The sequence below is a fragment of the Phocoena phocoena genome, chromosome 5, assembly GCF_963924675.1.
Source record: "Phocoena phocoena chromosome 5, mPhoPho1.1, whole genome shotgun sequence".
NCBI classification, from domain to species: Eukaryota; Metazoa; Chordata; class Mammalia; order Artiodactyla; family Phocoenidae; genus Phocoena; species Phocoena phocoena.
Window position 1 is genome coordinate 7,713,454 of NC_089223.1, and position 144,179 is coordinate 7,857,632.

Consider the following 144,179-nt stretch of genomic DNA (forward strand, 5'->3'; position numbering starts at 1 on the left):
ATGAAAATTCAGAGCCACTTGTTCAAAGACTAGGAAAAAAAAGGTCAATTAAAGGTATAAAATATAATTTTTTAAAAATTTCTTTTACAATCTCTTTTTTTCCCATCTTTTCCTTTCAAGGGTAAAAATTTTAATTTTTGAGGAACTTCATACTGCTCATTTTCAGAGTCACATTAGAAAGCAAAATATTGTTCTCCCTTCATCCTAGAAATTAATAAGAAGGGCATACATTTTTTTGAAAAAAAAATCACAACTCTTGGAAGTTTACCACCAGCATCTAAAATGAACAAAAGAGCGAAAAAGCATTTACTATGTATTTCAGATTTCTTTGGTGGGGGAGGTCTTCCCATGTGGTATTAATACTTCTTTCAGTTCCTATTACCAAAATAGTAAAAGCAGGAAAAAATAGAAACCTAGTGGTTTTGTTTTTTGGGGTTTTTTTTGCGGTACGCGGGCCTCTCACTGTTGTGGCCTCTCCCGTTGCGGAGCACAGGCTCCGGATGCGCAGGCTCAGCGGCCACGGCTCATGGGCCCAGCCACTCCACGGCATGTGGGATCTTCCCGGACCGGGGCACGAACCCATGTCCCCTGCATCGGCAGGCGGACTCTCAACCACTGCACCACCAGGGAAGCCCAAACCTAGTGGTTTTTGCTGAAACCGACGAGGTTGCTCTCTTGGTCTGTGCAGACACTCCCAGTGTCTCAGCTTGCTGGAAGAAATTTGCTGACATTTTCCTTTTGTAGTTGTTTGTTTGGTGAAGAATAATAGTAAACATTCTAACATCCACATCTTGGTGATTAGTCTTCCGCTTTATTGCTTGGTTGTTTGTTTGGTGTTGGTGAGGTCAGCTTCCACAGTCTTTTTCAATTTGTCATGGTGTTTTTATTTGCTTAATCTTATTCAAAAATATATATATAATTTTAAATTATTAGCATGAATTCTACCGTTCACCTTTACATTGTGCAACACCAGTTTTAAATGCAAATACAAACATTTAACTTGTATGCAAAATCATAAAAATTATGCACTTTATATTTTGTAGCTCTTATTTATAAGTGTATTTCATCCTTATCAGAATAGTGGAAACACTGCCCCAAATTAACTCAACTGTTTTATTCTACTTCTTGATTCCCACGTGTTCTACCAGCACTCGAATTTTGGACTAATGATAAGGAAGGACTGGAAGGAAAAGGAATTATGGGTTGCCCTATCTTTTCTTTTCTTTCATAATTTAAACTCTTTATTAAATAATGCAGTTTCACTTTCCCCACATTGAGTCTTTTCTTAATTTATTAGTTTCCCCAGTTACTTAGCTTTCAAGTGAACCCTCAAATCCCAGGAAAGACTTTATGAGCTGAAGTTTATCTAAATAAATTAGGGCTATAAATGAAAAAATTAGTCACTGAGAATCTCTAAAAATAATAGAGTTCCTCCTCTACCACTATTGAGACTAGATGGAAGCTTAACATATTCACAACTTAACCAGCTTAACAAAGTGACCCTCAAAATTATACAGGAAACCTTTTTTTTTTTAGTTTTGAAAGAATATAATGTTTGATATTTCAGTGAAAGTATTCATTATGGGGAAAATCAAAAAATTTTTGGACTTTTTACATATTTTAATTAAAAAATTTTGTTATTGAAGTATAATTGATTTACAGTACTGTGTTAATTTCAGGTTTACAGCACAGCGATTCATTTATACATACATATATATATGTATATATATATGCATACATATATACTTTTTCAAAATATTTTCCCTTATAGATTATTATAAAATATTGAATATAATTCCCTGTGCTATACAGTAGGTCCTTGTTGGTTATCTATTTTATATATAGTAGTATGTATATGTTAATCCCAAACTCCTAATTTATGTCTCTCCTCACACCCCTTTCCCCTTTTAGTAACCGTAAGTTTGTTTTCTATGTCTGTGAGTCTCTTTCTGTTTTGGAAATAAGTTCATTTGTATGTTTTTTTTTTAGATTCCATACATAAGCAATATGATATTTGTCTTTCTCTGTCTGGCTTACTTCACTTAATATGATAATCTCTAGATCCATCCATGTTGCTGCAAATGGCATTATTTCATTCTTTTTTATGGCTGAGTAATGTTCCACTGTGTGTGTGTGGGTGAGTGTGTGTGTGTGTGGGGGTGAGTGTGTGTGTGTGTGTGTGTGTGTGTGTGTATAAAACATCTTCTTTATCCATTCCTCTGTTGATGGACATTTAGGTTGCTTCCGTGTCTTGGCTATTGTAAACAGTGCTGCAATGAACGCTGGGGTATACATGTACCTTTTCAAATTATGGTTTTCTCCAGATATATGCCCAGGAGTAGGATTGCAGGATCATATGGTAGCTCTATTTTTAGTTTTTTAAGGAACTTCCATACTGTTCTCCACAGTGACTCCTTTTCTTTCTATATCAGCATTTTCAGCATAAGTGATTGCCTAACACTGAGAACTAATGGGAGTGAGGAATGGTGTGGTCGGGTTTCTTGCTCCTTTGTGTTTCTTCGAATGCCATTGCCTTCCTTCTGTGTTGGAAGCCCAGTTCTTGTTCAAAAAGAAAGTGTGGCCTCTAGGGGCTATCAGTGTCCCTACTTTACTCAGTCGTAGATGTAACCTGCTTACCTTATACTAGCTTTGAGTCTCATTGAACTCCCGCACGTCATGGACCCAATGGGATTTTGTGCTCATGGGGCACCTTGAACACTATATGTGAACAGGGTGGCAAGAAATAGCAGACATATTGCATGTATCTCCCCTGCTCACTTGCATATTCCAGCGTTACATCAGACTGCACTTATAAAACACAAGTTCAAAGGTAAAGTTGTTAAAAATTTTAAGACAGAACATCAAACTAAGTGCAGGGCCTTCTGAGAGCAGAACCCTCTCAGTGTACAACACTGGTCACACGCCCATGAAGCTGCCTTGTCTGCTGTATATGTTTGGACCAAACATCTCAAATTCCTTGCTGGTTGTAGAGAGACTGCTCATTGCCACCTAATAATCCTCTCCTTCCTCCTTGGTAACAAAATGCCAATTTTATTTGGAGCTGTAAGATGCTCAGCTACAAACCACACTTTCCAGTATCTTACGCAGCTACTTATAAACAAGTTTTGGTTAATCAGGTGTATGCAGAAGCCTTGCATGGGGTTTGGGGGATAGCAGCCTCATTCCTACTTTCCAGCTGCTTAGAATAGAGTTGTGATAGCTAGAACTCCAGCAGTCACCTTGGAACATGAGGCGACCTTGAAGGTGGAAGTTGGGTTCTCAGATGAAACGCATAGAAGGTGCCTGAGTCCCTGAAAAACCATGGAGGTGCCACAGGAGCCCTTGGCTGCATATCTCAGGACGTTTTATGTGTGAGAGAAATAAACTTGTATCTTGTTACATCACTGTTATTTGGCATTTTAATTGTATGCAGGCGAAACTCATCCTAACTTACAAGGAAAGCTTCACTGGTTCTCACAGGTTAACCAATTAAGTTAAGCAGTGTTTTAAAGACAAACCTCGGGCAGTCCTCAATTTGTTATCGCGTAACATGTTTAGAATACCCTGGCTTGAGTGGCAACGATTTCTAGGATTCAGAGGCATTCTTCCTCTTTCTTCCCAGTTCAGGACTATGTTTTGGAGCTCTGAGATTGCAGGTAGACTCCAGGCAAATGCAGTGTTACAATGTAAGGCATTATGGCAGTGATATACGTGAGAGTAGGGTTTTGTCATTTTTTTCTAAGTAATTTAAATACCAATACCTTACAATGAGCATGGGAAAGAAAATTATAAACGTCCTTGTGGATATTTATAAGATCACCTATAGAAAAGAGATGTCAACCATTATTAATTTGCCAACCATAAAAAATAGATGAACGTGTTGCCGAAGAGTAAAGGATCACGTTGGCTAATACTGCCACCTAGAGATAAAATTCAAAACTACTACCTCTTATCTCTAAGGGGCCTGCAAGGTTAGGGTTTGAGCAGGCAGTTTCTTCTCCCACTGACTAGTACTGGCTCTCCTAATTGTCTTGTCCATTTGTGAAGAGTCACTGGATGACATTTTCCAGGGAGCCTTCCGGAGGTGGCTGGGGTGGCAGCTAGAGTGTGATCGTAAACCAAGCGAATACATGGGGTGCGGTCCATTTTCCATCTATTTGTCCCGTCTAAGGGCTGTCCTGGCCAAGCAGCACGGAGATGGGCTTTGAACTCAGAAGCATTGGGGGTTAAGCAGAAGTGGGTCTAGGAAGACAACGGCAGAGGAAAGCAACGGAAGTGCGATACCCTTCCCTCTTCTCAGATGTCCTTCCAGCTGATCCTCAAGGATTGACCTCAGGCCCATTTCCCCTCCTCCTACCTGGTTTATTCTGCTTCCCTCAACCCCATGTGTTCCACGATGACCTTTTGTAAGCCCGTCCTCTCTCTCATCCCCTTCCTAACATCCTTCTCACGTCACTTTGAGTCAGTGCTGTTTGGTGGAAAGAGGGTGGAGAAGGAGGCGTGGTTTGAATCTGGTCCTGCATTTCTCTTACTGTTTATCTTGAGCAAGTCACTACAGTTTCCTGAGACCGCAGTTATTCATATCTGTATGGGCTATAATACATGGCACGTTACAGGGTGGTTGCCAAGCCGAAATGGGGGAATGTATTGTGTGAGAAACTGGCATTTGGCGGATAGTTAAGAATTTTATTTTCTTTCCCTTTTCTCATTCTCTTGTCCTCCATAAATCACGGTTAGGGAAAAATCAGTTAAAAAAAAAAAGGAAAATAGGCTGTTAGTATGAGATATTAGGTACAAATAATCTTCAAAGTCTGATTTTAAAGATACAATGATAGGGCTTCCCTGGTGGCGCAGTGGTTTAGAGTGCGCCTGCCGATGCCGGGGACATGGGTTCGTGCCCCGGTCCGGGAGGATCCCACATGCCGCGGAGCGGCTGCGCCCGTGAGCCATGGCCGCTGGGCCTGTGCGTCCGGAGCCTGTACTCCGTCCACAATGGGAGAGGCCACAACAGTGAGAGGCCCGCGTACCGCAAAAAAAAAAAAAAAAAAAAAGATACAATGACAATCAATGTCTGTTGCTTTTCTGTTTTTTACCGGTGTGTTCTCTGAGAAAGGGAAGCTCATCAGACATGGTTATAAAGTGGAAAGAAAAACCATGGGCTGGTCAACTCACTGATCTGTAATTCAAGACCAATCACTTTGACTTCTCTGAGCCTAAGTTCTTTATATGTGAAACAGGGACAGTGTTTCCTCTCATGCCTGCTTACTCAGTGCTTATGAGGATACAGCGAGTAAAACAGCTGGAAGGACTTTATAAAGTCTAAAGTAAATACTAATTAAATAGTAATTATTATTATTTTTTCCCTCCTTGTTATACCCCTAGTAGACATTCAGTAAATATTAAAAAAAAATTAACGGTGAATTTTACCTAATTAATTCACCTAATAGTCATTGAATGCCTATTAAGTGCCAGGCACTATATTTAGCATGTATTGTGTAATAGACACTTTGCTAGGATTTGGTGAGCCTGCGAAGATGATTAAGGTCCCTCCTGGAGTTGGTTGGGCAAAGGTGAAATGACATAGCCATACAGAGTGAAATCATGGGAGTGTGTGCGTACTGAGGTCATCATTTGTTGTAGGAGCCCAGAAGGGGGTAATTGATGTTGTGGAGTCCAAGAAGAACTTCACAGAGATGAAGCATTTAAGACATACTATTTCTGTAAACAAATGGAGAGGAGGAAATTCCTCTTCTCAAAGTGAACAAAGGGATGGATTTGGAAAAAATCAGGGAGGAAAAGGCAAGTTGTTCGTTGTGACAGTAGACAGAGAGAGAGAGAGAACAAGATATGTCTGTAATTGTTGCTGAAATGCAGCTGGAAACATCAAACAAGCAGATCATGGAGGGCCTTAAATTATACACAAAGGATTTTGTGTGTACTATTTCTGTAGCAATAGGCCAACAACGATTAGAACAGTTAAGTGACATGATCAGAACCGTGTTTTCTGCAGATAACTCTTAGGAGAAACTAAAAGATTGATTAGAGATGCCAGATATTAGAGATACAGACATGTGAGATGTTATTGCAAAAGAACTGAACCAGGGTAGGAGTGGTGGAGATATAAAGTGGATAGAAAATATGACACTGATATGAGCCTACATCCTTCAGCAACTAATTGATTAGGGGAGAATTTTGCAATGGGGAGAGAATATACGATGAATTGGAATTATCTAGATGGAAGGGTTGTGAGGATGTGCCATTAACCCAAAGGGGGCCCGAGAGGAGAGGTCAGGGACTCAAAAGTGTGCAAAAATTGTAACAAACCTCAATTAAACGGACTTGGGATACCAGAAGGGGGAGCTCTCAAGCCCTGGACAATAGCAGAGCCCAACAGGAAGAAAAAGGACTTCTCTGGCAAGGACTCAGTCGATGAAAAGCCATGGACTCTTAGCTTACTACGGTCCTCCCAACTTCCTTTTCCCTCTGTAAAAGTGTTCTCCTTCTCTTGCCATGGGGGGATTTGCACATGGCTCACCATGATTGCAGACCCCAGACTGCAATTCTTCGCTGATCCCAAACAAACCCACCTTTGCTGGAGAAATATATGGCATTCTATTTGTTAAAGGTCAACAGGTATGTTATAGTAGAAATTAAATATGCTTTCTAGTCAAATTAGTCAATGTTAAAACCCTGCCACTTATATGCACGTATCGTCAAACAAGTTAGCAAAACTCTCTGAGCCTTGATTCCTTACCTACAAAATGGGAATGATAATACTGCTTAGTTTCCGTGATGGATGTAGAGGATCCTTGTTGCTTATCTCCTTGGCATCCATCCCCCACTTCTTCCAGCAACATGCCCAGCTTTCACTGGGGAATCCGCTTACTCCGCACTCTCAGAACGTGTGCTCATGAGAGATTCTTGCGGGCAGATCTGATGGGCTCAGGAGTGGACATGTGACCTGAATTGGGCCATTGAGAGCATCATGGCTAAACACCATGGCTTTTGTTTGTGAGCAGATTGTCCGCAGGCTGTGAAGCCGAGAGCTGGATATAAAGGTTAGAGCTGCTGTAACCCTCTTGCCACTTCAGAGGAGATTCTGGAATTGTGCAGTTACACTGCTTGGAGCCTGAAGATGAAGTCCCGTTAGCAAGAGGCAGAACGAAGAGATACAGAGAAGTGGAGTCACTCGGACATTGTATAAGCCCTTGTTGACAGCACTTCCCAAAATCAGCCATGACGATGGACTTTTCAGTTATGTGACTGTCAGAAGAGGCTAAGTTATGCTGTGTGATAGCAAACACCCAAAAGCTCAGGGGCTTACAACAACAAAGATTTATTTCTCACTTAGTTACGCAGGATGGCTGCAACTCTGCTAGATTGTTTTTGATCTGGGACCCAGGATGATGGAGCAAGCTCTGTTTGGAAAATCACCGGTTGTAATAGAGGGAAAAGAGAGTAGTAGGGAAAATAAGTACTAGCTCCTAAACCATCTCCCTGGAGGATGCTTCCTGCTTGCATGCCATTGGCCAGAACAAATTCACATACTCAAGCTTGATGCCATAGGGTGGAGAGGGGCAGCAAATATTTCTGAATAATAATAATGCAATCCACCAGTAAATTTCCCTTTTGCTTAAGCGAGCTGAGGTCATATTTTCTGTCACTTGCAGCCAAAAGAACCTTAACTGAGAAAAGCTGTTGACAGAATTAAATTAGAAATTTTATATACAATAGTCAACACATGGTAGACATCCAGTAACTGGGAGCTACTATTTCCAAGCACATGAACACAGATGAATCGAGGATTACATCTTTCTCAAATGTTCTCAATTTCTTTAATTTATTCACTATCTCACTAACATTTATTGAGTTCTTTTTATGTGATACACTCTGTGCTAGGTGGTGGGGACACAAAATGATACAGTACATTTACAGTTTAGTTCTCCAGCAAATTTCATGTTAAAGAAATAACTTAATGTGAGGGCTCGGTGTCTTATGCCTAAGGAAAGTGATAAACATTTAGGAAATTAGTATTCAGAAAAAGGTTACCTATGGTACATAACGAAATGGAACCAGAAGTATGACTGATACTCATTTACTCACCACTCATCAACCTATTTGTCCAATACATACTTATTAGCCTCTACCACGAGCTAGACCCTCTTGAGGTAGAAAAGCAAATGACATTTATTCTTGTCTTTACTTAAAATATAGTAGTAAGGAGAGGTGAGCTGAGAGTATATAAATGGATGCTATAATAAGAAAAATAAAACAAAAATGCTGATGATGGCTAATGCTGTCAGTCACCAATAACTTCCATTTTGCCAAACCTAAAGATCAACACTCAACCTTGCTCCACAAGCAATTGACAAGAGTTAATCATTCCCTTATTCTTCACTTGCTTACTACGCACACCGCCCTTCCTGGTTTTCCTCCTAAGATCAGTCCTCTGTTACATGCTTAACACACTTACCCCGTAGGTGATCTCCTTCAGTCTTCTGGCTTTAAGTATCATATCTACACTGACGATTCCCAGTTTGATGACTGCCTCAGTGTCTCTCCCCAACTCCAGAATGATTGATCTTATTGCCTCCTTGTATAATAAGCGTCTCACAGTTATTACCAGACTGGACTGCTGATCCATCAGCCCCAAACTGGTGGCTCTCTCGGGGTTCCCACTCCAGTAAAGGGTACCACCTTTCACCCCAGTTGCTCAGGCCAACCTCGGAGTAATCCTAATCCCTTTCCTTCTTTCCTCCCACTTCCAATTCATCAGCCAATCTGTGGACTCTGACTTTTAAAACATGTTGAATGTGATCATTTCTTCTCTCTTCCCCTCTAGGATATCACCTCAGTCCTGGACGCAGCATCATCCTTCTATCCTGGGCTCTTACAGCAGCTTCCCCTAACTGGCTTTTCTGCTTCCGTCTTTGTTCTGTTATTTTCTACATGGCAGCCAGAATAATTCTTTTAAAACTAAAGTCAGATCATATCACTTCTCTTTTCAAAAGCCTCCATGTGCTCCACTTCACCCTGCACGCTTAGATATGAGAATGACTCATTCCCTCATTTCCCGGGTCCCATTGGCTCTCTGCTCAAATGTCACTTCATCAGAGAGGTCTTCCCTGATATCTTATCAAAAAATGCTAGTTCTGGGCTTCCCTGGTGGCACAGTGGTTGAGAGTCCGCCTGCCGATGCAGGGGACACGGGTTCATGCTCCGGTCAGGGAGGATCCCACATGCCGTGGAGCAGCTGGGCCCGTGAGCCATGGCCGCTGAGCCTGCGCGTCCGGAGCCTGTGCTCCGCAACGGGAGAGGCCACAACAGTGAGAGGCCTAAGTACCGCAAAAAAAAAAAAAAAAAAAAAAAATGCTAGCTCCTCTGCCCTCGCCCTCCATTCCTTTATTGTTTTATTTTTCTTCACGTTGCCACTCGACGTCATACAAAATATTTATTTATCTGTTTATAAACAGGAGAATGTAAGCACCATGAGGATTTTGCATTTCCAGTGCCAAAAACCGTCTAAAAAAGGGCTGGCACGCAGATGCTTTTATTAAGTACTCTAGGCATTATTCTAACACAATTTATTATCAGTTACATTATCCTAACACATTAGATTCGCTGTACTACTGTCCACATTTCACAGACGTGGCAGCCGAGGCACAGAATCGGGAAGTAACTTGCCCAGAGTCACAGCGCTTTCAAGTGGCTTAGCTAGGATAGGATGCACATTGAGGCGCTCTTCCTCCGGGGCCCCTCTGCTCCTCAACACTTGGCGCTCAGGTTCGACGCCCGAAAGCCGTTCGCGGGGGGCGAGCTGGACGTCAGGGGGACACCAGCGAGGGCGCGGCTCACCCAGCCTCCCGTTTCCTGGGAAGTCAGCGCGCACCCGTCCCTAGCCTCTGGGTGCCGCAGCTGGCAGAGCGCACAGATTCGGGCAGGCGGCTGGGCGCGGGAGCGGCCCGTACTTCTGCTGGGTCGCGGGCCGCCGGAGACGGGAGAACGGAGCCCCGCGCAGCCTGCGCGCAACGCCTCCCGTTTCGTTTTCCCGACGCGCCTCGGCTTTGTTTCGGTTTCCAGTTCCGTCTTCAAAACGAAACTGAAAGTTACGCTAAACTGCGGAGCGTTCCCTTGGACGGAGATGCCTTTCGGGACCAGTCCTTACCTCTGCGAATCTGTCTGGAACAGAGTGACCTTGCAAACGTGGTGTGTGGTTTGGACACCTGAAACTCCCTCAGAAATACCCTAGGGCGTCTTTTTTCTTCAGATTAAAAACATGTATAATAGCATTTTGCTATTATTGATTATTATATCAATAGAGACACAGGGAAAGAAATCGCTTATGATTCTAACACCCAAAGACAACTAATATTTTGATGCATTTTTGGGGCCTTTTTTTCCTATTATACATTTAATCTTTATAAAATCATGTCATTATACAGTTTTATATATGCAGAATTTAACTCTGTAACTTGCGTTTTCGTCAAACATAATATCATGAACATATTGCCCTTTTATTATATATGTTTTAAAATAAATTTTAAATCGTTGTGTAACGTTCCAGGTTCTGACAGTACAATTCAGTTATTCTCCTCTTGTGGAAGTTTGTTTTTATCTCATCAGGGCCTTTTATAAATAATAGTATGATTGACATTATTGTAAGTAAATATTTGACCAAATTTCTGATTACTTAAAATAAATTCCAAAAGATGTGTCTGGAGGGAAAACTTCTCCTCTACCCTCTTAGTTCTTATATTGAGGGCCTGTGAACTAAACTGACAAAGACAAATTAACGAGAAAAAAACCTTGCAACTTTATGAATATTTTATGTGCACAGGAGTTCACAGAAAAGTGAAACTCAAGAAGTGGTTAACCTTAGGAGCTTATATGCCATTTAACAAAGAACAGGGGGTTTGGGTTTTGAGGGATGATCAATTGTGGAGAAGTGTCTTTGAAATATATTAGGGAGGGGCTTCCCTGGTGGCACAGTGGTTGAGAGTCCACCTGCCAGTGCAGGGGACACGGGTTCGAGTCCTGGTCCGGGAAGATCCCACATGCCGCGGAGCGGCTGGGCCCGTGCGCCACAACTACTGAGCCCGCGCACCTAGAGCCCATGCTCCGCAGCAAGAGAAGGCACGGCAATGAGAAGCCCGCGCACTGCAACGAAGAGAAGCCCCTGCTCGCCGCAACTAGAGAAAGCCCGTGCGCAGCAACGAAGACCCAACGCAGCCAAAAATAAAACAAATTTTTAAAAAAAGATAAAAGTAATGAACATCTTAAAAAAAAAGAAGTATATGAGGGAAACGAATGGAAGATAAGTGTTACTTTACTAAGGGCTGTTTATGCAGACTCATCTCAGTGCCAGCTCTGGTGATAAGAGGCATTCTTTTCTTCCTGGTATGGAAGGGGGATGCACCGTCACAGGAGAAATTCATGCCAACTTCACAAATTTATGCTTTTAAGTTGATAAGGGGAAGGCAGAGAACTCTTCCTGCATCTGTTGATTCTCAGTTGCCTTCATCTCAAAGTCATCCTTAGGCCAAAGTGGCATATTTTGGGGTGGCATATTCTGATCCCCTTCAGGTGGAAATTAGGGACAACGTGACACTTAAAGCCAAATTCTTCTCCAGGAAGAAGGTTACCAGTTTCCACCTCCATGAGTATATGAATCTTTGGGAATTTTTTTATCGTTGCATAGTTTGCACAGTAAATCATTGAAAAGGATAAGATGACAAGATTAAAAAAGAAAACTTAAGTGTTAACAAAAACTTTACCGGTAATGATGTGCTTAACTTCAAACCTCCGATAATTCAGAGACAAACGCTTTGGGAGAACGGCTTGGATTGTCCTGTAGGGAAATGTGCTCAGGTTTTCATCTGTGGGCACATCTGGCCCATTGGGAGGCATGTTACTGCGCTCTTCACTGTGAGTGCCTCTGGCATCTGCCTCTCACACTCAGGCAGGCTCCCTGCCCTTAGCAAAGGATGTACTGTTCTCACTCTTCAGGGCTGGAAAGTCAGAGGAACGGAGGAGGGGTGATCCCATCTTCTCTCCTTTATCTGGCTGGGTTTTGACTCCACCCTCATAGAGAAATGTTAGGGCAACAAGTCCTTACAGGTTCCCTCCTCCACGTGCCCACCCTTTTAAATAGCAGCCGTATTCCCATAAGGACAGTGCCATACACTGAGCCTATTTCCTTCACACCTTTAATGTGGGCCTTAGGCCTTGATTGAAAAGTCATTGGAAGAGATGGGAAATCCCAGTGACCCTTCCTTTTGAAGAAAAGTACTTTCTTAAACTTGGTATTATATGAACAATCTTATGGGAGGTTTGGTTTTGTTTTTGTTCCTAAAGAACGAATTCCGGCATTGGGGACTCTACACGTTGTACGGTGAGCTGTGGAAAGGAGCATTCCCCGGCTGGCTGTCACAAAGGAAGGGTCTTCGCGTGGGGATCTGGTTCTGAAGGACAGCTGGGAATTGGAGAATTTAAGGAAATAAATTTTATGCCTAAGTACGTATTTTAATTCATTCACTTATTCATTCAGGATTTTTGAGTCTCATGTGACAGGCACCATGCAAGATACCACGGTCCAAAAATGACTATAACAAACACAGTCCCTAAGCTCCCGGGTTCCAGTGTAGTGAGGGAAGGAGGGGGGAAGACAAGGTATAACACCAGTTGTTATTTAATTAGAGGCTATGAAAGAGCAGGGCAGCATGAAGTGAGAACCTGTGACCCTGTGATCTTAATCTTAGGTACTGGAAGTAACTGTGGGACCCACTTGGACCTCCAGAGTTGGTGTAAAGATTATTTTAAAGCGAAAATCTTTTTGTTTTCCTTTTTTGTGGTACGCGGGCCTCTCACTGTTGTGGCCTCTCCCGTTGCGGAGCACAGGCTCCGGACGCGCAGGCTCAGCGGCCATGGCTCACGGGCCCAGCCGCGGCATGTGGGATCTTCCCGGACCGGGGCACGAACCCGCGTCCCCTGCATCGGCAGGCGGACTCCCAACCACTGCGCCACCAGGGAAGCCCTATTTGTATTCTTTTTTTTTTAGACTTAATTGATCATATATTTTTATCATGCATCAGGCTTTTGCAAACATGAAAAGGAAAATGTGCACCAACCAAACTGGTAAAGCTTTTCCTAAAGCTTCTTTGCATTCTTTTTTTTTTAATATCTCTCTTAATTCTTTTTTATACAGCAGGTTCTTATTAGTCATCCATTTTATACACATCAGTGTATACATGTCAATCCCAGTTTCCCAGTTCATCACACTGCCACTCCCATCCCCTGCCGCTTTTGTCCCTTGGTGTCCATACGTTTGTTCTCTACATCTGTGTCTCTATTTCTGCCCTGCAAACCGGTTCATCTGTATCATTTTTCTAGGTTCCACATATATGCGTTAATATATGACATTTGTTTTTCTCTTTCTCACTTACTTCACTCTGTATGACAGTCTCTAGATCCATCCACGTCTCAACAAATGACCCAATTATGTTCCTTTTTATGGCTGAGTAATATTCCATTGTATATACGTACCACATCTTCTTTATCCATTCATCTGTCGATGGCCATTTAGGTTGCTTCCGTGACTTGGCTATTGTAAATAGTGCTGTCGTGAACATTGGGGTGCATGTGTCTTTTTGAATTATGGTTTTCTCTGGGTATATGCCCAGTAGTGGGATTACTGGATCATATGGTAATTCTATTTTTAGTTTTTTAAGGAACCTCCATACTGTTCTCCATAGTGGCTGTATCAATTTACATTCCCACCAACAGTGCAAGAGGGTTCCCTTTTCTCCACACCCTCTCCAGCATTTGTTGTTTGTACATTTTCTGATGGTGCCCACTCTAACTGGTGTTAGGTGATACCTCATTGTACTTTTGACTTGCATTTCTCTAATAATTAGTGATGTTGAGCAGCTTTTCGTGTGCTTCTTGGCCATCTGTATGTCTTCTTTGGAGAAATGTCTATTTAGGTCTTCTGCCCATTTTTGGATTGAGTTGTTTGTTTTTTTAATATTGAGCTGTTTATATATTTTGGATTAATCTCTTGTCTGTTGATTTGTTTGCAAATATTTTCTCCCATTCTGAGGGTTGTCTTTTCGTCTTGTTTATGGTTTCCTTTGCTGTGCAAAAGCTTTTAAGTTTCGTTAGGTCCCATTTGTTTATTTTTGTTTTTATTTCCATTACTCTAGGAGGTGGATCAAAAAAGATCTTGTGGCGATTTATGTCACAGAGTGTTCTTCCTACGCTTTCCTCTATAAGAGTTTTATAGTGTCCGGTCGTACATTTAGTTCTCTAATCCATTTTGAGTTTATTTTTGTGTATGGTGTTAGGGAGTGTTCTAATTTCATTCTTTTACATGTAGCTGTCCAGCACACTTATTGAAGAGACTGTCCTTTCTCCATTGTATATCCTTGCCTCCTTTGTCATAGATTAGTTGACCATAGGTGCGTGGGTTTATCTCTGGGCTTTCTATCTTGTTCCATTGAGCTATGTTTCTGTTTTTGTGCCAGTACCATATTGTCTTGATTACTGTAGCTTTGTAGTATAGTCTGAAGTCAGGGAGTCTGATTCCTCCAGCTCCGTTTTTTTCCCTCAAGACTGCTTTGGCAGTTGCTTCATTTGCAAATATTTTCTCCCATTCTGAGGGTTGTCTTTTGGTTTTGTTTATGGTTTACTTTGCTGTGCAAAAACTTTGAAGTTTCGTTAGGTCCCATTTGTTTATTTTTGTTTTTATTTCCATTTCTCTAGGAGGTGGGTCAAAAAGGATCTTGCTGTGATTTATGTCATAGAGTGTTCTACCTATGTTTTCCTCTAAGAGTTTTATAGTGTCTGGCCTTACAATTAGGTCTTTAATCCATTTTGAGTTTATTTTTCTGTATGGTGTTAGGAAGTGTTCTAATTTCATACTTTTACATGTACCTGTCCAGTTTTCCCAGCACCACTTTTCGAAGAGGCTGTCTTTTCTCCACTGTATATTCTTGCCTCCTTTATCAAAGATAAGGTGACCATATGTGCATGGATTTATCTCTGGGCTTTCTATCCTGTTCCATTGATCTATATTTCTGTTTTTGTGCCAGTACCATACTGTCTTGATTACTGTAGCTTTGTAGTATAGTCTGAAGTCAGGGAGCCTGATTCCTCCAGCTCCATTTCCCTTTCTCAGGACTGCTTTGGATATTCAGGGTCTTTTGTGTTTCCATACAAATTGTGAAATTTTTTGTTCTACTTCTGTGAAAAATGCCATTGGTAGTTTGATAGGGATTGCATTGAATCTGTAGATTGCTTTGGGTAGTAGAGTCATTTTCACAACGTTGATTCTTCCAATCCAAGAACATGGTATATCTCTCCATCTGTTTGTATCATCTTTAATTTCTTTCATCAGTGTCTTATAGTTTTCTGCATACAGGTCTTTTGTCTCCCTGGGTAGGTTTATTCCTAGGTATTTTATTCTTTTTGTTGCAGTGGTAAATGGGAGTGTTTCCTTAATTTCTCTTTCAGATTTCTCATCATTAGTGTATAGGAATGCAAGAGATTTCTGTACATTAATTTTGTGTCCTGCAGCTTTACCAAATTCATTGATTAGCTCTAGTAGTTTTCTGGCAGCCTCTTTAGGATTTTCTATGTATAGTGTCATGTCATCTGCAAACAGTTACAGTTTTACTTCTTCTTTTCCGATTTGGATTCCTTTTATTTCTTTTCCTTCTCTGATTGTCATGGCTAGGACTTCCAAAACCATGTTGAATAATAGTGGCAAGGGTGGACATCCTTGTCTTGTTCCTGATCTTAGAGGAAATGCTTTCAGCTTTTCACCATTGAGAATGATGTTTGCTGTGGGTTTGTCATATATGGCCTTTATTATCTTGAGGTAGGTTCCATCTATGCCCACGTTCTGAAGAGTTTTTATCATAAATGGGTCTTGAATTTTGTCAAAAGCCTTTTCTGCATCTATTGAGATGACCATATGGTTTTTTTTCTTCAATTTGTTAATATGGTGTATCACATTGATCGATTTGCATATACTGAAGAATACATCCATCCCTGGGATAAATCCCACTTGATCATGGTGTATGGTCCTTTTAATGTGTTGTTGGATTCTGGTTGCTAGTATTTTGTTGAGGATTTTTGCATCTATATTCATCAGTGATATTTTTCTGTAAGTTTCTTTTTTTGTAGTATCTTTGTCTGGTTTTGGTATCAGGGTGATGGTGGCCTCAGAGAATGAGTTTGGGAGTGTTCCTTCCTCCACAGTTTTCTGGAAGAGTTTGAGAAGGATGCGTGTTAGCTCTTCTCTAAATGTTTGATAGAATTCACCTGTCAAGCCATGTGGTCCTGGACTTTTGTTTGTTGGAAGATTTTTAATCACAGTTTCAATTTCATTACTTGTGATTGGTCTGTTCATATTTTCTGTTTCTTCCTGGTTCAGTCTTGGAAGGCTATACCTTTCTAAGAATTTGTCCATTTCTTCCATGTTGTCCATTTTATTGGCATAGAGTTCCTTGTACTAGTCTCTTAGGATGCTTTGTATTTCAGCAGTGTCTGTTGTAACTTCTCCTTTTTTATTTCTAATTTTATTAATTTGAGTCCTCACCCTCTTTTTCTTGATGAGTCTGGCTGATGGTTTATACATTTTTTTATCTTCTCAAAGAAGCAGCTTTTAGTTTTATTGATCTTTGCTATTGTTTTCTTTGTTGCTATTTCATTTATTTCTGCTCTGATCTTTATGATTTCTTTCCTTCTGCTAACTTTGGGTTTTGTTTGTTCTTCTTTCTCTAGTTCCTTTAGGTGTAACGTTAGATTGTTTACTTGAGATTTTCCTTGTTTCTTGAGGTAGGCTTGTATAGCCATAAACTTCCCTCTTAGAACTGCTTTTGCTGCATCCCATAGGTTTTGGATCATCGTGTTTCATTGTCGTTTGTCTCTAGGTATTTTTTGATTTCCTCTTTGATTTCTTCAGTGATCTCTTGGTTATTTAGTAATATATTGTTTAGCCTCCATGTGTTTGTGTTTTTTACGTTTTTTTCCCTGTAATTCATTTCTAATCTCATAACGTTGGGGTCAGAAAAGATGCTTGATATGATTTCAATTTTCTTAAAGTTACCGAGGCTTGATTTGTGACCCAAGTTGTGATCTATCCTGGAGAATGTTCTGTGCGCACTTGAGAAGAAAGTGTAATCTGTTGTTTTTGGGTGGAATGTCCCATAAATATCAATTAAATCTATCTGGTCTATTGTGTCATTTAAAGCTTCTGTTTCCTTATTTATTTTCATTTTGGATGATCTGTCCATTGGCGTAAGTGAGGTGTTAAAGTCTTCCACTATTATTGTGTTACTGTCTATTTCCTCTTTTATAGCTGTTAGCAGTTGCCTTATGTATTGAGGTGCTCCTATGTTGCGTGCATATGTATTTATAATTGTTATATATTCTTCTTGGATTGATCCCTTGATGATTATGTAGTGTACTTCCTTGTCTCTTGTAGCATTCTTTATTTTAAAGTCTATTTTGTCTGATATGAGTATTGCTACTCCAGCTTTCTTTTGATTTCCATTTGCGTGGAATATCTTTTTCCATCCCCTCACTTTCAGGCTGTATGTGTCCCTAGGTCTGCAGTAGGTCTCTTGTAGACAGCATATATATGGGTCTTGTTTTTGTATCCATTCAGCAAGCCTGTGTCTTTTGGTTGGAGCATTTAATCCATTCACGTTTAAGGTAATTATCGATATGTATGTTCCTAGTATCATTTTCTTAATTGTTTTGGGTTTGTTTTTGTAGGTCCTTCTCTTCTCTTGTGTTTCCCACTTAGAGAAGTTCTGTTGTTGTTTGGATGGGTGATATTAAGGTATGTTTGTATGCCAGTGAGAATGATCCAGTTCAGGAGGAGAAAGTGATGATGCACGAGAAAGAGGGAATAATTGTAGAGGTAATACTGTCCCAGAATAGGAGCCAGGAAGCAGGGCCAAGGGTCCAGTGTGGCACGTAGGGCTTTGGGCAGAAATTTTTATTCTGTTCAGATGAGGAACAGTGGAGGTGAGGGTAGGTTGCTTGTGGGAAGGTGATTAGTTCTTCCCTGATTGTTTCAGTTTTCTCAGTGATGCACAAGGCACGGTCCTTATTTGAAACTTAGTGAGGCAGAGGAAGATTGCTACAGGTTTAGGAATAAACGGAAAGTGTGCAATAGTGACTCAGAGTGAGACAGTGAGCATCGTGGGAGATTACGAGACAGTATAGAGTAACCATTTGAAATCTGTGGTTGTAGGGCATAAGGTGAAATCAGTCGGCACAGTTGTTTGTTTTTCTCCATTGATGTTAAGCTGCTTGGATTCCTTTGGAGTAATTCAGATTGAAGGTTAACTACAGGTGGACTTTTGCTAGGTAAGTACAATAAGAAAGGGACAGAAGACTTGGAGGTATTCGCAAATGACTGATTACCCTGCTGACCATAGAACCTAAGCTGGGTAGGATAGATAATGAACAAACAATAGGGTTGATGGATTGGAGAGCCCAGTGGCCTCAAAGAATGTTGGAGTGGATTCCACTCTAAAGTGTCTTCGTCTCTTCGGGCTGCTGTAACAAAATACCATAGATTGAGTGGTTTATAAACAGAAGTTTATTTCTCACAGTTTTGGAGGCTGGGAAGTCTGGGATTAAGATGACAGCACATTTGGGAATTCCCTGGTGGTCCAGTGGTTAGGACTCGACACTTTCACTGCTGTGACCCGGGGTTCGATTTGGGAACTAAGATCCCTCAAGCTGCACAGTGTGGCCAAAAAAAAAAAAAAAGATGATGGCAGATTTGATGTCTGGCGAGGGCCTGCTTCCTGGTTTACAGATGGCTGTCTTCTCACTGTATCCTCATGCGGCAGAAGGAGCAGGGGTGAAAGAGCTCTCTGGGGTCTGTTATAAAGGGCACTAGTTCCATTCCTGAGGGCTCCACCCTCATGACCCAATCACTTTCCAAAGGCCCTACCTCCTAATACCATCACATTGGGGGTTAGGATTCCAATATATGAATTTGGGGGGAAAACACTCAGTCCATAACGTTCTGCCACTGCCCCCCTCAAGCTCATGTCCTTCTTGCATGCAGAATACATTCATTTCATCTCAACAGCCCCCAAGTCTTAACTCATTCCAGCATCAAAGAATGTTAGCCTGGGAGTTCCACTCTGAAGTCAGTGAATTAGAAGGATGGTGTATGATGATCAGAGAGGAGAATGTTTCTAATGGAAATTTAGAAGGTGGAACAATTTTTGTTTGTTTGTTTGGCTGTGTTGGGTCTGCGTGTGGGCTTTCTCTACGGGGTTCTCACTGCGGTGGCGTCTCTTGTTGCAGAGCACGAGCTCTAGAGCGCAGGCTCAGTAGTTGTGTCGCACGGGCTTAGTCGCTCTGTGGCATGAGGGATCTTCCTGGACCAGGGTTTGAACCCATATCCCCTGCGTTGGCAGGCAGATTCTTAACCAGTGCACCACCAGGGAAGTCCCTGGAACAATTACTGGTGATTATAAAGTACAGAATATCACCTTTATCTAGGGCAATAGTTTTCAACTAGGAGTGGTTTTGCGCCCCTGGAAACATCTGGCAATGTCTGCACTCAGCTGAGGTTGTCCTGAGGGAGGGGCATGTATGTCGGGGTGGCTGCTACTGGCATCAGGTGGGTAGAGGCCAGGGCTGCTGCTAAACATCCTGCAACGCACAAGACAGCCGCTCACAACAGAGAATTATCAGATGCAAAATGCCAGTCGGATTAGTTTAGAAGCCCCGCCCCAGAGCCTGGGTGGCTGCAGTGGAGCAGAGGAAGAGAGTGGAGACAAGATAAAGAACTGAGAGATCAAGAGGGGAAATAAACTGGGTTCATGAAGTATGACGTTGCCAAGAAGGACAGGAAGAATGATGACCGGCGTGGGTGTGCTGAGGAAGACAGTCAGCAAGGTGCTAAAGTTTTCAGTGATTGAAGGGTCGTGACTAGGACTTTGGCAGGCGATATAATAGTCTGTTGTTATGTGCTTCAGAGGAGCCGGGATTTTGAAGAAGAAAGTAGAAGAAATGGTCTGTGAGCGCCTCATCGTCCTAAGGTCCCTGGGATGGTGGAGGGAAAAAAGCTTCCTCATGGTTGAACTCCAGGGAACACCCAGGACTCAGATCAAGACAGTGAAGGGAACTTTGGGAGTCACGGTAATACATCTTTTTCAAAAGGTCTTTAGCTAAGCATTAAACAAAAGTGATGCAGAATTCCCCGATTTACTATAAATTAGTGGAAGCAGAGGTATATTACAGAGCAGAGCACTAATGTCCTTGGAAGAATATGTTAAAGACAGGTTTTTCTCTCCAGACAGTGATTTCTGACACCTCTGGTTGAGCCATTTGGTTTCAAATATTATATAGAACCATGGTTCTCAAAAATGTGGTCCCCAAATCGGCAGCCTCCGCATCACCTGGGAATTTGCTAGATGCAGATTCTTGAGCTCCACGCCTGACCTGTTGAATCGGAAACCGTGGAGATGGGCCCAGCAGTCTACGCTTTAACAAGATCACTAGGTGATTCTGTTATCAGCTTGAAAACCACTGATATAAAAGCAAAAACCTGTGGATGGTTAAAGGGCAGAAAGAAACTAGTATTTACTGAGTACTTACTATAATCCAAAGGCTTTGTATACCTAATATCTTTTAATCTTATTTTTTAATCGTGGTAAAACCATCACCGCTATCTACCTCTAAAACTCTTTTCATTACCCCAAGCAGAAACTCTTTTTGTCCCTAGGCAAAACTTTTGACCATTAAATAATAACTTCCCATTCCCCACTACCTGTAACCCCAGTAACCTCTAATACCCTTTCTGTCTATGAATTAGCCTGTTTCATATAAGTGGAATTGTACAACATTTGTCCTTTTGTATCAGGCTTATTTCACTCAACATAGTGTTTTCACAGTTCATCCGTGTTGCAGCATGTGTCAGAACTTCCTTCCTTTTCATGGCCGAGTAATATTCCATTGTATGGATGTACCATATTCATCTGTTGATGCTGTTGCTGGGCATGGGTTGTTCCCATCTTTTTGGCTATTGTGAATAACGCTGCAATGAATATTGACATACAGTATCTGTTTGAGTCCCTGTTTTCAGTTCTTTTGTGTTATCTCATTTTTTTAATAACAAAGCTAAGGCTTGGACCAAGCTAAGTGGCCAAGGCTAGGAAATGGGAGAGCCAGGCCAGTCTGATGCTGTGGCTCCTCCCACAAAACCCCACTGTCTGAGAGGATGGGGGCCCATCTCCCACCTGTGTTTTACTCACTACTTTGTGTGTGTGTGTGTTTTCCTGATCATTCTTTTCTTTCTTCCTAGAAGGATACTAGTTCCACCAGTGTTTCCAGGAAAACCCTGCCAGAAATAAGCCGAATTAACCAGTCGCTGACAGAAAAATGGATGGCAGTGGCAAGAGGAAGTGCAGAGCATGAAGTAAGTGACTGAGAGGTGGCTCTGTCTGACATAGTAGAAACTGGGAATTTCCTGGCGGTCCAGGGGTTAGGCCTCTGCGCTTTCACTGCTGGGGGCCCAGGTTCGATCCCTGTTTGGGGAACTAAGACCCTGCAAGCCGTGTGGCACAGCCCCCCAAAAAAGGAGAAACCACTTTTATTTGGTTCTGAAGCCGTGGTCATTTTATCCTAGACAAAAGAGAGAGGATTTGGCTTTGTCACGAAGGCATTTGCATTCTAATCATGAGTCCCTTCTACCATCTCTTAGTTTGAAGAAGTCATTTTATTGGTTCAGTCATCATTTCTTTAACAGAGGTATATCGAGGATGTACAATATGCCAGGCACTTTAGTAGGTGAGGAAGATGCAGGAGCGAATCAAAAATGCTTTCTGTGCCACGAAGCCTTCCTCAGGGCGGACTGTTTTTATAGCTTCATAGTTTATTCTCTGGAGCTCCAGAAGTTTCTGTTTTCAGAAGGATGCATTTTATTTAAATCTAGATGACTTGATCAAATCAACTGTGAAGGGTTTTGGTGAGATTTAGCAGTCACACGCACAAAGTATACCCAGAATTTGGAGGACTCTTAAGAGAGCAGTTATTTTCGTTAACAATGGTTCCACGTCATCAGTTACATACGGTATTCGGTAAGATAAAAGGGACATGCTTGTAGTATGTTGTGACTTAACCTTGTCTTATTATGTTTGCAGGGAAATTAGAGTGATATTTTCATCCCCTGCTTGTCTGACTGAAAGTTTTTAAAGAAAAGGTAACACTTACATGAGACTTAACTTTATTTAAAACACTGGGGGATATTTAAAATGACATGTTTCGACTCAGTCATTTTAATATGTGAATTTTGTTATCTATGAACAAAAAAGAATCCAACATTGAAAACTCCATAGGTTGTTACAGAATTCTCCCATTTTTGTAAGGTAGTTTCCCATTGGACCACTGCAAGTTGTAATTTCTAATTTACATTGTTCACTGCCTCTGCCCTGCCCTCCTCTGCTGTCTGATTGGCAGGAATGGTGCTTTTTTCAGAATCTTTGCATCTAGGAGCGATCAGTTCATTCTAACATTGCTTTTGTACTTAGAGGCCAGGCCTGTGCTCTGAAGCCCTTATTTTGAGATCAGTAAAGAAAACAGATTCTATTTATTTTATCTTTAACTAGTCTTACTACCACAGAGGAGAATCTAACTTCTCTCCTACTTGGTTTGACACTTGGTCTGGTTCAGTAGTTTAAACAATTCCTCTCTTAAATTGCTCAATGTTTGGTCTTCTGTTTCTTTGCCTCCCTCTATGCGCTCCAATACTGTGCCTGGGAACTACTGAAAGATAAAGTGAGGCATATGAAAAATTGTCAGTTTGTTTGAGCGAGCATCAATTTGAATCACACAGCACCAAATCGGAATTGCCTAAGAGTGCACCGGCGAGAGGAGCTCAGGGAGAGACAAACAGAGAAGGTACAGAAACAAAGAAAGGAAATTATTTGATTGGCTATAACTTAAAGCCTACTGGGCTTTTTGTGATTGGTTGCCCTTAGCTTTTGATTCATAACTTTGAGGCATTTACAGGCTTAGATTTTGGGTTGCTTTTATAGGCCACCATGGTACTAGAGCCACTGCAGTGTAATGGCCTCGTTGTTTAATTACTTTAGCAGTAACGAGGGAGGGGAGGGGGGATAGTAGCATAAAGGGGCCCTTAGGCTGCCCTCTGTCTTCTCCGGAGGCCGGTACCCTGCAGGTCTGTTCACAGCTGGTGTCACTCCTCTCCGTGCTCCTTCGCTAGGTCAGGTCCTGTCCCTCCCTTGTTGACTTGGCCTCAGAAGATAGCTGTACACATCTGCCGCTAGGCGGTACTCACTATTCACTTAACCCCTGTTGCAGGTACTTCTTGCCTCTAAGTAACCTGCCCTCCCTTTCCCCCGCCCCCCCGCCATTGTCCCTTTGGTTCTTAACCCAGCTGCATTCCCAGCCATTCCTCAGGGAGACTGGAGGAACTGTTGGGTCCAACAGCTTCACCCGGGAACCAGAGAAGCCCAGGGAAGATGAGTGTCATGCCTGCCCACCGCAGCTCACGAGGCAGTTATCATTCTAGAGTCCCCAGAGGCATCCCTATTCATCTCTACACATCCCGGCCAAAGGCAGGAGATGAGAAATCAAGACACTGCTTCCCTCTGCTGGCTTTCTCTCCCATTTGCCATCCTCTTCTTGCCATCCTTCTAGCCTAGAAAGGAGGGGACTCTACCATGTAATGTATCCTGTTTCTTCCCCACTGTAGCCTCAAGCTAATTCTCATTACCTAGAGGAGAATCTTTCCTACACTAAGAAAATTATCTTTCTAAAGTGTCTCCATGTCCCCTTCCCAGGAGTGATAAACCTGAAGGTTTGATCTTAAGATGCCAAAGGCTGCAAAGGAGAATTTATTTTACGGGGAAATTTACAGTACTCTGTTTTGGTACTTGCATAAATGTTTTAGGCCTAGTATTACAATTGATTGGTTAATCTAGCAAGCATGAAATATTTAATAGTACATTATAAAGACAAATCATCCTACAGAGTGCAAGCTCCTCAAATATTACCAACACAACCCAGGGAAATGCCACACCTAGACAAAGAAAGGCTTGGTAGTATTTCTGAGGAGAATGGCCAGGTCTGGATTTTTTTAAATCAACAGTTTGGATTAAGGCAGGTCTTTCAGTGTGGGAGGGGAGGATTGGGGACTTCATCAGGTTTGAGGAAAGATACTACAATCCGGGACGGTTGGAAACAGCAAGGAAAGGATGATTTTATTTTTATTTTTTATTTTTTTTGCGGTACGTGGGCCTCTCACCGCCGTGGTCTCTCCCGTCGCGGAGCACAGGCTCCGGACGCGCAGGCTCAGCAGCCATGGCTCACGGGCCCAGCCGCTCCGCGGCATGTGGGATCTTCCCGGACCGGGGCACGAACCCGTGTCCCCTGCATCGGCAGGCGGACTCTCAACCACTGCGCCACCAGGGAAGCCCAAGGCAAGGATTTTGAGACAAGAGATGCGAAGAATTTTGGGCGTAAACTGTTGATTGCTTTCTGTGGTAGAGTTAATGGGTCTTTTCAGGAAGTTCCTAAAATGAACAATCAAGCCATTTGCTTGGGCAAGGGTGTCTTGGAATAGTAAAGTCATGCTAATGAAACAGTGGAATCCCAAAGTAATATAAATATAGATGGTAAGATAGGTGGGGTTAGGGAGTTTCAGTTCTCAGTGCGCAGGCTGAGTGTGAGGGTAAATGGTTTCAGCACTCAGACGCAGCATGTAAACTTTTGCTATTCTTGCAGCCCAAACTTGAGATAATAAATTGTTACCTATTCTCTCTTAGGAGAACATAGATTTTATAACTTTTCTTTGTGCCAAGTAAATTGATTATTTTGAAAGAATGCAAGCTTTAAGAAAAAAGATAATATATGATATGTAGTAAAATAAAATTATACCTAATGGTATATAAAGTTAGGAATATTCCTTTACATCTGTTTATGTGTTTTTTTTTTTTTTTGCATCTCTTGCATCCAAAGAGAATCTGGAGAAACTATTTCCATTGATGTGGACTTAGAAATGGCGAGAAGTTAACAAAAAAAGAATGGATTTCTTCTTTGGTAATAACCAATATTCACTTGAGAAATAGATCAATAGAATTTCTTTACAGGAACCGATATGATTACAGTTTACTTTTGTTAGGAGTTGAGTGAGAGGGAAGTGTGATAGGGGAGGGGCTAGTGTTTCTTATGAGGTTACTATATGCCAGACACTGTATTAGGCGCTGTGCATGCTTAAATGTACAGTAGATACAGTGTTTTTATTTTCAATATGAGAAAAACAGTGCTTGAGAGGTATAACTTATGAAAAGAGTACTAGTTTGGGATTCATATGTTTTGGGACCTACCGATTAAGAATAGATTAACAGAAAAGAAAAGTTCTACTCGTGAAGAGCAGCCAGGGATGAGGGTTTATATACCAACTTTAGGGAAGGGGGAGAAATAAATGAAACAATTTCCACTGGGAGACGGATGGGCATTTAGGGGGACACATGGAAGATAGGATAGCTTGTGATCAGGTTTGTTTCTGCAATTTCTCATGCAAGTGCAAGTGCGGGGTCTTTTTCCTGGCAGTGAAGCTCGCTCGCCTGCCCACCCAGGAGAGCATTTGTAGCTGCTTCACTCTTCGAAGCCTCTGCCTTTACTTAGATGAGAAAAGCGCTGAAGGCTTCTCACAACAGCTGTATCTCTGACGTCTTCAGTTGAAAATCATCTTTATACCGTTTTGGGTCCCTACATTTGGAAGGGAAAGGGGGAGAGTGTTCCTTAATATGCAGTAGAAACTATTTTTATTTATTTACTTTTAAAAATATTTATTTATTTATGTATATTTTATTTGGCTGCGTCGGGTCTTACTTGCGGCCTGTGGGATCCAGTTCCCGGAACAGGCATCAAACCTGGGCCCCCTGCATTGGGAGCGCTTAGTCTTACCCACGGGGCCACCAGGGAAGTCCCTATTTTTATTTTCAAGATGAAAAAGTAAGAAGAGTAAATGTGATCAGGTATATTTTTAAAATAAATATTTAGGTTATGTGGGAGACCGCTTGGGGTGCTATTCCCAGTGTGAGTTCTAAGAAACATTAGTTTCACAGAATGCTCTGGGAAGAGGGGTTCTTAGTGAAGCAGCTTTAGGAACACCGCGTACTATTATGGAGTCCTGATGCACGTAAGTAAATCAAAGACTCTATGATGTCATATACTGAAAGAAATCTAGCTTTTTTGACCCTATTTTTCTCAAAGTTATTTGTCTTTGTGACACTATTTTCCCATGTACACCTACTAGCATTCCGCAGAAGTCATGTTCTTCTGGATATATGAAAAAGCAAACTGTAAGGACATCAGTGTAATGCTAGTATACGGTACTTCACAGTTTACTGTTGCATGTATCATCTTACTTCATCCTTAGCGCATGTGGAGGCAGATACAGTTAAGAGTATCTAAGATCTGTTAGAGAGAATACATAAGCTGTTGGTTCAGAAACCGGCCCCTGTGCTCAGAGGACAAGGAAGGACTGAAGAAAGAGGCAGCCCCTCCAGATTGGAAGGTAGCAGGTTTAATAAGCAAGGGAACTTACAAGGCTTGTCTTGGGTGGCCGCAAGATGAGTAGATCTGCACCCGCCCGCCGGAATCCTGGAGTTCATATAGAGGCATTAACTGCTGGGTTCGGTCACATATACTGTCCACATAGTCTCAGCAACACCTTACTCACTCAAGGCTGCATCCTTGGAACAGCTCCCACTATGGGAACAGTGGGCAGAGCATGCATTCCAAACAGACGGGAGTGGGTGAGGACCATGTGATTGCCCAGGTCCAGCTTGAGGGTCGACATCCTCTTGATTACCTCCTCCAAACGTAAGCTTCTCCAGACAACTTCCAAATCTCAATGGCTGATTCATACAGTGAAGATTTTTTTTTTTTTTTTCTCACACCAAAGTCCAAAGAGGGTTGAGATAGGAGGCACCTGTAGGGAAGGAAAAAAATTACTTTTCCTCTCCTTACCTTAGTTTCATTGGCTGGGGCCTCACAGATTACACTGAGAAAAGACAGAAGAACAAGAGAAAAACAGGTTTATTAACATGTGCATCCCACTTATACATGGAAATACTCAGTGATGAGTAACTTTAAGGACTGGTTAGAACTTGGGCTTCTAAAGCATCTTAGTGAAGAACAGTAATTTTGTAGAGAAGCGAGAAGACAAAAGATACAGACTTTGAGCTTCTGGGTTGGCAAGTGGTGGGAAGGAAAATACATGAAGAAAGCAATGGTAGCTAAGGGCTAGTTAGTAAGGTTTGTGGTGTAGAGTCTTCCTCAGCGCCAGCTCATCTCTGCTAGTCAGGTTGTTATCCCCTTCCTGGTATGGGAAGTTGGGGACAGGAGGGCACCTTCACAAGGGGAATTTATGTTCTGTTTTCAGGTGGATGGGAGAAGCCAGAGAGCTCATTCCATGTCTGCTTTTTCTCACTTGCCCTCAGCTTAAAATAACCCTCATGTTGGGTGGCATATTTGGGGGTGGCAAATTCTACTACCCTTCCCCCCCTCTGCCCAGGTTCATTCCGAGGTGACTCAGGTTCCTTTCTGTCATTCTAGGCCCCAGGGCCTCGAAATTCTCCAGTAGGTCTTTTGTGTTGGTTGGCAGATGGGGAAAGAGGGTATGAAAGGTCACATGGGAGGCTTTAGGGGCCAAGCCTGGAAGTGTCACACATCGCCTTCCCTCACATTCTGTTAGCTAGAACCCGGTCGCATGGGCCCACCTAACTGCAGGGGAGGCTGGGCAATGTCATCTGCCTGCGAGCCCCGGAGGAAGATGACATAGGATTGGCGAGGTGAACGTATGGCATTTTCTCTGCCACGGTAGAACTTTAGGTCAGATAGATCTGGATATGGATCCCTTCTAACTGAGCAACCGTTTGTTATGATTCATTCAGTATGTCCCGGCGTGTGATTTCACTTTATTTCTTTCATTCACCCCAATATAAAATAGGGTGGATGGTTCTCACATACTACTTCAGGGGCATTTGGGAAACAAGGAGTGATGGAGTTTGAATAGTAGGTTTCGGGAAAACTAAATGATTATTCCTCTTGGAACATAGTGGACATGACACCTCTGGTCCCGTAGCTTCTTTCTTGTAATACTCTGTGTCTAATATATCCTGGGCCTCTCCCTGATCCTGTTTCAACCACAGATAACAACACGTCTCAGGGATCCTCTGCTCAGAGCTCTTCCATATCGTTCTCCACACCAAGAAGCTTTATCGGTCTTCCTTCTGCTCCCAGAGTGTCCTGTCATTCATGATCCTAAGAACTGGATGACTCTGGTGGTCCCGTTCGCAGAGGCTGTTCCTAACATGACTGGCCAATCTTCACAAGTCCTGAGTAAGTGTGATTACCTTTATGTCACTTTATCTGTATTCTCAATAGAGAGTCACTGTCTGAAGTAGAAGTTGTAGCAAAGTTTAGATAGACTGCAAAATACTACACAAATGTTTGAATATGTGGTATGTGCATTATTGAAAAGATTAACCTAAAGCTATCGTCAAATCCAAGTTTGTGTGCCTGACGCACAGTGAGGCCAAACAAACCGAAGCACTGGAGTTTGGAGCAGAGGAAGGTTTATTGCAAGGGCCAAGCAAGGAGAACGGGCATTTTATGCTCAAAAGACCTAAACTCCCTGATGGGTCTCAGGGAAGAGTTTCTAAAGGCAAATTTTCAGGGAGGGCTGCAGAGGGTGTGACTTTCTTCTGACTGGTTGGTGACTGGTGTGACTTTCTTCTGACTCTTCTCAGGGAAGAGTTTCTAAAGGCAAATTTTCAGGGAGGGCTGCAGAGGGTGTGACTTTCTTCTGACTGGTTGGTGGTGAGGTAACAGGATGGTGCTCTAGGAATCTCAGTCATCAGCTTTCTGGTTGTAACCAGTCTGGGGTTCAAGTGCTTATGGTCAGCCTGAAGTTACCATGTTCCACCTGGGTTGGGGTCTTAGTTCCTGTAGAAGCACTCAGAGATATGTGTCAGACTGTCTTGTATATCCCTTGAGGAGGAACCGGGACCCTGCCCCATCTCTGCACTATTGTTTCCGGACTGGCTTTCCTTCCTTTCTGCATTCCCTCACTTCCTAATTAGTAACAGTGTGAATCTGCCCTTTGGAACCCAGGGAAGGTCTCGGAGGTTGAAGCCTTTTTCCTGCAATCAAGAAACAGGAGGCACGGGAAAGCCTTTTGTACCTGGGAGCGCCCCACAGGGTCCTGCTCGGTTTCAAAGGTATTATAATCATTACTCTATCATCACAAAGCATGTGTAATTCTTAGACTTGGTCATGGCCTTGACATCACAATTTAATAACCATAGAGTATCCAGTCAAGATAAATCCATACTTTAAAACTTCATGTTGTTTTAAAACTTTAGACATTTTGACCAGAGGTGAGGAAAAAAATGTTTAACTTTGTGTTCTTGTTTTTTATTTTATTCAATGCCATGGGATATCCTTTTACAACTTTGAGCTAATGTTCAAGGTCCAAAGCTTAAAAGGTGTGAAGGTGAAATGTATGGTGAATTATAAGCTACCTAGTTCCCCTCCCAGAAAGCAGTTAGAGAGTAGAGTTTCTTGTGTAACCTTTGAAAGATATTCTCTATATAAAAAGATATAGAAATAATAATTCTCTTTAAAAATGGTAGCATACATTCTTTGGCAACTTGCTTTTTTCACTAAACAGTATACCTTGGAGATCATTATGTTACAGGACCTATACGACTGCCTCATTCCATTTAATGGCTGAGTAGTATTCTATTGGGAGGATATACATAAATTTTTGCTATTATAACAGTTCTAACATGCATTTCTTTGTACATACATAAATTTACACAGGCAGGGAAATGTCCAGAAAGCAGAATTACTGGGTCAAATTGTATGTGCGTTTTAAATCTTGAGAGATTTTGCCAGATGACCCTCCACAGAAGTCAGGGCCACCATGTTGTCCAACTTTAAGTGGTTACCATTCACATTGTCACCCTTGGAATTGGGCAACATAGCTCTGACAGAAGATGTACCAATTTACACTTAATCAATAAATATGAGAGCATCAGCCCACACACTTCTCCACAGTGTGAACCAAACTTTGGTCTATACCATTCTGAAAAGAAGAATCTCTTTTTTTTTTTTTGGGCAGGCCACGCTCCTTGCGGGATCTTAGTTCCCCGACCAGGGATCAAACCTGGGCCCCCTGCAGTGGAATCGTGGAGTCCTAACCACTGGACAGCCAGGGAATTCCCAAGAATCTCTCTCTCTCTTTTTTTTTTTTTAAATTTATTTTCTTTTGCTGCATTGGGTCTTCACTGCTGCCCGTGGGCTTTCTCTAGTTGCAGCGAGCAGGGGCTACTCTTTGTTGCGGTGCGCGGGCTTCTCACTGCAGTGGCTTCTCTTGTTGTGGAGCACGGGCCCTAGGCGTGTGGGCTTCAGTAGCTGTGGCACGCAGGCTCAGTAGTTGTGGCTCATGGGCTCTAGAGCACAGGCTCAGTAGTTGTGGCGCACGGGCTTAGTTGCTCCGCAGCATATGGGATCTTCCCAGACCAGGGATCAAACCTGTGTCGCCTGCATTGGCAGGTGGATTCTTAACCACTGTGCCACCAGGGAAGTCCCCAAGAATCTCTTAATTTGAATTTTCTCATTATGAATGAAGTTGTGCTGGTTTTCCTATATTCAGTTCCATTTGTACATCATATTCTAGAAACTATCAGTTCTCCCCCTTACCTATTTTTCCATTTGTTGTTAGTATCTTTCTTTTTTATTTAGAAGCTTTTAAACTACTAAGACAATTCTTTTTTTTTTTGCCACATCTGCCCATATCACTTATTTATTTTATTTTTTTAAATTAATTTTTATTGGAGTATAGTTGCTTTACAATGTTGTGTTAGTTTCTTCTATACAGCAAAATGAATCAGCTATACATATACGACAATTCTTTATCCATAGTATGAGTTGCAATTTTCTTCTTTAGGTTACTAAATTTTTTAAAATTTTGTTGTATTTTTGCCATGCGTAATTATTTTTAAACATTTTTATGCAGCCTGCTATATTAACATTTTCTTTTACAGTTTCTGAATTTGGGTCATACCTCAAAAAGTTTACCTCATGTTGAAATTTAAAGATTTCCCGTGCTCCTATTAGAATTTTTATTGTTTCATTTTTAAAGTTGATTTTTATTGGAGTATAGCTGATTTATAATGTTGTGTTAGTTTCTGCTGTACAGCAAGGTGAATCAGTTATATATATACATATATCCACTCTTTTTTAGATTCTTTTCCAATACAGGTCATTCAGAGTACTGAGTACAGTTCCCTGTGCTATCCAGTAGGTCCTTATTAGTTTTCTATTTTATATATAGTAGTGTGTATAAGTCAATCCCAATCTCCCAATTTATCCCTCCCGCACATTGTTTCATTTTTATGTTTAAATCTTTGAACTATATGGAGTTTATCTTGATTAAACTTCATTTTTTTTTCAGATCAGTTTCCAGTTGTCACACATTTATTAAATGATCTGTTTCATTTACCACTCATATGCAATGCCACCTTCATCACATACTAAAGTCTCATGTGTATTTGGGTCCATTTGTGAAGTCTCTGCTAAATTAATCTGCCTTTCATGCATCTGGGTCATACTATTTTAGTTACATTAGTTTGAAAATATATTTTAACACTTGATATGTTTGTTTTGAGAATTGTCTTTTAAAGGTACAAAAATTCAGTTTATAACCTCAGTGATATTAAAATATTGTTGCTGAGCTAATTTAAAAATATATCCATGTATACAAGGTGCTCATACAGTCTGAAAACATAGATAATATTATTTTATTTTTTACAGATTAAAAATGTCCTTGATGACATTATATGTCTTGAGTGTGTGTGTGTGTGTGTGTGTGTGTGCGTTTGTATTTGTTTCTTCACCTATGTATGTTTTCAGGCTTTGTAGATACACTGTGGAAGTTTCAGTTTGAAAATCATGAAGTCAATCAAGTAATCAAGCATAAATATGAACTATCAACAAATTTTTTCAGAAACCTGAATTTGAGCTTTTAATTCCAAAGATACTTAATCAGGGAAAAAAAAATTTTTCTCCAGATCTGTGAGTAATGAATGTTGTCCAGGATGTTATCCTTCTAAAAGATATTTTATGGGTTATGCCATCAGAAATGGAAAATATGATCTATTTTTTACATTAAAGAACTTAGAAGCTGAGGGAGTTTTTTTTTGGGGTGTGCATATTTATCATGGCTGATTTTATACCCCTCAGAGCAGTGTTGGGCATCTTTGCAAGCATCCTCTCTCAACACACTGGTCCAGATGCTTAAAACTGCCATCGCCTCTCACCTGTTTTGTTGGACTGAAACCATTCAGTCACCACAATGTTAAAGCTCTTCTAGAAGTGATGAAAGAAGTGTATAAGGTAAGGGTTCATTTAAAGGAATGTATATACCATTTAACTAAATCAAGATCCCTTAGTTGTTAGTCATTTGGAGGCTTTTTTTGTTTTATTTTGCACATCAAGAACGAAAATATTTTATTTAGCCCTTAATAATTCAGAATTTTGCTTGTTTTGCTAACTGGATAAACTCTGGTGGAATATGTTACATATTATATATAATATATTAGAGGCACAAATACTCAGATAGGAGAATGATTCAGCATTTTCATAATAGAACATAATCCAGAAGTAACCTAAAGCTACTAATAAACCTAATGATTATTGGAGGATAGGGAGGAGCCAGAGCATTTTAAATAAAATAATTAAATTGATATTGTTCAGTTGAAAAACAATTAGCTAAAGTAAGATGCTTTTATAAATATAAATTGCTCAATTGGCAATCAAAGCAAATTTCACCACAAAATATCAATCTCAATAGGAGAAAATATTACGTACAAAAGTTAGTGCTGGGACTTCCCTGGTGACGCAGTGGTTTAGAATCCGCCTGCCAATGCAGGGGACACGGGTTTGATCCCTGATCCAGGAAGATCCCACATGCCATGGAGCAACTAAGCCCGTGCGCTACAACTACTGAGCCTGGGCTCTAGAGCCCGCGAGCCACAACTACTGAGCCCACGTGCCACAACTACTGAAGCCCACGTGCCTAGAGCCTGTGCTCCACAACAAGAGACACCACCTCAATGAGAAGCCCGTGCACCGCAACGAAGAGTAGCCCCTGCTCGCCGCAACTAGAGAAAGCCCGTGCGCAACAAAGCGGACCCAACACAGCCCTAAATAAATAAATACATTTATTTTTTAAAAAAAGTTAGTGCTTTTCAGAAGTAATAATACGCTGATATTTCTAAAGTAGTGTATTTCTTCCCATCTTTACTGAGATATAACTGATATAGAACATTGTGTAAGTTTAAGGTGTACAATGTGTTGGTTTGATACACTTACGTATTATAAAATGCTTATACATTACAAAATGATTACCACCATAGCTTTAGCTAATACCTCCATCACCTCATATAGTTACCATTTTTTACTGTGGTGAGAACACTTAAGATCTACTCTCTTAGCAACTTTCAACTATATAGTACAGTATTGTTAACTACAATATAATCACCATGCTGTACATTAGATCCGCAGAACTTATTCATCTTATAACTGGAAGTTTGTACCCTTTGACCAACATTTCTCCATTTCCCCCACCCCCCAAACTCTGGAAACTACCAATCTACTCTGTTTCTATGAGTTTAGCTGTTTTAGATTCTAAGTGTATAAGTGATAACCTACTGTATTTGTCTTTCTCTGTTTGACTTATTTCACTTAGCATAATGTCCTCACGGTCCGTCCATGTTGTTGCAAATGGCAGGATTTCCTTGTTTCTCATGGCTGAATAATATTACATTGTGTGTGTGTACACCATATCTTCTTTATCCATTCATCTGTCCATGGACACTTAGGTTGTTTCCCTGTCTTGGCTATTCTAAATAATGCTGCAATGAACATGGGCTGTAGATACCTCTTTGAGATTGTGATTTCATTTCCTTTGGATATATACTCAAAAGTGGGATTGCTGGATCATATGGTAGTTCTAGTTTTAATTTTTTAAGGAAGCTCCACACTGTTTTCCATAGTGGCTGCACCAATTTACATTCCCACTAACAGTGCACAAAGTTTCCCTTTTCTCCACATCCTCACCAGCACTTATCTTTTGTCTTTTTAATGACAGCCATTCTAACAGGTATGAGGTGATACCATATTGTGGATTTGATTTGCACTTCCCTGATGATTCGTGATGTTGAGCACCTTTTCATGTACTTGTTAGCCATCTGTATGTCTTCTTTGAAAAAATATCTGTTCGGTTCCTCTGCCCATTTTTTAATTGGATTGTTTGATTTTTTTCTCTGTTATATGACTTCTGTATATATTTTGGATATCAATCCTTTATCAAATATATGGTTTGCAAATTGTTTCTCCCATTCCATAGGTTGCCTTTTCATTTTGTTGATTGTTTCTTTTGCTGTGCAGAAACTTTTCAGTTTGATGTAGTCTCATTTATTAATTATTGTTTTTGTTGCTTGTGCTTTTGGTGTCATATCCAAAAAATCATTGCCAAGACCAATGTCAAGGAGCTTTCCCCTGATGTTTTCTTCTAGGAGTTTTATGGATTTAGGTCTTCTGCTTAACTCTTTAATCCATTTCAAGATAATTTTTCTGAGTGGTGTAAGATTGGGGTTCAATTTCATTCTTCTGCATGTGGTTATCCAGCTATCCCAGTTGCATTTATGGAAGAGATTATTCTTTCCACAGAGAGTATTCTTGGCTCCATTGTCAAATACTAGTCAATCAAATATGTAAGAGTTTATTTCTGGGCTCTTGTTTCTGTTCCATAGGTCTATTCATCTGTTTTTCTGCCAATACCATACCGTTTTGATTACTATAGCTTTGTAGTATAGCTGTAAATCAGGACATGTGATACTTCCAGCTTTGTTCTTCTTTTCAGGATTGATTTGTTTATTCAGGGTCTTTTGTGGTCTCATACAGATTTTAGGATTGTTTTTTCTATTTTGTGAAAAATGCCATTAGAATTGTGAGAGAGATTGCATTGCGTTTATAGATGGCTTTAGGTAGTATGGACATTTTAACAGTGCTCTCCCAATCCATGAACATTGGATATCTTTTCATTTATTTGTGTTTTCTTCAATTTCTTTCATCATAATCTTATAGCTTTCAGTGTACAGATCTTTCACCTCCTTGGTTAAATTTCTTCCTAAGTATTTTATTGTTTTTGATGCTTTTGTGAATGGCCAGTTAGAGTTTTAAAAAGACAAATAAGAATCCTGAGGAGTCAAATATTTTTAAAAGTAAAAGCGAAATGTTTGACATAAAATAATTGGAGATTTAAAAAGTGAGAAACTTTATGACGACTTAAAAAGATGTTTGGTAATGGACTCCTTTTGTTTAGAAAAAGTGGACATTACAATTTGTAGTTTCATCATATTTTTCATTCTTGATATTAGTTATATATATCTTTTTTTTTTTTTTTTTTTGGTTCAGTCTTACCAGGAAGGTTTTTTTGTAAGACCCAACCTTTAAATTTGTTGATCTTCTCTCCTATATATCTGCTTTTTATTTCCTTAATTTACATTTGTAGATTTCTTATTTCCTGCCTTCTATCTCTTGGATTAATTTGGATTAATTGGATGTGATGGAGGCTTATTTATAACATTGATTTTCTAGCATAGCATTGCTTCTTCTGGGAAGCCTTCTTGAGCCCCTTAAGTCCTTCTCCAATCAAAACTGTATCCTAGGTGCCTGATTACTTGTTTTTACCTACTAGATCATGGGTTGGCAATCTATGCCCATGGGCAGCCTCCTGTTTGTTTGTTTGTTTTTTTCTGTACGCAGGCCTCTCACTGTTGTGGCCTCTCCCGTTGCAGGGCACAGGCTCCGGACACGCAGGCTCAGCGGCCATGGCTCATGGGCCCAGCCGCTCCGCGGCATGTGGGATCTTCCCGGACCTGGGCACAAACCCGTGTCCCCTGCATCAGCAGGTGGACTCTCAACCACTGCGCCACCAGGGAAGCCCTCCATTTGACTTTAATTTGCTCTCCAAAATTAAATTATTGCAAGCTGATTCCCATATAAAAATGCTGGTATGTATGTCTTACTTTTTTATTGTGTAAAATGTTCAAACATATACAAAATATAGATAATGCTGTATTCAACCACAGCACAAATGTTCAGCCATCATTAACATTTTGCCATACTTTCTTCATTTATCATTTTTGTTATTTTTGTAATTGTTACTATTTTTGCTAAAGTGTAATATTTTAAAGCAAATCCCAGGCCCAATTTCTTTTCACCTCGCCATACTTCAGTACATTATTTCTGGTTGCTTCACTTTTGTTCATGCTGAGATTAATCAGTGGGTTCAGGTGGTGAACATATTCTTCCATTGTAATATTTCCCATCAACCTTTTTATAAATAATTAAATCACAGTTTGTGTACAATATTATATAAGTTACAGGTGTACAATATAATGATTCACATTTTTTAAAGGTTATACTTCATTTATAGTTATTATAAACTATTGGCTATATTCCCCATGTTGTACAGTATATGCTTGTAGCTTATTTTATATCTAATGATTTGTGCCCCTTACTTCCCTACCCCTATATTACCCCTCCCTACTTCCCTCTCCTCACTGGTAACCACCAGTTTGTTCTATCTGTGAGTCTGCTTCTTTTCTGTTTCATTCACTAGTTTGTTGTATTTTTTAGATTCCATATATAAGTGATATCATTTAGTATTTGTCTTTCTCTGTCTGACTTCCTTCACTTAGCATAATGCCCTCCAAGTCCATCCATGTTGCTGCAAATGGCAAGATTTTATTATTTTTAATGGCTTAGTAGTATTCCTGTGTATATATATACCACATCTTTCTTATCCATTCATCCATTGATGGACACAGGTTGCTTTCATATATTACCAATTGTAAATAATGCTGATATGAGAAGAGTTAACACCTGTCTTTCTCAAACTACTCCAAAAAATTGCAGAGTAAGGAACACTTCTGAACTTACGCTATGAAGCCAGCATCACCTTGATACCGAAACCAGACAAAGATACCACAAAAAAAGAAAATTACAGGCCAATGTCACTGATGAACATACATGCAAAAATCCTCAGCAAAATACTAGCAAACCAAATCCAACAATATATTAAAAGAATCATACACCACGATCAAGCGGGATTTATCCCAGGGATGCAGGGATTTTTCAGTATACACAAATTAATCAATGTGATATACCACATTAACAAATTGAAGAATAAAAGCCATCCGGTCATCTCAATAGATGCAGAAAGAGCTTTTGATAAAATTCGACGTCTATTTATGATAAAAACTCTCCAGAAAGTGGGCATAGAGGGAACCCACCTCAACTTAATAAAGGCCGTTATATGAAAAAACCCACAGCTAACATCATACCCAATGGTGAAAAGCTGAATGCATTCTCTTTAAGAACAGGAACAAGGCAAGGATGCCCACTCTCACTACTTTTATTCAATATCGTTTTGGAAGTCCCAACAACAGCAATCAGAGAAGAAAAAGAAATAAAAGGAATCCAAATTGGAAAGCGAGAAGTAAAACTGTCACTGTTTGCCCATGACATGATGCTATACATAGAAAATCCTAAAGATGCCACCAAAAAACTCTTAGAGCTCATCAATGAATTCAGTAAAGTTGCAGGATACAAAATTAATATACAGTAATCTGTTGCATTTTTGTACACTAACAATGAACTATCAGAAAGAGAAATTAAGGGAACAATCCCATTTACATCAAAAAGAATAAAAAGCTAGGAATAAACCTACGTAAGGAAGCAAAATACCTGTACTCTGGAAACTGTAAGACGTTGATGAAAGAAATCAAAGATGTCACAAACAGATGGAAAGATACACTGTGTTCTTGTATTGGAAGAATCAATATTGTTAAAATGACCATACTAACCAAGGCAATCTACAGATTCAATGCAACCCTTATCAAAATACCAATGGCATTTTTCACAGAACTAAAACAAGTAATTTTAAAATTTGTATGGAAACACAAAAGACCCCTAATAGCCCAAACAATCTTGAGAAAGAAGAACAGAGCTGGAGGAATCATGCTTCCTGACTTCAGACTATTCTACAAAGCTACAGTAATCAAACCAGTATGGTACTGGCACAAAAACAGACACATAGATCAATGGAACCAAATAGAGAGCTCAGAAATAAACTCATACACTTATGGTCAGTTAACTTATGACAAAGGAGGCAAGAGTATACAATGGAGAAAAGACAGTCTCTTCAATAAGTAGTGCTGGGAAAACTGGACAGCTATATGTAAAAGAATGAAATTAGAACACTCCCTAATACCATACACAAAAATAAATGCAAAGTGGATTAAAGACCTAAATGTAAGGCCAGATACTATAAAACTCTTAGAGGAAAACATAGGAAGAACACTCTTTGACATAAATCACAGCAGGATATTTTTTGACCCACCTCCTAGAGTAATGAGAATAAAAACAAAAATAAATAAGTGGGACCTAATTAAACTTAAAAGCTTTTGCACAGCAAAGGAAACCATAAACAAGATGAAAACACAGCCCTCAGAATGGGAGAAAATATTTGCAAACAAAACAACTGACAAAGGATTAATCTCCAAAATATACAAACAGCTCATGCAGCTCAATATCAAAAAAAAAAAAACACAACCCAATCAAAAAATGGGTGGAAGACCTAAATAGACATTTCTCCAAAGAAGACATACAGATGGCTGACAAACACATGAAAAGCTGCTCAACGTAACTAATTATTAGAGAGATGCAAATCAAAACTACAATGAGGTATCATCTCACACCAGTCAGAATGACCATCATCAAAAAAATCTACAGGGGCTTCCCTGGTGGCACAGTGGTTGAGAGTCCGCCTGCCGATGCAGGGGACACGGGTTCGTGCCCTGGTCTGGGAAGACCCCACATGCTGCGGAGCGGCTGGGCCCGTGAGCCATGGCCGCTGAGCCTGCGCGTCCGGAGCCTGTGCTCTGCAACGGGAGAGGCCACAACAGTGAGAGGCCCGCGTACCACAAAAAAAAAAAAAAAAAAAAAATCTACAAACAGTAAATGCTGGAGAGGCTGTGGAGAAAAGGGAACCCTCATGCATTGTTGGTGGGAGTGTAAACTGATACAGCCACTATGGAGAACAGTATGGAGGTTCCTTAAAGAACTAAAAATAGGACTACCATATGACCCAGCAGTCCCACTACTGGGCATATATCCAGAGAAAACCAGAATTCAAAAAGACACATGCACCCCAGTGTTCATTGCAGCACTATTTACAGTAGCCAGGGCATGGAAGCAACGTAAATGCCCATCAGCAGAGGAATGGATGAAGAAGGTGTGGTACATATGTACAATGGAGTTTTACTCAGCCATAAAAAGGAATGAAGTTGGGTCATTTGTAGAGACATGGATGGACCTAGAGACTGTCATACAGAGTGAAGTAAGTCAGAAAGAGAAAAAGAAATATCGTGTATTAATTCACATATGTGGAATCTGAGAAAAGTGGTATAGATGATCTTATTTACAAAGCAGAAATAGAGACACAGAGGTAGAGAACAAACATATGGATACCAAGGGGGAAAGGTGGGGATGGGATGAATTGGGAGATTGGCATATGACCCAGAAATTCCACTCCTGTGTATATAGTTGAATTTGAAAAGATACATGCATTCCATCAACCTTTAATGAATAATTGCATTGTTAAAGTTTGAAAAATGGTGATATTTCTGATCTTATCATTCCTATCAAAAGTATTAACTGGAATTTTGTAAAGAACTTTTCCTTGTCTATCAGGGCCATTTGGTTACCCTGAAAAATATCAGTCATATACGAAGGCAGAATGATGCTTAATCTTTTTCCTTTAATAATTAAATGTTGCCAAATTACTGTATGTAGTGGTTGTACCAACTTATGTTGCTACCAGCCACGTATGAAAAGCCTCTTTCACACACTGTGACCAATGCAGTGTTACTAAGCATTGTGATCTTTTCCAGATGTGATGGCTTAATCATGACATTTCAGTTTAATTTTAATTATGTTTCTTATTATTACATAATGCCTGAATCCTATACTCTTTTTATTTATTAATCTATTTTGGCCCCATCAGGTCTTAGTTGCGGCGTGCGGGCTCTTTGTTGCAGTGCGTGGGCTTCTGTCTAGTTGTGGCCTGCGAGCTTCTTTCAAGTTGTGGCATGCAGGCTGCAGAGCAGGTGGGCTCTGTAGTTGTGGCGTGGGCTCCAGAGTGCGTGGGCTCTGTAGTTGCGGCACGTGGACTCTCTAGTTGTGGTGCATGGGCTCAGTAGTTGCAGCACGCAGGCTTAGATGCCCCACAGCATGTGGGAATCCCAGTTCCCCGAAGAGGGCTCGAACCCGCATCCCCGACATTGGAAGGTGGATTCTTAACCACTGGACCACCGGGGAAGTCCCTGAATCCTCATACTCTTTAGCTAATATTCGTTGTTCTTCTACTATGAGGAATACTGAAATTATCTAGTAACTGTTCTTTCCCACTCCCTTCATTCTCTTCCTCAATCCAGTTTTAGTTACTACTCTGTTCTTAGTGTTAGTCTTTCGATTTTCATATTTGCTTAAGAGTCTTGGAGCTTGATTCGTAAGCCGCAAGTGGTATCTTTTCTTCCCGGATAGTGCCTGTGAGCCATTCAGTGAGTTTATTCTTTTTTTTTGTTTGTTTTACATCTTTATTGGAGTATAATTGCTTTACAGTGGTGTGTTAGTTTCTGCTTTATAACAAAGTGAATCAGTTATACATATACATATGTTCCCATATCTCTTCCCTCTTGCATCTCCCTCCCTCCCACCCTCCCTATCCCACCCCTCTAGGTGGTCACAAAGCACCGAGCTGATCTCCCTGTGCTATGCGGCTGCTTCCCACTAGCTATTTACCTTACGTTTGGTAGTGTATATATGTCCATGCCTCTTGCTTTGTCACAGCTTACCCTTCCCCCTCCCCATATCCTCAAGTCCGTTCTCTAGTAGGTCTGTGTCTTTATTCCTGTCTTACCCCTAGGTTCTTCATGACATTTTTTTTCCTTAAATTCCATATATATGTGTTAGCATATGGTATTTGTCTTTCTCTTTCTGACTTACTTCACTCTGTGTGACAGACTCTAGGTCCATCCACCTCATTACAAATAGCTCAATTTCGTTTCTTTTTATGGCTGAGTAATATTCCATTGTATATATGTGCCACATCTTCTTTATTCAGTGAGTTTATTCTGCTTTCCACTTACTCTCCCTTCTGCTTCTTCTCTCGTAGCTGTATTGTTCCCACACAACATTTGCATGCTGTTTTCTGTCTCTTATCGCCATCAGCCTGAGCTTTTAGTTAACGTATCTATAATCCTCATCCCAGCCCCTACCCCCAGACATTATGCTGAAGATTTCCCAAACATTTTCGTGATTGCTGAGGCTTGTTTTCTAGGCCATTCCTCAGGAAAGGTTTGTATCTGTTTATCTATGATATTTGTACTTTAAAGACTCACATGGTGAGACATGGAGAGGTCTGGGACATCACATGCACAAAATGAGCCATTTCAGTTATCAAACATTTCCTTTATATACCCTATTAATTATATAGCTTACATGACATTTTCCAGTGAGCCATGCCCCATAAATCTGTAAATTCCATGCTTCTTTATAATAAGCAACCTAGATGGACAAGGCACATCCTGCTAAAAGCATTCTGTAGATAAGGACTCTTCCTTTAGTTGAGGTTATTAGTGTCTGTCATCAGCATGTTTACAAGGAGATTTGACTGAATCATCTCCTCTTTTGTTTCCCAGCTACCCCTTTTAAAAATTTTCCTAACATCCCTGGTAATGAGAGAAAATAGATTGTCTTTCCTTGAGAAGCCTAACTGCCCCGTAAGTGTCCTTTAAAAATGTCCTTCCCTACATGGTACTTTCTTCTACAGCAGCGCTCTATCTAACCTATCTACTGTGTTAATGAGGGTTGCATGGACAGTGGACCCAGGCAGGTTGCATATTATGAAGCATTAGGGAAGATTTGAGGACAAGAAAACTCTAGTTGTAGCTGTCAAGGGTGAAGTTAGAAAGCATACGCCAGAATCCTGTCTTCCAAGGGAGAGATGATGAATGTAGTAAAAATTATAAGCTCCGAACTGTATTACCAATTCAAATGCATAAATGTAGAGAGGGGAAACCAGTACATGGAGAATGGGAGTAGAGGAACTGGAAAATAAGTTAAGCTGCAGGTTTCCAGTCCAGTTCTTGGCTAGGTGACAGAAGGGGGGCCTACAACAGGCCACATACACCTCTCCCTGCTATAGTCAGTGGAGGGCTTTGCTGGACACTCCCTGTCACTCAGAGCCGCAGGACACGTTGCTCGGCAGTCAGAATCACGACGCATCCCAGAGCTGCAGACTCCTGGACCAAAGGACGAGAAGACCCACCAGCAGGAAGGACCAGAAATGGCACTTTTCCATTTCCCTGCAAACCTGGAATTTCTTTACAACAAACATCTTAAGGAACAAGCAGAAGAAACTAGGGGCATCGTGTATCACAGTCCCAGTACTTAGTGGTGGCAGAGGTCTGGGACAGGGCTTGCCCAGGCCTAGAGCCACAGGCACACTTGTCTCAGATGCTGGTAGAGGGCTTATATGGGTAACCACACTCAGCCTGGAAACCTGGGATAGCACAGCTGTTATCCACCTGTCTTGCTGTCACTATTGCAGGACAGGCCCCAAGAGGGTTGCATTGGTTTATAAATCCTAAATACTCCTTTACTGTCCTTGGGATAAAGCAGAAGCCCTAGAGGAGTGTTGAGGTCAAACCAAGGATAGCAAGTCCAACACCCGATTTCTAATCCAAGGGAGTTCAGCAGAATCAAGATTGTGGGACTGAATTGGTAAGGAAATGTTGAGAATCCAGAAAAGCCACATGGAAGTACTGTATTGGGTGGCCAAGAAGAATGCTAGCTACAAAATGAGGCCACCAGTGACATCTTTTTAGGGAGTTCCCATGCAAATTCAGTAGATGGATCACAGGTATTTGAAGCAGAGGCGTGGATTTTCTCTGGGAAAGCCTTTCCTCTAGTCTTCTTCCTACATCTGACACGTCTGAGCTCCTCCACTGCCCTTATTTTTTTAATTAATTTTTTTTTTTTTTTTGCGGTACGCGGGCCTCTCACTGTTGCGGGCTCTCCCGTTGCGGAGCACAGGCTCCGGACGCGCAGGCTCAGCGGCCATGGCTCACGGGCCCAGCCGCTCCGCGGCATGTGGGATCTTCCCGGACCGGGGCACGAACCCGTGTCCCCTGCGTCGGCAGGCGGACTCTCAACCGCTGCGCCACCAGGGAAGCCCTGCCCTTATATTTTTTTGAGGATTATGGTGGCAAGACTGCGAAGTGGATGACACCAGATGAATGCTTCAGCATGTTTAATACCACTGTTGCCTGTAAGGATTATGTTTCCTATAATAAGTGATCTGAGACTACTTAGCTGTACATCCATGGTGAGTAATCCCCTATATACAGTTCCTAGATGCCACAGATCCTGCCATCTCTTTATCTCCCATAATATAGACACGATGTTCTTTTCCTTAAATAATTACAATATGAGTGTATATAGCAATGGTAGGCATAAATGTGTGCTATATAAAATATGTTTATTTGAAATATTACACAATTCCTAGTATTCCTATGAGGATTCCTAAAATATCTCTTTTTCTAGGAATCAGAAGGGATAGACTGCATGGATTTTGGGCAAATAATTCTGCAAGGAAAGGATGAATCCCCTCCATTTACACTTGGAGTCAGACAGAGTCACCTAGTTGAAGATGCTCTGCATCAGTTAAGCCAAGCTGAAGTCACTGACCTCCGGAAAATATTAGTGATGCAGTAAAAAGCCTCCTTGGATACGTTTACCAATGTGGGAGGGAAACATTTATATAACGTAGCACAGGAAGAGCCTGTGTTTGCAACTATAGTTATCAGCCTAATGGTTTCCAGGATTCCTTGCTTCCCCTTCAGAGAAAAGCTATGGGGTGTTTAACTGAACACTGGGGTTATGAGTTAACTATTAGTTACCTATGGCTACAGAAATGCTGCTTAATGAACCATCCCAAAGCACAGTGACTTAAAATAATAATTGTATAGATCAGCGATTCAGCTGAGGGTCTGCTAATCTAAGTTGAGCTCATCTGGGTGGCTTTGCAGGTTTTGTCTATACTTGTGTACTTGTTTGCGAGTTAGCTAGGGATTGGCTGATCTAGGCTAGGCCTGCCTACGGCAGTTTGGCCCGGGGCCCTGGTTCCTATGTCTTCCATCTTCTTCCTGGGACCCGCAAACATGTTCTCACAGCGTTGTCAGAGGTACAAGACAGGAAGCCCAGTCACATGACAAACATTGCTTTAGTCAAAGCAAGTCACATGGCTGAACTCAGGTCAAGGGCTGGCAAAATATACTCAGGCTCTTTAATGAGGGGAACTGCAAAGTCACACACAAGAGACCTGGGTCAAGGAGGGGTGAAGAATTGGGGCTGTGAATGCGATCAGCAAGCAGCAGGTGCAACAGGTACTTATCCTACCTTTTGGCTCTAGTTTTAGTCGTAGACTTTCCAGTATATTGGTTCCAGTTCTCGGCATCCTTCACTTCACCCTTTGTGGGCACCTGTAGGGTTTTCACTGTGCGGTACCTCAGATCGTTTGCCCACAGAATAATGACTAACTTTGTAGGTGAGGGCTGGCATCCGTCCAGAAGGGAGGGACCTTTCCTGATATCAGCCATGAGGGGAAGAGTTAAGTTCTCAGAGAAGTCAGAACCTGAGGGTGGGCCTCAGAGAGGAGAGGTATGCTCCCCAGCATAGGGACTCTAATGGAAAACACAGAAACTATTTTATAAGCCAGACTCTCTAGTTGTTGTCTCCCTCTGTACCTATTTTCCTTCAAATCTTCATTATGAGGAAATCAATAGAAAATGATTCTGCCTGCAGGAGATGACGAAGAGGTAAGAAGGCAAACTTCAAGACAAATCCAATCAAAATATAGACTCTGAACAAGGCAAGGTTGTCAAGGCCCTTTATGAGCAGGTCCTGACCGTGGCAAAGGTGGACTTGCTAGTGTAAATGAGCAGAAATAGGAAAATCAGAAGCAAGTTTAATTTATTATTGGGATCTGGATGGAATGTGAGGCAGGCCCTTGGAGATGATGGACAGTGGCCAAGGAGTTGGTTGATCACAGTGCCAGTAAGTAAGATCTTCTAGGCAAACAGAAGAGAAAGAGAACTCTTAGTGAAGCTTGCTGAGACTTGTATTAAAAAGATAAAAATAAACAGACAGAAAGGGAAGGATGGAAGGAGTAGTTAGAGAGGTAGTAGGAAACCCAGGACAGCACTCAAGTACAGAGCTCAGAGGTAGACTTTAGAAAAGAGGGACCTGTTCTTATTGACGCCCACAAGAGCATTCTGGGCAGTCAGCTCTGAAGGTTCCTACAAAGGTGTCATGCCCAGGCTGATGGGGAGGGCTGTTTATCTTAAGTCCTAATGAGGGGAGAGGCAGGAGAAACCAAATAATTGTTGACTGGAGCCCAAGTTTTAAAGCCTGAATGATGAGAGGAAGATAAGCAAGATAGAAGAATTGAGGAACTTAGTGGCCCAGGGGTTTGAAGCACATCAAAATTTGGTTCAAGACACTGGTTGACATAACTGGAGAATGCTGAGCCTCGCTAGAATCCCGCTTCACTTGGTTCACGTAGCCGTGGAAGGGACCCATGCGCTCACTATACAGTAACCTGACAGTAAATAGGTTCATGGCATCCGCTGCTCAGAAGCAGATTGAGGGAGAGCAGAGTACAGTTAGGTAAGGAGAGCAGATTCTGGGAATCCTGGTGATGGCAGGTTTGAAACTTTTCCGTAAAGGTCAAGGCATTATATTTTAAATCTGGACCTGGGACTGTGTTCTCTTTCCTCAGGTTGAATTTATTAAAGGAATTCGTTCTGTGGGAGAAGGGGTGAAGTCCGAGTTCTTCCACCGTGTATTTGAAGATATGACCAAGAAAGAATATGGGATGTTCATATATCCTGAAGAGGGTTCCTACGTGCGGTTTCCTGTCAATGTAAGTTTTTTATTTGTTTTCTTATGGTTTTTCAGAACAGAAAAAGTATACCATATACTGTAACACGAACACAACATATACTAATGTGAAATTAGGTCACATAAAGCCTTGCTACTCAAAACACTCTGCACGGCGCAGAAGCCCCAGCGTTACCTGGAGCTGTTAGAAAAGCAGAATCTCAGGCCCAGATTTTTTTTTTTTTTTTTTTTTTGCGGTACGCGGGCCTCTCACTGCTGTGGCCTCTCCCGTTGCGGAGCACAGGCTCCGGACACGCAGGCTCAGCGGCCATGGATCACGGGCCCAGCCGCTCCGCGGCATGTGGGATCTTCCCGGACCGGGGCACGAACCCGTGTCCCCTGCATCGGCAGGCGGAGTATCAGCCACTGCGCCACCAGGGAAGCCCTGTTTTGTATCTTTCTGAGAAAGAATGAACCTCTAAAAGATAGGAATGGCCAAGGTGTGCCAGTGGTAGGATTTTTATCAATCAACGAGTTTTGCCGACTGTTTCTTGAGGTTCCCACATTGTATTACATATTGTAGAAGAATCAAGTTAGTGTGTAACACAGTCTCTTTCCTCTTGAAATTTTTATATATGTAGATGGAGCGATAAGACTAAAACACCAGGAACTTCAGCAAATTTTTGAAATTATAGGCTGCTGATTTTAAGTGTAATAGTTGTTGAGAAACACGGTAGGATAGGGAAGGAAGCAACCATGTGGGGTTAGAAGCCCAGAGTTCTAGTCTTGAGTGCTGATGGCTGTGTAATTTAGCCTCTCTGAGTTTTCAGTTTCCTCACCTATAAAACAGCTGTCATAATTTCTGTTCTGCCTGCTTTCCAGAGCTGTTGTGAGATTAAAACAAGGTATATCAAAGTGTGAAGCACCATGAAAACTTTAGGGCACTATGCAAATTTAAGAGATTTCATCAGGACTTTTTCCTTCCTTTCCGCAGACCCTCACAGTCAATGGCATCAGTCACCTTCCCTGACCCATATGCTTATCCCTGTAAGCACGTCTAGGTCGAGGCTGCATCACAGGGGAACATTTCTCTGGCACACACCTGACATGCCTGGTGCCCACTGCAGGTGTAGATAAAGTGCACCCTTCCTTCCTGGCGTCATTTTTGTACATGAATTTGAAGACAAAGACTGCAAAATTAAATAGTGAAAACCTTGGTTTATAAGGCTATCTGAGCATGTTTTTTCATATTCCAGATGTGCTATTAGTAACAAAATGCAAATCCATTTATTCAGTATCCTGAACTGTTAAAATTTGTATTTTAGCTTATGGAAGACATTTACTTTGTATTATAGCCTGTGTAAGAACCTCAAATTTTGATTTTCCTGAAGCCCATTTTGTTTCTAATTTCTGCCTTTTAGAAAAGGGAAGCAAACCTTTTTTTTACTAATCTAATTATCCCTTTGGATTATTGATTATTTATAATACTTTAAGGATTTTTTTCCTTCTCCTTTTCCCCCCTAAATTTGGGAAGAAGAGATATTTCCTCTTTGGGATGCTGTGTGGACTCTATTGTACAATTTTAACGTTGTCAACCTCCCTTTCCCACTGGGTCTGTTTAAGAAACTTCTGGACCAAGAGCCATCATTAGAAGATTTAGAAGAACTCAGTCCTCTTTTGGGGAAGTAAGTAGCTATAATGGCTTTTCTAGGACTATATATGGAGTCAGTCTCAGTAGTTTAAATATAAATAATGTTATACACACAGACAAGGTCTTCAGTTTCAATAATTGTGCATGCTCTTTAGATGAATTTGAATTTTGGCATGACTTATAATCAAGTAAACATTTAGAAATGGAGAAAAGCCAAATGCCCCTTAATTATCAACCAGCACAGTAAACGGAGCTCTGGCCTGGTCTCTCGAACTTATCCAGATGGAAGCAGTCGCTTTGGATAGTCCACGATATTCTTAATGAGAATCATGCATGCTATATTTGTTTTAAATAAATCCTAGTCAATCATTTCATTTATTTGAATAAATCAGCGTGTCATCAACTTTATTTTTTAAGGTTTGAAAAATACTTGTTCTAAGTTAAAAGGCAAACTATATCCTGTGAGGAAAATACTGGGAACACATATGACAAACAAAGGATTCATATCTCTGATGCATAGACATAGATATAGATAGGGCTATGTGTGTGTGTATATATAATAATAAAATGAAAATATGCTCAACCTCTCTAGTAATCAAGAAAATGCAAATGCAAATGAGATATTTGTCTGCTTACAGATTGACAACTGTTAAAAGTTTCTCATAAAATGTAGAGTTGGCAGCAGATGGGGGGGAAGTATTCTCTTCTCATGTATTGTTATCGGAAGAATAAACTGGCTAGATTTACACCATGTGCTCTGACAGTGTAGAGCAGGGTTTTTCAACCTCGGCAATACTGACATTTTGGGCTGGATAATTCTTTGTTGTGGAGCGCTGACCTGGACATCGTAGGAATGTTTAGCAGCCTATGGGGTTGCTACCCACTAGATGCGAGTAGCAAAACTCCCTTCAGTCGTTAACAACCAAAGATGTCTCCAGATTTTGCCAAATGTTCCCTGGGGGACAAAACCACACCTGGTTGAGAATGACTGGTCTAGAGGAAGGGGCTCCTTTTTATAATTTCCACCACGACGCAGCAGTGTCTGTGTTAGCAGTGGGTCTACCAATCAAACCATAAATAGAGGTTAGTTCCAGGAAGAGGGAGTGGGTAGGTGGAGGAGAAGAAATTTACATGGCATTTTATACATTTCTAAGTTGTCCACAACTTTTTCCATTGAACATTTATTTCTTTTGAAATTTTACAAGAATAGTAAATATAATGTTTTAAACCAAATAAGAAGTTCTAAATGATGAAGCTGATGACATTAAAGAAGTACTTGGCATACGTTTTTCTGTGAGTACTAATGAAAGCCAGATTATAGTTTAGATTTAATGTTTCTTTTTTGTTTTTTGCAGTGCACGGGCCCCTCACTGTTGTGGCCTCTCCCGTTGCGGAGCACAGGCTCCGGACGCGCAGGCCCATCGGCCGTGGCTCACGGGCCCAGTCGCTCCGCAGCACGTGGGATCTTCCCAGACCGAGGCACGAACCCATGTCCCCCACATCGGCAGGCGGACTCTCAACCACTGCGCCACCAGGGAAGCCCCAGTCTTCTCTCTTAATGGGAAACTTTTGCTTCAGTCCAGTGGTTCTTTTTTTTTTTTAATTTATTTTATTTATTTATTTTTGGCTGTGTTAGGTCTTCGTTGCTGTGCCCGGGCTTTCTCTAGTTGTGGCGAGCGGGGGCTACTCTTTGTTGCAGTGTATGGGCTTCTCATTGCGGTGGCTTCTCTTGTTGTGGAGCATGGGCTCTAGGCGCGTGGGCTTCAGTAGTTGTGGCACACGGGCTCAGTAGTGTGGCTCGTGGGCTCTAGAGTGCAGGATCAGTAGTTGTGGTGCACAGGCTTAGTTGTTCCGTGACATGTGGGATCTTCCCGGACCAGGGCTCGAACCTGTGTCCTCTGCATTGGCAGGTGGATTCTTAACCACTGCGCTACCAGGGAAGCCCAGTCCAGTGGTTCTGTTGGCTGTACGTTCAGTGAGTTCACTTACATTTTCCTACCCCTGGCTTTTTCTTGGGCTTTTCCCCCTGCCTAGAATGGCACCCAGCTCATCTCCTTGAGAACTGACTAGCCAGCTGTGACCTCTGAAGCTTCCCTGTCACCCCAGCCTCTCTCCCTGCCTTGAGTTAGCTCCTGATACTTCCTAGCTGAGCTAAACTAAACTTCCTTGTATCTTGCTGTTATATTTTCAGGTATATCATTTCCCCTCAACTAGATCATGAACTCACTAGATCAAGGACCAAGACCAAATGTCATGATTTTTTTTCACTCCACATGGTCCCATGTAGTTCTCTTTGCACAAGGGGACCCAATACATATTTGTTGAGTGAAGTGACTGATTTCTTCCGTTTCATTTTAAGTTTTGCTCTTCCTATGAACTCTCTTAACCAAAGTTTATTTCTTTTTAGTTTTTCTTACAGGAAATGAAAGGCTGCATGTAAAAGGCATATGGAAGGTGGGAATCCTATTTCGCTGTCCTGAAACTTTCAGTGAAAGAGATTTCTCAAGATCACTGACCTGTCATAATATTCTGGACCTCCCTAAATATTCTGCAATGGAAAGAATGGAGGAAGCACTTCAAGTAGCCATCAACAGCAACAAAGGATTTATGTCACCCACGGTCACAGAGTCATAGTGACCTTTGAGAGGCTCAGATCTCAGGTTCTCTCACGCTTTGATCCTTCTGTTTTTCTTAGTACAAAGTGTTGACGGATTTTAGTTAGAATAAGCTGACAAGTGCTGGGATAAACAATAACATGATGAGTCAAGGATAACATTTTTAATGAATCAACATTTCCTGATCCTTAAACTTGCTATGAGAATGCTTGCTTTTTACTGAATTACTTCCTGAACAATAATTATCATTTAAAAATATACTAAATGTTAAAAGCTAACAGATATTTTTAAAAAACTGTACATCTAGGGGGCTTCCCTGGTGGCGCAGTGGTTGAGAGTCCGCCTGCCGATGCAGGGGACGCGGGTTCGTGCCCCAGTCCGGGAAGATCCCACATGCCGTGGAGCGGCTGGGCCCGTGAGCCATGGCCGCTGAGCCTGTGCGTCCGGAGCCTGTGCTCCGCAGCGGGAGAGGCCGCAACAGTGAGAGGCCTGCCTTAAAAAAAAAAAAAAAAATTGTACATAGTCTAATAAACACTGTCTGCAAATATGAAAGACATGCTGAAGTTCAAAAAAATAAAACTATACACTAATTCAACATGTTTTTGAGGCACATAGATATATATTTTTATATTCTGGAATGTCTCCAGAGTTTTGATTTTAGCCAAACAATCTATCTGAAAAATCTAAATGTTAAGGGATTTATTAATTTAATGAATAATGACTTATGCTCATTGCTGTGTTCCAAGAAGCATTCTTTATTTTGGTTAAAGGCTAAGCCCAACAAGGAACTCCCATTTAATCACAGTTGGACAAAAATGAAGAACATGAAATATGTTTTCAGCATCATGGTATACAATGAATTCAAGGAGAGATGTAAGTATGGTGGAAATGAATTTTGTGGGCCATTTCTATCTCATATTAAATTTTAAACTGTAAGCTATTCTATAAATGCCTATTGTCATCCCAAACCACACACAGAAGCCTTGTGTCAGTGGTACTTTGGGAAAGGAAGCTATGGGGTGAAGTTCATACTGGGGTGCTGATGTGGAAAGAGGGCAGGCATCTGAGGACAGACAGAACAGACATAGAGAATGCACCAAGGACACTAGAATGTAAGGTAGTTAGTAGAAACATAAGCCCTCAGCAAATCCCCATAGTTATTTTGGATATATCTAGTTTCTACAATAAATGGAATGAAGGCCCGGATGTATTCTATTTGAATTTTAAGGGAAGAGGTAACTTCTAAATCTTAGGGATCCTTAGGCACCTGACTTTTGGGTTGTGTTCTTCAGGCCTTTCAACTCCAACATTACTTTTTCTGTGCAAATGGGTGAACCGTACTAAACATTTTAAGAAGAGATCGTACCAATTCTTTATATACTCTTTCAGAAAATAAAGGTAGTGAGAGCACTCCCCAGTTAATTCTCTGTTGCCAGCGTTACCCTAATACCAAAACCAGATAAAGACATTACAGGCAAAGAAAACTACATGTATCTCTCATATGAACAGACACAAAAATCTTCTACAAAGTTTTAACGTGTCAAACACCCAGTAAAATATAAAAAGGATACTACCTTGTGACCAACTGGGATTTAGTCCAGAAAGGCACTTGAAAATCCATTATATTTCACTATAATAGAAAAAAACAATCACATCATTACCTCAATAGAGGTAGAATAAAACTGACAAAATTCAACAGCCACTCATGCAGGATGAATAGCCACTCATGCAGGATGAATACTCTTGGAAAACTAGGAACTTCCTCAGCCTGATTACTTCATACTTAATGGTGAAAGACCAAATGCTTTCCTACTAAAATTGGGAACAAGGCCAAGATGTCTGTCATCGCTTCTGTTCAACATTGTACTAGATGTACTAGTCCACACAATAAGGCAAACTAAAAAAAAGAAAGGGCATAATGATTAGAAAGGAAACAGTAAAGCTATCTTATTTATAAATTACATGGGTATCCGTAGGATATTCAAAGGGATCCATACAAAAAAACTACTAGAACTATTAAGTAAATATAGAAAGGTGTCAGGATTCAAGGTCAATATAAAAATTAATTGCATTTATATATACTCACAACAATCATACACTGATTTAAAGTACCATTTGCAATATCATCAAAAAATAAGAAATACTAAGGATAAATTTAATAAAATATGTTCGACTGTTCCCTGAAAACTTGAAAATATTGCTGAATGAGATTAAAGAAGCTTTAAATTAATGGAGAGAGACATGCTCATGGACAGAAGAATCAATATTATCAGCATGTCAGTTCTTCTGAAACTGATCTAATTTAGTGCAATTTCAAAATCCTTGCAGTCTGTTTTGTAGAAATTGATAAACTGATCTTAAAATGTATATGGAAATGCAAAGGACCTAAAATAGGCAAAACAACATTGAAGAAGGACCATGGTGGAACAGTTGAATGAACTGATTTTGAGACTTAATTAGAATCTACAGTAATCAAGGCAGTGTGGTACTGGAGTAAAAACTGACATACAGGACTTCCCTGGTGGTGCAGTGGTTAAGAATCCACCTGCCAATGCGGAGTACATGGGTTCGAGCCCTGGTCTGGGAAGATCCCACATGCCACGGAGCAACTAAACCCGTGCACCACAACTACTGAGCCTGCGCTCTAGAGCCCGCAAACCACAACTACTGAAGCCCACATGCCACCACTACTGAAGCCCACGCACCTAGAGCCCGTGCTCCTCAATAAGAGAAGCCACCGCAATGAGAAGCTCACGCACCACAACGAAGAGTAGCCCCCGCTCGTTGCAACTAGAGAAAGGCTGCATGCAGCAACAAAGACCCAACACTGTCAAAAATAAATAAATTAATTAATTAATTAAAAAAAAAATGGACATACAGATAATGGAACACAATAAAAAGTCCAGAAGTAAATCGAATCACATATAGCCAACAGTTTTGACAAAGACTCCAAGGCAATTCAGTGGAACTGTTCCAAACTGGAACAGTTGGAAATCCATAAGAATAAAAAAATGAACCTCTTCCCTTACCTCACATCATAAAGAATAATTCATTTGAAATGTAACAAAGACCTAAAGCTATAAAACTTCTAGAAGATAACATATAAGAAAATCTTTGTTACCTTGGGTCAAGCAAAGATTTCTTAAGTAAGACAAAAAAGGCATGAACTATGTAAGAGAAAAACAAAAATGGATAAAGAAGAAAAAATGAATAAACTGCATCAAAATTAAAACTTAAGCTCTTCAAATGACATTTTTTCATGTAATTTTGTTTTTTTGTTTTAGTTTTATCATAGCTTTTTTAAAATTGAAGTATAGTTGCTTTACAATATTGTGTTAGTTCAAATGACATTTTTAATAAAATCAAAAGGCAAGCCACAGACTGGTAGGAAACATTTCAAAACATATGTCTAATAAAGGACTTTATATGTAACATAAAGAGTTGTATTATAGGGACTTCCCTGATGGTCCAGTGGTTAAGACTCCACGCTCCCAACGCAGGGGGCCCTGGTTTGATCCCTGGTCAGGGAACTAGATCCCACATGCTGCAACTGAAGATCCTGCAAGCTGCAAGGAAGATCCCTTGTGCAGCAACTAAGACCCAGCACAGCCAAATAAAATAATAAATAAATATTAAAAAAGAACTCTGTTATACATATAAAAAACCCTTAGATAATAAGCAATCGAATAAATGGGCAAAAGATATGAACAGACCACCAAATAAGAGACAGAGATCAGCACTAATAAGCACCTGAAAAAATGCTAAATATCATTAATCGTTAGGGAAATGGAAATTAAAACTGCGATAAGATAGTACTCTAGACTACCTGAATTGCTAAAATTAAAAAGACTGACCAAACCAAATGTCGGCAAGCATACAGAGGGACTGGAGCTCCCATAAACTGCTGGATGGAATGCAAAATAGTATAGCACTTTAGAAAAGTTTGGTAGTTTCTTAAAATGATATTCATGTACTTACCATATGACACAGCAATTCCATTTTTAGGTATTTACCCCAAAGAAATGAAAACATTTATCCACTCAAAGACTTGTTCACAGTATTCACAGCACTTCTATTCTCTGTGGGCACAAACCGGAAAGGACTGAAAAGCCTGCCTATTGGTAAATGGATAAAGAAATTGTGGTATATCCATATAGTAGAATACCACTCAATAACAAAGAGGGAACTACTGATGAAACACTACAGGATGAATCTCAAAAGCCTTATGCTAAGTGAAAAAAGTCAGACACAAGACCGCACAAGTTTGAGTCCATTCCTAAGAAACTCTAGAAGAGGCAAAGATTTATTGACAGCAGATCAGTGGTTGCAGGGATCGCAGCGTGGGCCGTGGTACGGTACGGCACTAGTTTCACCACGAGACTGCGGCAGAGCCCCCAACAGAATGCTTAACAAATTTCAGCTCTCCGGGCCACCATAGTTTCTGGAAATTCTGCACGTCCGTCTGTGTCAGGGCTCCTCCTAGTGGAATTGCAGTGTTTCTTCGAAGGCCACCTTGTCCAGTTCAGGTGGCTACTGCCCGCCCGGGGACACCTTCTCAGCCCTGCCCACCCACCTCTTCACCGGCCAGCTTCCTGTTTACTCTGGCCACCGTCCAAGCCAGTCGTGAGTCATAGAGTTTCCCTTTAACTTTTCCTTTTCGATTCCGCCCACTTAAAAAAAAAAAAAAGGCAGTTTCGATTCTCTCTGACACTGCCGGCTCCGCCCCCAAACAGCACATTGGAAGCCCGGCGTCGGGGCAGGGGCGGGGTAGGGAGGCTGCGGGTCCTCGAAGCCGTCGTGCGTTGCGCTCGTTCCGCGTCCGCACCGCGACGCCTCGTGGCCCGTGGGCGCTCTCGCAGCGGCCGTCTCCCCCTTTCCTTGCCTCGTCACAGCTCGGTCTCTTCCGAAGGTCTGGAGAGCGGAGGCACTCCCGTGGAGCCCGGGAAAACGGTGATGGAGCGGAGGCCACTGAGGAGGTCGCGGGGCCGCGGCGGCGCGCGCTTGGCGTCCGGGCTAGTCCCCGCGTCCCGGCCCGCGGAGCTGCGGGGTGCGAAGCTCTGGCTCTTCCCCAGCGCCGACCCGCTCCGCAGCGCGCTGTCCCGGAGGACCGAGGCGACGCGCCAGATGTGCTGCACGCGCGAACGCCTGGCTGTGCTGGAGCGCGGCGGCGCCGGCGTCGAGGTCCACCAGCTGCCGGCGGGGAGCGACGGCGCCAGGAAGCCGAGTGAGTGGGGCGGCGCAGCGCCGCTCGGCCCTCCCGCCGCGGGCTGGGGGTGTGAGTGCGGTGGGCTGCCGGGGTCGGCGCCTGCGGGGTCGGAGTCGGGGTCGGGGCCAGCAGGGACGCTTCTCTGCAGAGTGGCCCGACTTGTGGGTGTGCAGTCCTTCTCTCACCGCGAAGGACATTCAGAAGGGGACCCGACGCCGCAGCGGTCGGCGGAGGCCGCAGACGCGCTTCGGCCCGGGGGCTTTTCGCGCTTGGCTCGTGCAGCATCCCTGAGCTCTCCCCGCCCCGAGCCCGGTGGGCGTGGAGTTTGGCGGGGTGGTGGCGAGGAGTAGTCGGCTGCGTCCGCCGACCGCACGGAGGGTGTGTACCGGCAGCATCTTAATCTCAGCCAGCCCTCCTCTGTCGTTGGTTTCTGTTCCAAGTGTGTTTCTCACTGTCCCCTTTTTCGGTCCGCTCCTCTTTGGAGAACCTCTTTCGCGTTATCTTGTTCTCAGTGACGACGTTTGCAGGCATTTTAAAGAGTGCTTTCAGTTGCACTTCTCCGTGGTAAACTCTGTAGAGATTAGGTCCGGTATCCGTGGCTCCCATTCTACAGGTGGGCGGGAAAGCAAATGGCCACACACTTAACTGAAAAATTTGCCCTTCTGTTGAGTGAAGAACATGATATTTTACTTTTGTTCGTTTTACTTTTAACTTGAGCGGAGTCGAGGTTTTTTTTCCTGTGGGTCATTCGCATTTCTTTTTGGTGAACTGCCTGTTCATTCATATCTTTGCCTGGCTTTTTAAAAAATTGAGTTGTCGGGCTTCCCTGGTGGCGCAGTGGTTGAGAGTCCGCCTGCCGACGCAGGGGACACGGGTTCGTGCCCCGGTCCGGGAGGATCCCACATGCCGCGGAGCGGCTGGGCCCGTGAGCCATGGCCGCTGAGCCTGCGCGTCCGGAGCCTGTGCTCCGCAACGGGAGAGGCCACAGCAGTGAGAGGCCCGCGTACCACAAAAAAAAAAAAAAGAAAAAATTGAGTTGTCATCTTTTTCGTATTTATTTCGAAGAGTTTGAATATTGAGTTAGAGGAGCCTTTTGTCGGTCATATATGTTGTAAAATTTTCCCCGACTTGCCTTTAGCTAAGGTTATTTTATTGTCTACTTCATCAGTCTTTTACGGAGGCTTATGTATTTTGTGTTATGTTAGAAAGCTATTCACAATCCAATTTCTTTTTTTAATGTTCTCATCTTTATACAAATTTTAAGATTTTACTTTTAAACCTAAAATTTTTGATACACTTGTAAATTATTTTGACTTAAGGAATGAAGTAGGGGGATCTAGATTGATTTGTTTCCCCAAACTGGCTAGCCAGATGTCCCAATACCTTTTTTTGAATAAACCCTCCCTTTTTTCAACTGATTTGAAATGCTGGGTCTCTAAAAAACTTTAGTCTGTTGGGCGATTTCTTCTTTATTACCAAACTGTTTTGGTTCTCTTAGCATTTTTATTATGAAGTCGTTTGTGCTTTGATATTTTTACGTGAATAAACTTTTTTTCGTTAGAACTGAAAACTGAAACAGGGTCCCAAATCTATCCTACTTTTTGTGAACAACTTAAATAAGAGTAAATGGCATAGTGGACAATTTTAAATCTTTAACTTTTATAAAGGGTTAAATATGCACTAATGTCAATAACAATTCTTTTAACAACATCCTTTTTAAAAATCGTCCCCCCAAACCAAATGTCTCCTTTTAAGAATATAGGCCTTGGCTTCTAGATGGAGCGTCAGGAGGGGTTTATTATTGTTATTTGTTTTGTTTTTGGAAAGAGTGTATCTCAGAATACACAATATATTTACTTTTTAAATGAGTTGTGGGGGCTTCCCTGGTGGCGCAGTGGTTGGGAGTCCGCCTGCCGATGCAGGGGACACGGGTTCGTGCCCCGGTCTGGGAAGATCCCACATGCCACGGAGCGGCTGGGCACGTGAGCCATGGCCGCTGAGCCTGCGCGTCCGGAGGCTGTGCTCCGCAGCGGGAGAGGTCACAACAGTGAGAGGCCTGCGTACCAAAAAAAAAGAGTTGTGTTGCCCAAAAATTAAGATATATTTTCTTACAGCCTTTTTCACTTCTAGCTCTTCAAATTTAGTTTCTCTTTCTGAACTTCTTGAACAGGAATCTAAAAGCAAACCTTTTCCAGGTGTTTTAAGTGTATTATGATGAAATGCATAATAATAGTGGGTAACAGAATGGTGACAGCTCCTGGTTGGATTTGCTCTGCAGAGTGCATTAAGTTAGGGAAAAAAATGAAGATACATTCCATGGACCAAGGAGCAGAGCACATGCTGGTTCTCTCCGCAGATGGAAAACCATTTGAGTACAACTACAGCATACAACATGCAAGGTAAGGAAGGTTTGTTCTTTTATTAAAAATTATTTAAATTTTACTCAAAAGGCAATCATAATTTTTGTTGGAAGATGTTACTTTATATGATCCTTGTCGCCTGCTTTATACAGTGACACCTTAAGTAAATGATGAATTCTGGACAAGTGAATTCTATCAATGAACTAGAAATCAATTTATGTCTCCCATTGCCTGCACCATGTGTTGCTTTGGCATTTAAAGGAAGTGATCGCTTAGTCCACGTAGCCCCAAACTGGACTTGCACGTTCATTAACTCATTTAACCCTCATAATAATACTATAAGTTATATTTACAGAAATAGTTTTCAACCTTGGGAAAAAATGAATTATCATGGAATGATTTGTGAGCCTTTTTACTAGTAGATCATGTGAATTAGAAGTTATTTTCCTCTTGTATTATTCCTGCATCATAAAATTATTGTTTGCAAAAGTGTCTTAGAATCATCTTACCACAGTTTTGTAATGCACATTGTTTTCTTTTTAAGCCACTAATTAAAGCATGTTATTATTATAATAATTTTAGATGTGCTGAATGTGAAGCAGTAAATTTAATGTTTTGAGCTTCAATCCTAATTAAGTACAGTTAATAATTCTTACATCAATGTTGTGACTTCCATTATGTGATCAATAGAAGACATTTTCTTTCATCAGGTTTCAGTGCATTTTACAAGAAAAAAATAATATAATTCAGATCACATGCGGAGATTATCATTCGCTTGCACTCTCAAAAGGTACTTTTCTGGAATATTAATTGTTTCTTAGAGGGAGCAAATGTGTGTGTGTATGGAACTAGTAGAATGTATGTGCTTCACTTTGTAAGAGGACAGAAGTATGGTTTTGAATGTGATATGGTCTAGAGCACTACTAAAGGAGATAGAAAATTAGAATTCTTGAACCTATCAAATCTTCAGGTTTTCATAATTATTATTCCTACCTTTTCTTCTGTCAAATGACAAAACTAAAACAATTTGGTAACGAGTTTGATGTCCTTTATTTAAGGGAAAAGAACGCATGGATTGAGAGTGTATAGGGCTTCACAAGCAGTGGAATAGTCTTCCCGAGGGGTTTCGGGCAAGGGCGAGTTTAGTGTTAGAAGCCTCAACGCGGAAACCGGGCATGACTGGCTAAGGCTGACATTTAGAAAGATCAAGGAACAAGGAAATAAGTGTAGAGCGCAGAGTAGACTTGGTGTTTGGGGATTGGCTGACTGCGTATGCTGTGTTTCTGGTCAAGCGGAGCATTTACAGGGGCATGAAAGTTTGGTTTGGTGACGTGGAACCTGGGCTACCTCTTGGGCCTAGAGCTTTATTTCAGAAGTTCCCTGTTTTTTTATTTTTCAAATATGAAACAGTGAAAATAATCCGAATAATCAAAATCTCCTCTCTGGAAGCAGGACCAGGCATGGTCCACCCTTTTCCAGAACTTTCTTGCCTTTTCCTAGTGCTCCTCTAGCTCCCATGATAGGGAGTTTATGACCAGTTTGCAGGCCTCTGACGTGTTTTAACATTACCTTTTGAATTCAGAGATTCTCCCCAGCCCTTTATTACTTCCTGTTTCTTAGCAGATACCATAATGGTAGGGAAGGGAAGTAGTGAATATGGAGTATTTCCTGAAGAAACTTGACCTAATTAAGACAGGAAGGCGATAGAGGGGGGAATTCAGGATCAAGGAAATGTTTTAAATACGTAGGACAGATATAAAAACTGAATGAAAGCTGGAATTCAAGGGAAGTAAGTAATCAAGTATTTGACCTGTACTGAAGGCCCTGTTAAGGTTTGAGTGTATAAAACTTGTATTGCAAAAAACTGGTTGTTTGAGTTCATCCTTTTATGAACAGATCTTTCATTTTGAGTATCTACCATGTTGAGGTTGTGAAGATGAGACAGACACACTGTGCCTTCAAGAAGCCCAGGATCTAGGGATGTGGGGCGAAGGGGTTGTTCAGGGTTTGTACTTGGTAAATCACGATCTAGGAAGAATGAAAGTTGGGAAAGCAAGAAAGGGAACTACTGATCGTTCTCGGGGGTATCATAATATTCCTGGTGGCTGATAGGCATGTGATAATTACGTTTGAAGGAAAACCTCTGTCTCCCACCAGGTCCTGCTCAGTAAACGTTAAATCTCCGATATATTTTTTTTAGACTCCATTAGATACTGTCATCTCTATTAGATAACATCTAAGAACTTTTCTTTAAAAATACGATCCAATGTGTATAGGTATGACTGGTTCACTTTGCTGTACACCTGAAACTAACACAACATGGTGAGTCAGCTATCCTCCAATAAGAATTTTTAAAATAAATAAGTAAAATAAAAATATGTTCCATATATTCAATTAATGGAAGAAGATGCTCACTCTTTCAAAATACTGTGCTGCGGTTTTCAATGTATTTTTAAGGTATTTATTTGGCATCTTAAGGCACGTGGGAGAGGGAAAGAAAGAAAAGTAGTTTTAGGTTTTATTTTCCCAAATGTAGAATGTTTCTGTCTTTCATGGGCCCATCCTGTGGGATTTATAACATAAGTGTTTCTTGAATTTGATTATAATATATTCAGATAGCTTTATTCTTTGTCCGTTCGGGCTGCTATAACAAAAATAGACGGGGTGGCTTAAACAGCAGAAATTTGTTTTTCACGGTTCTGGAGGTAGAAGTCCAAAGTCAGGGTTCCAGCAGGTTCGGTGTCTAGTGAGGGCCAGTTTTCTAACAGGTGGAGAGGATGAGGGAGCTCTCTGGGGACCCATTTATGAGGGCGTTAACCCCATTCATGAGTGCCCCCCACCTTGCGATCTCATCTAATTCCAGTCACCACCCAAAGGCCTCACCTCCTAATACCGTCACACTGAGGGTTAGGATTTCAACGTAGGAGTTTTGGGGGGACACAGACATTCAGTTCATAGCACTACCCTTTGAGGTAAGAGGTAGGGAATTGTAACTGTCATTGCTAAAGAGAAGGTTCTGGTTTTTCTGACCCAGACATGAGAGGATCTGGGCAGTCTTATCAGTTTGAATGGAGGAGATCATGATGGTGTAGTATGGATAGCACATAATGTCCTAGGGTGATGTCTGCTGCATTTTAAACTTAACTAAGACAGCGTTTTCTCTGTTTACGTCAAGGTGGTGAACTTTTTGCGTGGGGACAGAACTCAGACGGCCAGCTTGGAGTTGGAAGAATATTTGACTCCGTCCCTACACCGCAGATCGTGGAGCACCTCTCAGGAGTCCCCTTGGTTCAGATTTCTGCAGGAGAAGCCCACAGCATGGCCTTATCCATGTCGGGAAACATTTACTCATGGGGAAGAAATGATTGTGGACAGCTGGGCCTGGGCCACACCGACAGTATGGAAACATATTTTCAAATTCATATTCTAAACAAATACATGTTTGTCATACAAGAGATGAATGTACCACAGACTTCCCTGGCAAAAATGATTCAGGTCCCCACTTTCATTAGCACTGATCTCCCCGGTTATCGCTCTGTCTTCAGGGCAGAATCGGTCTAAAGGACATGCACGTGCAGTGTGCAGGTCATGGCTGTAACTGAGATGTGTGTCAGGGCCAAGTGGGAAAAAGGGAAAGAGCGTCAGACTGGGGGTCAGCATACCTGGGCTGTGATTCCCACTTGAAGTTAACTAATTTCAGGGCCTACCCAAGTCACTTACTTTAGGTCTTATTTTCTTTTTCTGTAAAGTGATGAGTTTGGATGAAGTGACCTTCAAGGTACTTGTGCACCTAAATGTCTATTATTCCAATTACATTAGGACAAAAGGATACTAAAATTCTATTTAGAAACTCACCTGTCCTAGTCTCATAAGATATTCATTACATCTGTACACACACACACGAAAACACAACAATTCGCATTACTGGGCTACCTCTGCAAAGCAGATGGCAATATTTCTGATTACCCCAAACACCTTGTTAGAGATTTCAGGTGTGGCAAACTCGGCTTCTTTATTAGCTGTGGTGATGTACACGTTCCCCCCAGAGTTACCGATCAGATAACTGCATTTCTGCCTCACATGGTCCAATGCTAGTTACTCAGGAGAACCCGTAAGTCAGTGTTAGAAAAATACTCAGAGGAGGAAAGGGAATAAAGGACAGTTGAACTTATTTTTGCTGAATCTCTAAGTGCTTGGACAAGAAAATAATCGTGAAAGAGAGAAGAGGTGGTGTAAGGGAAGGACAGTGTAGTAGAGACTTTGAAAGAAAAAAAGAAGCTTTATGTTCATTAAAAGGGTAATGCTAGATGGGACTTGGAAATATCAGGTATGCTTCAATGAAGGTTAATCAGGTCAGGTTCAAAAGAGAAGAATGGGCTCTGGGAAGTGAAAGTGACACTTTCACAGGTGAGGGCCCCCAACCGTGGCCCTTTGACCACTGCCTACCTCTGCTTTTAGACCTAAAGGTACCAACACAGAGCCTTTCTTGTCAGTGTGTTAGGAGCTGTTGTGATGGGCCTAGAGGAAGTGGTCTGGGTATTTTATCAGTAGGTGGAACTCCAGTGTGAAATTCACCATTTCCTTTGGGTCACTTGAACTCTTCTTTCCCTTGCCTAGATAAAGATTCTCCTTCCCTTATTGAAATGCTGGACAATCAGAAAGTTGAATTTCTCGCTTGTGGTGGCTCTCACACTGCCCTGCTAACAAAGGTGCGTTACCCTTGTCTCTCTGACTGTAACTCCAGGAGAGCACTTCGTAGTGGAGAAAGCACTAGAACCTGGAGATGTGGGCAGCTAGCGTTTCCCAGGGAAGAAAGGTCACCACTGCCCACGTGCAGGACTGTCCTGATCACTGGGGGACTTTGCTTTGATGGTGATTTTACTGATTTTTCACTGATGCCTTTGCATCAGTGAGTGTTTACTTCTGTGTCATATTTCTCTAGAATCTGATATGAAGTTCCCTTTCTTTAGGGTGGGCTGGTGTTTACTTTTGGTGCTGGAAAGTATGGGCAACTCGGTCACAATTCAACACAGAATGAGTTAAGACCCTGTTTGGTAACTGGACTCGTTGGGAAGAGAGTGACCCAGATAGCATGTGGAAGGTAAGTTGTAAAGTGTCAATGAAAATTGGTAAGATATGCACATTAAATTTAGATAGGTAGTTTAATAAAATTTCCATCAGGTTTCTTTGATTGAAATAAAGGTATCAGACATTTTCAGATAGGTGAAGATGGTTAATTTTACATTATTAGACAATCATAATAAATATTTTACTATAGATATTTACTTTCATTGATTTTTTTTAATGTGAAAATATATTTACTTTCTGTTGGTCCTTTAGTGAAATACCTTTGTAACTGTTCGAATGCACTTTTATCTTAAAAAAAAAAGTTATCATTTATTTGGAAAAAAATGAACAAACATGAGTTAGAAAGGTTTATCCATTGATATCATCACTCCATCTCTGCATTAACCAAAGGAACATTGTCACCACTTTGGATTTTTCATAACATACATTCCTCCGAGTAGCATGTGTTACAGAAGGAGTCCTCACCTTAGAAATGTCTTACTGCAAACCAGGCAGTACCCCCACTAACACAGGAGAATTCACTGGAAAGACACAAGACTCACTGAAAGCTGCTACACTGATGGTCACTTTTATTACAAGAGGAGGATACAAGTTAGAACCAGTCAAAGGAAGAGGTGCATAATACAGAGTCTAGAAGGGGTCCAAATGAGGAGCTTCTGGTGTCCACTCCCCTTGGAGCCATGGGCCGTGTTACCTCCTCCCAGCCTGATACATGACTGAAGAATATTGCCAACCAGGGAAGCTCACCCAAGTCCAGGGTTGTTATTGGGGTTTCATTGCTTAGTCATGATTGATTGAATTATTGCCCGTGTGGTTGAACTCAGCCTCCAGCCTCTGTGTATCGAGAGGTTGGGCTTACATACAGCTGGAGGGGCTTCCATGAGCCACCTGGATAAACTATTAGGTGTGGTCTTAGGGGCGGGCCTACCATGAATAACAGAGACACTCCTATCACTTGGAAAATTCTAAGGGTTTAGACATTACCTCCCAGGAAGTGAGGACAAAAGCCAGACCTCGGAGTAAGGCCAGATTCTTTCCTTATACATCTGTATAGTAGGAGAGGCCATCAGGCAAATCAGTAAGAAAATCAGCATGATAAAGGTCTTTGGGAGCTCAGGGAGGATCACCTAATGCTGTCTTCTAGGATGGGGAGGGGAGGGACTCAGAGATGGCTTCCAGAAGGTGGTGACTCAAGCCAAGGCCTGAAGAAGGCGTAGAAGGCAAGAGGTGGTGCTTGTTCTGACGAAGGGAACGTCCTTTGCCAGGGTGCAGCATCATGGCCTTCGGCACGCTTAGGGGTTCCACGATCATCTCAGCCACCCATGAGTGGTTTCTTAGTTTCTGGGTGGCTCATGTCATCCACTGGAAGTTGCTTAGCTGTTTCTCTGACTGAGTGGCACAAGCTCTTCAGTTTACCGGATGACTGCGTACTCTAATCATTGTGGATGATTGAGGATTGACCATATGTGCTTTCATTTAATAGGCAGCACACACTGGCCTATGTTTCTGATTTGGGGAAGGTCTTTTCTTTTGGTTCTGGAAAAGAAGGACAACTGGGGAACGGTGGAACACATAATCAGCTGATACCATGTCCCATGAAATTGTCATCAAAGCAAGAACTCACATTTGGTAAGTTCTTCAGGAGCACAGGATTCGGCATGAATACCTTGGTTGAGAAACTGATTGTTCTAAGTGTGTAATGTGGGCAAGAAAAGAAATGTCTGACTGTGAAGGGAGGTTTTCTAAACATTGCTTTCATTCGTTTACTTGTAACCAGCGTAACACAGCCAATCTAATTTATCAAGTGGAAATAACCATTAGTTTTCCCTTAGCCCTTCAGGTTAAGATTAATGTGGATTTAAAACGATACAACATAAAATAGACTATATGGGTTCAGAGGCCTATGCGGCCTCTGATTCCAGTTTTCAAGGGACCTATTAATTCCATAGTGATTGTTCTTCTTACCTGATTAAATTGACTCATAATCATATAAAACCCTCAGAATGATGAGCAGCTGACATATGCCAGGCAATGTAAACTGTGCCTAGCTCACCGGCCCTTAAACAGTTCCAGGAGATGTGTACTCTCAGTCGTCTTCTGCTGGAGGGTGCAGAGACTTGGAGGGCAGAAGGTTAGCCCGGGAAGGGTTGTGGCTGGACACGTGAACTGTGCCCTGTGTAACTTCAGAGCCTTCGCTCTGAAACGTTCCACTGTAGAAGTGCCTCGGAGCCCTTGGGTCACTTGTTTCTGAAAGCTTAGTGGTGACCGGAAGTACCAGAATTCTCTCAGTTCTTCTGGGGAAATGAACAGTCGGGTTACTTCCTTAAGCAGATCAAGTATTATATCTGATTTCTTATAACCACTTGCATAGGCTTTTGAAGTACTTACATCCTTCACAGCCAGTAGTCGTTGATTAAATCTTGAGTTGTAGAATAATAAATAGGGTTTTTAGTAAGAGGCGCTGAATTAAACCAGGGAACAGCTAACTAGTCAAGTATTTGTTTGACTGTGTTGTATATATAAGCATTTATGTTAATTATGTGTGTTAAACCGATAGCACGTTGCCGACCTTGCGAATCATCTATGTTTGCTAACTAGACTTTACTCTGAAGTAGATGTGTATTTCTGCTTTATCGGTAGGAAATGTACTGAGTCTTTGTCTGTCAGAAAGGTAAAAGGACTCAGTTTAAGAAGAATCTAAAATTATTTAGGCTGAATGTGTATATTTGTATCAGATGAGTTTCTAAACTCTTATTTTTTGTAAATCCCTTTCAGAAAGCCATACCTCAGAAAAGGAGTTAATAATGATTGCTGGAGGAGATCAAAGCATTTTGCTTTGGGTGGAAAAAGAGGTAAATAAAAATAGATCTCTAGAAGTTTTATAACTTGGTATTTTAAGCAAAACAGAAGGTTCTAGAACCTAGATTTGGTGAATTCCAAAATCATCAGGTTACTAGGCTGAGTTTGGGGAATGGTTAGACGTTATCGATCCTTTATTGTCTAAACTACATACGTATTTACTCACAAAAGTCAGCAGATATGCCCTTAGTGTATGTCAAATACGTGTGATTTCCTTAGACTCTGCTTACCTTTCGGGAGGCTCCTTGCCAAGAGCATCTTGGTCAGGGTGCTCGTGAACCAACAGGTTGATATTCTGAAGTGACTTTGCCAGCCAATACTAAAAAAGACCCGAGGTTTATAGTCTTATGAATAATCAGTCCGTAACCTCCATATCCTACTCCACCAAGGCAACTGAGTTCCTGCTACTTCTATACCCAGTCCTTTTAGGACCTCTCCACTCAAAGCTGTCTGATGTTCAGTTTAATCTGATCATACCCGTATAAAGTGTTCAGTGTTGGGGCATTCAGAGAAACTTACTTTGGATCTAAGCACCCTTGGACAAGAAATTGGCAACCAGACAAATGATGGATTGTTCCTCGGTAGAATCTTACTGTATGATTTTTGCAGAGCTATGTTATCCATGCTTAGTATTACTCTCTATCCCTAGAACGTGCCTAAGAGTTGGATGCCTATTTCTGTGGTGTCTAAGTTACTGTATTTTACTATTTTGTTTGTTTACAGAATCCCTATGTTAATCTGAGGAGGAGAATTCCTACCTTGAATGAAGGCACTGTAAAGAGATGGATTGCTGATGTGGGTACTAAACAGTGGCAGAATACAAAAAGGTGCACTCTGAGTGTCTGTCTGCTCATATAGCTCTCTAAAGCAGTGTTTCCCCAACTGGTTCTGCACAATACAGAGATGTGAGATTTTGTGGTCCACTAGTGGTCCATTAGTCAGAGATCTGCAGAGAAACAGAACCAATAGGGTGTGTTTGAGGGTGGTGGGGAGAGATTTTAAGGAATTGGCTTATGCAGTTGTAGGGGATGGCAAGTACACAATCTCTGAGGCAGGACAGCAGGCTGGAGACCCAGGGAAGAGTTGATATTGCAGCTTGAGTCTCAAGGCAGTCTGGAGGCAGAATTCCCTCTTCCTCTGGAGACCTTAGACTTTTTCTCTTAAGGCCTTCAACTGATTGGATGAGGCCCACCCACATTATGGAGGGTAATCTGCTTTTCTCACAGTCTTCTGATTTGAATGTTAATCTCATCTAAAAAATACCTTCATAGCAACATCTAGATTGGTGTGTGATCAAATCTCTGGGTACCATGGCCTAGCCAAGTTGACACATACAATTTAGCATGTAAGCTCCATGGGGTCGTCTTTCTTTATTGCAGGACTTCTCTGGGCCTTTGATATGTTTAATTGTGATACTGAGCAGGAAATATAGTCTACAGTTTCTCAACCCTCGTTGACTTTAGAGCCTCTTGTTTGTTGAGCTGTTATTCACAGCTGAACAGCTTAGGCAACCTTACTCTCAATGATAGAACTCCTACCGTCTGTACAAATTATACTCATTTATACAGGCATTTCCTTTTAGAGACATTTTTAGGTATGGCTTCCTAATTCTGGAAAGTAGTTATACCAAATAGCTGCATCGGGCAGAGCACAAATGGTCAAGAGCTATTGGTGCAGGTACTTCTATGACACAACTGAACATACATCCCCACCTTTCATTTCTGGTAATTTCTTTTGTTTCTACTCCAGTGGAATAGAAATAAGTAGGGCTTGGAAAGCTGGGTGGGTTGGGAGTGTTTTATTTGTCCAAGAAGATATCCTAGGTCAAGCCTTATCCTCTTCCCCTCTGGCTTCTCTGAGTACATATCTTTTTATTTCCCATGTTTGCCTCTGAAACTTTGAGATTTCGCAAATGAGACTTTCAGATGCCCATGGCCATATGCAGATAAATTGGAGATGGAGGGAGGAGTTTGAAGGACAATTTATCATGTCTCCTGCTACAAGGAGGCATATTCTGATTTGTTTTAACCACCATCTTATTCCTAATATAGGGAAATCAGAGAGATATTTTCATCTCCTGCATGTCTGGCTGGAAGTTTTTTAAGGGAAAGGTAATATATATAATAACTTTAAAATTCTGTTGAAAACACTATGTATAGATAGCATGGTGACTATGTTAATAATACTGTATTGTATGTTTGAAAGTTGCTGAGAGAATAGATCTTACAAGTTCTCATCACAAGAAAAAAAATGTGTAAGTGTGTGTGGTGATGAATATTAACTAGACTTGTGATCATTTCACAGTATATGCTATACATATATCAGTGCATTATGTTGTACACACCTGAAACTAATATAATAAACTGTGATAGATGGTAAAGAAAATGGTTTGAGGGTAAAATAATTATGTATGTCTTTATCTCTTTTTAAAAAGTACCTTTTTTTTCCTACAAAAGCACATATATGCTTGCTGTAGAAAATGTCAAAAAAAAAGACATGAAACAAAAGGAAAATGGAAATCAGCCAAAATTCACCACTTAAGCGTAATAGCTAGTGTTTGTATAAATATTTTTTATGCAAATCTGTAGTTTTACAAAAAAGGGGATTATATTGTTTTATACATTTCTTCACACTGAATACATTTGCCCATTTTTCCATTTTATTCCATTTTTATATTATTCAGTATTTCCCCATAGCATCATTTTAATGGTTGCATGGTATTCCATGGGAAGGGCGTACCTTAATTTATTTACTTCCTTATTACTAGATACTAAGGCTTCTTTGAATTTTTAAGCATTATGAAAGAATGACTTTATACTTCTTTTCCTAAATATTGGTATAATATTTATTTAAAAGAACTTTTTCTGTTTTCAGACACTAAATATATGTATTATTTCACAAAGAATGGGTCTATTTTTAGACAATATATTCAGTCCAGTATAAATGTAATTCTTGAGTTAAGATAGACATTTCATTAGTAATTTTCTCTTTGATTACTAAAAATTTACTGCTCTGAAACCCCTTTTTTGGTCCCTGCTTGTAGTTCATGTAACTGGAAAACAAGAAATACCTTTACCTTTTTCCTGTGGCTATTTTTTTTTTTGTACTGGAAAATAAATATTTATTGATTACTCATTTAAGATAAGACAGTATCTGATGTAAAGTCCGATAGCGTACGTATAGTTAATGCAGCCTTGATATTTTTTGACATTTCAGAAATAATCACATTTTGTCAACTATATTTTCAATTGTGTTTGTATTCAGTCAAATTTTTATAGTTATTGAAAAGGTGGGAAAAAAGTAATTTTATTAAAATGAAGCAAGCTTGAGAAGAAACTTTTCATCTGGATAAATAATCTAATAAAATATTTAATTTTGAAGTGTCCGTTTTCATTTACTTATTCATCCATTTTTCATTTACCTTCCTTCCACAGAATAGCTGAAGAAACAATGTCTCTTCAATTGGACTTAAATGCAGCAAGGGATACCTTTAAGGAGTTAACCCAAAAGGACTGGATTACTAACACGGTGGTATTCTTCAGATTGTTACTTGGAAAAAGAGAATACACTGGAACATTTTTATAAGAGCTCAAAATTTCAGAAGAAATATCTTGTTTTCAGATACTCTTTGAGACCCTGTGGCATATACAGATTAAGTTAAACTCAGCTACCATTCAGGAGTTTCCCCACTTAGGGTGAAATAGCTGGTAGAGGAGGCACTTAGGTTACGAATAATCTAACTGGTTCATCGGTGCCCACACACACATACACGTGTATGTACAGGCACTCCCCTAGAGGGAATGTTTTCAATTTAGGGCTTTAGGAAGATGATTAAAATATTTGTGAGACTGGTACACTAGAATAAGAACAACATTTTATTTGCAGTTATTTTAAACATAAGTATAGAAACGAAAACACTTTTTCTGATATGAATGTCCCCCTCACCAAGGACTGCCTGGTCTGCACTTCCTTTTCTGTAGGTTCTAGAGTATTCTTGTTCTTTCTGGGATTGTTGCTTCTTCGTTTCAGCACTGTTACTAATATCTTTAGGCTTCCCTCTTGGGGATGCTTCAGGCATGCTTCCTTTATGAATGTAGCCTTTCCTAATGTAGCTTTTATTAATTTATTTCCCTGTTCTACTGTACTGATTGATCTAGGGGTGGTACTGTCTGTGTTCTCTCAACCTGTTTCTTTCTGGGTCTCTGGCTCGTTTTTGCGCGCGCTCTCTCTCCCTCCCTCCCTCCCTCCTCCTCCTTCACTTCTCTTGGCTCCCCCCACCCCCATCTGGTCTTTCCTTCTGCTTCTGTGGCTCTTATTCTTTCCCTCTCTCTGTCTCGTGCTTGTTCTCTTCCTGCTCTCAGCTCCCTCACCTGGTCTCTTGCTCTGTCACACTCAGCATTCTGTATCTTAGCCTCAGGGTCTCTCTCGCGCACTCTTTTCTCAAGGGAAGATGGAAAATTTAACTATGTTAACTTTGGCAGAACCGTTGCCCAATGAGGAGTCTGATGTAAAATGGATCCCTAATTATGCACCTTTATCAGGACTCTGCAGCAGTTAGTAGAAAGATCACCAAGAATAGAAAGCCATGTCTGCATCTGTGAAGGAAAGAGGTGGGACCAGTTCATCACTAAGGCTAATTATACCTTAGTTGTGCCAGAACAGTATCATATACAGTGCAAGCAACATAATCATAGAGCAGTCTCCCAGTGGTTCAGATGGGACAGTTGGATCAGAAGACCTGTAATGTTTCTGTTTTGAGATTTCTGTGACATGGACTCACAGACTTGGCCTTCCTTCATTTATTCAGCAAATATTTGAATACTGCTATGCGTAGGGAACTGTGGTGAGACCCCTGTCTTTAGAGGCTCCTGGTTTACTGAAGGAGACGGATACCTATGTGCAGGTGTCAGTTGTCTTCCCTAGTTCCAGCTTAGAACATACTGGATGTTTAATAAATATTTTTAGATGAATGAATTGATTCATTACCTGGGCAGTGAACGGTCAGCTCTGTTTAGAGTTCTCAAAACAAGGTGCCCAGGGGGAGGGGAGTTTACCGGGTACCTACAGGGGAAGGACATCCCAGGCAGTCAGGAAGGTGTGCACCAAGGCACAAGATGTGAAACAGTATAACTGGCTTGAGAGCGGTACGGTGGTTCTAAAGGGCTGGGAGGTTTGGGGTTGTGGATGGTGAAGAGCCCAGAGGAAGGAGGGGGGCACGTGCAGCCGTCAGTTGTACATATGACTCTGAAGACTGAACCTCGTGGTGGGAGCCCAATAGAATGTTTTGATGTGAAAATAGATAATTGTAAGATTTTGTCCATTTAGCTAGTATCTCATAATTTAGTGATTGGGTTTGAGCTTTGGAGTCAGAAAGATCCAGGAGAGATTCTCACTTAGCTCTGTGACCTGACCCTCAGCAGGTTAATTTCCCTAACATGAGGAGTTCTCGTTTATGAATCGGGGTTAATAATAGCATCTATGTTACAGAGAAACGACAAGGATAAATGAACTTATATATGTGAATTACTTAGCACAGTCTCTGACAAATAATAAGAACCCTGTAAACACTAGATTATCTTCTTAACGGGCTTTTAGGCAAATTATTACCATTATCTGAGCCCACGGAACACATAAACGTTCAGAATTCCATTTGAATTTTTCTTCAACACGTGCATTCTGAATTGGGGAAACTAAGAAGATTGGAAGGGCTAGAAACTAGAGTTTGGTGGAGAGAGTTTGTGATGAGACAGGTGATTCTGTGAGAAGGTAACAGGAAACCATGCGGATTTTCGTTGTTTTTGTTTGTTTTTTATTTTTGTTTTGCTTTGGGAGATTCTGACACATCCTCTTTAAAAAATGAGGTGTGCTAGTGGAACTGGAGGGAAGAATGTGGACCATCATTGGGAGGGCTGCCTTTTAGTTCTGACTCCATCCAATATAATCTCGCACATGTGATTTCTTCTTGATCTCCTTCATGAGCCCCAACAATTGGACGGAGAGGATACTTGTCACACGTTTACACACCTAGGTATCGGGGAAGCTAGATGAGATGGGTTGTGAACATGGCTTTTAGAGAGACCAAGTGATGGCTCCAATTTCATGGTGGGATGAAACTCCGGGTTCCACACTTTATTTTATTACAGTAATTGCTGTGTTCTGAATGTCTTTTCCTGGATCCTTTTTGGCCACAGATAACCACATGTCTCAGGGATACTCTGTTGAAAAATCTTCCATTTCATTCTCCACATCAAGAAGCTTTAGGAGTTTTCTTCCTTCTCCCAGAATGCCCTGTGATGCATGATTATAACAACTGGGAGAGCCTGGTGGTCCCTTTTGCAGAGGTTCTTTATAAAATGCGTGGCCAGTCGTCGGAGGTTCTGGGTAAGATTGATGGTTTACGTTTGAAAATACGTGACTGTCTTCTCAATGGAAACACATGCCTCGTGGAGTTACGGCAAAACTTAGGTGATTGTGAACACATTCGTGGTTTTTAGTTCCTAGTCTTAGCATATTCTAACGTGCTGCAATAATTACTGTGTTCGTCCAAGATGGATTGTTCTAGTCCCTCTTCAGCGTTCTTGTAATGACACCTGTGTGGCTTGGTCATGAGGTCCTTTGCCCCCTACCTTTCATCATGAAGAACTTCATACACAGACGTTGAAAGACTAGTACACTGAATCCCAGATGCTCTCTACCTGAGAGTCAACAGCAGTTAACATGTTGCCGTGTGTGTACGGGTTACATTTGATGTACAGATTACATTTTATTTTTGCCGAACTATTTGGAAGTGAGTTGGAGCTATCAGGACATTTTACCCGTAATATTCAGCATACATCTCCTAAGGATATGGAATCCTGTATTACCTCAACATTGTTACCACAGCTAATAAGATTAGCCGTGATTCCATCATATTACCTCACATCTAGGCCATATTCAGATTTCTGCACTTGTCCCGAAAAGTATTGTACAGGCTTTTTTTTTTTGTTTAAAGAGCGTGCGTCAGTAGTCCTGTTCAGTGTCTCACATCTAGATTTGTCTGATTGTTTCCTCCTGTCCCTGTATTTCCAGTACACTGGAAATGAGGTCTAGGGGCTTGATTTTATTCTAATGAGGTTTTTGATACAAATAGCGTATTCAGCCCAAGAAGGTCCATTCTTTCTTACGTTTTGTCACGTTGTAAGCGATGAAAAGCTGGTTTAAAGCATTTTTCTTTTATACAATGCGGAAAGATGGTTTTTAAGAGTTAAAAACTCGTGCTGAGAGGGCAAAATAGAGTCGTGTAATCACAAATAGTTCTCAATCTGGTTTTTAATACTGTATGCTATTTCCTCTGGGCAAAAAATGTGACTGATTAATTTTGTCTAGTTATTTTTTTTCCCCCCAACAAATTAATTAGATCAGATTTGTGGCTCTCTTACTGTCAAGGCATTTTTTTGAGAACATTAAATTCTACACTTTGAATTCCAATTGTATTTACTGAAAAAATTATTACAAATGTGTCTTTATAACTACAATATATATGAAAATATTCTACCAGTTTCAGAAAATATTATTACAAATGTGTCTTTATAACTACAATATATATGAAAATATTCTACCAGTTTCAGAAAATATTGACTACTTTTTACCTTTAAGAATCCAAGAAATATTACATGCTGACAGTTACTTACCTTCGTATCCCTCAGAGGAATATTGGGCATCTCTGCAAGAATCTGCTTTCATCAGACTGGTGCAGATGTTTAAAACAGCCGTCATTGCTCAACTGCATTATTGGGCTGGAACTACTGAGAATAACTATCACATTAAAACTCTCCTAGAAATGTTGAAAAAGCTGCACAGGGTACGTGCTGGTTTAGAAACCCAGATATCTTTATTTTGCAATAAAAATTCCCTTGGTTTCACCTGGCTTGAAACTTAAGCAGACTCTTACGAAACATGAGGTTGGTACTGTTATTTTTAAAATGCTGTTTTTTGTGAATTAAGTCATGCATATAAAGGAGTGTGTCTAGTATCTGTATACAGTTTAAAGAAAAGTCGTAAAACAGACATCAGTGTAACTACCACCCATGTTAAAAAAGAAAACATTTCTAGTGCTTTAGAGATGCCTGTGTGTCTCTCAGATTATACACCCTCACCTCGCGGAGGTAGCCAGGATCCTGGATTTTCAGTTAACCATTCACTTACGCTTCTTTATTTTTTTATAACCGTAAGTATCTCTTGACACTATGCTGTTTCCAAAATTTCATGTGAATCAAATACATGCTGCTTACATGTTTTGTTTTTTTAGACTCATCCAGATTAATACTTAGGTCTGTACTTCATTTTCACTTCTGTATCATAGTCCATAGCGTGACTCTACCAGAATTATCCATTCCAGTATTGATGGATATACAGTATGTGCTATTTGCAATTCTTTTTTGGGGGGAGGGGTCCCCTATGAGAAAACATGCTACTGTCAACATTTTTGTACTTATCTCTTGGTGTCCATGTGTCAAGAGTTAGTTTTCAGTTTCCATCCCTAATTCTGGAATTGATAGGTTGGAGGATATGCCTGTGTTGTTCTTTATGGGTAGTGACAAACTGTCTTCCAAAGTGGTTGGACCAATTTAAATCCTCTCCAGGAAATGATGAGAATTCTGTTGCCCCATGTCTGACTTTAAAATTTGGAAAATAGTGTTAGTGCCATATTGAAATCGTGCCAAATTATGAGTTTATTGATTGATTGATTGCCGAGTTGGGTCTTTGTTGCTGCGCGCGGGCTTTCTCTAGTTGCAGCGAGCAGGGGCTACTCTTCGCCACGGTGCGTGGGCTTCTCTCTGCGGTGGCTTCTCTTGTTGCGGAACACGAGCTCAGTAGTTGTGGCTCGTGGGCTCAGTAGTTGTGGCTCACGGGCTCTAGAGCACAGGCTCAGTAGTCGTGGCGCACGGGCTTAGCTGCTCCGCGGCATGTGGGATCTTCCCGGACCAGGGCTCGAACCCGTGTCCCCTGAATTGGCAGGTGGATTCTTAACCACTGCGCCACCAGGGAAGCCCCAAATTATGATTTTAATTGTATTTCCCTGGTTCTAATGCATTAGAGCATATTTTCATGTTTATAATTGCAGTACTTGTTTCCTCTTCTATAGAATACCTGTCCTTTTGCTCAATTTAAATGTATTGTTTAATTTTTTCTTATTGGTTATAGGAGTACTTTTTAGTTTGGGTACTAGTCCTTTGTCAGTTATATGTGTTGCAAATATCAAGTCCCAGTTTATAGCTTGTCTTGGTGGTTTTTGATGAACTCACTTCTTTTTTTTTTTTTAACTTGTTGGCCACACCCCTCAGCGTGTGGGATCTTAGTGCCCCGACCAGGGATTGAACTTGAGCCCCCTGCATTGGAAGCGGGAAGTCTTAACCCCTGGACCGCCAGGGAAGTCCGAAACTCAGGTTCTTAATTTTAATGTAGATAAAATTTGGGGACTTCCCTGGCGGTCCAGGGGTTAAGACTCCCCGCTGCCAATGCAGGGGGCACGGGTTCGATCCCCAGTCAGGGAACTAAGATTACGCATGCCACACGGCATGGCCAAAAAAAAAAAAAAAAAAATTTTGTCAGTCTATTCCTTTATGATCTTTACTCCATGTGTTTCGTTTTAAACTTTTTTTTTCCTTCAGGGTTTTAAATTGTTACCCGGATCAGGGATCTGGAGGGCTTCTTTTTGGAAAGGACCAGATGGTAAATATTTCAGGCATCTGTGAGACTTTACAGAATAAGCAGAGGGCCTGATTTGGCATCGAGGGCTGCTCTAGATAGTCTTCTAACAGAGATGATAGCTGGGACCAGAGGAGGAGTACAAACAGAGGGTCATACACCATATGTCTAATGTTTAAAAGGTTAGAAATCTAGCTAACAACGTGTTAAATGAAATAAAATATACTCTATCTTCCCACCTTGACAAATAAACCTTCCTAATGACAGGGGAAGCCAGGTTTGAATTTCGAAATCTTGGCTCCTTACGGAGTTCTGCAGCGAAAGGGGAGGCTCCGACGGACCCTCCCCGCTCCCACCCCAGGTCCTCTGCGCTTCTCTTCCTTCCTTGGTTTTCTCCCACACCAGGGCTGTCACGTTGGCCGTGTGTGGACACCTCAGCCCACGTCTCTGTGTTCCATCCCACCTCCCACAATAGCCATTCCTTAGCCAACCCTGGGGCCCTGGAGCCTTGGGGTGTGTCTCCTGGGACACTTCCACTCCCCACAGGGCAAGTGGAGGGAGAAACCTGTGTAGCTCCTGGGGCTGGCTTGGAGCCGTTTGGGCAGGGACTTGCGGGTCTTGGGTTCTGGAGCTCAGTCTAGATGGGGATGTGTGATGAGTGGGCTCCATATAGACAGGCCGTGTTGACCCTGCAGACCCGTTGTGGGAAGGGGCTTGGCTGGAGGAAGCCCAGAGCAAAGACCTTTAAATCAGAGGCCCAGGGCAGAGGTCACTTCTGCCAAGGTCTAAAGGGAGTATTGAGGTTAGCTTTGCCTTTCACACTTTGGTGTTTAATCCAACTGAAAATTTATTTTTATTATTTTCCATATGAAAACAATTACCTAGCGCCGCTTAACTGAAATTCTGTCCTTTCTGCACTGATAGGTAACATGAACTGTCATAAAACAAGTTTCTGTGTGCGGGGTTCACGTACAGGCTCTTTTCTGTACTGTTAATCATTTTATGTGGCTCTATATTGTTTATACTTGCTAAAAGAAATACTCCTGTCTTGTTCTTAAAGTGAATCTTGGATATTTTTGGCATTTGGTTCTTCCCTATAAATTTTGGAATTGGCTTTTCAGGTTCTACACACACATACACAGATCTTACTGGGAATTTGATTGAAATTGCATTTAATTTGTACTTCACTTTGGGGAGAATTGATATCTTTACTGTTGTGAATCTTCATGGTATCTGTTTTTTCTACTTATGAGATTATCTTTTAAGTTTTTCAATGAGTTTTTGTTATTTTACTATGTAAGTCTTGGATATCTTTAGTCAAATCTATTCCAGGGTATTTAACTTTTTTTAAGTTTTTGTAAATGGTATCTTTTAAAAACTATATTATCTGTTGTTGGTTTAACAGCAGATAAATGCATTGGTTATAGGAATGCATTGTAAGAATGCATTGATTTTTGAATATTGATTTTTTTTCTTCTTTCTTTTTTGGCCGTACTGTGCAGCATGTGGGATCTTAGTTCCCCACCCAGGGATTGAACCCAGGTCCCATGCAGTGGAAGCTCGGAGTCTTAAACCACTGGACCGCCAGGGAAGTCCCTGAATGTTGATTTTTTTTAATAGCCAGTGAATTTGCTAAATTCTCGCATTATATCTAGTAATTTAACTGTAGATACTTTTGCGTTTTCTGTGCAATCATATCTTTGAAAAACGTAATGTTCTTTTCTTCCCAATTCTTAGGCATTTTATTATTTTCCTTTGCCTTGTTGCACTGGCTAGGCCTTCCTACCCCTAGTTGTTCAAGGAGGAATGTTGATTAGAAGTCATAGTGATAGTAGGTGCCTAATCTTGTTGGTGATTTTAAAGGAAAATTCTGAATATCACTATTAAATAACATTTTTACTATGGGGTTTTGTAAAATAATCTTTCTAGGTAAAAGGATGTTCCCTCCATTTCCAAGTTGTTACACGTTTTAATTCAAAACAGGTATTGACTCTCTCCTCCTGAAATTCTACTTATTTTGTATGTTAGATCTTCTCGCTCTGTCATCCATGTCTCTTAATCGTCCTGTCATAATTTCCATCTGTTTGTCTCTTTTTACCCCATTCTGGATGATTTCTTCAGCCCTATCTTCCTGTTCATGAATTAGCTTTTCAGTGATTTTTGTCTGCTATTAAAACTGTCTTTTGGGCTTCCCTGGTGGCGCAGTGGTTGAGAGTCTGCCTGCCAATGCAGGGGACGCGGGTTCGTGCCCCGGTCCGGGAGGATCCCACATGCCGCGGAGCGGCTGGGCCCGTGAGCCGTGGCCGCTGGGCCTGTGCGTCTGGAACCTGTGCTCCGCAATGGGAGAGGCCACAACAGTGAGAGGCCCGTGTACTGCAAAAAAAAAAAAACAACAAAAAACAAAAACTGTCTTTTGAGTTTTATTTCTAGTAGTATGTTTTTCACTTCTGGAAGTTCTCATTGGTTCTTTAAATTTTTTTTCTTGGTCATTTATAATTTCTGGGTATCTGAAGTCTTTGCAGGTCAGATTTTGCTGTCTTTAGTTTCTGCTGAATCTTCCTCATGGCTCCTTCATTATCATGTATTTTGTGACTCCGTGTGTGTGTGTGTGTGTGTGTGTGTGTGTGTGCGCGCGCGCGCACGCACATTTCCCTTGAAACTTTTATCTTTTGGAATTCTTTGAGGGCTGGGTCTTTTCAGGGAGAATTTGCTTCTGCCAGGCTCCTGGCGACACCAGCAATTTGGTACTATTAAATTAGTTTTTAAAGATTAGCATTTAATATAAAGATTGAAATTTTGGCTTGAGGCTTTTTAGATCTCCAGGTGGTATGAATCTGGTGTGTGAGTTTTCGGGAGAGTGCTTTTGTAATGACAAATTCTGTAGGTGACCTTTTTCCCCCAATGCCAGCACCATTTTTTTTTTAATTAAAAAATTTTTAATTTATTTATTGAAGTACAGCTGACTTATATTAGTTTCAGGTGTACAGCATAGTGATTTGATACCTCTATAGATTACATGCCATACAAAGTTACTATAAAATATCGACTATTTTCCCTGTGTACCTTACACGGCTGTGACTTATGTATCTTATTATTTTTTTTTATTGAAGTATAGTTGATTTACAGTGTTGTGCCAGTCTCAAATGAACTTATCTACAAAACAGAAACAGACCCACAGACGTAGAGGACGGACTTATGGTTGCCAGGGGGGAGGGGGGATAGACTGGGGGGTTCAGGTTGGTAGATGCAAACTGTTAACATCCAGCGCCATTTTAACTACAGTTTGCCTCGTGGTCTTGGAGTCAGGGTGGGGATGGGTTGGTGCAGGAGTGGAGGAAAGAGCTTGTTCATCTCTAGGTTACCCTGGCTCACTCTAATGGTAGCCCTTCTGGGTCCCAGATTTATGAAGCAAGGTTCCCTAATTTGAGCAGAGTCTGGGCTTTGTCTCCTTTTCTCAGTCTCAGCCATGGAAACTGAAGTTCAGGTTCACCAGGTTTGGCAGATACTCTCCAGGGAAGTGCCACCTTTCCTTAGTTCTTGACCTGATTATTCCATCCAGAAATGTTGGTTTACAGTTTATCCTGTATTTATGGTTGTTTTCAGTGAATCAAAGTGCCTAATCTATCAAACTGCTTTAAAAAAAGGTCTGCCCTACTGCTGAAAAGTGATGCCTGTTCTTGGCTGTTTTTAAAGGTTTTACATCAAAAAAATAATTCCAGGTCTTGAAAAATTGAGCAGTTTACTGAAGAGCTCAGGGAAAGTGTGTTGTAATGAGCTTGCCACTTACAAAGAGAATTCCTAGAAATACTGCAGCAGCAACAGAAGAAATCTTGAAGGGATCCTGCTTTGTCCTTTGACTCTAACAGGCAACGTCAGAATGTTTGTCAAGCTCCCCCCCCAACACACACACCTCCGGGAGAATCCATGAAGATGACGCACCCTCTTTCTCCATGACTCTGAGGCTGCTGAGGCCCTTGACAGTGCAAGGCTGAGATCAGCGGGGTCCTGAGGATCCTAGTCACAGGGATGAAACAGCATCCCCGTGCAGTGGCACTGGTCGGGGAACTAAGATCCTGCAAGCTGCACTGTGCGGCAACCGCCCCCCGCAAATTAAGAGAAAGAAAGAACATGACATGAAGTACTGGGCCCCAGAGTAGTTTGGATTCATATTACACTGTATTTTTCTTTGCACTTGAGTTTCTTTAAAATTTTTAAGGATTAAAAGTAGAAGTTTTTCATCATACCATCAATTGCTACTATTAAATCTTAGGTATTCTTTATGCTCCTGAAAGTTTGGGGCTTTGGCAGTGGGGGAATTGGATAGAACTTAATTCTGGTCATTAAAAGTATGTTTAACTTGCTGTTTATTCTGATAATCTAATTTATAGCTATTAAGCAAAATTGTCTTTATATAAAGAACTTTCTCACAGGTGGTGTTTTATTTAAGGTAAACCAGACTAAATGTCAGCTGCCTGAAAATATCTTCAAAGTAAATGAACTCACACACTTGCTTGATTTTTATGAAGATGCATACAGAAGGAGCATCTGGAAAATGGACGCAGTAAGTATGGCGTATTTAAAGAGGGTATCGATCGTCGGTAAGTTAATACAGGCACTCGTTCTGTAACTTTGTACGAATTTCCAAAACTTCCTGTACTCTGCAGAGCTGCCCAATAGAAATAGCAGGGCTTATGGGAAAAGCAAGGCAGACCCCTCAAAACCGATGCAGTTTTGTTTGTAGCCAGAACACTGACAGAAAAGTGCTTCCTACCTGGGGGGATAGCTCAGATCAACCAGGCAAGCAGCTGTGGACAGCGCCGCGAGATGAAAAATGCACAAAAACCGAAGGGTAGAAATCTCTCCACACCCTGATTAGAGGACCGGTGGTACTGAGGTAACACCTACGGGAGTGGAGCTTTGCTCTTAAGGTAGGTATAGGAGGCTCGGTGACTCACCAGGAGCCAGCAGGATAGGGCTGTAACTTTGGGGAGGGTTCCCTGGGTATAAGTACTCCTTTTTCATTTTCTTAAAATAAAGCTAAAGGGCTCTTGCTGCCAGTTCAGCAGCTGATCTGAGATTTTTTTCACCTTTTCTCTGAAGGTTCTAATTCTACACCTAGCACATCATCCTTCACCTGGGAAGAGTCTTGTCTGAGCTAACCAGCCATCTACATTCTGTCAGTCCCCTGCTGACCGAATGCATCTGAACTAATTTCACGTTTCAGAAGTGCAGGTGGCCGCAGAACAGACTCTTTGGGAAAATGTCCAGAGTTTATAATTAATGGTGAAATCAAATGAGTAGTGAAAACACTAGGTTTATATACCTTTCACTGATAGATATAAAACATTTCCTTAGAATTTTATATATCTGAGCCCTACTGACCAGCATTTTGGATTGCTTTGGCTATAAGTACTGAGACCTGAAACCATCAGGGCTTTAAGGCTAGGAAGTAAGGCGTAAGATTTCTCTGTCCTTTCATTTATCAAAATTGTTGTCATTTCCATTTTTAGGACACTTCAGTGGACATCCACTATCCTGTCATATTCAGTCATTTTCCATTTATCTTTAATATTCTGTCGAAAATTAAACTACTGTATGCAGATTCACTTTTAAAAATACAGGTATGCGTGCCTATTTCTTTGTTTTCATTAGCAAATCAAATGATGAGTACCTTTTCCAATGTATAATAGAGGAGTGATAAGGGAGCCACCCACTGGTGAAACCAGTGGTGGTCATAGCATTCAAGAAGCTTATACTCTAATGAAGAAGGCTATGGGCTTCCCTGGTGGTGCAGTGGTTGAGAGTCCGCCTGCCGATGCAGGGGACGCGGGTTCGTGCCCCGGTCCGGGAAGATCCCACGTGCCGCGGAGCCGCTGGGCCCGTGAGCCATGGCTGCCGGGCCCGCGTGTCCGGAGCCTGTGCTCCGCAACGGGAGAGGCCACAGCAGTGAGAGGCCCGCGTACCGCAAAAAAAAAAAAAAGAAGGCTAGAGAGGCTGTCACAATTTGAGTTGGGTTGGCCTTGAGGCATATTAGGGCCTCAGTAGCAAAGACCAGAGCTTGGGCCTAGCCGTAGGGCTTTTGCCTTGAGGTTGGCGCCGGTAGTCTTCTGAACGGTACTCACGCATGGCAGACGTGGGCTTGACTGGGATTAGCACCAGTACATAAGAAGGTCCAATCTAATGGGAAAACATAGTAGTGGGAATAGAGGTGACAGAGGATTCTTGAAATTCAGACCCAAAGAAACGGCTGGTACTCTGTGATCATGCCATAATAAAGGTTTGTGTAAAGTATTTCCCTTGCAGATGTACTTACTGTCGTCAGCTGACTTGGTTCTGTTTGTCAGCGTATCCAGCAAGGGGTTTTGAACTTAAAATTGTACACTTGAAAATGCCTCAGAAAATGCACCTCATTGCATTATTATAAGGATTAAATTTGTTGATATCTGTAAAGCATTTAGAACAGTGCCTCTCACAAAGTGCCTGAAAGTGTTAGCGCTTGTCACTTTTATGCTGATATATGCATTTGTATATCTATATGCATGAATAATATTCAAATCTATGTCATAAAAGTAGATACCTTTACCTAATGCAGTTGCCATAATAAAACAAAATAGGAAATTGATTTATAAGTTCCAAGTAAGACCATTAATGAAATATTTAACAAAGGAAAATGGAAAGAAAAAGATACGAGAACTTGATTTTACTTCAACTCTGTAACTATTCTCTCTTGATTCTAAACAAGCTTCCGGTAATTTTTTTATAGAAATGGCATTTGATTTCTCTCTGTTTTGCTAAGAGACACAGACGTTAATGATCCCAAATTGCCATTTGGTTCCAGGTGGACGGTCTGTGTGTCTGTCTGTCAGTCTGTGGGTCTGTCTCTCTCATGGTAACTTTGTAGATTATCTGTCCCCTAAAATCTCTCTTGTCTGAGTTTTCCTCCTAGAAAAGGATATCTTTAGAGAGGTCTTTCATCCTGCGCTTTTCCTGCGGCAGGCTTCTTTTCTAAACGTCTGAACTTCTCTTCCTGATGAGAATACCAGGTTTCAGCTCACTGCTTCGGCCTCGCTAGTCAGTCTCTTAGCCTGTTGACGATCGTTTGTCGGTCCCTGAAGTGTTCACAGCTGTGTTTACGGGATACAGTGGTCCAGAGGAGCCCGCGGTTGGTCACCTTCCTGCTCACCCAAATCAGCCCCACAGAACTTTTCATTTCCTATGTCTCATGTATCTTCTGCTCACTGGGGGTGAATACTGAATATATAGCCTGTCTCCAGGGGTGTATGTGGGGCCCTTTTCATAAACGTTTGTGGCACGCGCGTATAGTAAACTGAACCGGTTTATTCTACTTTGTAAATTTCTACTTAGAGCAAACGGTGAAATGGAGTGAAACATTTTTCTTTTCCCAGGAGCAGAGATGGCGAGCTTGCATGAGTTTGGCTGGCATTGTGGAACAAGAAAGGTCTGAATTTGCTTTACTGCCCACCTTTTGTCTAACAGTCAGAAGGAGTCACTTGATTGAGGATGTTTTGAATCAACTAAATCAGCTTGAGAATGAAGATCTGAGGAGGGAGTTACAGGTAAAATATAATTCTTACTTAATGTTTTTGCCGCTAAGACAGAAAACATAAAAGAATGTAATAACGGGCCTTACAGAGAGGGGATTATCTCCCTTTTCCGCTGGGGTTACCTGTATTGGAGTTCCCCTAGGTTTCCCCAGTTACCTGTGAATTCCAGGTGAGAGCTGTCAGTACAGTCTGCCTAAGGAGCAGCAGGTGAAATGGTCGTCCTCCCCCCCAACCTGATCAGGTAGACAGCCCAGTACTAGCCCTAAGAGGTCCATCCCCTCATGAGGCTTGACCAAGCCGGCTGGTCATCACCTTTTAAAGGTTCCAGTGAGATGGGGTTGACCCAGAGGAGAATTGAGAGATTGTTTCTGCTCTTCTGCAGGAACCCAGATTGCTTCGTTGAAGAGAGAACATTCTCTTTATTGACTACATAGTTTTTTGAGGGTATAATTGTAGATATCACCATGTCCTGAGTATTCACTAATAATGATCTTTGGTTTAGCTACTATATAAATTGTCTCACTAATAGATATTTGACACAGAATAATAATGACTAGAAGATCTAATGAATGTTTTCCTTATGCCAGGAACTACTGTAAAAGCTTTACACTTTTGTAACCCTTTGAACCACACTGTGTAGAAGGTTCTGTATTTCCCTCCTTTTACAGATGGGGAAACTGAGGTGCAGAACCATGAGGTAACTTATCCCAGGGTGACACAACTGATAAATATCAGAGCCAGGATTTCAGCCCAACGATCAGGCTCTAGACTCTCCAGTTAATCAAGACAAGTCAGGATTTTCCTGATAATATTTATTAGAGTGTTTTTGATTCGAGGCATTAGTTTATCACTTGTCCTACTCAGATTAAAGAATGATTGACTTGACCAAACTCAAGATACTATTTTAAAAGTATGAGTTTGCAGTTAGAGTTGGCATTTCTGTGTATTTTTGCACATAGATAATTTTTAAAAATCTAGTGAACTCAGGCTTCCCTGGTGGCGCAGTGGTTGAGAGTCCGCCTGCCGATGCAGGGGACGTGGGTTCGTGCCCCGGTCCGGGAAGATCCCACTATGCCGCGGAGCGGCTGGGCCCGTGAGCCATGGCCGCTGAGCCTGCGCGTCCGGTGCCTGTGCTCCGCAACGGGAGAGGCCACAGCAGTGAGAGGCCCGCGTACCACAAAACAAAACAAACAAAATCTAGTGAACTCATTTTGACTCTAAACTGTGTCAGCCAGCCAGTCCACTCAGTTATTTTAGTTCCACTTTTATATTTCATTCATCCATTTAAAAAATTTAGGTAACATTTGATAAGCAGCTACTATTTTCCAGACTGTGTGAGATATTTTACCTGCGTTATCCCATTTAATCTTTCTGATGATCTCGTGGGAAAACACTTTGTGAGGTTAAGGAGCTTGCCCATATAAAGGGCATGGTAAGAGAAAGGATAGAAGTGCCAGCATAGAGCCGCAGGAATTTCTGGTATTAAGGCAGCAAGAAAAAGAAGAGAGAAATGAAAGCCTGAATAGTGCTTCGTAAGAGAAAGCAAGGGAGAAAAGAGTGTGAAGAAAGAGGAAGTGGCCAGAAGTGTAAAATGAGTGAGGGAGATCAGGATGAGACCTGAGAAACTCAAGTCCTTGGAATTGGGGATTCACAGATTCTTGGTCCTCTTGGAGAGAGGCATTTAAGTAGAGAAACGAGTTTAGAAGTTGGTGTACATTAATCCCCCAAATTTGGCGACCTAGATTAGAGGAAGCCAGTATTGTCTGTACTGGAAACAATGGTGTTGAGATTTTTTTTTCTTTTAAGGATAAGGGAGACCTTAACATATTTGTAAACTGAAGTGAAGGATTCCAAGAAGGAAAGGCAGAAAGGAGAACAGAGCAAGTAATTGAAGGAGCAAAGATGGGTTATAATAGAATCATCTTGAGGAGGGATTGGTGTCAACAGGTGGGATTGCTGCCTCCTTATGGAATCAACAGCCAAGCCAATAAATACATGTGCTCTGGGTTTTCAGTTTTTTTGAAAATTCTGATTTCGTTATGTTTATTTTCATTATACTTAATGTACCTGATGATTATAAAAATGATGCCAATTGAGGTCAGTTTAGTGGTGAAGACTTCAGGCTCTCAGGTTTGTCACCCGTAGGATTAAGTCTCAGCAGCTGGGGACTTCCCTGGTGGCGCAGTGGTTAAGAATCTGCCTGCCGGTGCAGGGGACACGGGTTCAAGCCCTGGTGCAGGAAGATCCCACATGCCGCGGAGCAACTAAGCCCGCGAGCCACAGCTACTGAGCCTGCGCTCTAGAGCCCGTACTCCGCAACAAGAGAGGCCGCCGCAATGAGAAGCCCACGCAGCACGACGAAGAGTAGCCCCCGCTCGCCGCAACTAGAGAAAGCCCGTGCGCAGCAACGAAGACCCAACACAGCCAAAAATAAAAATAAATAAATTTATTTTTAAAAAAAGTCTTAGCAGCTGTATAACCTTGGGAAAGTTATTTAAGTTCTTGAAGCCTCATGAGCCTCCTAGAATTTGTAAGAAAATTCAATGCACTAACACAAGTAATTTGCTTACCCCAGTACCTCCCAAATACTTGGGTCCACAAATAGTTATTAAATGAGATTTAATGCGTAGCAGTACAGAGCTCTGGAAGTGATGCATTATTTGCTCTGTTTCTTTAGGTTTCATTTAGTGGAGAAATTGGATATAACTGTGGAGGAGTCAGAGCAGAGTTTTTCCGTTGTCTCTTTGAAGAAATGACCCGGCCAGAATATGGGATGTTCACATATCCTGAAGAGGCTTCCTACATGTGGTTTCCTGTCAAGGTAAGTCCTCTTTTCTTGGTGTAGGTATTTCCTGAGAGAAGAGGTATGGGGATATACCATAGAAAATTAGGTTGTCTAGACTATTGTATTATGAGAGAGGAATTATTGATGTAATTATGGAGATAACTTTTAATTCTAAAAAAGTGATTATTTTCTCTAAAATGGGGGTCCTCTTGCCCTGGGTTCCCAAGTCCACACAAGAGAATTTAAGCAATATATATGTATTGACCATTTCTAGAATGTATGGGTAAAAATGAACCCTTCCTTTCTTAGGCACTCATTCTTTGTTCTGTTTCCCCAGTGAATTTGAAGATAAAGCCTATGAAAAGAAATTGCAAAAACTTTGTTTATAAGGATTACTGAGCCTAATGTGTTTCTATTCCTGTTAATACTTTTATGTTTTATTGAAATATGTCTGACATATAACATTGTATAAATTTAAGGTGTACCACATGTTGATCTGATATATTTATATTATAGTATGATTGCCATTGTAGTGGTAATTAGCACCTTTATCACATCTCATCATTATTTCTTTTTAGTGGTGGATAATTAAGATCTAGTGCCGTAGCAAATCTGATGATTGTGATACAGGATTGTTATCCATACTCACTATACAGTGCATTTGAACCCTAGGATTCATTTGCTACTCATTGCAGCTTTTCCGCCTAAACAACATCTCTTCTATCTCCTCACCCCCATACTATTAATGCTTTCAGTAACCAAAACTGTGGCAGGGATTTAAATTGACTTAATAATTGAATATAAACCCTAAGTATTCTTATCTCAAGATTTTTCGTTTTAATTTGTGATTTGATTTTGTGAAAGGGGAGAAATGGTTTACCTAATCTAAATATTCCATTGTACTGGTAAAAATTCATAATACGTTAAGGTTTTTTTTTTTTCCTCTTTTCAGCCTAAATTTGAGAAGAAGAATTATTTCTTCTTTGGGGTTCTGTGTGGACTCTGCCTATTCAGTCACAATGTTGCCAACATCCCTTTCCCACTGGCTCTGTTTAAGAAACTTTTGGACCAAGTGCCATCGTTAGAAGACTTGAAAGAACTCAGTCCTGTTTTGGGAAAGTAAGTTAACATAGTTCCTTTTTCAGAACCCTATCTAACGTATATTTAGGTAAATAATTAAACACACACATTCCAGTAGTATTTTCATGTTCAATAGTAGCTTTCTGGGTATTTTAAACTGATTCTGACTTTGTCAAATTGTTAGATAATATTTTAACTTTCTAAAATTAAGAAAAGTTGGTTTTTCGTGTAGTCAGTCCTCACTGTTTTCATTAACCTTTGGTTTATTTGAGTAGAGACAGTCATGACAGAGCACAGGTTACACCTTGGTGCAAAACCTGCAAGTGATGCTTATTTTATTTCATTTTATTTATTTACTTACTTATTTTAAAGAGACATGTTTTCCAAAGTTGTTTTTTTGGTTTTTTTAAAATTTATTTATTTTTGGCTGTGTTGGGTCTTCGTCCCTGTGCGTGGGCTTTCTCTAGTTGCAGCGAGCGGGGGCTACTCCTTGTTGCGGTGTGGGGGCTACTCTTCGTTGCGGTGCGCGGGCTTCTCATTGTGGTGGTTTCTCTCGTTGCGGAGCATGGGCTCTAGAGCGCAGGCTCAGTAGTTGCGGCACACGGGCTTAGTTGCTCCATGGCATGTGGGATCTTCCCAGACCAGGGCTTGAACCCGTGTCCCTTGCATTGGCAGGCGGATTCTTAACCACTGTGCCACCAGGGAAGTCTTGATGTTTATTTTAAAAGTTGTTTTATGTCATCATCTTTAAAATGAAAACTTATTTCTAAGTTAAAAGACAAGCCACCACTTCACAAAACATATTGGTAACATATAATAGAAAGGGTTAATACCCCTGCTGAATAAAGTGTTCCTGCACATCCATAAGAAAAACTGACAGAGTATACAAGAAAGCAACCTACAAAAGAAGCAATAGAAATGGTTCATAAGTTAAGATGATCATGGAATGCATATTAAAGTGAGAGGCTAATACGGACTTCAAATTGACAGTGGCTGGAAATACCGATGCTGTGTGGTGTCAGCAAGGATCTGGGAAAAGGTTCACTCTGATATCGAGAATTGTGAGTGGAATTGTAGACTGGTAACTCCTTGTCAGAGAGCAGTATGGCAGTACAGTATTCCCCCTTATCTGCAGGAGATGCATTCCATGCCCTCCAGTGGATGCCTGAAACCGTAGATAGTACCGAATGCTATATATACCATGTCTTTTCCTTTACGTACATACTTAGGATAAAACTTTATTTATAAATTTGGCACACTATGAGATTAACAATAGCTAATAATAAAATAGGACAATTATAATAATATACTGTAATAAAAGTTATATGAATGTGGTTTCCCTCTAGGAAATCTAATGCCTTTTCCATCCTAACTAAGCACTTACCATGCACTGTGGCCATAACTTTTGCAGTTTGAGGTGCAAGAGCAAACCAGCATGGATTTCTTTTTTCTTCTTTACAGTTTCCCAGGTAGAAGATTGTTTCATACTGTAGATCCTAGCCACCTCAGCGTCTGATTTTTTCTTTCCTTATTAAGTTGAGAACGTTCACCTTTTCACTTAAAACACACAGTCTCTGGCTTCTCTTGGGCCCATCCGAATTGCCAGCATCCCTACTCTTGCTCTTTGGGGCCATCATTAAGTAAAATAAGGGTTGCGTGGATGCAAGTACTGTGATACCACAGTGGTCATGAGGCAGCTACTGAATGCCCACCAGGTGGGATGCGCTGGACAGAGGGATGATTTCCCGCACAAAGAGGGATGGTGTGAGATTGCGTCATACTCCTCAGTACGGCCTGCAATTTAAAGCTGATGAATTATTCTGCCGTTTTCCATTTAATATTCTCAAATTGCAGTAGACCGCAGATAACTGAAACTTTGGAAAGCAAAACCATGGCTAAGAGGGGACTACTGTGCTTAGAATAAAAAAAAACATGTTTGCTGCTTTGACGCAGCAATTCTGCCTCTAGACATTTCACATCTAGAAATAGGCAATCGTGCAAATATGTCTCGTAACGCCCATCGTATTAGATAGTTTATACTATGTAGACTACCTAAATGCTCTTCAGTGAGGGAATTAATGCTTTTGGTGTATTTATGCAATGGAATACTATGGGGATTTCTAAAAGAATGAGAACAGTAGTATGATTCTGTTATTATTATTATCCCTATTTTACAGATGAGGAAACGGAAAGGGAAGAAAGTTAGGTAACTTGCCCCAGATCCCATAGTGACAGAACTATGGTTGGAACACAGACACTGGCTCCAGAATCCAACTATTAACCGTTATACTTATTATACTAACAAGATAAGGAAAAAAATATTGAAAGCACCAGATTTGGAAAGGAGTAGATAAGTTTGTCATTTTTTACTGAAAACATTGAAAATGACATAAATAATGCTTATGCCTAAGAAGACTTAATAAACTAAATAACTTAATATACATAAACTGAATAAAGACCACTAAATCCATATTAGCATTTCTCAAACTTTTAGGTCCTAAGACTCTCTTAAAAATTAAGAGAGGACCCCAAAGAGCTTTTACTTGTATCGGTTACATTTGCCAGTATTTATAATATTAGAAATTAAAAGTGATAAATGTTCTAAATACAGGAATCCATGCTCCTTCTGTTAGCTGTCATGTAGCCTCTGGAAAACTCTGTTCTGTACTCATGACAGAATGTGAAGGAGGCAAGTAACGTCTTAGTAGTATTATGAAATTAGTTCTGACCTTGTGGACCCCCCTGTAAAGGCCTCAGGGATTCCCAGAAATTGTTGGTCTTGGTTATGCTTTGAGAATCCCTGATCTCTATATTCAACAAAACTCCTATTTTAATCCCAGCAGGCTTTAAAAAAAAAAAAAAAGGCTGATTTAAAATCTATATGGATGAACAAGGGGCCAGGAATAGCCAAAAATAATTTGCAAGGTGAATAAGGACGGGGAACTTGGCCTACCAGATATCAAGAGTCATTAGAGAGCTGTATTAATTAGGGCAGTATGATATTGGTGCAAGCTTTCCAATGGTACAGGAGAGCATAGAACCTGACCCCTATACACACGGAAGTTTGTTAGAGGTAGTATATTAGATCAGTGGGAACAGAAGTACTGTTCAATTAATGCACCTGGGAAAAAAAGGAGAACAGATACCTTACATCACATAATAGAATCAGCTCTGTGTGGATAAGGGACTTAAACACTGAATGCAACGATGATGAAAATACGGACAGTTATCTTTCTCACCACTGGGATTTCTCAAGCAAGACATAAAAATACCAACGTTAAAGGAAAGATTGATAAATTTAAGTGCAATAAGATGAAAGAAGTTCTCTGTTCATCAAGAGATACCTTAGCAAAGAGAAAAGATACTCTTCAAACTGTAGATATATGTATAACATTTTGGGGGTGGTAGAAAAATGGGATAAGGGAGGTACCCCCCTGTAGGTAGGTATAAGATCCTGGCAATGTTTTAGTTCTTGTTTGGGGAGTCAGGTTCACAGGTGTTCTTCATAAACATACCCATAAATAAGCAAACGAGCTGTACAGGGACATTTAAAGACAGAGTATCTTGAACCAAGTTTATGATGAATCCAGTTTTGTCAGCTGAGTTCCCATTACTTTCCCTCAACCCCCCCAAAGCACAATAAAACATGGTCTGTTTTTATCATGATACCATAATAAAAGATCCAGCATTTTAGAGAATTCCTTGGCGGTCCAGTGGTTAGGACGTGGCACTTGCACTGCCATGGCCTGGGTTCAGTCCGTGGTCGGGGAACTGAGATCTCACAAGCCATGTGGCACGTGGCATGGCCAAAAAAAAGCAAAAAAGGATCCAACATTTTGGCACAATATGGTAATAAAAAATCCAGCAGGGAAAAGGAATCAACTTGGATTCCACCTTCTCCCAGAGGTCTTCCCCGATGACACGCATCCCTTCAGAAGGAGTTAACCAAGCTCTCCCAAGTTGTGCCTGTACCATTTACATCGTTCCTAACTGCACACAGCTGACAGTACTGTAGTAAGATTTGTATCAGCATATCTTACCTGTAAGTCTCAGGATTTAATCAATAATAATGTCTTACTCTCAGCTTTACGTCCCTTATCCCTGCCATACCAGATACTTAATAAATGTTTGTTGAATGAATAAATGAGTGAGGGAGCACATAATATAGTATGCCTTGTATTACTTTAAAAGTATTTGTCGGGGGGCTTCCCTGGTGGCGCAGTGGTTAAGAATCCGCCTGCCAATGCAGGGGACACGGGTTCGAGCCCTGGTCCGGGAAGATCCCACGTGCCGCGGGGCAACTGGGCCCGTGAGCCACAACTACTGAGCCTGCGCGTCTGGAGCCTGGGTTCCACAACGAGAGGCCGCGACAGTGAGAGGCCCGCGCACCGCGATGAAGAGTGGGCCCTGCTCGCCGCAACTAGCGAAAGCCCTCGCATAGAAACAAAGACCCAACACAGCCAAAAATAAATAAGTAAATAAAATTAAAAAAAAAAAAAAAGTATTTATCGGGACTTCTCTGGCAGTCCAGTGGCTAAGACTCCGCGCTTCCAGTGCAGGGCACGCAGGTTCGATCCCTGGTTGGGGAAACTAAGATCCCGCATGCTGCATGGCCTGGCCAAAAAATAAAAAATTAAGAAAAATAAAAGTATTTATAAAGGTGGAAATATAAAGACAGGCTGCTCTCCATTCTGATGTAACCTCTGTTCTCACAGATGCCTTGACACAGTTAAGGTGGTCAAATTTCAGGTCTGTCTTAAGCTTGAAGATACTGGGACAGGAGGTATAGAGAAGGTCCTTTGACCCACCCACTCCTAAAAATTTCAAGTGATACCTGATAATTAAAAGGAAATCTATTATTCTGTAAGTAATGTTTATTAAAAGCTTAAAGAAAGGTAACACCAGTGTGAATGAGTTTCAGAATCAATAAGCATGTTAGTGATCCTCTTCTGAATTAGGAACCTGCTGTCACTGGGTTGAGCCAGATAGGGTGGAGGGAAGAGAGCTGGGAATTGTGTGAGGAGCCTGCAGAATCGCAAATAAGCCTCCACATCTCACACTTTTGGCTGAGGTCAGGCCCGAGTTAGACTCTCAGTACACAGAAGCAGGTTCTGTGAACTGAACCTGAATAAGCGTGCCTTGGCATTTATTTTAGATGATGTTTCTAGCCATCATGATTATTGACATCTAAAGAATAAAATCATTTGTTCTTCAGGAGTTTGCAGACACTTCTGGATGATGAAGGCGATGACTTTGGAGAAGTACTTCACATCCACTTTAATGTGAGTAACAGTAAAAATCAAATTACAGCTCATACTTCACCTGATAAACCTTTTTTATACTTACCTTTAATAAAAAACCACACTGAATTAAGCTAGTACAGAAGGTGTTCCTCATTTTTCATGAGCTGGGTGTATCAGTTAGATTTTACCAAGTAACAGACAACGCCTAAACTTACTGGGTTAAAGCAGCAGACACGATTCTGTGGGTGTCTGGACTGGGCTGACTTGGCGGGCTGCCTGGCCCACAGTGGCCTTGCTTACACACCTGGTGGCCAGCAGGCCGGTTGGCTGAGGGAGTGTCAGCTGGAACAGCTGTCTCTGTTCTAGTGGCCTTTTGTCCTCCAGTAGGCTAGCTGAGGCTTCTTCACGAGTGGTCGCAGGGTTATGGCGAGTAGGAGATGGCAAGCCCCGGCACACCAGCTGCTCTTCAAGCTTTTGCTCCTGTCAGGTCCCGTGGGCTAAAGTACTTCACGTGGCCACGCTCGGACTCGGGAGCCGAAGAAATAGACTTGCCCTCTTGATGGGAGGTGTTGCAAAATCACATTGCGTAAATAGCAGGATGGGAGGAATCTGTGGCCATGTTTTGCAAATCTACCATGCTAGGTCTGTAGTGTGTAAAGTGAATGCTGAGCTATGGCAACTGTCCAATTAATGTATTCAATATGATCAGTTAAAATAGATAATTCAGGTTCTTTTAGAAACTTATTTTTCGTTCTGCATGATAAAGGTGGTAATTTTTTACCACCTTGCTGGTTTGAGGAAAAGAGGTACGCTCCAAAGTGTTTTTGTTGATAGTATATTGTTCGGGATTCTCTCGGAGATACTGAGTTCATTTGTGGTTACAGGTGCATTGGGACAAAAATGATGTAGACTTAATTCCTAATGGAAGTCACATAACTGTCGACCGCGCTAACAAGTAGGTACAAAGAAGTGAAGTATTTGTTTTGTTTGTACACTGCATTTATTTCACTGGGCTCTAAAAACTCCTTGTAATTATTATTTTCCTTTCTCAATCATTTTCCTTAAAGGCAGAGAGTCAGTTCATGTTGTATGTATGTGTGTGTCTCCGAGGGTTTGTATGCTGGCTGGGAAGGAAATGGCTTTCTTGGAGAAGCCTTCCCTCATCTTCCTGTCTAGGATTATACCACTGAGCTCTCTCTCTTTATCCCCTTACCCAGTTTTACTTTTCCTTTTCGCGTCACACGTTACCTACCTTTAGGATTTTTGCTTGTTTCCTTATCAGTGTCTCCGTAGCTCTGAGGAGCTGCGTGATGGCAGGATCTTGGTCTGTCTTGCTCACCGTTGTTTATCCAGTGCCTGGAGTTGTCCACAGTGGTGTCTGGTCCACAGCATTCGCTTAGTTTTGTTAATATTACTAGATGTTACTGTGGTATCTTGACTTCCCAGTACTTTATGGGATGCCATTTAGAGCCATAGAGTTTGCGATTATAGAACGCTCCCCTGATAGTTAGTTGGTCAGAGTGGCAAAGATATATCTAGTGAGCATTCTTTATTTTAAAAAACTTGGTATTATAACATACAGACAAGTTCAAAATTAGAAGCATTCAGATCAGGAAATGGAACATTTCTAGCTCTGTGGTGTATTTTATGACGATACCCCCATTTGTCCATAGTATTATTGAATGCCTGGCCCCTTTCCCTGAAAGAATTGGCAAATGTGCCCAAAGGCAGAAACTGCAAGCTAAGTGCTGGGCTCACCTCGGGGAGCTTCCCTTGTCTCTTAGTCCAAAGGCCCTCTTGAGTCTTGACTTAGATTTGGAAACGTGGAGCTAGATGTGCTTTTGTATATTACCTGGGTTTTTCTAGTTCCTATCGCTGGGAACATTTGCTACAAGCTACTCCATCATAGCTAGATGTATAAATCCCCTCTTTCTTTGTGTTTAAGCACAAATAATTACTCACTCTGACAAATTCAGACAATACAAAAGAGTATAAAATAGGAGGTTTCTCCTGTCTCCCAAGCCCATTCTCCAGAGATAACAGGGATGGTTTTATTCTTCGAAAATTTTTCTCTTCTTATCTGTCAGTTCTCTTAACTGTGTGACTTTGAGCAATCTCGTACCTTCACTATGTCTCAGTTTCTTTTCCTCTTTACCAAAATGCCATAAGAACCTGCCTTGCAGAGTTTTACGAAGATTAAATTAGACAATACATGAAAAAAACAGCTCTAACAGTTCATGGCACATGGTAAGCACCCAATTATTAGATGTTCTAGCTCTTTTTTTTTTCTGCTTTAGAATATTTTATTGGTATCCTTTTGATAAGACCAAGTAAAGGCCGCCTAATTCATTTTGGCCCCCAAATTTCTAGGCAGTCCCCTCCCCCCATCCCCCAGAGGCTGACAGCTGCTCACATGGGTTCATGCAGGAAAGATGTAAAGTTCCTAGGATCTGTCCAACACCAGATGGAGGGCATCCTTTGTGTCAGCAAAATTCAGAGTACCCGGGTAGAAGGCGCGCTGCTCTCCACCTCTTGTCCCAGCCTGTTGTTGCGGTGGCAGGAACCATTACCTGGGCATACCAGCCATCCCAACAGCACTTCTCCAAGAGGAGAATTCCAAACCTTAGGCCTTCAGTCACCAGGCTAGCCCTGAATCTCTGTGAAGGGGCACTGCCCCAGCTGGACTTCCGAAGCTCTCATGCTTTATTCAAGACTAACACGCCGGTGGATGTCTCAAGCCCCCTCGTGGCACTGCAGACCCTCCTTCGAGAATCAGAGGGCTGCACACCGGCAGCTGTGCAAAGATGGCGCAGGTGGCCGCCTTCGCCTTGTTTGGGGAAGGTTTTGCAGCAGCTGCCAGGAGGACCCCAAGGCCACTGTCTCTTACTTTATTTCTATCATCCTTTTCACCCCCTCCCCCAGGGGTGAAACTACCCCCTTGCAGTAACCTGAAATCATCTTTTGTTTCATTAAAGGAGAGACTATGTTTCTAAGTATGTCAGTTACATCTTCAACATCTCTGTAAAGGCGGTTTATGAAGAGTTTCAAAGAGGATTTTACAGAGTGTGCAACAAGGAGATTATTAAATTTTTCCATCCGGAAGAACTCAAGGATGTGATTATTGGAAATACAGATTACGACTGGGAAACATTTGAAAAGGTACATCATAAAGGCCAAGTGGTTTGAATTACAATTTTGTTTGTTTGGTTCCTGAATATTTTTTTTTTTTGCATTTTCTCTAGAATGCACGTTACGAACAAGGATATGACAGTTCACATCCCACCATAGTGATGTTTTGGAAGGCTTTACACAAATTGACTTCGGAGGAAAAGAAAAAATTCCTTGGTGAGTACTGCATCAGGAGGAGATCTATAATCTCGTGTCTTTTCTGTGAGGTAAGGAAATCTCGTGTGTCATGGGTACCATCTGCAACAAATCAGGCTGTCAGAGCCACTCCTAGCCCAGTGGAATGTCCTTTATGCCAGGTTGTCCCAACATCAAAAAACAAATGTTAATATAGGTCTTTCTCCTGTCATTTTCAATTCTGCCTTGCTTCTAAATGTTTCTTCTTTTCTTTGAGCTAAATATTGAAGCTTCTCCTGTAGTTGAGTCACCATTCAGTTACCCAGGCCCTGTGGGATGAGCCAGGCTGTGTACCGTCATTTGTGTCCACTCCTTTACCTCAGCTTCAGCTCAGTTTTATGCCTACTCGGTGCTTTTCCTGAGACCTGTCTAAAGACTTCCTCTCTCATTGTCTTACTCAACTTCCTTAGCTTATTTTTGAGATACGTTTATCTGCTCATTCTTTTTTCTGTGGATAACATGGGTGTTGGAAAGTATTCAGACTTCTCCAGAAGCCCAACCTAACTCTCCAGTCTTAACGCTTATAGGAAATCTTTGTTCCAGCCAAACAGTCCCCTTGTCTGTACATTCTAGAGCCTACTCTGCACCTCCCACCTCCAGCTTTCTCCATCCGTTCCTCGAACCTTCACGTGCCTCCTCGTGGCCTCTCTAAACCTTTCCCTCCTTTAAAGGTTCAACTTCATTCCGAACTCTCGGAAGTCTTCCCGGTCATCCCAGCCTGACTCTCTCTCCCTGCTGTGAACCACAGCATTTACACTCAGAAGGTACTTAACTCCATGGCACCTTGTTTGCTGTCTTACACCCTTTTATTTTTCTCTTGCCGTTTGTCTTTTCCTGCTCAAGAATCTAATATTCCCAGCCAGACTGTAAGCTACTTGAGGGCAGTGACTGTGTCAGACTTTGTGCTAACAGTGGTCCCCAATGCAGTCCAATGTAGGACTCTGCACAGGGGCCCTCAGTTAGCGTCTCTGAACAAACACATTTTTCTCTCTGTAAATTTTGGTCTCTGTGAAGCAGATCACTCATTTTGATTCTTCTTTTGTAGCGTTTCTTACAGGAACGGACAGAATTCAATTAATAGGCTTAAAGACCATGAAAATAACATTTCGCTGTCCTGAAGATTTGAATGAGAAAGATCCCATAAGGGCACAGACGTGTTTTAGTGTCCTCTACCTCCCTAAATACTCTACAATGGAAAGAGTAGAAGAAGCGCTGCAAGTAGCCATCAACAGCAACAGAGGGTTTGGCTGACTGTACCTCTCACTCTTTCCCCCTTTCGGGACGTATTTTCAAAAATAAAGTTAACTCAGAAATGAACATAAAAGTCTTGCCGACTGTTCAGTGTGTTTACCTGCTTTTTTGGAGTGGCTGTTTTTGCATGTAAGATGTATTAGTAGTGATACAGATTAGGCTGTTAAAACAAGGTGACTCTGAAACCCAGTGCATCAAGTGAGACGGAAGGGATTTTTTTACCTCATAAACGTCTGGGTGGTGCGTCCAGGGGCTGACGTGGTGGCTCTCCCTCTCACACTGCCCTAGTAAAAGTCACAAATGACTCTCTTGTTGCAAATTTCAATGGAAACTTGCCCATTTCCATCTTAAAGGTATTTATTGCACTTGAAACTGTTGACTACTTTCTCCTCAAAACTCTCATGAACTGCTAGGCTTTCTTTTTTCTTCGCTGCTTCCTCATTTCCTTTGCATGTTTCTCTTACACTCCCTCGACCTAAAGCCTAAAGTGCTAGCGTGGGCGTCTTTTCCCAGTCTGCACGTACTCGTCGTCGCCATGGAGTCAGTTATGACTTCCATGCTGATGGTACCCAGATCTCTCTCTCTCTTTGCCTGACAGGAGCTGATAAGAGTCCAGCACTGCAGCCATCGTTCTGCGTGGCCTGTGTCTACCTGCATGCCTCTCAGCTCCTTCATTGCAGCATGTTCAAGAAGAAGATGGCCATCTTCCTGTACTCAGCTTGGAATGGTACCACCAAGCCCTCCTACTGCCATCTTCCCTTCCTCCCTCTCCCTCTCCCTCCCTCCCTACGTTAAAAGTATCAGTCAGGTTTCGATAATTCTAATTCTCATCTCCCTCTAAGCCCACCGCCAGTGCTTTAGTTGAGGCTCTCACCATCTCTCCCATCGCTGCGGTTGTCTCTCAACTGGTCTCCTTGTATCTAGACCAACACTGTCCAGTAGAACTTTCCATGAGGCTAGAAATCTAGGTCTGCACCGTTGAATAAGATGGACCCCTGCTGTAGTTAAGGATTAGCTGTTGAAGAATTTTGAAGAGAGGAAACTCGTTGGTAGTAGTGGCAGAAAAAAGTGTAGAACTGTGCTGTCCAATGTATGGCTATTTAGCTAAAATGAGATTGAAAATTCAAGTGCTGAGTATCTACATGTGACTGGTGGCTACCGTATTGGTGCAGATTTGAGCACGTGTCACCCCAGGGGTCCATGACACACGAAACCTCTGCAAGTTTGCATGTGCTTTTTTATTTCCTTTTTCTGGGAAGAAGAGCCATATCAGCTGCATATATCAAAACAATTTTCAAATCAAGCAATAACGTCCAGTCTCATTAACACCGTTATTCTAGTTCCCAAATCCATCCCGACGTGCCTCCTGGTCTCCCACCACGGCCCTGCATACACAGTGTACCCCCTTCTTGTTGTTTGTAACCAGCTCAGTTTCCTGAACAGGCTGCAGTCTCCTTCCTGTGTTTTCACACATGGTTTTTCTTCTGCCTGGAACCCTCTGCTCACCCCACCTGCACCCCTCCTGCTTCCTCACCTCCTGTCTTCAGTTCCACCACCTCCTCTGTCTGGGCTATTCCCAGTCGTTTCTCAGGATTCGCTGCAGCTGTCAGGCCTGTCTAGTAGATGCCATGAGAGTGAATTAATAAGTTTGTGGAATGTGGCTACCTAGCTCAGAATTCCCCAACTACAGTCTTCTTTCAGTTTCCTTCCCAGAGCTTAGCTGCCCGTGGCCCCAGGAGTTAGCTGAAAGTGCCACCTGGTGGCTTGTGCAGAAGATAGCAGTCACTTCCAAATGGAGCATTCCATTAAGTGGCACAAAACTCCCGTCCCCTTTCCACACATAGTAGTGAGACTCTACTATGGCTCTTGGCTGTACCATGTAATTTCTTATTTCCTGCCTCACTTAAAACTCCCACCAGGTCTGTGACAACTTCCATGTCACAGATGCAGAGTCTGAAGTTCAAAGAGCCTTCCTTAAAAGCCCACTCTGCAGGAATGGAAGAAAATGAAGAGGGAAAGTAGGTCGTGACCAGTCCTTTCTTGCTCCCTCAGGGTGGAAAACCACCACTTAGAAAGCTGGTGGGAAGGAGTTTATTCACAAGGTGGCTCAAGATGGTCCCCGACCGTGATGCGGTGAGGACAGTAGGCAAGGTAGTCTTGCTGAGAGGCTCTGGGGAGGCAGGAGGTCCCTGCCACTGTGGAGTCGGCTAATTATTGGGGAGGAAGAGTGGGGAGAAGTCCCAGTTAGTGAAAGAATCAGGCCGTATTTCTCACGGTGGGTTTACACTGCGACAGCTGTAGGTGGTGAGGTCAGTGTCATGATGTGCGTGGCATCCTGTAGCGGGAAGCTGGTGCAGGAATCCCCATAACGGACAGAAAGCAAGGATGATGTGCTTGTGAGGAACTTGGGAAAGGATCGTGAGAAAACTGTTGGAGAATTCCCAAGAACGTGTGTCCATATCTCAGGGGGTCACTAGAAGCAGCATAGTATGGTAGACAAAATTCAGCAGGCTTAAGACCTATATTCCATTATTGTCCGTGTCTCTGACTAGCATTTGACTCCAGCAAGTGACTTGGAACCACTGAGCCTTATGCCGAACATACAGATACTGTTTTTCGGGGTTGTTTTGGTAACAGCTTTACTGGCGTACAGGTCTCGTAACATGACTCGGCCGCGTCCAGGCGCCGCCCGGTGGGGCTCGTGCAGCCGCCGTCGCGCAGCCACTGCCACAGTCGACCTCCGAATACAGTGCTCGTTTCATCAGCAAGATTCTTTCACGTACGCTCTGACCACAGTGAGATTTAGGGCAAATTAAAAAGAAAAAGAACGCCATTTCAGGAAATGACGGGTACCTCTATTGTCTTCCGTGTTATTTGTATATTGCCATAGAGGAGGGTTTTTTTTTTTTTCCTGCATTGGGTCTTTGTTGCTGCGCACTGGCCTTCTCTAGTTGCAGCGAGCGGGGGCTGCTCTTCGTTGCGGTGCGTGGGCTTCTCATTGCAGTGGCTTCTCCTGTGGAGCACGGACTCTAGGCATGCAGGCTTCAGTAGTTGCAGCACGTGGGCTCAGTAGTTGTGGCATGCAGGTCCTAGAGTGGGTGGGCTTCAGTAGTTGTGGCGCACGGGCTTAGTTGCCCCGCGGCATGTGGGATCTTCCCGGACCAGGGCTCGAACCCGTGTCCCCTGCATTGGCCGGCGGATTCTTAACCTCTGTGCCACCGGGGAAGTCCTTGCCGTAGTTTTAAAAACATGACTTGTACTACAGTATATACATTGAATCAATCCAACAGGAAACACATCCACCCTCTTGTTTTTTTTTTTTTTTTTTTTTTCACCCTCTTGTTTTAATTGTCTTTTGAAGGGGAAGAATCACTATCTAAAGGTTCTGTTAAACTACTTTAAGGTTGTATTAAGAATCAGTTAAGGTTATATTCAGTTATTAGGTTTCTTAAGGGTAATTACTGAAATATTTATGTTACACTTCTGAAACAGTTATTGTACTAATTAATCTTGTTGAAAGTTCTGGAAGATCAGGAACTATTAATGTGTAAAATGCTCATGCCCTCAGTAGTGCTATTTAGATAGGTCTCCTGTGGCAGGAAAATAAACTGAAATGTGCCTCAAAACGTAGCCCTCAACTCAATAGGACATAATCAGCTATTTGCACATCTTTCAACCCCACCTCTACCTCCAGAGGCACATACCTTCCTGGGAAACTATTCTGTTTTGGTTATTATGTGTCTCTCTAAAATTCTAAGTTTAAAATTTAGAATATTCTACATTTTCTCTTCCTTAGAATCACACTCTAGTGACCAAAGGGGTTAAAAACCCCACAAAACTACAAATTGTTTTACGGGAAATGTCAATATATTATTATTAATGTAAGCATGTGATGCCAGAGAAATGAAGGTAATTTTACAAACTCCGAATTTTGGCAAATACATGGTTTCCATTTTATTACAGTTTTATACCACATGAGTTCAAATGCATTTCTCTACAGCTGCCCCAACAGAGCGTCTCTGGAATTATTTCAGTCATCCTTAACATGTGACTTTACCAGACTCTGAATGTAAAATAAACGTGTAAGATTTCAAATTAGTCACTTTTAATTATGAATGGGATAAGAAATAAAGTCATCAGATGATGGCTGGGGCTATTAATTTCCAACAAGACACTCTGCTGAAATGTTTCTCCTGATACCCCAGGTATGAATAAGAACCTTCAAAAAACAAGGGCAGAACCAAAGTACAATAAAGAAGCCTCTGCAGCTTAAGCCTCCCCGAGTCCTAAACCTCTGACAGAAGCTAGGCAAAGCATCTTTCTTGCAAATTAAGTGGGTGTCCAGTACTTCCATGTAGTTGGGCTTTCAGAGGCAGACCCTCAAGCATATCATTAGGATACCATCTTGGCTCTGGTGGTATTAATTATGCCTGAAGAGCTTAATACCCATCCAAGTCCACAGGTGGAAGAACACGTAAACGGGTATGGTAATCGGCAAGAGCAGACTGTAAAAGCACAGGCTGGCTGTGCTCGTGCAGCCCTGTGGGAAGTCTTCTTCCACAGAGGCCGAGTATAACAGCCCTGCTAACGAGACCAACGGAATGAGGACAGTCAACGTAGGAAGAGACAGAAACATCCTTCTCCTCCACTTATTACCCGCCACTCTGACTTCTTAAAAGGTGAGTGGTACTGAGAAAATTTAGTTGTGTGTGTTGTCGTTTTTAAGTATGATCTACTGCTGCTTCATTTCTTCTTGCTGCTTATTTTGACGTGTCATCCTAGCTGCCTGTGGTATCATATGAGGAATCCCATCAATAATTGGATAGGCTATTCCTAACTCTTCGTTAATCAATTCATTTGTCGATGCTTCATATCTGAGGGGGAGAAAGAAAAACAAAATGAATCGTGGAGAACAAAATGCTTGGGAGAGCTTGATGTTCAATAAACAGTAACGTTTATCCAGTTCTTAACGTAAGAGTTAATCCCAGAAAAGCAGAATTAGACCGCTTTTCATTCTAAAAGCAGTAATAAATCATCGAACCATTTCTCTTAGAAAATGAGTCTCTTAATTGTTCCCATTTTTAGTCAGTTTCTCTCATTTTCACTTTATTCCCAAGCCATGCCTCAGTTTTTAAAAATACCAGTCAGAAAAGATTTGCCCTTTTCATCCAAATCTTCCTTCATTACTTTCTTCAACCCCAAAACAATCCCCCTTCATTTACTACTGGAACAGACCCTAGAGGAAATTTCAACTTCTTCATTTTATAGTACATGCTCAACAGAGCAGCCTTATTGATCCATTGAAAGGAAACCACTGAAAAATCGAAACACGGAAGTTTGAGAGAGATGAGAGCGCAGAAATGAGGAGACTCCGGAACGCAGCGTTATCTGCAAGTGAGCTGTTTACACAATTAGCTAAATGGGAGATCAAATGGTAATTTCAAGGTTTAAGAAAACTGAGTGAGTCATATGTTCGTTATGAGAAAAGCCCTGAAAGAGAAATGAAAAAGATGAAGGTAAAGATTACTAGCAATCTGCCACCGCAAGACTACCGCTGATGCCATTTCGGTGTTTCCTGGTGTCAGGGTTCCGAGTCAGCAGCCTGGAACGGTAGTGTTCACCCTAACGACTCTACGTTCAAGGTTAAGAAGGCCTTTACAAAAGCCATCTAGTCAATAACTGAAAGCCAAAAACAGGCGGCGCCCCTCGCTTACATGCTTAAGGCCGTACACGGCGTTTTCACAAGACTCTGGAGGCCACTGCATTTTTCATCGCTTTGGCTTAAAAATCGGAACTCTGTGGACTAGTCTTGAGTCCTACGAACTCATAAACCCGGCTCTGGCTCTCCGTGAGAAACCCTTCGCGTCCTTTTAAGAAAATGCGCCATTGCTCAAGCCCCGCCCGCGGGCCTTCCGAACGATTCGACCCGCCCTGGGGTGCCTGGAAAAATGCATTTTAAAAAAGGGGCCCTGGCGATTCTAAGGCGCGGCCAGGGGAGAACCGACACGCGCTCTGGCCCGCGCCGGCGAGTCGGCGGTTCGGTTTGGGAGGCCTGGGGCTCGGCGCGCCGCCGGCCTCCCGCCTCCCCTCCCCACGCCGCGGGAGACCCCGGGGCCAAGGAATGGCCGCCAAGAACATGCCCGGAGTGACCTGCCAGGGCTGCTCGGCGGCGGTCCACGGCCATGCGGTCCACCCGCCCCCCTCCCCGCGACGGGAGGCCGCGACGGAAAACCCGCCGCGGGCGAACCTCACCGGAGCGGCTTCTTGGAGAGCGGGCACACCAGGAACTCCAGCAGCGCTGGGTCGAAGGCGCGTGGCGGTTTCCGCGTCCGCTCGCTCTGGTCTGGGGACGGCCGCGACACCGACAAGTGCACACACCTCTGGGCGACCGCGGGCGGCTGTGCGCGTGTCCCCCGCAGCGCTGAGGCGAGCCGGCCGCAAACTCCGCGCGGCATGGCCTGGCAGCCCGCGACCGGGCCCCTGCGCGCCCGTGACCACCCGCGCCGCTGCAGGCGCTGCTCGGGAGCCCAGCCCCAGCGGCCAGGCCCCGCCCGCCCGGTGCTCCGGAAACGCTGCCCCCGACAGGTGGAGGCCAGCGCTTTGGTTCCGAGGACCCTCCGGACCCGACTGCTTTCGCTGCGACACCGCTCGGTAGTTGAGAGGCGGCGTGCACCTTCTCCTGCGCGTTTGCGTTGCAAACAAAACCGGTGCTTAAGGCGGGGAGGGGGGCAGGGCGTCTTGAGTTTTCACCAGGGCCTGTCGCAGGGTTGCCAGGAAGCCAGTGGCCTACTTCAGAGTCACACAGTGTTACACTTGGACCTACGTGGTTATCACCAAAATGAGGTTTCAAACACACTGTCCTGTTGGGTATGTTAACAACGTTACCTTGTTTTATGGAAATCTTTACTATACCACAGTTCCTGTAGCATCGTTTGGACTTTTTCTTTTTTTTTTCTTCTCCTTTCATTTAAAAACATTTAAGGACCTGAAAAGAATGACTTAGTCCTCTTTACCTCTAAGATGTGCAGATTCTTACCCTGTGGGACTCATCGTGAACTCGATGGCATAATAATAATAGCACACCTAATTTGCTTTTATAAATGAGCTTGGAAACAGCAAGGACTCTCAATAACTGCGTCTGTTAGTTAAATGAGTGATCCATTCAATGGGTTTTTCGCCCCCGGTTTGCCTCTGACTCTCCAAGAAAATGATGCACGTTTTATCTCTTTATTATAGTGTAGTAAATAAGTGCTAGGGCTCTGGGGTGCGTAGTTTACTAGTTCCATAACTCCAGCAAATGACCTAACTAGTCAGTTTCCTTATCTGTGTAATAAGATTAATAATTGTACCTACCCCATGAAATTCCCTCCTGGGGATTAAAATGTGCTAATGCATGCAAAGAGCATTTAGAAAAGTGCCTGGGACAAATTAATGCTCAGTTAATGTTATCTACTTTTATTTTCTCTATTCTTCCTAGTTCAGTATACTAGGAGATTCTTCATTAGTCATCATTCTTTTCCCTTTGTTTCGCTAAATATTGAACCTTTTCTCGCTCATTGGTCTTTATCATTTCACACTTTGTGTTCCTCGGAGATAGGGATGGGAGTGAGGAATATAGAGGTACAAATACAAGATTATATATTCAAATTTCTCTTGCACTCAGCAGTGTAAAAGTAGAGGAACTTTTATTTTATTTGTTCACTCTATTAAAAAAAATCCACTGCGTTATTTGATGCTTTTTGTTTACTAATGCTGAAAAGATTTCAGCACAGGCAGTTGTCAGGACTGTAGCCTCAAGAGGGCCTATTGTAAAGTTCCTACATTGCTTTCACATTATTTCCTACTAGGGCAGTAGTAGGAATTAATTTTTCAGGTGTAGTTAGTTGATACCTAGGGAAGGAGTGAACTGTAGGAAAGGTAAGTTTCAGCAAGGTATGGGGACACAGAGCTGAACTTCTGCTGGCACTGAGTGGGCCCAGGCCAGGCTGCGCAGGCCAGAACCTTGGACCCCTGTGGGTAGGGCCAGACGTGCATGCTTAAGACAAGCTTCATTAGCTTCATCTCACCTCACCTGGCTGATAGATGAGTATCACCTGGGTTTTCTAACAAGTTATAAATAAATTAGTTTCAGTTTGCATCCACATAGAAGGTTTGAAGCAGATCAGTTTAATTTATATTAGTATTGGGGGAAAACGGAGACTAACAGCAAAATATGGAAAATAATCTTCAAATTTATAACACCCCAATCAACATCCAAGTTTTAAGGAACATGTGAGTGTGTGAAGTATTAGTCCAAACCATATAAGCATGAAATTGCAAAATGTCCCTACACAGCCCTCGCTAATTAAGAAATCTAACTCATTTCTGCATGTAGTATACTAAGCTGAATGTAGGTGACAGGGTAGAATTGTAAAACCGTTAGCCCTTTCTTGACTGTTGGCAGGGCTGTGATCTTTCCCATCACAGAGCTCTGGGCTCACACCGTATTAGCTCTGTGACCTTGGGAAGCTCTCTGCCTCAATCTTCTCATCGGTAAAATGGTATAATAATAGTACCTACCTTGTTAGAGTTGTTGAAGGGATTAAATTAGCCTAGGGGCTGGCACAGAGTACACATTTAAAGAATGTTATCAGAGCAGCAAAATTCCTTATTGTGGTGAAGCTGTAGAAAATTCTGATGAAAAAGGAAAGCACGATGTACCACTGGAAACCTTAATTTTAAGTGACATGGAATTTTTAGAGTTTCCAATGTGGATAATATTGAAACACAACTCTTGGGTTATTATACACATTAAGTGAGTTAGAAATCTCCAGGTAGAGGGGAGGCCAGAATATATATTTTAATAAAGTCCCATGAATACCAAATTTGGGGCATTGGAATTTGGGAATCTCTGATTCAGAGAGAGAAATTAAAAATCACTTTCCCACTAGATGGCGTCATCAAATATTTGAACTAACATTTATTCCTGCTTGTACTTTTCTTTCTGTGATTACAAAGATTTGCTTTTATTTTGCCAGTTCTTTCCTTAATTTGATGACATCTATTTTAGGAACAAAAGTCACAAAACTTTTATTAATAAATTAAAGTTGTGATGAGTTCCTTAAAATGAAGTGTCCAAAGGGTAAATGCACAAAAAGTATGAAAAAAAATCACAAAAGAGAAAATACAGTTGATCAATAAACACATAAAAATATTCATCCTCCATAGTAAAGCAATGCAAATTTCAAACATCAAAGAAGTTTCCATTTCTCGCCTATAAAAATTATAAATATTTTAGAAGTGTAATTCTTAATATTTGCCATCCATTTATTAATTTATTGAATGCCCACTATGTGGCAGGAACTGTCTAGATTAGTCAGAGTTCTCCAGCGAAACAATTAATTGTATGTGTGTACGTATATATATCTATATATAGGGTTTATTATGAGGAATTGGCTCACGTGATTATGGAAGCTGAGAAGTCCTAAGATCTACTGTCTGAAGGCTGGAGACCCAGGAAAGCCAGTGGTAAAGTCCAATCTGAATCCCCAAAGGCCTGAGGACCAGAGTGCATGGTGTAAATCCCTGTCCAAGGGCAGGAGAAGACACATGTCCCAGCTCAAGCAGTCAGGTAGGAGGCAAAAGGCCTGAATTTCTCCTTCCTCCACTTCTTTGTTCTGTTTAGACTTTCAGTGGATTGGATGATGCCTATCCACATTGCGGTGAGTTGTTTTACTGAGTCCACTGATTCAAATGCTAATCTCATCTGTCCCTCACAGACGTACCCAGAAATAATGTTTAATCTGGGCACCCCTTGGCCCAGTCTAGTTGACACAAAAAAGTCAACATCACAGTATCCTAGCGGCTGGAGCTATCCTCTGGACACACCATTGTACAGTGTTAAAAATAAAAACTCATCACAACAATACCAAAATTGTTATTACATATAATAAGTGAAAAAAAGCAGGACACAAATTTTATGCATGAGTACAATTATTTTTTAAACCAAAACTTAGGAATAGGAAAAAAAAAAAAAGCATAAAAACCAAGTATTGCACAATTTCTCCATCACTTACGGCTGGGTAACAAAGTGAGTCACCATGCGAGAGGTTCTGATTCCAGAGGATCTGAAAAGTTATCTTTTTTTTTAAATAAGTTTATTTATTTATTTATTTATGGCTGCATTGGGCCTTCGTTGCTGTGTGAGGGCTTTCTCTAGCTGTGGCAAGCGGGGACTACTCTTCGTTGCGGTGCGTGGGTTTCTCATTGTGGTGGCCTCTCTTCTTGTGGAGCACGGGCTCTAGGCACACGGGCTTTAGTAGTTGCAGCACACGGGCTCAGTAGTTGTGTTGCACAGGCTTAGTTGTTCCACGGCATGTGGGATCTTCCCAGACCAGGGCTTGAACCCATGTCCGCTGTGTTGGCAGGCAGATTCTTAACCACTGCACCACCAGGGAAGTCCCTGAAATGTTCTCTTTGATACACATAATAAAAGTAAAGAAATGGACATGCAATTTTTAATAATGGATACTTTGTTTCTTTCCATGTCCACTAAATAGATGTGTCCATTTAAAAAGTATTAGTTTGAAGGGATGCTGCTTTGTCATACTGCCCTAGGCACCAATGTCACTGGCTAGCCCTGCTGTACAGTGTGAGCTGTGGAGCTCTCTTTCCTTCTCATCAACCCTGCTTGGTCTAGGGCACCAGCACATCTCCCCTGTGGTATCCCAGTAGCCTCCAGTCTGACCTTCCTGCCTCCAGACTCATCCCTTCCATTCATTCCCCCCTATTGTTTTCCAGTGTGATTTTTCTGAAAATCAAATCTGCTCAGACTGTTCCCTGGCCTAAAGTCAATATATCAGTCATCCCCTTAGGCTCGGGAGATCTGTTCCAAGAACGCAGTGGAGGCCTGAACCACTGCATAGTACCGAATCCTATATACACTATGCTTTTTCCTATACATCATGCCTATGATAAAGTTTAATGTACAAATTAAGGCACAGTAAGAGATTAATAACAATAATAATAAAATAGAATAACTTTTGCAATGTACTGTAATAAAAGTTATGTAAATGTGGCCTCTCAAAAAAAGAAACCAAGTATTGGTTGTCTTTAGGTGGTTGGAATATTACTGACTTGTTCTTTAATTGTTTCTCTCTTTTAAAATTTTTCTTTAATAAAATAGTTTTAAAATATAAATATTACTGGTTAATATTTGAGGTTAATCATCGATAGATGTGTATTTTATTTCAAAACTATTGATTCAGTATATTTATTGAGCACTTTCTATGTTCTCAATAGGAGGTAAAAAGAAAGGTATAAAAGTGTAAAAGATATGATCCTGATTTTCAAGAAGTTAATAATCTTTTTTTTTTTTTTTGCGGTACGCGGGCCTCTCACTGTTGTGGCCTCTCCCGTTGCGGAGCACAGGCTCCGGACGCGCAGGCTCAGCAGCCATGGCTCACGGGCCCAGCCGCTCCGCGGCATATGGGATCTTCCCGGACCGGGGCACGAACCTGTGTCCCCTGCATTGGCAGGCGGACTCTCAACCACTGTGCCACCAGGGAAGCCCCGAAGTTCATAATCTTAAATGGAGTAAACAGCCTAGGATAAAATTAACTAAAAATCCTGGTTTATATATGATGCATTTTTTTGTGTATTTATTCAACATTTGTTGAATTTATATTGTACATCAGGTACACAAAGGAGGGAGTGATACCTGTGCCTGATGGAAGGGTTGGGGGAGTATCAGTAAGTGTGGGTTATGTAGCACCGTCAAATTATTTACTTAGGTCTCAAGAGACACTCGTTTAATCCCCTTTTATAAGCTCCTTTAATCCATGAAAACAAATTTAAATTTTGCAATGAGGATATAGAAGGTTGCTGGCAGAGATGATGAGCCATCAAGACTGTCAGATTTCAAATCTGATTACAAAAATGGCCAGGTTTGGAAAATTCCCTGGTGGTCCATTGGTTAGGACTCTGTGCTTCCAGTGCAGGGGGCACGGGTTCGATCCCTGGTCAGGGAACTAGGATCCTGCAAGCCATTAGGTGCGGCTGAAAAAAAAAGGCCAGGTTTGATCTTCAGCTTAAAAATTCAGCATAATTAGGATGGATGTGAACATACGAAATGAGGAATAGTATTTCTTTTTTTAAATTAATTTTTATTGTAGTATAGTTGCTTTACAATGTTGTGTTAGTTTCTGCTGTACAGCAAAGTGAATCAGCTATACATATACATATATCCCATCTGTTTTGGATTTCCTTCCCATTTAGTTCACCACAGAGCACTGAGTAGAGTTTCCTGTGCTATACAGTATGTTATCATTAGTTATCTATTTTTACATAGTATCAATAGTGTATATATGTCACTCCCAATCTCCCAATTCATCCCACCCCTCCTTCCCCCTTGGTATCCATATGTTTGTTCTCCGTGTCTGTGTCTCTATTTCTGATTTGCAAATAAGACCATCTATACCATTTTTCCAGATTCTACGTATATGTGTTAATATACGATATTTGTTTTTCTCTTTCTGACTTCACTCTGTATGACAGTCTCTAGTTCCATCCAAGTTTCTACAAATGATCCAGTTTCATTCCTTTTTATGGCTGAGTAATATTCCATTGTATATATGTACTACATCTTTATCCAAGGAATAATATTTCTTGAAGAGACTCATCACCACTGTTTTGTTCTTTAAAATGTTCTATTTATACATATTTCAAAAATAAGAAATCATTAAAACTATGTGTATCAGAAAGGAAGTGTCCAGATAAGCAACTCCCCGTAATATTAATTTGTCTATTTAGAATAAAGGAAATCAAGGAGAAATGGCAGGAAGTTCTTTCCAACTTGGCTTTAAATAGGAATGGTAGTCGTACCCATCTGTGCTGGCTGCTTTGGCCCTCTCAACCGCCATTTCACCCGCCTGTATGTGTGGAGAAGTTGGAAAGCTGCAAGTACATTTTCCAGACTCTCTTGCAGCTAGGGTTGTAGATATGCAGTAAGTTCTTCACGCACATGAGATCTGAAAGGGAGACAGAAACAAGCTTCCTGCAGCAGGGAGAGCTGAGAAGCAGGCTCTGACAGACACAAGATTTGCACGGGTTGGATCTGTGTTGCCCTCTGGACACATCTTCTCGAATACGAGGCAGCTGCGGCAGCAAGAGCAGTGGTAGCAGCAGCAGCTTCCCGCCCGACAGATCACAGCTACGAGGGTATGACCTTCACACCAAAACTCCAGAGCAAGGCCCCTATTCCTGCCGTTCCAACTCTTCCAATGAATTTAGAAGCATGTACCTCCCTACATTAAATTCCTTTATACTGGAAATACCTAAAATAATTTATTTTTCCTATCCTGAGCCCTGAGTGATAAATTATCCTAGAGCGTTGATGAGAATAAAATATAAAAATATATATGTAAATCACTTAGAATAGTACCTGACAGTTTGTATTCAATACATGCTAGTTATTTAAATTTCTTTTTTCTCATTTTTTTTTGTGGTACGCAGGCCTCTCACTGTTGTGGCCTCTCCCGTTGCGGAGCACAGGCTCCGGACGCGCAGGCTCAGCGGCCATGGCTCACGGGCCCAGACGCTCCGCGGCACGTGGGATCTTCCCGGACCGGGGCACGAACCCGTGTCCCCTGCATCGGCAGGCGGACTCTCAACCACTGCGCCACCAGGGAAGCCCTAGTTACTTAAATTTTTATTAGGGAGATGAGTTCAGGCTGAAAAGAACAATCTAGACCCAAGGTTGAAAACTATGGTTCAAAGGCCAAATCGAGCCCACCACCTGTTTTCATAAATAAAGTTTTATTGGAACACAGCCGCTATCATTTGTTTACATGCTGTCTGTGGCTGCTGTTATTCTTCAAGGTCACAGTTGCAACAGAAACTGAATAGACCACAAAGCCTACACTATTTACTATCTGACCCTTTACAGAAGAGATTTGCCTACCTCTGATCTGAACTATCAAAAAGAATGAGTAGTGCAAGGACTGGAGGGCATTCATGAAAACAGTCATCCCCTTGACACAGAGTTGTCATTTTTTGGGGAAAATAATTTGGGAAGTTTTCTTTCTGCAAGGGTTCAAAGTAGAGCATTGAGGAGTGGGGGAAGGTACTTATTATACGTGCAAAACTCTGACTTTATCAGTAAAATTGGAGGGTTAAAAGGAGGCAAAAGCGATGTCACCTGAGGCCTCACCAAGTAATTTGGTAGTGTTCACGGTACGACCCCTGCCATTTCCCAAGGGTTTCCTCTGGATCACGCAGCCCAGCTTGGAAAGTGGCCACGTGAGAAGCAGCGTAATAAAAGTCTATGTTACCTCTTTCACATCCAGCCGGTTGTGAGTTCTTACAGTTTGTTTCTTCATAAATACTCTGGCATTCACCCACTTTGATCTTCATAGTCACTGTTCTAAATCTAGGCCTCAGTAAATTTAAAACTGTGGTTAACTGAATATAGTCCTAAATTCCTTGGTTTAAAATTTTTTTTCTCGTTTAAAATTCCAATTTGAAAAGTTTCTCCTTTTCTTTCTCATTGGCGACTTTGCCAAAAATTTCACAAAAAGAAAAATGATTTCTGCTTGATTTATATTTATTATTTTTCAAAAGGCTCATTAACACATCATAGCCACCCAAAGTCCATAGTTTACCTTAGGGTTCACTCTTGGTGGTGTACAGTCTATGGATTTGGACAAATGTGTAATGGCATGTAACCACCATTGTGGTATCATATGGAGTATTTTTACTGCCCTAAAATTCCTCTATGCTCCACCTACTTTTATGTTTGATTTTAAAGTTCTGTGTGTTTTCAGTTTTAACTAAGTTTCTTAGCTTTTATCTCTTCTTGTTTTACTCCTTTTCTCTCTCTTTCTACATCCCTCCCGCCTCCCTGCCCCGCCCCACACTTCCTTCTTCCTCACTTCCTTCCTGCTGCTGGATAAATATGATCTGTATAATCTGACAGTGCTTTTCAAACTTCCATGTGCATATGAGTCATATGGGAATGGGAATCTTGTTAAAATGCAAATTCTAATTCAGTATGACTGAGATCATACTGAATAGGCAGCTTGTAATCCTCATTTCTTAAAAGCTTCCAGGTGATGCTGCTGAGTTTCAGACCACACTTTGAGTAGCGAGACTCTAGAGCAGCGATTCTCAAACAGATGATTTTGGCCTCCACGGGACACTTGGCAATGTAGTGGAGACATCTTTGACTGTTACAGCTGCGGTTGTGCTACTGGGTGGAGGCCAGGGATGCTGCTAAACATTTTGCTGTGCACAGGACAGCCCTCAGAACAAAGAACCATCTTGCCCCAGAGGTCAGCAGTGCCAAGGCTGAGAACCCTGCTCTAGAACGATCTTAAAATTTGTAAGTACCCGATGTGTATCTTCTATGACTCTAACAGGTGTTTTTGAATTTTGGGGTCGTGGGGTTGGTGGGATAAAGCTTTCCAGGTTGCTCCCAGTGAGGCCTGGTAGGTTCCCTCTTCTTAGCCAGATCCTGTGACTGAAAGGGTTTCTTACATAATATCAGGAAGAATTTTTTCTTTCAAAAGTCTACTAGCCCGGGCTTCCCTGGTGGCGTAGTGGTTGAGAGTCCACCTGCCGATGCAGGGGACACGGGTTCGTGCCCCGGTCCGGGAAGATCCCACATGCCGCGGAGCAGCTGGGCCCGTGAGCCATGGCCGCTGAGCCTGCGCATCCGGAGCCTGTGCTCCGCAGCGGGAAAGGCCACAACGGTGAGAGGCCCGCGTACTGCAAAAAAAAAAAAAGTAGTCACAAAACTTAACAAGTAAAAGCCTTTGCTTAAAATATAATTTCCAAATTCCTGAATGCGACTGCTTTAGGGGAATTTTCGGTGGTCTCTGAATTTTTATGTATATAATCTATATACTCATTACATAATTAATATATGTATATTAAATTAATAGATTAATTTTTAGAGCAATTTCAGGTTCACAGCCAACCTGAGTGGTAAGGACAGAGTTCCTGTATATCCCCTCCTCCACAAACACACTCAAAGTCCTCCGCCATCAATATCCCCCCCCAGAGTAGTACAATTGTTGGAATCAGTGAACCTACACTGACACACAATTTTCACCCCAAATCCATAGTTTGTATTAGGGCTCACTGTTTGTGTGGTACATTTTATAGGTTTGGACAAATGTACAATGAGAAGTGTCTACCATTATATATAGTATCATACAAAGTATCTTCACTGCCCTGAAGGTCACCTGTGTTTCACTTGCTTATCCCTGCCCCAAAGCCCTGGCAACCGCTGATTTTTATTTTAACGTCTCCACAGTTTGTCTTTTCCTGAATGTCATATAGCTGGAATCATACTGTATGTAGCCTTTTCAGATTGGCTTCTTTCACTTGGCAATATGCACTTAAGGTTCCGTTTTCATGAGTTGATAACTCATTTCTTTTTACTGTCGAGTCATACTTCATTGTCTGGATGTACCACGGTTTGTTTATCCAGTCACCTATTGAAGATCATCTTGGTTGCTTCCAAGTTTTGGCAGTTATGAATAAAGCTGCTATAAGCATTCTTGTGCAAGTTTTCTATGTGGACATAAGTTTTTAACTCATTTGGGTAAATACCAAGGAATGTGATTGCTGGATCATATGGTAAAGAGTATGTTTAGTTTTGTAAGAAGCTGCCACATTGTCTTACGAAGCGGCTGCACCGCTTTGCATCCCCAGCAGCAATGATGAGAGTTCCCATTATTTTACATCCTTGTCAGCATCTGGTGGTGGTGATGGTTTTGATTTTTGCCTTTCTTATAGGTGTGTAGTGGTATCTCATTATTTTAATTTGCAACTCCCTAGTGATGAATGAAATTGAGCATCTTTTCATACGCCTTTTTGCCATCTGTATATCACCTTTGGTGAGGTATCGATTCAGATCTTTTGCTCGTTTTCTAAATTGGGCTGTTCATTTTCTTGTTGAGCTCTAAGAGTTCTTTTAACATTTTATAATAGATAGCAGTCCCCTATCAGATATGTCTTTTGTAAATAGTTCCTCCCAGTCTGTGGCTCATCTTCTCATTCTTTTCATATGTATTTTTTTATATGGGAGTAAATAAAAATTCAAAATCCTTAGATATAAATTAGAAATATTTTTTCTTTGAAGACCTTTAATTTTTATTCAAAATAATCTTCAGTGTCCAACATCTATTTCCTGTACTCATTCCCTAATTTTCTGATTGCAGAGTTTCTCTCCTTCATTGTTAAACTCTATCAAAGATGTGAGCAGAGATTTTTGACCACTTGTCACCCTGATTTATGAGAAGCAAACAGAAAAGAGGTGCACCCAAGGTCAAGCGCTGTCATCTTGACTGAGCCACTATTTCTGTCAAGATAATTGATGCAGTGATGACCTTCAGTTACAACTTAAACTTTCTCATTTGGCATATTGAAAGTGAATCCCCACCAATCTCTTACAGAGATTGATATTGCAAAGGAGAAGGAATGCAAATTTTTCTCATGTCATAGTGTAAGATATAAAGATAGCAGAACATCCCCTTCTCAGTTCCATTCCCTTGTTACAATTAACACAAATCATCTTACGGGAATGGAATGACCTACTTCAATGTACCTCGCTTTGTATGTGATAGTTAAACAAGTTAGATATTCACAGATGCAGACAAATGCCAAGAACTCACAACCCCACTTCCATAGGACTGTGCAGTTTCCTGGCACAATGGCTTATGCTGCCCTCAAGGAACTGGCCCCTGCCTCTCTCTAGCATCTTTTCTCACTGTGGCCACGCCCCATCTTGGATTCAGCTGTTCTGAATTATTTGCTGTCTCACTAATACTCTAGGCTGTATTATAGCTTCATGTCCTTTGCTCATGTCCCAAATACTCTTCCCTCTATTTGTCCATCTAAACCACTATTCATCTTTTAAGACCCAATTTTAATACAACCTCTCTTGCGAAGATTGTTCTAATCCTCTTCTTTTCTTGGCTCCCTGGGAATTGGCCAATCCCAGTGTACCATGGTGGATTACACACACACACACACACACACACACACACCACTTATGCTACTTCACTGCAATCATTCACGTATACGTCTGTCTCCCCTGCTGATCCGTAAGATCCTTTAGGTCACATGCCATGTATATTTTTTTCTTTATCCCTGCATCTAGCACAGTCACTGGCATATAGCAGGTTTTAAATCAATGTTCGTAAAATGAATGTAACATGTCCAGTACCAAATGTTTTGTTGTTCCTCTTAACTTGCCAGCAGAAAAATTATTGTGCAGTCATAAAACATGCCAGGAAGATTGCTACCAGCTAAAAGCACAGCATAATTTTTTCTTTTTCAATTTACGGAAATTCTAAACACATAACATAAAAGACTCTTTGCCAGTTTTTTATAATTTTGAGCAACATAAGTTAGGGTGGTCGTACTAGAAGGAGTACTGTATGATACCTGTCTTCTAAATTCTTTTTTGTTTGAGGTTATATGTATATTTTAAACTTACATAAAAGTTACAAAAACAGAGCAAAGAATTCTTAATACTCTCATCTAGATTTCCTAATTTAATATGTTTCAATAGCTACATTTAAAAAAACTGAGAGTAACTTGCAGACCTAAGGCTTAAACACTTCAAAACCAAAACAAAACAAAAGACATTATCTTATATCACCATGGTGTAATTATCAAAACCAGGAAATTAGTATTGATATAATATTATTGTATAATGTATGGATTTCATACCATTTTTGCCAGTTGTTCCATTACAGCAAAAGAAAAAACATTTCTGTTCCAGGATCCAGTCGAGGATCAAACATTGCTTTAGTTGTGTCTCATTTCTCTCTCTTTTAATATGAAGTATTTTCTTGGTTCTTTTTTTTTTGTCTTTCATGATCTTGACATTTTGAATCATTCAGACCAGTTAATTCACAGCAAGTCTATTCCTCGATTTGACTTGTCTAATATTTCCTCATGATTAGATTCAGGTTATACATTTTGCCGGGAATACCACAGAGTGTTACTGTGTCCTTCTCAGTGCGTCAACCAAGAAGCATTACCGGTGATGCTAACTCTAAACATTATTAAGGTGGTGTCTGCAAGTTGTCTCTGCTGTAAATAACTGTTTTTCGCTACATAATTATTAAGTATTGTATAAGGATGAGATTATATTTAAGGCTAAATAAAAGAGAATGCAATTTTCCCCAAGTGATCTAATGGGAAATTATTTAGCTCTATTATTTGACTTCACTAGAGATTACATGTAAAAACTAGAAGACTATTTAAAATGGCAATCTTCTGACACTTTTAGTGCTTTAGCAAAATTATTCATGGAAACAAGATGTAGCTCAGATTTCTGCAGGGCTGAATATTAAAGCCTTAAGTAAACGGGAGTTCTGCATTCAGCAGCTCCTCAGGGGATGAAGCTTGAATGGCAGCAGAACTGTTGTTTCTATATTGCTGTATGCATTTTTCTCACTGTTGGATCGCCTTTTTTTTTTTTTTTTGGATCGCCTTTTAAAAACCTCTGACAGGAAGATAATGTCCTAGGCTATGAGTCATAATTTACAATCAAAAGAACAGATTTATGTTGGTGTCAGAGCGGTAAGTCCTAACTTTCAGTCTCTTTGTTCAACCCACATATTCTTTAAGAGAGAACTCTGCTGAAACTGTACAGGTAATTTGATCCATTTATTCTTTAAATGTTTACTTGTTTTCCAGAGTTATAAATCTAGAACAATAAATAGAATGCTTTCAAACGGTTCATATATGTGTGTATATATATATATATATATATATATATATATATATATATATATATATATATATGACTTCAAGTCTTAATGTTGAATAAAGTTGGTGAAAGTAGGCATCCTTGTCTTAATCCTGATCTTAAAGGAAAAGCTTTCAGGTTTTCACCATTAGGTATGATGCTAGCTGTGGACTTGTCGTATATGGACTTATTATTGGGTTGGCCAAAAAGTTCGTTCGGGTTTTTCCATAACGTCTTACAGAAAACCCTGAATGAACTTTTTGGCCAGCCCAATATGTTGAAGTACTACATTTGTTCTATGCCAAATTTGTTGAGAGTTTTTTTTTTTTTAAATCATGAAAGGATGTTGAATTTTTTATTTAAATGAACAACTCAATTTTATTTATTTATTTTTGCTGTGTTGGGTCTTCGTTTCTGTGGGAGGGCTTTCTCTAGTTGTGGCACGTGGGGGCCACTCTTCATCGCGGTGCGCAGGCCTCTCACTATCGCGGCCTCTCTTGCTGCGGAGCACACGCTCCAGACGCGCAGGCTCAGTAGTTGTGGCTCACGGGCCTAGTTGCTCTGTGGCAAGTGGGATCCTCCCAGACCAGGGCTCGAACCCATGTCCCCTGCATTAGCAGGCAGACTCTCAACCACTGCGCCACCAGGGAAGCCCCAAGGATGTTGAAATTTGTCAAATGCTTTTTCTTCATCTCTTGAGATGATCATATGATTTTTATCCTTCATTCTATTAATATATCACATTTATTGATTAGCGTATGTTGAATCATCTTTATATCTAAGGGTGAGTCTCACTTGATCATGGTATATGATCCTTTTAATATGCTGCTGAGGGTTTGCTGTTTTGTTTTTTTTTTCTTCAAATTTTATAATCTCTAGTCCTGGCATATTCTGGGCTTTCCAGGCCTATTTTTTAAAAATTTCTTTTACTTTTATTTATTTTTGGCTGCGTTGGGTCTTTGTTGCTGCCTGCAGGCTTTCTCTAGTTGCGGAGAGCGCGGGCTACTCTTCGTTGCAGTGCGCGGGCGAGAATTCTCGTTGTGGTGGCTTCTCAGTGGCGGACTCCCAACCACTGCGCCACCAGGGAAGCCCAGAACCAAATATTTTAGAAAGGACTTCCTTGCCCTTTGGGGAAATCAATTAGGATAGGCTAGACATGGTACAGTGAAAACAACCCCCAAATCTCAGTGGCCTAAAATAATGAGTTTATTTTGTGTTCATGTTGTTAGGTTAAATTACATGAAATTACCAGTATTTTATCTTTTTTGAACGATTGATTGGGATCTGTCTTTCCTGCTGTCTTTACTGAGGGGTCCAGTCTTTGAGAGGTTTCACCAGCTAGGATGTTGCTGGTTACCTTGGCAGAAGGAAAGGAACCGTAAAATTATGTACATTCCACTTACGTTCAAATATTATTTATCAAAAAAGTCATAAGGTTATGTTTAACTTCAGTGGGGTGGGAAATACTATCCATATGGAAAAAGGAAAACCTAAAATATTGGTGACTACCAAAACTGGTAATATTTATGTCAATGTCAGTTAGTAATAATGATTCTTTTATATACTTTTCTAGTCCTTTCATGCACTAGAGAACCTGTTTTTTAAAAAGTCACATGGCTTAATTATGCAATTATGATTGTTTTTGGTTTTTTGCCTCGTAAAAATGGAAACACCCTGGACATTGCTAATCTCAGATGAATCTGATGTTATTTAAGTAAGCTTTGTCACAGAGTTTTTGAAATAGTTTTTGGACCTTGCTGTTATAGTAGTAGTCTCCCAGTAATTCTTTAATACTGTGTCATGTTCTTCTATAATGTGTAATATAATTCCTGTGCTAGGGGTATTTTTTCCAATTTTTTTCTGGATCTAGAACTGGAATTTCACAACAGGTACTGAAGAAACCATGTTTCAGTAGTTTATTTACTTTTCTTCTTTCTTATCCCAAACTGGTCATATAATATTTGTAATATTTCAGATATTTAATGTTTAATAATGAAAGAGCTGACATCTTTATTAAACTGGTTGCTCTTATGAACCAGAAAAGAGGTTACTGGCCGAGTGAAATAACAGTTCTAATTTTGTATTCTTTGCTAAAATAGCGGTTTAAGAATTGTTTTATAATTGTTTGGTTAGAAAGCATAACAGCAATAGGAATCTTAGTGGATGTGATGTCATATTTCCATGTAGTTTTTTTTAACATTTATTTACTTATTTTGGCGGCACCCAGTCTTAGTTGAGGCATAGGAAATCTTGGATGCAGCATGTGGGATCCACCCACTGGACCACCGGGGAAGTTCCCTCCATGTAGTTTTTTTTTTTTAACATCTTTATTGGAGTATAATTGCTTTACAATGGTGTGTTAGTTTCTGCTGTATCACAAAGTGAATCAGATATTCATATATGCCCATATCCCCTCCCTCTTGCGTCTCCCTTCCACGCTCCCTCTCTCACCATTCTAGGTGGTCACAAAGCACTGAGCTGATCTCCCTGTGCTCTGCGGGTGCTTCCCACTAACTATCTATTTTACATTTGCTAGTGTGTATATGTTCATGGCACTCTCTCACTTCGTCCCATCTTACTGTTCCCCTTCCCCGTGTCCTCAAGTCCATTCTCTATGTCTGTGTCTTTATTCCTGTCCTGCCCCATGGTTCTTCAGAACCTTTTTATTTTTATTTTTTTAGACTCCATATATATGTGTTAACATACGGTATTTATTTTTCTCTTTCTGACTTACTTCGCCCTGTATGACAAACTCTAGGTCCATCCACCTCACTACAAATAACTCAATTTCATTTCTTTTATGGCTGAGTAATATTCCATTGTATATATATGCCACATCTTCTTTATCCATTCATCTGTTGATGGACACTTAGGTTGCTTCCATATTCTGGCTATTGTAAAAGTGCTGCAATGAACATTGTGGTACATGACTCTTTTTGAATTACGGTTTTCTCAGGGTATATGCCTAGCAGTGGGATTGCTGGGTCATATAGCAATTCTATTTTTAGTTTCTTAAGGAATCTCCATACTGTTCTCCATAGTGGCTGCATCAATTTACATTCCCACCAACAGTGCAAGAGGGTTCCCTTTTCTCCACACCCTCTCCAGCATTTACTGTTTGTAGATTTTTTGATGATGGCCATTCTGACCGGTGCGAGGTGATACCTCATTGTGGTTTTGATTTGCATTTCTCTAATGATTAGTCATGTTGAGCATCCTTTCGTATGCTTGTTGGCAATCTGTATATCTCCTCTGGAGAAATGTCTATTTAGGTCTTCTGCCCATTTTTGGATTGGGTTGTTTGTTTTTTTGATATTGAGCTGCATGAGCTGCTTGTATATTTTGGAGATTAATCCTTTGTCAGTTGCTTCGTTTGCAAATCTTTTCTCCCATTCTGAGTGTTGTCTTTTCATCTTGTTTATGGTTTCCTTTGCTGTGCAAAAGCTTTTAAATTTCATTAGGTCCCATTTGTTTATTTTTATTTCCATTTCTCTGGGAGGTGGGTCAAAAAGGATCTTGCTGTGATTTATGTCATAGTGTGTTCTACCTATGTTTTCCTCTAAGAATTTGATGGTGTCTGGCCTTAATGTAGATCTTTAAGCCATTTTGAGTTTACTTTTGTGTATGGTGTTAGGAAGTGTTCTAATTTCATTCCTTTACATGTAGCTGTCCAGTTTTCCCAGCACCACTTATTGAAGAGTCTGTCTTTTCTCCATTGTATATTCTTGCTTCCTTTAACAAAGATAAGGTGACCATATGTGTGTGGGTTTATCTCTGGGCTTCCTATCCTGTTCCATTGATCTGTATTTCTGTTTTTGTGCCAGTACCATACTGTCTTGATTACTGTACCTTTGTAGTATAGTTTGAAGTCAGGGAGCCTGATTCCTCCAGCTCCATTTTTCTTTCTCAAGATTGCTCTGGCTATTTGGGGTCTTTTGTGTTTCCATACAAATTGTGAAATTTTTTGTTCTAGTTCTGTGAAAAATGCCATTGGTAGTTTGATAGGGATTGCATTGAATCTGTAGATTGCTTTGGGTAGTATGGTCATTTTCACAATGTTGATTCTTCCAGTCCAAGAGCATGGAATATCTCTCCATCTGTTTGTATCATCTTTAATTTCTTTCATCAGTGTCTTTGGTTTGCTGCATACAGGTCTTTTGTCTCCCTAGGTAGGTTTATTCCTAGGTATTTTAATCTTTTTGTTGCAATGGTAAATGGGAGTGTTTTCTTAATTTCTCTTTCAGCTTTTTCATCATTAGTGTATAGGAATGCCAGAGATTTCTGTGCATTAATTTTGTATCCTGCTACTTTACCAAATTCATTGGTTAGCTCTAGTAGTTTTCTGGTAGCATCTTTAGGATTCTCTATATATAGTGTCATGTCATCTGCAAACAGTGACAGCTTTACTTCTTCTTTTCCAATTTGGATTCCTTTTATTTCTTTTTCTTCTCTGATTTCTGTGCCTAAAACTTCCCAAACTACGTTGAATAACAGTGGTGAGAGTGGGCAACCTTGTCTTGTTCCTGATCTTAGAGGAAATGCTTTCAGTTTTTCACCATTGAGAATGATGTTGGCTGTGGGTTTGTCATATATGACCTTTATTATGTTGAGGTAAGTTCCCTCTATGCCTACTTTCTGGAGAGTTTTTATCATAAATTGGTGTTGAATTTTGTTGAAAGCTTTTCCTGCATCTATTGAGATGATCATATGGTTTTTATTCTTCAGTTTGTTAATATGGTGTATCACGTTGATTGATTTGCATATACTGAAGAATCCTTGCATTCCTGGCATAGACCCCACTTGATCATGGTGTGTGATCCTTTCAATGTGCTGTTGGATTCTGTTTGCTAGTATTTTATTGAGGATTTTTGCATCTATGTTCATCAGTGATACTTTCCTGTAGTTTTCTTTCTTTGTGACATTTTTGTCTGGTTTTGATATCAGGGTGATGGTGGCCTCGTAGAATGAGTTTGGGAGCATTCCTCCCTTTGCTATATTTTGGAAGAGTTTGAGAAGGATAGGTGTTAGCTCTTCTCTAAGTGTTTGATAGAATTCGCCTGTGAAGCCACCTGGTCCTGGGCTTTTGTTTGTCGGAAGATTTTTAATCACAGTTTCAATTTCAGTGCTTGTAATTGGTTTATATATATTTTCTATCCCTTCCTGGTTCAGTTCTCAAAAGGTTGTGCTTTTCTAGGAATGTGTCCATTTCTTCCAGGTTGTCCATTTTATTGGCATATAGTTGCTTGTAGTAATCCCTCATGAGCCTTTGTATTTCTGCAGTGTCAGTTGTTATTTCTCCTTTTCCATTTCTAGTTCTATTGATTTGAGTCTTTTCCCTTTTTTTCTTGATGAGGCTGGCAATGGTTTATCAATTTTGTTTATTTCTCAAAGAACCAGCTTTTAATTTTATTGATATTTGCTATCATTTCCTTCATTTCTTTTTCATTTCTGATCTGAATGTTATGATTTCTTTCCTTCTGCTAACATTGGGGTTTTCTTTTTGTTCTTCTTCTCCAATTGCTTTAGGTGTCAGGTTAGGTTGTTTATTTGAGATGTTTCTTGTTTCTTGAGGTAGGATTGTATTGCTATAAACTTCCGTCTCAGAACTGTCTTTGCTGCATCCCATAGGTTTTGGGTCGTTGTGTTTTCATTGTCATTTGTTTCTAGGTGTTTTTTGATTTCCTCTTTGATTTCTTCAGTGGTCTCTTGGTTACTTAGTAGCATATTGTTTACCCTCCATGTGTTTGTCTTTTTTACAGTTTTTTTCCTGAAATTGATATCTAGTCTTACAGCGTTGTTGTCGGAAAGGATACTTACATGATTTCATTTTGTTAAATTTACCAAGGCTTGATTTGTGACCCAAGATATGATCTATTCTGGAGAACGTTCCATGACCACTTGAGAAGAAAGTGAATTCTGTTGCTTTTGGATGGAATGTCCTATAAATATCAATTAAGTCTATCTTGTTTAATGTATCATTTAAAGCTTGTGTCTCCTTATTTATTTTCATTTTGGATGATCTGTCCATTGGTGAAAGTGGGGTGTTAAAGTCCCCTACAATGACCGTGTTACTGCCAATTTCCCCTATTATGGCTGTTAGCGTTTGCCTTATGTACTGAGGTGCTCCTACGTTGGGTGCACAAATATTTACAATTGTTATATCTTCTTCTTGGATCGATCCCTTGATCGTTATGTAGTGTCCTTCTTTGTCTCTTGTAATAGTCTTTATTTTAAAGTCTATTTTGTCTGATATGAGAATTGCTACTCCAGCTTTCTTTTGATTTCCATTTGCATGGAATATCTTTTTCCATCCCCTCACTTTCAGTCTGTATGTGTCCCTAGGTCTGAAGTGGGTCTCTTGTAGACAGCCTATATATGGGTCTTGTTTCTGTATCCATTCAGCCGGTCTATGTCTTTTGGTTGGAGCATTTAATCCATTTACATTTAAGGTAATTATCGACATGTATCTTCCTATACCATTTTCTTAATTGTTCTGGGTTTGTTATTGTAGGTCTTTTCCTTGTGTTGTGTTTCCAGCCCTGAATAATTCCTTTAGCATTTGTTGTAAAGCTGGTTTGGTGCTGTTGAATTCTCTTAGCTTTTGCTTGTCTGTAAAGGTTTTAAGTTCTCCGTGGAATCTGAATGAGATCCTTGCTGGGTAGAGTAATCTTGGTTGTAGATTTTTCCCTTTCATCACTTTAAATATGTCCTGCCACACCCTTCTGGCCTGCAGAGTTTCTGCTGAAAGATCTGCTATTAGCCTTATGGGGATTCCCTTGTATGTTATTTGTTGTTTTTCCCTTGCTGCTTTTAATATTTTTTCTTTGTATTTAATTTTTGATGGTTTGATTAATAGGTGTCTTGTGTTTCTCCTTGGATTTGTCCTGTACGGGACTCTCTGCATTTCCTGGACTTGACTATTTCCTTTCTTATATTAGAGAACTTTTCAACTATAATCTCTTCAAATATTTTCTCAGTCCCTTTCTTTTTCTCTTCTTCTTCTGAGACCCCTATAATTTGAATGTTGGTGCATTTAATGTTGTCCCCGCAGTCTCTGAGAGTGTCCTCAATTCGTTTCATTCTTTTTTCTTTATTCTGCCCTACAGTAGTTATTTCCACTATTTTATCTTCCAGGTCACTTATCCGTTCTTCTGCCTCTGTTATTCTGCTATTGATTCCTTCTAGAGAATTTTAAATTTCATTTGTTGTGTTGTTCATCATTATTTGTTAGCTCTTCAGTTTTTCTAGGTCCTTGTTAAACGTTTCTTGTATTTTCTCCATTCTGTCTCCAAGATTTTGGATCATCTTTACTATCATTACTCTGAATTCTTTTTCAGGTAGACTGCCTATTTCCTCTTCATTTGTTTGGTCTGGTGGGTTTTTACCTTGCTCCTTCATCTGCTGTGTGTTTCTCTGCCTTCTCATTTCGCTTATCTTACTGTGTTTGGGATCTTCTTTTTGCAGGCTGCAGGTTCATATCTCGTGTTGTTTGTGGTGTCTGCCCCCAGTGGCTAAGGTTGGTTCAGTGGGTTGTGTAGGCTTCCTGGTGGATGGGACTGGTGTCTGTGTTCTGGTGGATGAGGCTGTATCTTGGCTTTCTGGTGGGCAGGACTGCCTCCGGTGGTGTGTTTTGGGGTGTCTGTGAAGTCATTATGATTTTAGGCAGCCTCTCTGCTAATGGGTGGGGTTGTGTTCCTATCTTACTAGTTGTTTGGCATAGGTGTCCAGCACTGTAGCTTGCTGGTCATTTAGTGGAGCTGAGTCTTAGCGTTGAGATGGAGATCTCTGGGAGGGCTTTCGCCGATTAATATTACAAGGGGCCGGGAGGTCTGGTGGACCAATGTCCTGAACTCGGCTCTTCCATCTCAGGGGCTCAGGCCTGACACCTGGCTGGAGCAACCAAGACCCTGTCAGCCACACGGCTCAGACGAAAAGGGAGAAAAGAAAAAAAGAAAGAAAGAAAATAAGTAAATAAAAGTTATTAAAGTAAAAAATTAAAAAATATCATTAAAATAAAACAATTTAAAAAAACGGAGAGAGCAACCAAACCAATAAACAAATCCACTAATGATAACAAGTGCTAGAAACTATACTAACAAAACCTGACAGACAGAACCCTAGGACAAATGGTAAAAGCAAACCTATACAGACAAAATCACACAAAGAAGCATACACATAGACACTCAGAAAAAGAGAGAGAGAAAAAAAAAATATATATATATATATAAAAGGAAGACAGCAACCAAACCAATAATGAAATCTACCAGTGATAATAAGCTCTAAATACTAAACTAAGATAAACTAAAACTAGAAACAAATTAGACCCAGAAGACAAACCGCAAGCCTACAATTGCTCCAAAAATCCACCACCTCAGTTTTGGGCTGATTCGTTGTCTATTCAGGTATTCCACAGATGCAGGGCACATCAAATTGATTGTGGAGACTTAATTCACTGCTTCTGAGGCTGCTGGGAGAGATTTCCCTTTCTCTTCTTTGTTCGCACAGCTCCCGGGGCTCAGCTGTGGATTTGGACCCGCCTCTGCGTGTAGGTCGCCGGAGGGTGTCTGTTTTTTGCTCAGACAGGACGGGGTTAAAGGAGCCGCTGATTCGGGGCTCTGGCTCACTCAGGCCGGGGGAGGGAGGGGCACGGAGTGCGGGGCGGGCCTGCGGCGTCAGAGGCCGGCATGACGTTGCGCCGGCGTGACGTTGCACCAACCTGAGGCGCGCTGTGCGTTCTCCAGAGGAAGTTGCCCCTGGATCCCGGGATCCCGGCAGTGGCGGGCTGCACAGGCTCCGGGGAGGGGAGTGTGGATAGTGACCTGTGCTCGCACACAGGCTTCTTGGTGGCGGCAGCAGCAGCCTTAGCATCCCATGCCCGGTAACGAAGAGGGAAGAAGAAGTCTCTCGCCTCTTCGGCAGGTCCAGGCTTTTCCCTGGACTCCCTCCCGGCTAGCCGTGGTGCACTAACCCGCTGCAGGCTGTGTTCACGCCGCCAACCCCAGTCCTCTCCCGGCGCTCCGACAGAAGCCCGAGCCTCAGCTCGCAGCCCCGCCCGCCCCGGCGGGTGAGCAGACAAGCCTCTCGGGCTGGTGAGTGCCGGTCGGCACCGATCCTCTGCGCGGGAATCTCTCCGCTTTGACCTCCGCACCCCTGTGGCTGTGCTCTCCTCCGTGGCTCCGAAGCTTCCCCCCTCCGCCACCCGCAGTCTCCGCCCGCGAAGGGGCTCCTAGTGTGTGGAAACTTTTCCTCCTTCACAGCTCCTTCCCACTGTTGCAGGTGCCGTCCCTATTCTTTTGTCTCTGTTTTTTCTTTTGCCCTACCCAGGTACGTGGCGGGGGGGGGTGGGGGGTTCTTGCCGTTTGGGAGGCCTGAGGTCTTCTGCCAGCGTTCAGTAGGTGTTCTGTAGGAGTTGTTCCACGTGTTGATGTATTTCTGGTGTATCTGTGGGGAGGAAGGTGATGTCCATGTGTTACTTCTCTGCCATCTTGAAGGTCCTCCCTCCTTGTATTGACTTTTATTTCCACGATGGCTAATGATGTTGGGCATCTTTTCTCATGTGTTTATTGGTCATTTGTGTATCTTTTTTGGAGGAATGTCTGTTCAGATCCTTTGGACTTTTTTCAATTGGGTAGTCTTTTTATTATTGTCGCGTAATTATTCTATGGATATTCTGGATACAAGTCCCTTATCAGATACATGATTTGCAAATATGTCTCAAATTGCAAATTTGTCTCATTCTGTCGATTGTCTTTTCACTCTTTGGTGGTGTGCTTTGAAGCACAAAATTTCACATATTCTTTAACCATTCATCTGTTGAAGGACCCTGAGCTTGCTTCCATATGTTAGCAATTGTAAATAATGCTGCTGTGGACATTGGGGTGCATGTGTCTTTTCGAATTAATTTTTTTGTTTTCTTTAGCTCTGTGCCCAGGAGTGGAATCGCTGGGTCATACAGTAGTTCTGTTTTTGGTTTATTGAGGAACCTGCATAATGTTTTCCACTGTGGCTGCACCAATTTACATTCCCACCAACAATGTATAAGTTCCCTTTTGTCCACATCCTCACCGACATTTATTATTTGTGTTTTTTTTGATGATGGCCATTCTGAGAGATGTGAGATATCACATTGTGGTTTTAATTTGCGTTTCTCTGATGGCTAATGATGCTGGGCATCTTTTCATGTGCTTTGCTTATTAGTTTAGTTTGTTTTTTACTAGATTCCTTAGGGTTTTCTATATACAATATCATTTCCATATACAATATTGTAACTGTCATAGAGATCGTTTTAATTCCTCATGTACAAACTAGGTGCCTTTATTTTATTACCTAATTGTCCTTCTAGAACCTCCAGCATGACGTTGAACAGAAATGACAAGAGCAGACATCCTTGCCTTGTTTCTGGTCTTAGGAGGAAAACATTCAGTCTTTCACCATTAAGTATTATGTTAACTAAGCATTTTTTGTAGGTGCTGTAGTAATCTTTTAAAGAATTTATAATTGTTACATTTCTCTTACATGGTCGCATTACCTAAATAAAATGGCATAAGAGAATTTGACAAAATTGAGACCCAGTTGAGATAAATATTGTGAGAATTGGGCTACATCTTATTTTATCCGTAACTACTGGCCACCTTCATTTTTGTGCTTGTCCTATCCACAACCTCCACCAAGGAAACTGATCCCCCATTGGACCCTGCTGTCTCAGGAGTCATATATAGTACTATGGTGATGTCTCCCTCCTTTCCCCGTCTGTTTATTGGACTGGAATAACCATCTGACCCAAGAACAGCGAATCCTCAGGTGAGGCAGTAATCTTCACTCTCTAAGCCCAGATTCAAAAAGATTAATTTAACCAAGTGAGAATCGGACCTAAGAAACAAAGAAAGAATTTTTCAGTTACTGGTGGAAGCTTTAGCTGAAAATTTGTGAGACAGAATCAGGACTTGGGAGGCTAAAATGGACCACATGTAAGCTAAAATTATAGGGAAGTAGAAATTATAAATAAAAAGAAACAGTTATTAAAGCAAGATAGAAAGAAGTATATACATAGAATAGAACTGAGTAACACGAACAGTAGAGTAGTAGAGGAAAGATTCTGGCACGTCTGCATCTAAGGTTTCTAGAATGACCTTGAATCCAAGCCCAATTTCCCTGCTTCAGTTCTTGGATTTCCATGAAATCCTAATTTCCTCGTTCCTCCACGTGAGCTAATTTGAAAGGGTCTTTGTTCCTTGTAAATGAACAGAATAACGAAAAACATTCAGCATAAACTCGTCACATTTGACAATATTTTTGTTCCTCAAGTGCCCTGAACTCTAAAGAGGAAGGCACTGGAAAAGAGAACGGAAATTATTGATATTTTGGGGGGTAGTAAAGGGTGAAACCCACGTTGCTTAACATCGTTGCCACTGGTTGTTAGAAACGTGATCAGTATTGACTAAGCGATTCTCGTTTAGGAGAAATATTTGGCAAGGTGCCAAATAGAATGACAAGGCCGTGCCCAATACATGGTTCAAGGGTAAGGCATTTGGGAGGAAACCTTGTTAATGGGGAGTATCCCCTCAGGATGTAAAAGGGTGTGACGGCAATACCAATTACAATGGCAGAAGGCTGCGTCTTGGCAGCTGGCACGTGATGTCAGATGAAGAAGAAAGTAATTTTGAAGATGAGGTAAATAAAATGGTCGAGATTAGAGGTGGGCTTTATACAATAATGACTGCTATTTAGTGAGGTGGAGGCTATAATTTTTCCCAGCTGAATTTGATTAAGCCTGCTCAGCTGCCAATAAGGACTTTCTTAATGGAAGACAGGAAGAGCTAATGATGGGAAGAGTCAGTATGTGATTGAGATTGGGAGCAATTTTTGACATGTAAGAGGAACATATGAGAAGTTCATGGGATACCTTGGCATTTCATTGGGAAAGAGAGAAGGCCTAGCTCCATGGACAGAGTCAGAATTATGTTGACTGAGGTTAGTACATTCATTTATTGGTTAGCAATCATGCCTTGTTCTAACAAATATGTATACTAAAATGTGCTGCTGCCTTTGTTGATTTTGGATAATGATTTTGGGTAGCGTGTTAATTTCCAGGCTTACTCAAGCTAATGTTCATGGAGAGCCAAACAGAGGATCTAGAATTAAGCTAAATAAAACAATTATCACACAGGCAAACTTTAGAAATGATATGGTATAAACCTTTTTTTTTTTTTTTCTTTTTTGTGGTACGCGGGCCTCTCACTGTTGTGGCCTCCCCCATTGCAGAGCACAGGCTCCAGACGCACAGGCTCAGCGGCCATGGCTCACGGGCCCAGCCGCTCCGCGGCATGTGGGATCTTCCCGGACCGTGACACGAACACGTGTCCCCTGCATGGGCAGGCGGACTCTCAACCACTGCGCCACCAGGGAAGCCCTTTCTTTCATTTTTTTACACCTTTCTCTTTCCATCATCTCAATGAAATTTCTCAGTGACAGCCAGTGGTTCAAGGTCCCTCAGTTCAGGGTTGGTTGTATTAAAACTTTTATTTATTTCCTGAGCATGAGCCCTGTGTTACCTCATATAATTCTCAGAACAATCTTGCCAGCAAGTGTCCATATCTGCAACTTGCACACGGGGAAAATGAGCCTCAAAGAAGTTAAATGGTATGTCCAAGTTCACAGATGGCTAGGATGCCAGCTTCTGTCTGTCTGCCTCCCTAGCCCATTCTCTTTCCACCTGGCTCTACTGCCTGTATATTACAGAGTGGACGGTGAGAGGCCTTGTTTGAGACATGAATTAAGCTTTTCGAAATTGAAAGCCTTCAGTTGCAAATGTCGAGACTTCTCTTTTTTATTCTCCCCTCATTCTAGGAAGTCTTCACTCCATTCTCCTATCCACATGACTGCCTTTGAAAAACTCATCTCTACTAAAGGAAACTCGAGATTCCTTAAGCCCCCAGTTGCTGGGTTTACCTGCTTTAATATTTGAAAATGTACACCATCAGGAAATTTGTTCCTTTATATAAATTCATTCCTTTATGCTTCAGTTGAAAACAAATGTCTCATTGATATACTCCAGAGCAGGGAAAGAACAGAGAGGAAAGGGAACTAATAATTCAGAGCCCCAGTGCCAGGACCTATGTTAGACCCTTTAAAGACATAAGCTCATTTCATCCTCAGCATAAACTGTAGGGTGGATATTATAATTCCCACTTAACAAGGAAACATTGGCACAGCTGCCTTAGCTGCAGAGCTAGGATTTGAACTCTCATTTGTAGGTATCCGAAGTCCATGATTTTTCTACTACACTATGCTGATCATTCATTTATTTCTTTCAAGATTTTTTTTGGCCATGCTGCATGGTATGTGGGATCTTAGTTCCCCAACCAGGAATCGAACCTGAGCCCCCTGCAGTGGAAGCGCAGAGTCTTTTATTTATTTATTTATTTATATTTTGGCTGTACTGGGTCTTCGTTGCTGCATGCAGGCTTTCTCTAGTCGCGGCGAGCGGGGGCTACTCTTTGTTGTGGTGCGCGGGCTTCTCATTGCGGTGGCTTCTCGTTGCGGAGCACGGGCTCCAGGTGCGTGGTCTTCAGTAGTTGTGTCTCGCGGGCTCAGTAGTTGTGGCTCACAGGCTCTAGAGCTCAGGCTCAGTAGTTGTGGCGCACGGGCTTAGTTGCTCCGCGGCATGTGGGATCTTCCCGGACCAGGGCTCGAACCCGTGTCCCCTGCATTGGCAGGCGGATTCTTAACCACTGCGCCACCAGGGATGTCCCGGAAGCACAGAGTCTTAACCACTGGACCACCAGGGAAGTCCCTCAAGATTTTCACTGAGAGATTCCATGTGGTATCACTGAGAATATTAAGATGAGAATTGAACTCACTATTTAAGAAGACCCTTATTTTCTAATTGGCTCTGTATTGCTCATTGGTAATTTCTTGCATTAGGGCCTGGTGTGTAATAGGAACCTGAATATTTGATACATTACATGCTTATTTAATTTTTCACCCCAGAATATGTCCACTTGTCACCAGTATATATGCACTTTGTAGCATTTAACTTTTCATCCTAAGTATACTACTTTGAATTTACTCTTATTATTTATTTGTCCCCACTGGATGCAGTCATATATCCATGTACCCATGAAAGTCACTGTGTGTGTTCCCTGAACCTTGATTCTCTGCTCTCCAGGCCGTGCACATGTGTTCTCCCGGCCCTATGGATTTGGCCAGAAAGATCTTGAAGGGGATGGGCCTGGCGGCGCTCGTTGGCATCCCCGCTGCTCGCCTTTGGGGATTGGGCGGTCCTGCTCTTGTATGACTGCGCGTGCGTCTAGGACGCAGGTGCGGTGAAGCGGCAGGTGGCGAGGGGCTGTGGAAGTTCAGCTCCCCGCTGGTTCCTCTACCGGTTATCATGCTGCTCCCCTCATTTAAGTTTTGAGTGGGTGGAAACACATCTGTGTCCAGTGTAGTGCCCGCTTCTTGCTATTTTGTTCTTTAGACTTTTCCATCTCCACATCGCACCTCTCCAGAGTGGCAGAGAGGCAGGGGAAAGGAGGCAAAGCCAAGGCCTGCAGGTGCTGGAGAACCTTTAGGGCTTTTCGTTTTCTTTAGAGCAGTGGTAGCCTCTGTGCACTTTGAATGTCCTTGTCTCTAAACTGAGCATCGAACGTAGAAACTACCTTGGTTTGAAAATATTTTCCAAAGGTTTCTTCTGAACTCTCATTCACTCTTTTGTTTTTGCCCAGGTCCTGGAAGGATGACCTTGGTGTGCAAACTGGAGGGCTCAGGTACAAAGTCTCAGATATATCTAACCAAAGCTTTGACACATGCAGGTGTTTAATGGCCTTTGACATCCTCAGGCTTGGGACCTATGTTGGTCCCCAAATCTGCCATCTTTAACAGTAACATTTAGGAATCTCCAGCAACCTATGCTTGTGCTGTAATCTGGCTCCAGTTTGAATATACTTTAGATACAATTTTTCTGTATAGAGATATTTATCTGGGACTACTTTATTCCACCTAAACCAAATGAAAAACACGGAAAAATCTGTGAACTGGTACTGTTAAAAATTAAATACAAAATGGAGACCAGACTTGTAAATTCCGTGGCAGACAAAACCATTTAAGCCACAGAAGTAAAACTAAATGGAGGACTTCCCTGGTGGCACGGTGGTTGAGAGTCCGCCTGCCGGTGCAGGGGACATGGGTTCGTGCCCCGGTCCGGGAGGATCCTACATGCCGTGGAACAACTGGGCCCGTGAGCCATGGCCGCTGAGCCCGCGCGTCCGGAGCCTGTGCTCCGCAACAGGAGAGGCCACAACAGTGAGAGGCCCGCGTACCGCAAAAAAAAAAAGCTAAATGGAGATTATTTCATGAACATAATTAAAAGTTAACTTATGTTATTTCTTGTAAATGCCTCTGATATCATAAAAGAAATGTGTTATCTTCCTAAATATGTTATCAGATAATCACTTTTAACCAACCCCCTACCATCTGGAAACCCCCATTGAAATAACCAATCATTGTAAAAGTTAAACGACTTCCTTATTTTCATTTTTTAAATCATCCTGTAACATCACGTCCTTGAGCTTCATATCAGTTTTAAAGCTGAAACCTCCCACTTCTCAAACTGTTCTTATATGCCCAGTAACTCTTACTAAATACTATTTACTGATCTGGTGGTTTTAATTTTGCTATTTCTGGATTTTTGACAGTGTTATGGGCTGAATTGTGTCCTTCTAAAACTTATACGTTGAAATACTGATTCTTAGTACCTCAGAATGTGGTTCTATTTGGAGACAGGATCTTTTTTTTTTTTTTGTGGTACGCGGGCCTCTCACTGATGTGGCCTCTCCCGTTGCGGAGCACAGGCTCCGGACCCACAGGTCCAGCAGCCATGGCTCACGGGCCCAGCCGCTCCACGGCATGTGGGATCCTCCCGGACCGGGGCATGAACCCGTGTCCCCTGCATCAGCAGGCGGACTCTCAACCACTGCGCCACCAGGGAAGCCCGAGACAGGATCTTTAAAGAGACAGTCAAGTTAAAATGCGGTCATTAGAGTGGGCCCTAATCCAATCTGACTCGTGTCCTCATAAGAAGAGGAAATTGGGACGGAGATGCACAGAGAGGGAAGACCATGTGAAGACACAGGGAGAAGACGGCCACCTACAAGCCAAGCAGAGAGACGTCAGAAGAAACCAGCCCTGCCAACAACTTGGTCTCAGACTTCTAACCTCCAGAACTGTAAGAAGACAAATTTTTGTTGTATAAACCACTCTGTCTGTGGTACGTTGTTATGGTAGCCCTACCAAACTAATACAGTTGGTTTCCAAGTATGTGCTGACAGGGCTGTGTTTCCAGTTAGACACATTCAATTTAGATAAGATAGCACAGCACCAAAGAAGAAATCCTCCAAAACAATTGATTTTGACAATGTAGTTTTCCTGATAGTATCGATTCTACTCTACCAAGGAATAAGCGCTCGGAAATTCAGGGTTATGGCCGCCGTTCAGCTGACGGCAGCTAATGAAGTATATGTGGCCTCAAGCCATCTTCTAACCGAAAATTGATTTATCAGTATGTAAAAGTGGTAAAGCTCTTCTCCTTCATGAAGCCTGTCATTAAAGTTACATAAATGGGGACATTTTAACCGTAACCTCTACAATCGAAATAAGGTCGGGGGACTTCCCTGGTGGTCCGCCGGTTAAGACTCCATGCTCCCAGTGCAGGGGCCCCGGGTTCCACCCCTGGTCAGAGAACTAGATCCCCCAGGCTGCAACTGAAGATCCTGCGCGCGGCAACGGAGATCCTGCGCGCCTCAAAGAGCACCCAGTGCAGCCAAATAAATAAGTAAATTTTTTTTTAAAAAGTCAGTAATTTGATATTGTTTTTTGAAAAATTAAATTTTGGCAATACTTGTGGGGCATCGGATGCAAAAAGTATGGGGCAGGACTATTTAGGGAGAAAAAGAACAGAAACAGTGTTCACCGGATTTTAATTAAAACATTGTTTATTGAGTATTGCACTTTACTGGAGTGAAAGATATGTATATGTTATGAAAACTAATTTAAGACTGCCTTTTGCTCACAAAGAGAAACAGCTGGGTTTCAGCATTTGCGTGTATTCAAGATCAGTCTTCACTGAGAAAAAGAGACTCCGTAGCCATTTGGGGAAGAAAATGAAAAGTTAGCTTACTTATCAGTCGTTAGAAAACATTCTTTGTGTGCACACGGAATATGAATTTCATCAGGTTGATCGTACAGCCACTTCCAGTTCTTAGAAAGCTTGATCTCTGGATTAGATGCCATTTTTAGTTGAATATTTTATACCCCAAATTAGAAATTTGTACAGTATAACCATTTATTCACACTGCTACCAGGCAGCATCACTAAAGACCTGTGAACCATGGACCGCACACTTACGCTGATTTCCGGAGTTCTGGGCAATTCTGGGAGAGGATGATAGGATGGTGACCCAAAGGGTGCAGAGCTTCCCTTCCCACATCTTTGCATGGATTTGAAATCTAATTCTAGCGACTCTGAGTATCTGAGAAAAGGAAAGTCCTCACTACAGATTTATTGATCGCCCCAGAGGAGATGCCCGTGCCTTAATCTACCCTTTCCAAAACAAATGAGCAGGCATGAAGAGAAGGTAATGATTTTAAAGGACACCTGACTTGCAGCCCTGCCAGCCTTTGCTAGCTGTCAGTGAAAACACTTGTGTTGTTCCAGGAACCATGGCAACCTCAAACTCCCTCTCCAGAATGGTTGAATTTTGGAATCTCTTAACCGTCCACCAGAAGGAATTTCCACCATCCGTGAAGCAACAAGACACAACTGAAGAATGAAAATAGTTGACAGATCACTGACATTATGCTGGCAGAAACAGAATGATCCTCGCTGAAAGCAGACATGAAGACCCTGTCGTCGCTCTTCACCTCCACTCCCCAAGTCAGTCTGTATCCGTATGAGAACTGCAGCTCCCTGAAAGCAACTGGAAGGAATGAAACGGTCCACTGCGTTCTGGGGTGTATAAATCCCGCCACACCCCAACTCCAGAGCACTACAAGAAGGGACAAGGATAAGAAGAGTCTTTGTGGCAGTGCCCACCGGGGGTTGCAGCTTTGCGTACATTCCATCTGGAAAGTGAAGGAAGGAGAAGATGCCACCTTTCTCCTTCAGAGCTGCATTAAATGAAATTTTGCTGATTACTAGAAATGAGTGTGGTCAGGATTTCTCAACGTCTTTGCTCTTGACATTTGGGGCCAGGTCATTCTTTGCTGTGTGGATCTCTAGATCTCGGGATGTTTTGCAGCACCTCTGGCCTTTACTTATTAGATGCCGGTAACCTCCTCCCCTCTCCACACACACATAGTGACAACTGACAGTGTCTCCAGGCAATGCCAGATGTCCCTCAGGGCAAAATCACTGCTGGTTGAGAACCATTTGGAAGAAGACAACCGGAGACATAATTGAAGAATAGATTGTTGAGTGGAAAAAAGTGACCTCGGTATGTAGCTCAAAATGGATCACTGAGTTCTAGGCAAAATCTGTAATTACTGATAGTTGTTGCGAGCTTATTTTATGCCAGGTGCTGTTCTAAGTGCTTTACCACATTATCTCATTTAACCCCAGACCACGCTTTGAGGTAGGTACTATTATCATCTCCATCTTACACCCGAAGGAATGGAGACAGAAAGGTAAGGCAGGGGCCCGCTATGAAGTCAAACTGAATCGAATCTGATTCAGTCCCAGACAATCTGACTCTGGAGGCAGCTTTCTAATCACTAAGTTATTAACATGTACACCTGTATAACCCTTTATAAATTGCAGGGAACTTTCCCCGTTTAATCCTGCCTCTCTCCCTGATTCACCTATGTTACCTGATGGTTTCTTCCTACAGCTTTAACCTCAGGCAGCTGAAGAGTCTACTTTGACCAAGGCAGTGGTAGAGTTGCAGCACCTGACCCATCAGCTGGGGCCTGGCATTCACTTCAGTGCTTTCAGTTAGGCTCTGAAGCATCTGGGCTGAGCCACAGCCTTCCTCCACTTCCCTCCACGTTGGCCTAGACCCATGGCTTCTGCCCCATTTTCTTCTTAAGTGTTTTGATTAACCTGAATCCCATCCACTTGGCCGAGACCTTGATTGATCTAGAAACACCTGCCCCAGTGGGTGTCTTCTGTTCCCGTGCCCCACAGCAGTATGAGAGTGTATCTTGCTTTTCTTGTGGGACTGACCTGCTGTAGATGGACGCTGACCTTCATCAAGCCTGAAATGGTTATGCCCCTTGGTCCACAGTGTTTGGGGTTAACACTGCCTTACCCTCAGGGATATGCCCTGTAATATAGCCAGTTCCTCTGGTTGTGTGCCCTCCGAGCCCAGGCTTCCACCCGCCTCCCTAGGGAGCCCTCTAAAAGTTCATGACTTCTCACCAGTCAAGGGAGGGAGGCAGTTAACCTTCTGTTTTGGTTTTTGTTGCTTGTTTGTGTTAAAATGTGATTTTGATCTTCCAGATAATTTATGTAACAAGTGGGGTATATATTTTAATCCCATTTGAGCAAAGCACCCCAGTGACTTTCTCTAATGCCACAGTGCTACTAAAGTGGCGGGGCCAGGGCTTAAACCCAGGTCATGAAACCATAGATCTTTAGGGCTTGAAAGGCCTTTAAAAGTCATCTAATCCAACCAAGTAAACGAAACCTGGATCTCCTGCATAACATCTCTGCCAAGTAGTTAACTAGCCTGTGTTTGAATGCCTTCCCTCACAGGACAGCTCAGTTCATCTTTGGCTGTAGTTCAGACAGTCATTTGTTTAATCATCCTCACGCTCTTTAATTCATCAAACAAGTATTTCAGGTCCTAATATGGGCACCATCGGGTGTTATGTGGCCACTGAGGTAATTTCTGGAAGTAAATTTAGTTAAAGATAGAAAGTGGAAAGTTCTACAGGAGGGGTACTGATAAAGTGCCATGGAAACTGTTGGAAATTTCTTCCTTCTACTGACCTGAAAACTGTCTTACTGTGTAGCTTCCAAAATTTGGTCTTAATTCTATTCTTCCCATTCATAAAAAAAAAAAAACTTTTTTTCATTACAGCTAGTGTGTCATTCTTCAGTTGTTTCTCATAAAGGACTTCTCAGATCCTTTCTCTCTCCTGATTACTCCTCCCTGAACCCATTTCAGTTTGTCTATGAGTCTCTGAAAGGGTTTCCCTATAGCTGAACAGAATGTGATGTGGACTGTTCAGAAGAGAAGTGAACTTCATTTCTCATTCTGGATAAAATAATTCTATAGGGCATGAAAACTATTAGGTGACCACACTCATCCATTATTGTTTCAAACTGACTTTACTCTGAACTAATACCCACAGTGCCAGGTGTTGCAAAGGTAGGGTTGCGATCAGGATCCCACTCTTAAATGTCTTATCCTGTCAGACTATTATACTATTTCTTTTTTTTTTTTTTTTTTTTTGCGGTACGCGGGCCTCTCACTGCTGTGGCCTCTCCCATTGCGGAGCACAGGCTCCGGACGCGCAGGCTCAGCGGCCATGGCTCACGGGCCCAGCCGCTCCGCGGCGTGTGGGATCTTCCCGGACCGGGGCACGAACCCACGTCCCCTGCATCGGCAGGCGGACTCTCAACCACTGCGCCACCAGGGAAGCCCAAGACTATTATACTGTTTCTCATGTGACAGACCTCTTACTACTTAAAGTTAATTAATAATTATTATTTTTAATTGGGGTAAAATACACATAAAGTGTACCATTTTAACCATTTTTAAACACAGAGTTCAGTAGCATTAAATATATTCACTTTATTGTACAACCATCACCACATCCATTTCCAGAACTTTTTCATCTTCCCAAATTGAAACTCTGTGCCCATAAAACTAACTCCCCATATCCCCCTCCCCGCGGCCTCTCACAGTGAGCATTCTACTTTCTGTCTCCGTGAATTTGACTGCTCTAAGTACCTCACATAAGTGGAATTGTGTAGTAGTTGATTGTTTTGTGCGACTGGCTTATTTCACCTACCTTAATGTGTTCAAAATTCATCTATGTTGTAGCCTCTGTCAGAATTCCCTTCATTTTTTTTTTTTTTTTTTTTTTTGCGGTACGCGGGCCTCTCACTGTCGTGGCCTCTCCCGTTGCAGAGCACAGGCTCCGGACGCACAGGCTCAGCGGCCATGGCTCACGGGCCTATTCGCTCCGCGGCATGTGGGATCTTCCAGGACTGGGGCACGAACCCGTGTCCCCTGCATTGGCAGGCGGACCCCCAACCACTGCGCCACCAGGGAAGCCCCCAGACTTTCTTTACATCAGACATTCTGTGAAAAAAAGTCCCTTGCTTTACATAAGGCTTATATGTGTAGAAGACATTAACTTATCACTCTTACTTCACAAATTTGAAATGTGAATCTTTTAACTATATCCCATGTCTGTTTAATATTTCATTTAAATGTGCCGAGTCTCCTTTTGTAAGCAGTGAATCATCAGGATGTTACAGGAGTATCATCAAAACCAGTTCGATTAGTATTGACCGTGTCGGGCAGTGTGCTAGGTGCTTGTGTATACTGGTAAGCAAAATTTAAACATAGACACTCCCTCAAGGATCTTATACTTTTAGAGGACACTGTTTATGTTCTAAAACCCGTTGTCTCTCAGCCTTCTCCACCTTAGTAAAGGGCATCATTGCCATCTAACCTGCTGCTCAAGCCAGAAATCTAGGACTTTTCTTTGGTTTTTCCTCTCCCAACCCTCCAGCTCCCTTCTCTGCTACCTCCAGAATAGATCTTGGCTACATCTACTTCTCTTCATCTCTACTGCCATCATCTGAACCCAAGCCGCTGCTATTTCTAGTCTGGATTACTGTGAGAGCCTCAATAACCTCCTAACTGGTCTACCTAATCCTACTATTGTTCCCCTTCCATCCCTTGCCATCCATCAAGGAACCAGTGATCTATTCAAAACCTCCTCATTGCATGTATAAAAAAAAATCAAAACCCCTGTAAAGCTCTGCATGCTACGTCCCTGACTTTCTCTCTGAAGTTCTCTCCCGCCCCTGTCCTTTCAGTGCGTAACAATGACAAGCTCTTCTCAGCCTCACGGCTTTCACAGACGCCGTTCCCTCTGCCAGGGCTGCTCTTACCCTGCTTGGCCTCCCTTTACGTCCTGAAAATTTAACCTTACAGGCTTTCTCTTCAGGGAGGAATTCCCGGAAAATGCTGGGTAGGTCTCTCCATTAAAGTGTGTGTGTGTGTGTGTGTGTGTGTAGGGGGACAGTGTAGAGATCAGTTTGACAGAAGTGCTCAGTGCTGGGCCAAAGTAAGCTAGGGTCAGGGTCTTGGGATGGGTGTGGGGAACAGGTTGAAGAACTAAGTTCTGATGAATATTTGGCAGATCTAGAATGACCAAAGGAACTCGGAGGGAGGTGCGGGTCAGAAAAGGCAGTTAGGGAAATGTTGAGGTAGTCCAGGGATACAGATAAGGACCTAAACTGGGGTTGAGAAAGAAGTGATGTAGAGTATGGAAGGCTGAATAATGGCCTGCCACAGATGTCCGTGTCCTAATGCCCAGAACATGTGAATATGTTCTCTTATATGGTGAAAGGGACTTTGCAGATGTGATTAATGATCCTGAGATGGGAAATTACCCTGGACTCTCTGGGTGTGTCCACTTAAGGACAAGGGTCTTTATAAGAGGGAGGCGAGGTGGGCAACGTTAGGAGAAGGTGATGTTACTGTGGAAATAGAGATTGGAATAATGTGGACACGAGCTCAGGAATGTGAGCAACTTCTAGAAGCTGGAAGAGGTTAGAAACAGATTCTCCTCTGGAGCTTCCAGAAGGAATCAGTCTTGCCAACGTCTTGATTTTATCCCTGTAAGACTCATTTAGGATTTCTGGCTTCCAGAACTATAAGAGAATAAATTTGTGTTGTTTAAGCCACTAAGTAGGTGGTAATTTGTCACAGCAGCAATAGGAAACTAACATATAGAGGAAGAGATGGATGTGAAAGACATTACAAAGGAAAAGTGGTGGTTTCTGATGAATGGCCAGATGAGGGGAGAAGAATTGAGAATCAAAGAAATTCCAAGATTCTGAATCTAGATTACTAAGGCATTGGAAGGGGAATTAATTTCTGGGGGAAAAATGAGTCAATTTTATATATTTTGCTTGGGTTCCAGGGAGGGCATCCAAAATTAAGTTTACCTTATATGAGGGTTTGGTTTTGGGGCTTCAGGAAGGGGTCCTTAGGAGGCAAAATGCAGCTTCCACATTGTCCAGTGATGTTTATATCACTTAGATCCGTTATATCAGAGGTGAAGTCACCTCACTTAAAACTCCCTTCTGGGAGAGAATGGCCAAGTATTAAGCCTTATTGCATTTTAGTATGAATGTGCTTATCGTGTTCTTAGATTTGGTAAGTGGTTGAGGCAAAGAGTCCATGAACACTCTTAGCATGCCTGCCGAGCTACTCTTAGAAGTCTTACGTGAGTCATTCTTAACTCTTATGTGAGTTATTAATTATGTGAGTATATGCACCGTTTTTGTGGTGACAGTGTATAAGTTTCCTCAGATTCTCAAAAGGATAGACGATCAAAAAAGAAAGTTAAGAATCGTGCTCTACTGCTATGGGATATCAGAGGGCGGAAGAGGGCAGGCAAAGGGCAAGAGGAAGCAGAAAAGGCAACACATGAGAAATAGGCTCACAGACGTAGAGAACAAACTTATGGTTACCAAAGGGGATAGTAGGGGCAGGGGGAGATAAATTAGGAGTTTGGGATTAACACATACACACTACTATATATAAAATAGGAAAATAACAAGGACCTACTGAGTGGCACAGGGAACTATCCTCAATATCTTGTAAAACCTTATAAGGGAAAAGAATCTGAAAAAGAATATATATGTACATGTACATATGTACATATATATATATATCTGAATCACTTTGCTGTACACTTGAAATTAACACTAAATTGTAAATTAACTATACTTCAATTAGAAGAAAAAGAAAGGGCAACATATGAAAACTCCACAGTCGTTCTTTTGCTGCCACACAGTACTGCCAATTCATGCCTCTCTTTTCCCTTACTAGACCCATTTCAGGGCTTCTTGTGCTTCTAGAACCAGCTTGCAAAGCAGCTGCAGAGTTTTTTTTGTTCTGTTGAGAGTTATTTTATTTGCTGACAATGTGTTCTTTAAGATTCTTTTTTTGGTGTTTTACAGAATATTTCATCTATTTTAAAAAAATGGATGCAGAAATTTTATTTTTTAAACAAATATTTGTTTATTTAATTAATTTATTTTGGCTGCGCCGGGTCTTCATCGCGGCACGTGGGATCTTCGTTGCTGCATGCGGGCTTCTCAGTTGTGGAATGCAGGTGGGATCTAGTTCCCCAACCAGGGATTGAACCCGGAACCCCTCCATTGGGAACTCAGAGTCTTACCCACTGGACCACCAGGGAAGTCCCTCATCTATGTTTTTTAAAGGGTTGTTCTAATATTACAAATACTAGTATTTCCACAAAGTGAATAGTAAAGTACTATAACTCAATAAATAATTACCATCGGTAATCTCTTTTCAAAGGTGAGACATAGAAAGCTTAGGTAGCTTTTTTTTTTTTTTTTGGAGAAGTAGGCACTTCTTCTATTCGCTATAACCCCTATGAATCCCGAACCCACAAGGTCCACACAAACAGAATAATAATCATTTAAAATATCTCATTTTCTTTTCCATTGTGGCATTACTTTTTTTTTATTCAAACAGAAAGTCACGAAAATGATAATCATCCTCATCAGTTCACTCAGTCCCATGTAATTAATTTTTTTCATCTTGATCTTTTGTTAGCACATTTATGAATTCATCAGTTTTCCATTAGAGCTCTGAAAATGCTTATTCATTCAGTTCAGCAGTGTAGTCAGTTACCAGAAACCTGTACTTGTCAGAGTCTTTTCCATGAATTCCTTGAAGATGAAACTCTTTTATAGGAACATTTTTGCAAAAGCATCAGAGTACACCCAGAACTGTCTGTATATGACAAAAGACTTAAAAATGCCCACGGTTAAAGATGTGATGAAAGTTCATAATAATGCAATTGACAAGGAAATTTAGTTATTTCTGAGATATACATTTTAAAATAATAACTAGAATTATGACTTATAACATTAGACCAGAACATATAAGATTTTTAGGAATTTCATGTAATGTCTGAAACATTTATATTAACATATTTCCATACAAATAACCCAAAGAAAGTTTAGTATTAGTTTTTTTTAATTTTTTAATTTAATTTTATTTATTTTTTTATACAGCAGGTTAGGTAGCTTCTAATTAGCAGCAGCTATTTTTTTTTCCAGTGAAATAAATCATCAAAAGTTGCCTAGTTGATCTCTAAGTAAAATGTTTCTGTAGTTAAATCTCAACGTAGCTTAGATTTACCAAGTCCATTGAATGCTTCAGAGGCTGATCTGGGGTCAGAGTCTCTTTCGTAGCAATTTATTTAGGTAACTGGTTTTCCGTCTCTGTACAGATAAAAATGAAGAGTTTCCCTTTTGTTTTGCAATAGAATGTTGACTTTTAAAAAAATAAAAATTATTATTGTCAAGATTTCCTTTTAATAATATAAAGGAGTGGACTAGGTTTGTAGTTGATGAAGTTTCCTGTAGTTATGATTGATTATCCTGGGTCCTCTCCATAGTCATGAAGTTTAACATTCAGAGCCTTGCTTTATGGGATAAATATTAATTCAATAAGAGAATAAAATAAATTTAAACAATTTTCAGTTTCTACTATTATAGTCGAATCATAAAGGGTACCTGCTTTGCTGCCATATCAAGGAAAATAGAAGCATTTGTTTTAGAAAAGACTAGAATTTCATCAAAGTCAAGGCTTGTATAAGTTCAGTCTTCTATAATTTATATGCTTTCTGAGTAACACTGATATGGAACTATGACTTGATTGATATTGTAACAAAATATCACGTGGAAAGAGGCACTTTGTAAAACAGATTTGGCTAACCTACATTTGCTCACAAAGAGATGTCAATGCTTGTTAGGAAATCTAGCTGGGGAGTACAGCTCCCCACATATCCTGACTAAGAAGAGACTTTGTGGGCTTCCCTGGTGGCACAGTGGTTGAGAATCTGCTTGCTAATGCAGGGGACACGGGTTTGAGCCCTGGTCCGGGAGGATCCCACATGCCGCGGAGCAGCTAGGCCCGTGAGCCACAACTACTGAGCCTGCGCTCCGCAACAAGGTAGGCCGCGATAGTGAGAGGCCCGCGCACCGTGTTGAAGAGTGGCCCCCACTTGCCACAACTAGAGAAAGCCCTCGCACAGAAACGAAGACCCAACACAGCAAAAATTAATTAATTAATTAATAAACTCCTACCCGCAACATCTTCTTAAAAAAAAAAAAAAGAATAGACTTCGTTAGTTTGGAAATGGCATTCTTTTTGATTGAGTTGGCACTTTGGGAAGAACACACATGAAACTCTCAGAGGAAGGGAACTCTGGTCTAAGATGCCAGGTCAGTCAGTCAGTCCTGGCAGGCATCCTGGTGACAAGATGCCATAGCTAGACTACATTAAAAGCCTGCTTTTACAGATGCTTTTTGTAGCAACATACTTACCTTTGTAGCACAAACTGGATGGCTTAAAACAACAGTAATGTATTGATATTATCTCACTTTTGGAGGCTGAAGTTTGAAATCAAGGTGTTAGCAGTTGGTTCCTCCTGGAAGCTCTGAGGGAGCATCTTCTCTCTATGCCTCTTTTCTCACTTCTGGTGGTTACTTGGCATTCCTTGGCTTGTAGATACATCACTCCAGTCTCTATCTCCATCTTCACAAGGTTTTTACCTGTGTGTCTCTGTGTGTTCACACCACCTTCTTATAGGGACACCAGTTGTTGGATTTAGGGCCTTCCTAATCCAGCATGACCTCATCTTAATGAAATGATTTACATCTGTAAAGACCCTATTCCAAATACGTTCACATTCTAAAGTTATAGGTAGACATGAATTTTGGAGGGAAACTATTTAATCCACTACACCCCCTAACATTTACCCTCAGAAACATCAGTACATTTCATCAGAACATAATGTTAATAAGACCCAGGGTATATGTTTCACTCCAGGTACAGAGCAGGTCATTTTGTTTGGTTCTAGCCTGACAGGTATACACTTACCTTGAAATTTTATCCAGTTAATTAAAAAGGGAACCAGATAAGAACTTGGATGGAATAGTACAAACCTACTCCTAAAGGTGACAAAAGAACTCAAAGTACGTGCCTACCTGATGGTTGGTCAGTACGGACAATTTCTTTGATAATGCCTAGGACATACTGCTACCCATAACAAGGTGATTAATGGCACAGGTGATCGGACCACAGTGGACGTTATAAATCAGTACACTGAGTTTTCTTTTTCAGAAATGGACAATGAAGTGCCTTCTCTGGCTACCATTGCGGGATAACACAAATTCTGACACTCTGTCTGCTTTTCAGTTCTCTGTGAAACTTGGTGAACCATCAACTCATTGTCATT

The 144,179-nt window shown here is 41.5% G+C and overlaps 4 protein-coding genes across 5 annotated transcripts; 2 read left to right on the plus strand and 2 right to left on the minus strand.

Moving 5' to 3' along the window:
• Positions 1-9,724: 9,724 nt before the first annotated feature.
• On the plus strand, positions 9,725-50,440 carry LOC136123771 (probable E3 ubiquitin-protein ligase HERC6). Its single transcript, XM_065878122.1, is given in 20 exon segments — positions 9,725-10,206; positions 12,329-12,387; positions 12,390-12,513; positions 20,016-20,178; positions 21,344-21,480; positions 22,182-22,240; positions 25,023-25,064; positions 25,067-25,101; positions 28,224-28,413; positions 32,323-32,428; positions 32,430-32,475; positions 36,084-36,158; positions 43,819-43,977; positions 45,151-45,153; positions 46,055-46,197; positions 47,674-47,723; positions 47,726-47,840; positions 48,735-48,742; positions 49,041-49,115; positions 50,199-50,440. Coding segments are annotated over 20 exon segments (2,313 nt in total).
• Positions 50,441-55,316: 4,876 nt separating this feature from the next.
• On the plus strand, positions 55,317-96,981 carry HERC5 (HECT and RLD domain containing E3 ubiquitin protein ligase 5). Of its 2 annotated transcripts, XM_065877134.1 has the most exons (23): positions 55,375-55,645; positions 57,906-58,026; positions 58,698-58,777; positions 61,163-61,384; positions 62,605-62,696; positions 62,958-63,088; positions 64,559-64,704; positions 65,851-65,927; positions 66,658-66,761; positions 67,986-68,045; positions 69,369-69,462; positions 72,126-72,315; positions 73,620-73,774; positions 80,069-80,182; positions 81,132-81,242; positions 83,028-83,198; positions 85,864-86,007; positions 86,924-87,090; positions 92,267-92,333; positions 93,179-93,249; positions 95,270-95,453; positions 95,537-95,639; positions 96,703-96,981. In XM_065877134.1, the coding sequence occupies exons 1-23, from the start codon at positions 55,375-55,377 to the stop codon at positions 96,906-96,908; spliced, it is 3,081 nt and encodes a 1,026-aa protein (XP_065733206.1). In that variant the 3' UTR covers positions 96,909-96,981. The 2 variants fall into 2 exon arrangements, with proteins under 2 accessions (XP_065733207.1, XP_065733206.1); XM_065877135.1 differs by lacking the exons at positions 80,069-80,182; positions 81,132-81,242 and having other exon boundaries at positions 55,317-55,645.
• A 4,347-nt stretch (positions 96,982-101,328) lies between these two features.
• PIGY (phosphatidylinositol glycan anchor biosynthesis class Y) lies at positions 101,329-101,544 on the minus strand. Its single transcript, XM_065878240.1, has one exon. The coding sequence runs from the start codon at positions 101,542-101,544 to the stop codon at positions 101,329-101,331; it is 216 nt and encodes a 71-aa protein (XP_065734312.1).
• A 96-nt stretch (positions 101,545-101,640) lies between these two features.
• On the minus strand, positions 101,641-103,363 carry PYURF (PIGY upstream open reading frame). Its single transcript, XM_065878187.1, has 2 exons — positions 103,161-103,363; positions 101,641-101,782 (listed from the first exon to the last, which is right to left on the minus strand). The coding sequence occupies exons 1-2, from the start codon at positions 103,361-103,363 to the stop codon at positions 101,641-101,643; spliced, it is 345 nt and encodes a 114-aa protein (XP_065734259.1).
• Between the last annotated feature and the right edge of the window lie 40,816 nt (positions 103,364-144,179).

Excerpts from the sequence above, each read along its gene's own strand:
- HERC5 (XM_065877134.1), top strand. The coding sequence starts at position 55,375 with ATGGAGCGGAGGCCACTGAGGAGGTCGCGGGGCCGCGGCGGCGCGCGC. Across the intron at positions 63,089-64,558 it reads ACCCAGATAGCATGTGGAAG|GCAGCACACACTGGCCTATG; the intron begins GTAAGTTGTAAA and ends TTCATTTAATAG. Across the intron at positions 65,928-66,657 it reads TGCTTTGGGTGGAAAAAGAG|AATCCCTATGTTAATCTGAG; the intron begins GTAAATAAAAAT and ends GTTTGTTTACAG.
- PIGY (XM_065878240.1), bottom strand. The coding sequence starts at position 101,544 with ATGTTTCTGTCTCTTCCTACGTTGACTGTCCTCATTCCGTTGGTCTCG.
- PYURF (XM_065878187.1), bottom strand. The coding sequence starts at position 103,363 with ATGCCGCGCGGAGTTTGCGGCCGGCTCGCCTCAGCGCTGCGGGGGACA. Across the intron at positions 101,783-103,160 it reads CTCTCCAAGAAGCCGCTCCG|ATATGAAGCATCGACAAATG; the intron begins GTGAGGTTCGCC and ends TCTCCCCCTCAG.